Raw genomic sequence first — 108371 nt, forward strand, 5'->3', positions numbered from 1 at the left:
ACCGACGAGGTCCACAGGCTTGCCGGTGTGGAACGGTTCGACGACTGGCTCCAGAGGCTGGTTCCTAAATTCCTGCAAAGCTGCTCTTCCTCTCCGAATCCTCTCTTGCAAGATCTGGCCGTGTAGTATTGTGATATTAGTTTTAAGCTTTCTTCTCTGTCCCATTTTCGTATAAGTTATTTCGAAGGTTTTTTTGTATGTATTTTCCTTCCCTGTCGATTTCTGTAAAGTCTCTGATAAACATTAAATGTAGCTTTGTTTGATGTTATTGCTGTAAGGAATTCCGTGTCACAATGTAAGGTCTTTATAAGAACATGTTGTATTGGATTAGTTTACAAAATAAAATAAATAAATAAATAAATAAATAAATAGTGTTACATAAAAATAGAATGTAAATGTATAGTAGCTACAATGTGCGAAGCTTTTAGTGAACCATTTCATTACAATATACATTATTGTTGCTGGTACACTGTATGGTGCAGGAATGGTTTTCACCAAACACCCTATGGTTAGTTTTTATCCGGGTAGTGGGTCGGTCTCAGCGAGAATTGCTCATATTTGAGGTAGGGTAGGTATAGTACCGTAAAATGGGGTAACTATGAGAGTTTTTCAACGAATTTCTTAATTTTTTTTCATGTAACAGTATTTCCCCTTGTTTTATATTTTTAAAGCAAGTAAATACACTGAGAAAAAATCTATAGTGCAAATAACCATCAACACATGCTTGATTTTACCATGCCTGAAAATAGTTATGATGAATACGTTTTTAATTATGACTACCATGTTTCTCTTAAAATTACCATGCCTTGACAACCAAAGGAATAGTTATCAGTACCATAGAATATGGTTAGCTTCATTACACCATTCGTGGTACGCACTGCTAGTTTCATAGTTGTCCCTACTATGCTCATAGTCAAAACCCATAGTAAAACCCAGTTCCAAGCAGAATCGCAGAAGCCATCTTTTTTAATCTCAATTCTTATTTCTCGTTGTGTTTTATAACGTTCCAGCCGATAAGTATGAAACAAAATAATTTATTATTGATTAACAAATAATAGTTAATTTCAATTTATCAGGAACCCCAGCTCGGAATTACAATCCGGAAAATGAGAACTGCAGAAGCACCTATAGTGGAGTTTTGGATTGGCTATCACCAAATTTCAGCACAGCGAGCAATCATAGGAGTTACAGGATGTTTTGCCATCTTGTTCCAGCGCCAATCATATTCGCATGTACCACCTTGATATACGATCCAGGATGGCTTCTCCAGGGTTCTCCACCAGCAGATGGACGTCATCCGGTGTTGTTTTCCTGGTTCCATCTTCTTCAAATCCTTCGTCACTGGTCGATCAACTCACGCCACCCAATCCCAAAAACCGAACCGCACAAAGCGGACATAGCTTCCTCCACCATCGAAATCATCTAGCCGTGTTTCCGGACGACGTCGTTACATCACAGCTTGACATACCCCAGAAACTTCAACCAAACCATCAGTTCCGGAAAGATCTGCTTCACCGACCGGAAAAAAACCCAAGTACCTCCAGAAAAGAGACCAAAAAGGAAGTTTTCCTCAGCTTTCAACGCCCCCTGAGAACATGTATCCAATCAATTAATAATTATGAATATTTTTTTATAATTTATACCTCATGGATATCAATAAATGTAATAGAATTCATTGTTTTATTATTATTTTCTTCAATGTAAATAAGAAACACGGCACTACCATTGAACCAAATGCATAGTAACTGAAACCCTAATGCAATGGTTAAATGTACTATGCGTACTATCACGCATATAGTATAATGGACTATGAAGTGAGGTTCAAATCTAGGGGCAGGACAGATCAAACGAGAGCGAATCTGTGTTCGAGGTGTTGCTCAGAATTCCTCACAGTTCCTCAGAATTTCTCCCTTTTATGCCAAAGTGTGATCTGGCATCAATGTCAAACTGCAAAGTGTTGCATGTGCTGAATGAAAATTCCAGTTTTGGGGATGTCTTTCGACAAATTTCGTCGATCATTGCTAAAAAGAGTTACTCAGAAATTCTCAGAGTTGCTCTCGTTTGCACAGTGTCTTGCCCCTAGGTTCAAATTTACCATGGAATGTGAATAAAATGTAACATGGTAAATTGAACCCTACACATGGTAGTTTCAAAAATAAATTATGGTCTACCAAAATCAAGTGGTAAAAGTGTTTTAATTTCACCCTCGATTTGGTCAGCGTTACCATGCCAGTTTTTTCAGTGTACATACAGATTTTCATTTAGGGGAAACTTTGATAATGCTTTGAAAAACACATCAAATCTTCAAAAATAACCACAGATTGAAATCTTAGGAGCATGAACATGATGAGAGAAGCCTTGTGGAATATATCAAATAGAATTTTTATATCGAAACTTTAATTTTTGCTAAATTCTACATATAAAAATGTGGTTTTGGAGTACTGAGTGTAAAACACAATGAATTTAGCTATCAAAAATCATTATCTTTTTATAAAATAAAAATTTAATGGCACATCAACAAATGATTACATGTTATTCATGGAGAGTTCTTTTATGTTTTGGGTTGTATTTAATGTTTTATCGCAGACAGACGTTCTAGCTCGAACAAATTTATTCAAATTTTCTATGCAAATTTTCACTAGCGACACCTAGGCAACCGATTGCCACAGTGCAGTCGCGTGCAGTTGACAGTTTGAGAAACCACGTGCTTCCAGCCGCTTACTTATCACCTAGGGGCAAGACAGATCTAACGAGAGCAAATCTGTGCTCGAAATGTTGTTCGGAATTTTTCACAGTTCCTCAGATTTTCTCCCATTCATACCAAAGTGTGATCTGGCAGCAATGCCAAACAGCAATGTATTGCATGTGCTGAATGAAGATTGTAGTTTTGGGATGTCTTTCAACAAATTTCGTCGATCATTGATAAAAGAGTAACTCAGAATTTCTCAGAGTTGCTCTCGTTTGAACAGTGTCTTGCCCCTAGCTTATCACCTAGCAGCGGTGGTGACCACCGAAAAAAAAAAACAAAAAAAACACTGTCAAAATCATTCCTACATTTGCGTCACATTCACAAAGATTACCCAATGCGAGTGAAGTTCATCCAAATGCAGTTTTATTCAAGCAAATCTATGTAAAATAAAAGTAATAATGTGTAAAATATTTTACAAGAGTCCTGCGCTAATTTGTGCAAAAGATTTTAGACATTAAATAAAAGTCATTGGCTCTGCACAAATTATGTGGAAACATTATTAGCGTGCAACACGTGCGGTCTTTCCCGCCATCCGGCTGGAAGACGACCGTGGTGACAGTTGTTGGTCGCAACGCACGTGTGAGGCAGCGATTGAATATGAACGTCGCTAACGCCATCTGTTCGCTGATTGCCACTTGGCAATTTGTGGCGGCCATGTTTTTTACACACGCTGCTGAGTCAAACTTGAACGTCTGTCTGCGATGTAATCAAATGTTGATGCACCGTTAAGAGCATATTTTCAGATAAATATTGTTTTTATAGCCAAACTCATTGAGTTTTTCACCCAGTACTCCACGAACTTACTTTTATGTATAAAGTTGTGTTAAAATGCCATGTTTTAATAGAAAAATTCAAACTGATATATTCCACACGGCTTCTATCATCATGTTCAAACTCCTAAAATTTCAATCCATGATCTAGGGGCAAGACACTATGCAAACGAGAGCAACTCTGAGAAATTCTGAGTTACTCTTATTATCAATGATCGACAAAATTTGTTGAAAGACATCCCAAAACTACAATCTTCATTCAGCACATCCAATACATTGCTGTTTGGCATTGCTGCCAGATGACACTTTGGTATGAATGGGAGAAAATCTGAGGAACTGTGAGGAATTCCGAACAACATTTCGAGCACGGATTTGCTCTCGTTAGATCTGTCTTGCCCCTAGTCCATGATTAATTTTTGAGTTTTGATGTGTTTTCCAGGGCACTATAAAAGTTACCCCAAGATGAAAATGTGATTCCCAAAATATCTAGAAAAAGGTACAACATTTAAACTGAGTTTAAGGGACCGCTCAAAAATAACGGCCCATATTCTCAAAAATTGGGAAGATAGAACAATTGTTCACCAAGTTTTCCAATTATGACACTCCTTACAACTTTGCTGAAGACATAAACACGTTATCTACACTTATAAAAGAATTGAATTTCTCTCACACTTCTAGGAGAATTTCTATGAAACGAGGTAACCCTTGTTTCCAAACAATATTTTTCATGGAAATATAATTATTTTTCAGTTCTCTGTTGTCAAATAAAAATGTTCGACGCTTCAAGCGATTTTTGGGGGTGAAAATAAACGTTGTCCTTGGAGAGGTTATAAGAAATCATTTCTAGCCTTTAAGTGGATTAATATGGCTATTTATAATCCAAAATGCTTCCTCAATATCTAAATTCACAATTTTATCGCTAGTACCTAGGGGCAAGACAGATCTAACGAGAGCAAATCCGTGCTCGAAATGTTGTTCGGAATTCCTCACAGTTCCTCAGATTTTCTCCCATTCATACCAAAGTGTCATCTGGCAGCAATGCCAAACAGCAATGTATTGGATGTGCTGAATGAAGATTATAGTTTTGGGATGTCTTTCAACAAATTTTGTCGATCATTGATAATAAGAGTAACTCAGAATTGGGTTGTTTCTAGGGGCAAGACACTGTGCAAACGAGAGCAACTCTGAGAATTTCTGAGTAACTCTTTTTAGCAATGATCGACGAAATTTGTCGAAAGACATCCCCAAAACTGGAATTTTCATTCAGCACATGCAACACTTTGCAGTTTGACATTGATGCCAGATCACACTTTGGCATAAAAGGGAGAAATTCTGAGGAACTGTGAGGAATTCTGAGCAACACCTCGAACACAGATTCGCTCTCGTTTGATCTGTCCTGCCCCTAGGGTTGTTTAGTGAATAAAATATTGCTATTTTCTATAGCCTAATCGAGAGAGCTCATTTTTCTGAGTATAACGTGATTTTATTGGATTCCAACACCTTTGTTTTCATTGTTAAATCAACAAAACAGTTTTAATTTTCGTGGATAGAATGACAGTTCAATCGTTAAAGTGACAGTTCGACCCGAACAAAAAAATTTCCCCATACAAACTTTAAATGCATTTTAAAAATAGTTCCCGGACTCCAAAAATTATGAAATTTTGGATTTCGACTAATTTTTGGCCGGAGAATCCGATTATGAAATAATCCGGATACCCCTAAAGAACCCAATTTCTCAGAGTTGCTCTCGTTTGCATAGTGTCTTGCCCCTAGGCTAGTACATACATAATACACCATAAAAACGTGTTAAAACTTTTTGGCCATGAATTGGACCCTGTTACTCCAGTGTGCATCCGGCTGACAGTTCCGGCTGACAGACATCCGTGGTGACAGTTGTTGGTCGCAACGCACATGTGAGGTGTGAGGCAGCGATTGAATATGAACGTCGCTAACGCCATCTGTTCGCTGATTGCCACTTGGCAATTTGTGGCGGCCATGTTTTTTACACACGCTGCTGAGTCAAACTTGAACGTCTGTCTGCGGTTATACCCTAGGAAAAGTGAGGCAAAGTATTGATATTTCATTATTGATATTATTCCTTTACATGTTTTGGAAAAATAACAATAAAGTTTATCCTCACTTTTCCTAGGGTATAACTTTTTTCACAGATATATGATCAGCAGGGCGATGACACGCATCTTGTACCATCTACCCCACCAGCTTCAGCTTTTAGCTTTTAGGAATCCTCTCTCGCACACAAACAGTAAACGAAAGCTTTTTCTCCCCAGCAGCACAGTCTGAGCTTTCGAAGTGGTGTTCAATTTACAACATCTCGATTGTTTTACTCTTTTTATACTACGTTTCATACTATGTTTAACTGTTGTCGAGAATGTATTTAGAAAAACTCATTTTTTTAAACAGAGAATTATTCAGGAGAATATCATTACCTTTTAGTTCAATTTGAAGTTTTGTCATCGAAATTACTACTCGTGAATCAATCGATCAAAAATTTGAGCACCCCTTACAAAACCAAAACAACACGAACGCACACACTCAAACCGCAGTTTGACAGTTCTTTCTCGCGTCGTCGTCGTCGTCGTCGTCGCCAGCTGAAGGTCGCTTGGGTGTGTTTGTGCAAGGTTGGTGTGATGTGATGTGTGAGCTGGCGAAGCTGGCCGATTCAGTGTTGAACCGCGTCCGTCATGTAAATGCGAATTTTCCTCCGTCGGAGTAGCACACGTCGTCCGTCGTAGTCCGTAGTCCGTACATTGTACAGTGGAATTTCGCGTACCTTCAGGAATAGTGCGATTCGGGAGGAAAACTATTAACCTCCGCCCCTCTGCGTGGGTGCTTGCTTGGCAACCCGCTGCTCCCGGAGAAAATTGTTACCGTAGGAAGAAGGTCGGTCGGGACGGGAAGTGAAATTTTGCGTGATTTCATATTTCTTCTCTGATTGTCGTGGTGCTGTAGTGTGTGGGAAGAGGTGCTGTGAAAAATAAGTGGTGACAAAGCTGCTTTTGCCCCATCAGGAAGAGATTCCATATTGTGCGTGAAATTGGTCAGGTTCGTTCCGTCGGCGGAACGAAGCCCCTCTTGCTTCGGAGGATAATGGTGCATAAAAGTAGGAAATTATCCGCAGTGCTAGTGATTGCCGTCGTAAGTGGTTTCGTGTTAGTGGCTAATGGCTTTACGCTGAAGGAATCGTCCCCCGCTGCTCCGGGGGCCATTATCGAGGAGGATGAGAGCTTCCTGCAGAATCCTCGCTACGAGAGCAACGACGAGCTGCAGGATTTGCTGGCACGGCTCCAGAAGGACCACCCGACCTTGGTGAAGGTGCACAGCATTGGGTCGTCCCTGGAGAACCGCCCGCTGTTGGTCGTGGAAATCAGACCGAATATCGATCGACCGAGGCCGCTGCTGATGCCGATGTTCAAGTACGTGGCCAACATGCATGGGGACGAGACGGTCGGTCGCGAGCTGCTGATCTACCTGGCGCAGTATCTGGTCAACAACTACCGTCAGGATCCGGAGGTGGGAGCGCTGGTCAACAGCACGGCCATCTACCTGATGCCGTCGATGAATCCGGACGGGTTCCATCGGTCTAAGGTAAGGGTGGCGGCGACGATGGGGACAAAAGTGAATGTTACATTTTCCGGTTTTTTTCGATGGGGACTTCCATATTGAATGTTTTTCGACGTCAGCGTTGAAAGTTGTTTGTGATGGCGCTGGTTGATGGGATGAGGGCTGCCGGGGTTCACACGAATATGTGACGTCATACGTTGATTAACAGAGAGAAAGAGGATGAGATGCACGTAGGCTTATTGTACTGGGGGATGTGGGAATATTTGACCATTAAACAGATAACGCAAATAAGCTATGAAAATGTCCTTCATTCATTTTGTTATGCAGAATAAGGAATTAAATTTTATGCGATTTAAACTACTAGGAACTCTTGCTGTAATATCTTTAGGAATTCCTCCTGGAATTCATTCAAGAACTGCACCAGGAATAATTACTCCATGACTGTTTCGAGATTCCCTAAGGAATTCCTCCAGGGATTCCTTAAGGAACTGCTATAGGGATGCCTACAGGAGTTCCTTCGCAAACTCTTCGACGGATTCCATCAGGGTTTCTCCGAGAATTCCTTCTGTGATTTCTTCAGTTGCTCCTCCTGGGAATTCTTCGGAATCTTTTCTTGAAATTCCCTCATGAATTCTTCCTGGGATACCTCCAGAGATTTCTCTAGGGATTCCTCCAAGAATTATTCTTGGAAATCCTCCGCGAATTTAAGAATTCTCCCATGAACCCTTAAGGGAATTTTTGCAGGCATTCTTCTGAAAATTCCTTCAGAAGTTCCAATAGAGATTCCTCTAGAAGTTCTTCTAGAGATTCCTCCAGAAATTCCTACAGGCCTTACTCCAGAAATATCCTCAGGGGTTCCTCCAGGGATTCCTCTTTGAAATGTCAGTGAATCTTCAAGAAATTCCTCTAGAGATTTCTCTAGGGATTCCTCTTGGAATTTTTCAGGAACTCTTTAAGGAATTCCCCCAAGGATTTCTGCAAGAGTTACTCTGAGGATTCCTCTGAGACTTTATGCATGGGTTCTTCCAATAATTCCTCCAAGAATTTATGCTGGGATTCCTCCACGAATTCCTATAGAGTTTGCTCCAAGAATTTGCCAACAGATTCCTTCAGCAATTCCTACACTGCCGTGAATCGCATATCTGTCCCATTTGAATAGGAAATCCAGCAAAGATCGGACTGAGATGCGATTCACGGTAGTACAGGCATGTCTACAGTAATTCTTTCAGGAATCGCTCCAGGCATTCTTCTAGGAATTTCTTCATGAATTCCTTTAGGAAAACCATTAGGGATTGCGCTCTGGATTCTTCCAGGAATACCTCCAGGTATTCCTCCAGGGGTTCCTCCAAGAATTCCAGGGATTTCTATTGAGATTTATATATGGATTCCACCAAGAATTTCTCTAGGCTTACCTTAAAGCATTCCATCAGGAAATCCTCCAGGAATTTTCAGGAATTGACTCCCTTAAGAATTTCTCCAGGAATTTATCGAGGAATTCCTCCTGAGATACCTTCCGGAATCTCTCTAGGAATTGATTAAGGAATTCTTCCAAAAAATCCTCCAGAAATTTCTCCAGTAAATTCTCCAAGAAATTCCCCAGCGATTCCTTCAGAAATTCCCACAGGAATTCCTCCCGAAATTTATCCAGAAACCCTCCCAAGAATTCCTCTAGGGATCTGGATCTCCAAGATCTACTCTAGAGATTCCGTCAGGGATATCTTCAGGAATGTTTTAAGTAATTCTTCCAGGAATTACTCCAAGAATGCCCTTATGAATTCCTCCGGGAATTTATTCAGGAATTCCTCCAAGGGTTCTTCCAGAGACTTGTCCAAAAATTGCTTAAGGAATTTTTCTGGAATTCCCCAGAAAGTTCTCTAGCAATTCACCCAGGGATTGCTCCGAGAATTCCTCGAAGAATTCCTCTAGAGAATTCCTCCAGGCTTTCCTCTTCAAATTTCTCAAAGGATTCCGCCATGAATTTGTCCAAAAGTTCCTCCAAAATTTCCTCCAGAGATTCCTCCAGGAATTGCCTCAGGAACTCCTTCAGGGATCCCTCAGGTATCGCTCCAGAAATTTCTCTAGGAATTCTTCGAAAGATTTATTCAACAATTTCTTCAGAGAATCCTCCCGGAATGACTAGGGAATCTTCCAGAAATTTCTCCAGGAATTTATCCAGGAATGTCTTAAGGGATTTTCAAGAAATTATCCTTGTCTCAGGATTTTTTAAAGGAATTCCTTCAGAGATCCCTTTAAATATTCCTCCTAAAATTTCTCAAAGCATTCCTCCAGAAATCCCCCGGGAGTTCCTCCTGAGATTCCTTCAAGGATTCTCCAAGAGATTCCTCTAAGAATTGCTTCAAGAAATCATCCAGAAATTCAGACATTCCTGACATTCCTACATGTCTCCAAGGATTTCTCCTGGAATTCTTCAAGCTATTCTTCTAGGAATTGCTCCAGAAATTTCTTAAGGGATTCTTCCCAGATTTCCCCTAGAGATTACTCCAGGAATTCTTCCAGAGATTTCTCCAGGAATTCATCCATTATTTTCTCCAGGAAACTCTACAGTTAGTCTTTCAAAAATTCCTTCAGGGATTCCTCCAAGAATTCCTCTAGGGAGGAATTCCTCCAGGGATTCTTCCACGGTCTCGTTCTTAAATTCCTCCCTCAGGAATTCCTTCGGTGATTCTTTCAGAAGTTATCAGGATCTCTTTAAAAAATATTCAGAGGTTCCTTCAGAAATTTCAGATATCTTTCCATCATCTTTTTCAGAAATGCACCCAAGAATATCTCCAGGATTACCTGAAGATTTCGAGGAACTCTTCCTGCGATTGGTATTGGAAATCTTAAAGATAATCTTCTATATATAAAAATGCAGTGGCATACGTGGGACCGCACATAACTTGCGAACAGATGATCCGATTTTGGTCGTCTAAGTTTTGTTCTGTTAGTTTTCACCCAAGGGAGGTTTATGAGGCAAAAACACGGGAAAATTGAGAGTTTTTGAAAATCGGGTTTTCATACATTTTAAACGGGGACTTATGGGCTTGGCTAGAGACTTGAAACGTCAAAAAACGCAGTAGGCAAGACAAAGTTTAGTTTAGACAGCTAGTTTTAGATAAAAGCATACAGGAACCAGAAATTATCTCCAAAAAATCTGCTAGGAATTCATCCACGGATTTGTTCAGAAATCCATCCATGAATTTCTTCAATGCCCCGTGCTCCGGCAAAAAAAAAATCCTTCAGAAATTCGTCCCGCGATTCTTTCAGGAATATATTCTGATCTTCTTTTTTTACTCCAAGAAACCCTTCAAGAAGTTATCCATTGATTTTTTCAGGAACTCCTCTAGAGATTCCTCTAGGAGTTTTTCCAGGGATGTTTTGACGGTATTCCTTTAGAAATCCCTTCAGACATTCTTCCAAAAGTTTATCAAGTGACTTCTTCAAAAATTCCCTCGGGAGTGCCTCAAGGGTTTCCTTCATCGATTGTTTTAGGATTTCTTCAGGAATTTTCGAAAAAGCTTCTGAAAGAGATCACAAGGTACCGTCTACAAAAGTTCCCTAAGGGACTTCTAGAAGTACCCCTGCAGGCACGTCTGAAAGAGTTCCCGAAGAAAAGCCCGGTCTTGAACAATTTTCAGTGGAACTCCCACAAGAATTCCCGGAGGGACTTCAGGAAGCATTTCCGGAAGAACTCCCTTGACCATTTGAAACCGGAATATTTCCTAGCGTTATTATAGAGTTTTTTCTACGTATTTCTGTAGTTTTGGTGCTCAACGGCAATGAAAGGGTAGAATTTGGGAGAACTGTTCTTAAATTCAGATCCTGAAGTCTACGGGTGTGACGGTAACTTCTTTCATTATACAAGCCTACGATTTGTAATCTATCATCATGCTCTGTGAGTGAGCCTTCCGAAAGTTCAATAGACAGTATCAGATCAGCCAAGATATCCTAGGTCATCCAAACTGTTCTTGAGTTCAGATTCTGAAGTATATGGGTGTGACGGTGACTTCTTTTATTATACAAAGCTTCGATTTGTATTCTAGCATGTCCAGTAGGTCTTCTGAATGTTCAATAGACAATTTCAGATCAGTCGGGTTATCTTAGGTCATCCAAACTAATCTTGAGTTTATATCCTAAAGTCTACGGTAATTCCTTTCATCATACAAAGCAACGATATGTAATCTACTTTAGCTGGAAGTTCTTAGTAGTAGGGAAGTTGGTTATCCTGAAATATCTCAAAAATATTTGAGAATGGCTCTGAGTTTCACACAAGTTCACAGATCTGGGTGGGTTAGTCTACAGTGATAGACATTCGTTTAGCCGAGATCAAAAAAAGTGTCAGGAAACTCATACAAAAGATTTTATGATAAAACTTTTTTATCGTAGTGATAGTATATCTAGTACTGTTTTATAAAAATGTGATACATCACACTTACATATACACTGAAACAAAAACGAGGGTTCAAATGTCATTTTTTGCCTAGACATTCGTTTAGCCGAGGTAAATGAAAAATTGTTTTTCAATAGTTTTTTTTTGCAATTTCTTGAGTATATTTCGAGGATATACTCCAAGGCATTTAGTTTATGACGTGTTAGCAAGATAATTGACCTTAAAAGTTTATTTATTTGTGAAATTCAGAGAAATATTATAAAAAAATGTCCCGATAAGGAGAAGCGACGATAAACAAATTTATTTAAGAAAACTGATTTCTGTAAACACTCAAACGTAAGCTAGATTAGCAGTTTCGAAAATATGGCACAGAATTATTGTTAGAAATGTTCAAATTATTGCATAAAATAACATGAAAAAATAGAGCATATTGGTTTTTGGTTGGTTAAACTTTAAAATGGGATTGATAAAAGCTAAAATAAATAGATCTGCATTGAAAAAAAGACGTGCTCTAATGCCTGTGGAGTATACCTGTTTGATACTAGTATTACTAAATGAGTTAGAAGACTGCAAAGTGAAAGAACTGCAGGAAGTGTCAGATTTTTTGTACCCTGTTTATTCAAAAGCAGATGCTCATACAAAAATGCAAGATATGGTCAAACAAATGGCTTATTTCATTCAATGTGAAGAAATATATTATAAATGAGTCTTAGTTGTGAACCACATTCATTTTTAACATAATTTATTTGGAAAGAATGTCTAAATTATGAAACAAGTAGTTCATGCTAGAAATTTGAATACTTTCGGTGCCATTTCTCGAGATATGAGCCATCCAATATATGTTATTTCAACCAGAATACAGTCTATAAGATATTGGGAGCTATTAGAAGACGTAATAGTAGTAAACGCTGTGATTTATGCAAGTTAAACCATCATATTTCATCAAAACAATACTTAAATGCGTGATTTTTTGATGGTTTGCGTTATTTTTTTCTGTTAAAAACATTGTTTTTTCGTAAATTTTCAACCTGTTTTGGTCATGAAACTTTCATTAGATTCTTTTGAAACACTTCCGATAAAAATAACTACATCAAATCTGAATTTGGAACATTCACAATATTATGACATATTTATATGAGATGCATGCAAAATTAATATGGCAACATTTCCAAAAACGATCTAATTCATGATTTACAAGTCGATCTATAATGCAGATCACCATACAAAATGACTTTGTTGGATATTTTTCGAAATTTGATAGTTTTTATTATGGAATTCTAAAAATTGTACAATTCGGCTAAACGAATGTCTAGGCAAAAAATGACATTTGAAGGGGTTTTTACCCTCGTTTTTGTTTCAGTGTATATGTAAGTGTGATGTATCACATTTTTATAAAACAGTACTAGATATACTATCACTACGATAAAAAAGTTTTATCATAAAATCTTTTGTATGAGTTTCCTGACACTTTTTTGAAAAATTTTTAGCCTCGGCTAAACGAATGTCTATCACTGTAGGTAACGTATATTTATAGCATAAATAATGGCTACAATAAATGCAGATTACAAAAAAAAGTTTCATAACAGTTTGAACAACATTGAATGTTTCAAAGGTACAGAAAAATGCATACTAGTCTTTAAAGAATATGAGTAAATATGGTTCATTATGTATCATTATTTAGTGTAGCAGGCTAGCATTGTAAGTGCAGATATGAGGTTGTGCACTCCATGAAAGATTGGATGACCTAAATTGTCACAAATCTATCATGAAGTGACCCTTGAGAGTTGAGAGTTTCATGGATCCTGTTTGGTTGTGTAACGTTACTATCTAAAACGAAATGACCTCATGTTACAACAGTTGTTTTTATCAACTAAGCTCCATAACAGTAAGAATAGCCCATAATATCTCAAAAATATATAACAACGCTTATTATTCCTCGAACTACTTTGGTAAATACAGTGGATGTAAAACTATTTAACGTACTGGCAAAAGCTATCATCACAAGTGTAGATCTGAAGCTATGGTCTCCAAAGTAGTTTGGTTAATGTGGAATATTTCAAAACTGTCTTGGGATGTCTCATGAAATGCCAGGGGGATTGCAGATTACAGTTGGAAGTGTAATGTTACAGTTCATTGTGAAAATAACTACTGTTACTGTCAAGAGCTAAACTTCAGGACAGTTTGGGAGACCTTTAATGTACCAAAGGTTCATAATAATATTTAGTAGACTTCAGGTTGGTCCAGTAACCACGATTGACTATGCAACGTTACTCAGTATAGTAGATGTAGCTGCTGTTACGAGGTAGTTTGGCTGACCTGGAATATCCCTGTAGTGGCTTTAAATGACATTTGAGGTTTCAAAAGTTTCACGGATTCCAGAATAGTGTGCGGTAGTTCGGCAGCAGCAAAGTTTCGCGCGCTCGCTTTGCTAGATTTTTGCGATTTTTTTTCCTCTTCTCTCTGCGGGGCTCCGACGACGGGACGAGTGTGCGCGCGCCGTGGTTCGAGTCGGTTCCGAATTTTTCGCTTCCCTTCGGCGCTAGTTTCCAATACACTTTTAGTTGATAATAAATATTTTCTTTAATTTTTTGCATTTACACAAAAGAGTGAAAAATGTTACTTCGGGTTCGCCGGTCGAGAAAAAATCCGGGCGCCGACAAGTGAGTCGCGTTCAGTGTATTTCTGTGTGGAATAGACTAAAGGTTTCTGCTCACTAGTGGAGTGGAGACGCGCGATAGAATTTTCTTTTTGGCTAGTTCTTGCGTCGAAAAGTGGTCGGTTGTTAACGGCGGTTTGTGTATATTGATCCATTGTCAAATCATATCACCAACCATAGGTGACTCCCGGACTGACAATGTACCTTACCCTACTAACAAAAAATTCCTTCCTGAGACAAACGTGGAGATGCAGCGATTCGCGGTCTTTATAACAACGTTTGTCTTACTAACATTCCCTTCCATCCTCGATGACCGTAAGGACGAGGCCGGCGCCGTTATTGACCCTATTAAAGTTGAGAGCTCTCGACCTGTGTACATTGAGAATAGTAAGCTAGTCCCAAGCCCTATTCATTGGTTCCTTGTGCAATTTCGATTGCTCTGGTCAATCACGGAGTAGCAACTACGAATTGTGCGGTCATCTATGCTCATGCTCATGCTCATGCATTTGAGGTTTCAAAAGTTTCACGGATTCCAGTAGATTATGTAATGCTATAATTTATGGCGAAAACACATAAAATTATTCTTGTAGATTTGAAAGACTTTGCTGCAGGACAGTTTGGAACACCTACAACATCCCAGAATATAAAACACCTTTTGATATTCTTGAGGAAGGTTAAATGAATACATATTAACGTAAGCCATATCAAAATTCAGCTTTTAGAACAACTGGTATTGCAATTAGTTCGTTTCTCCAAACTTTATGGTTTTCAGCGTAATTCCCGAAATATCAACCGTTAACATTTTTTTATCTGTATTAACGAGATTTTTAGCTCTAGGCTAGTTCATCTCGGGACCCACGCTTTACTTCCCTTCCGAAGGAAGAACTCACATTTAGCGAGTTTGTCGGGAGTAGGATTCGATCCCAGGTCCTCGGCGTGATGGTCAAGTATTCTAACCATCACACCAGGTCCGCTCCACAATCGTTAACATTGTCACAGATAACAGATGTTTATGCTAGTACAAATTTTTCGCAGAATCCTGTGTAAATGTTCAAAACGATATACGTTGGCTCACTACCGCCATCTACTCAACTGATTGCGACATTACATCTAACTTGAATGCAAAAATAGTTCAAAATTCCACTTTCATTCAAGATCGAATACAATCTTGAATGTAAAATTGCGTAGTGCATGCAATCTTGAAAGCGATCACTGACTATCGATCACTGCGCCATCTCTAAATGATTGCCACATGAGTTTCAGCTGCTCATTATATACAAAATGGTTGTTGAGCATTTTTACACACATTGCCAATATAAGCATAAACGTCTGTTATCTGTGACATTGTTTTACAGAAAAAAAATCGGTAAAGCTTGCTACTTTTACCGAACTTCGTTAGAATTTGACAGATAAACGCTAAGATTTTACTGAAATTTGCTATTTTTACAGAAGCTGGTTTAAAAGCCGTTACCGAACGCTGTTGAGATTACCAAACGCGATTAGCTGTGTAGTATGGCTTCATCGAGAACCAACATAATGTTGCCATACCCGATTGTGGTCAACATCCATTAAATTATGTAAGCCCTGGGCTTGGCTTATATCTTCCAGAAAGCTTTGATTTTGGGCATGTGGCCGATATGCTTTCGCATTCGTACTGTAATCAGCCAATGTGATATTATCTCCTATGGTGTTGTAGTGCGAATGAATGATCTCATTCTATGGGAATTCGAACCTTGTAATGTATTGTTTATAAAATTCATTGATTGATTGATTTTCTTTAGAAGAAGTTTCCGTTTGTTATAATGGACAACATAAACGATCGGGCGCTTCTTCTTTCTATGACCTTTCTTGGCATATTGTGGATTATTGTTGTTTGGTTTTGGAAGGTATGCGATTCAGCCTGGAACATATTTTGCATCTGAATAGCATTGATATTGTAAAGTCTGTACCAACACCCTAACCCCACACCAAAATACCCTTTTCCTATCCCATGGCATTTGTGTGGTCAGCAAAGCCAAAGACTATTCAGCCATTACCCCTCCTTATCATCGGCTTTGGACTGACTTGCGCTCTCATTGCCCCACCAAATGCTGCGAAATGAAAATGATAATTAATGATTAAGATTTCCTTTTTCTCTATTTGCAACCGGTACGTAAGTAAATCTTCCCAATCGACCTTAATCGGCCGTTTTTCTTCGCAACACACTTGGGTATTTATATGAATCTCACGTTCTAATATTCCACCAGCCTTCAGAGGATGCTGATTGATTGTTGAGGGAAGGTTTTCGTAGTAATTTATTACAAGTATTATAATATGAAATACATAATCTAAACTTAAGGTGAAACATCAAGAAATCCCATTACAATTTTTCATACAAACTTTAGAGGCACAAATCTGACGGACGAGGCATCGAACCAAGCCGAATGAGTTTATCCGGGCTCTGCTCACTTGCAAAAAGAGGCAGCTTTTCCAAATCGAGAGCATTTGTTCACGGCTTTTTCAAATTGGTGCTCTTGAAATCGTGAGTAGGGGACCAAGTCGGCCATTTTGACAGCCATGTTTGTATTCTCTGATGTTTCTCCTTAAAATTGTATTGTTTTAGGAGTAATATATTCTGAAGCTTAATTGTGTCATAGTAGTATTTTTTCATTTCTCTAACCGGTTTTAATAATAAAAGTGTTCACTGTGATTACTTTTAAATACTAGCTCGTTTTATGGTTATCTATGCAGAGAATTATAACATGAACTTATCGTACGAATGTGAAATCGTAAATATGTCGAATTCAGAGTACAATCCAAACGGTGTTTGCTTGTTCACTTGCACGTAGGAATCTATTGAGTCACTGCCCGGGAGATGCTCGGTATCTGAATAATCACCATAAGATAAACGATCTGATACAACATTTAAATTCAAACCCATATCAATGACCAACCGGGGTAACAGTGTTGGCATTTTTAGAAGTTTGCTTTCCTTCTTCATTCGGCCAGCCAGCCGTAAAAAGTGCAATCATTTTGCGATAAAATAAATATCACGAGTCAGCAGCCGGAACGCTAATGAAGCACTTTTGATTTTGGTCGCATAGCGTGCTGTTGCTGTTGCTGTGTCTGCGTACCATTAATTCGTAACCAGTGATCTCAAACACACAATGCTTTCAAGATCACTACCACCATGTGGGCTCGGGCTGGGCTTAGTTTATGGCAGCCCTGCAGCAATAGACGTAAAAGTCGTGCTTTCAACCTCCGAATGGTGATGGTAGGGCGGTTCCTTTCACTTTCACGGAACGTTTGCAAAGCTCAGCACAACACATGGTGACACCAATCTCTCATTCATCAGTGCAGAGTGCGACGTCATAAACCGCTCCTAAATATTTTGACTGCCCGTTTATGAGTGTATCTGTGCTCCAGACTGACCGGATTACATGAAGCTTACATAATTTAATGGATGTTGACCACAATCGGGCTACATGGCAACTTCATGTTGGTTCTCGATGAAGTAGGGAGGCATATAGTAGAAGCGGTAAACGACTGAATATTCAGCAAGACCATGCTGAGGGTGACGGGTTCGATTCCCAGTCGGTCCAGGAACTTGTCGTAAGGGAAAATTCCTTAGCTTCTTTGGGAATAGAGTGTCTTCGTCTTGGCACACGATACACATGTAAAATGGTCATTGTCAGTGGCAGAGAAAACTCTCAGGTAATAACTCTGGAAGTGCGTATAGAACACTAATCTGAAAAGCAGGCATTCTGCAGGAACCACACAAATTCTCGAAATTGAATAAGTATAAAGGAAGAACTCACATTTGCGAGTTTGTCGGGAGTGGGATTCGATCCCAGGTCCTCGGCGTGATAGTCAAGTATTCTAACCATCACACCAGGTCCGCTCCTATGTCCTATACAGATCGTTTTCAGCGGTGATCCATTCTTTTAGTCCAAATATATAACAGTTCTAAAAATATAGAACGTCAAAAATAGTCCCCATTCCGCTCAGATCCACCGGTGTTTGTTCTGATTTTTATATTACGCATGTCTCTACAACTATTTTTTGAAAGTGGAAGAAGTTGTCCTCTGAAATAAATCGAATTCATGAAGATAGCTTTTGGTATCAGAAAGAATCGAGGGATTCCAATGAAAGAAAGGACGTTCGGGTGTATGATAGTGTTCTCAAGAGAAAATGCTAGTGATTGATTACAAAAATTAAAGTTTAGAAAACCTCCAGAAGAGAGGAAATTTCTCCAGCAGCTTCAGGGGGATTCTAGAGCAGTTTCGTCAGGAATTTCTGAAAGAGTATCTCCGACAATTCCTCTGGCTGTTCCTCGTCTGGCAAATTCCACTCTATGAGTTTCACTGGGAATCCCTTCATAGTTTCCACTGGGAAAGCTTCCAAAGTTCATCTGGAAATTTTCTTAATGCTCGGAAATTCCTCAAGGAAACCCACTTCCTCCTTAAATTTTCTCAAGAGTTTCACTAGAATTCCTTTAGAAATTCTTCCGGAAATACTTCTTGGAATTCATCCAGAAATTCCAGTAGAAGCTCCACTGCAAATTCTTCAGGATATGCCAGTGGAAATTCTGCCGGAATTTGTTTCGGGGACCCTTCCAGATGTTTGTGTGGTAGTTCTAGAAGTTGCTCTGAGAACTTTTGAACCAGTTACTTTGCAACCTCTTTCATGAGCTCATTTCGAAATTCTTACAGCAGAAGTTCTTTTAGAAATTTCTTTGAATTTTTTTTCCAAAAAATCGTTTAGAAATATATCCTGGAAGTCTGTTGAAAGTTACTCCAGAAATTCTGCCAAAAGTTCTGTGGTGAGTTTTTAATTTTTTTAAGTTTCCCAAAGAATTCTCCAGGAGTTTCCAAAAGTTCCTACGTGAGTCCTTCCAGAAATTCATCCGAAGATTATTCTTTGAATTCCTTTGGAGATTTTTGTAGAAGTTTTTCCGGGAAACATCCCCAAGATTTAATTGTAAACTCTCACGGAAGATTTTCTGAGAATTCTTACAGAAGTTTCTCCAGGAATTGTTTCGGAAGTTTTTTCAGAAATTCATTCAAAATATTCTGCCGGAATTTTTCCAACAGTTCCTCCAGAAAATCTTCAAAATACCCTTTAGAAATGTTTTCCAGGAATTCTTCCACAAATTCTTTCAGGAATTCTTCGGAAATTTTTCCAGGGAATTAACTTTCTCCGGCATTTTCTCCAAAAGTTGCGGGAATTTTTCCAGAAAACCCAAATATTCCCAACGGTTTTTCTGATAATAGCTTTAGGAATTCCTTCCAATAGCTCTAAATGTAACTTTAGACGAACGAATCTGAGGTTTTTCTAAGCAAACTTTTGAAGGAATTTGTGAACGAAATCTTAAAGAAATTCGTTAAGGAGCTTCCGAAGAAATCTTGAGTGGTACTCTTGAAAAAAAAAAGGAAAAAAAATGTAAGAATTTCCAGCGTAACTATTCAAAAAATACCCGGATAAACTTCATAAAGTATGTCTGGGAGGAAGTTTTTAAGTAATTTCAAGAAAAACTTCTCAAGCAATTCATGGCAAACCCTTGGAGGAGATCTCGGTGGAACTCCAGAATAAATTCTCGGAGGAAGTTCTAATGAAATTATTTGAATAATCCACTTTTCCAATAAAATCGCAAAATATATTCTCAAAGCTGTTTTGAAAGGATCAGGTGAGGAATTGCTGAATAAATTGCAGGAGTTCTATCCATAGAAAATAACAGAAGGATATTTAAAAGTAATTTCCTATGGAAATTTGTTGCCGAAGGAATAGTTGAAAACAGATGCCGAAGAAATTCCCAAAGAAATTGTAGAAATAATTGTCGACATTGACAAAATTGTTTTTAAAATAATTGCCGCAAAAAATTAAAACAATATCCAATAGAATTGCCGAAACATTTCTCCTAGAAATTACCGCAAATATTTGCAGAGGAATTTTGCCGATGGAATTACCAAAGCTATGACAGAAACAATCCCAAAAAATTAACCAGAGGAATTTTCAAGATAAATGCTGAAGGAATTACCGAAGGAAATTCCAAACGTACTCTTGGAAGAACTTTTAGTGCAACTTCTAGTCAAATTATCAGTATAGAATATCTGGAGTGATTTTTTAAAGTTATTCTTGGAGGAAATTCAATTACCTAAAGCTCATTTCAGAAGCTGAACTTGAAAATACGGTAGATATATGAAAAACTTGTGGGGTGAGATCACTTCTAGAAGAAAGTCAAGAAAAACCGCTCTTACTTTAATATTTAAGGTCAATGTCATCGACTATCTTCGAAAAATGCCAATAGATCGTCTTCTTCTTCTTGTTCTTCTTTATGGCTCTACGTCCGCACAGGGACTTGGCCTGTCTCGCTTTAACTTAGTGTTCGTTGGGCACTTCCACAGCTATTATTTGAAGGGCTTTCTTTGCCTACCATTGCATAAATTTGTATATTGTGAGACAATTACAATGATACACTATGCCCAGGGAGTCGAGAAAATTTTCCCGACCGGAATGGGAATCGAACCCGCCGTATCCGGATTGGCGATCCATAGCCTTAACCACTTGGCTAACTGGAGACCCCAAATGCCAATAGATATTCATGATGAACATCAATCAGAATTTTTCGAAGGTAGTCGATGACATTTACCTTAAATATTGGAGTTTAAGCAGGTATTCCGTGAGTTTCCGTGACCTGAAATAAGCTGTAGGTGGTTGAATCTAGATATGTGTATCGAAATTACATTTTTAGCACTGGTTCTCAAACGTCTTATCGATAGTCACATAGATTCGGTGAATTTGTCAATATTGCATTCAGTCGATAACATCTACAGTTATCGCCTACAAAACAAAGCTTTGGAACAGACTCTGGCTCATGTAATGTCAGGAAGAAACAGTTCCAGTGCCGAAATTTGGTGAGTGCTTTCCATTTTTCACGCCCCTGAATTTTTTCTTTGATAAGCTGTTCCTTCTTTCGACATTTTTCACAAGACAACGTTTACCTAAACGTTGACCTGCATTTTAAAAACTTCCGTACTTGTCCACTCAAAGGGAGCTACCGAATACAATACCATCCATTGAAACCTACGTTTGCGAACAGCTGTCGTTTGTTTTCATTTTGCAACACGAAAACTCCGTGTTCCCATTCATTTGTTCCGTTGACGTTGGAATTTCCCTTTCTCACTCTCCAGATGAATCATTCGCAGAATCACTACCAACGCCACCGTATAGATGTAATCTACTGCAAACAACTTTCACTGAATACCTCGGTGCCCTATGGATTGTTACTATACTGTGAGTTAGGCAATTTCCGTCGTTGGCATTGTTCTACCACAAAACACCGCTTAGTGTTGTAGGTAGTGGGCGGCAGCAGTCCACCTTCTCCACCCACTCTAACTGCACGTGGTGTTGTGTATGTGGGAAAAACTCACTGAAGCGCATCAGCAAAACAACAAAAAACGCCGGTCAACAAATCTGGATGTAGTGCACAGTGCACCGGTGGCAAATAGAGCAGCACTTTACCACAGCGTGTCGCGACGATTTTCACCTTAAAATGACAACTGCAAACAAACTGCGACTCCCAGCTCTGCTATAGAGCTTAATTTCCAATTTTCTTTTCTAGCTTTCGATCGCTAATTCGATTTGAGCGCGAGCTGTTTACCCAGAGCGTGACCTATAACTGCTTTCAACAAACGAAGAAACACTTGAGTGAAATATCTTCACCGGACTAAACGTTGTAGTCCGTCAGAGAGATGTGATATGTGAACTAAGCTAGGTTCTGAGATGGATGTGCTAATGAAAGCATGTGGTGGGTGATAATAAATTATGCAGTTGGTTAACGACTGTTATGCTGTGTAAATGTCCAGTATTATCTTCACAGAAGAAAGGGTAGCAAATGTGATATGATATCAATCTTGCTTTCGGAAGATCGCGTGCACGACATTTGAGACGGATGACTATTTATTGCTAGATAAATTATTAAGTGCAACTTTTTTGTTCCATTGGACCAAAACTTTCACTTTCGTTATATTTTCGGTAAGAACGAGATATTTTGTATTAGAAGATGTCAAGAGCATGGGGTTTCTAAAGGCAATTTATCTGATATGCGGAAGGAAATTGCAATTAGCCTTCCTCCTGCATTAAGAAAAAGTTATACGTTTGGCATTAAGGGGTCAAAATTGGCCAAAAACTTTGAAACGCTCCCAAAAATCCATTTTTTATCCATTTCTCTAAATGAAAGATATGAGTTCTAAGAATCAGACCGTGACTAATTCGTGGCCATTCCAAGACAAAGGCCCCTGTAACCGGTTCCGGAAGGTACCCACAGGGGACACATACAGATTTTAGTGTAAAGGTTCGTTTCGACGATTCAAATGCCGTGGTTTTTTCCATCTAGAGTTTGAAAAACAGCACGACAATTAACGGAGAAGCGCATATCCGGATATTCCGCAACAGGTTCCGATGAGACCCGGAGAAGCTGGAGAGGCTGTTTTGAGCTCACTTTTTTCGGCATCGAGGAAACTAGTCATGTGACAGCTCTATCTTTATGGTTTTTCATACAAATGACAATGTTAACCCGGAAAAGCATCATTGATAAAACTGGCCCAAACACGGCCACTGGAACGTGACATGAAGAAACATGTTTGGAGAATATGGAGAACTGAGCATGCCATTTCTTTAGGAATTCCTCCAGGGGCACGTCTAGAAGTTCCCCCAGAAAAATTCCTTCGGGATACCACCAGAAAATCCTCCAGAGATACATCCCGGAATTCCTCCGGAAATTCTTCTCGGAATTTCTCTAAGGATTCCTTCGTTAATTCTTCTAGGGATTCCTCCAGTAATTTTTCTAAAAATTTCCTCCAGATCTTCCTCAAGGAATTCCTCCAGAGATTCCTCCAAAGATTCCTCCAAGAATTTCTCTAGAAATTCTCCCAGGAATTCCACCACAGATTCTTTCAGTATTCCTGAAGGAATTCCTCCAGGGATTCCATCAGAATTCTTCCAGAAATTCCTTCCGAGATTGCTCCAGGAATTCCTCCAGGGATTATTTTAGGAATTTCTCGGGAGTTCCTCAAAAAATTTCTAAAGCGAGTCCTCCAGAAATTCCTACAGCAATCCCTCTCATTCCCCCAGAGATTCTTCCATGACTACCTTTAGGGATTCTTCCAGAAATCACTCTACAAATTCCTCCAAGGATTCCTCTAAGAGTTCCTTCAGGAATTCATCAAGGAATTTTCCCAGAGATTCCTTCAGAAACTCCTCCTAAGATTCCTACAGGAATTCCTCTAAAAATGCCCCAAAAAATTGATCCAAAACTTTTTACAGCGATTGCTCCAGGAATTTCTCCAGGAATACTTTCTAGAATTTCCGCAGGGATTCATCCTCGAATGCTTCTAAGGATTCTTCCAGGAACTCCTTCAGGAAATCACCCAGGAATTCTTCCAGAGATTCTTCCAGGAGTTCCTCCAGAAATTCTTCCAATAATTCCCTCAGAGATTCCTGCAGAAATTACTCCAAGAATTCCTCCAAAGATTCTATGAGGTATTCCTCTTAAAATTCCTCACAGAATTCCTCCAGAGATTTTTTTCAGAAGTGCCTCTAGGGATTCCTCCAGGTATTCGTTAAGTTGGAGTTCATTCAAAGATTCCTCCTGAGATATTACAGGAATTCCCCTAGAACTTCTCCAAAAACTTCTAAAGAGATTCCTCTAGGAATTCCTCTAAAAAAATCCTCAAGCAAAAAATCCTCTACGGAACGGATTCCGCCAGGGATTCTTGCAGAGATTCCTCCAAAAATTCAGCCATTCCTCCACGGATTCTTCCAGGAATCAGGGATTTCTCGTGGAATTCTTCCAGGAATTACTTCAGGGATTCTTTCAGAGATTTCTCTAGAATTTCGTCCAGGGATTACAGCTATTTCACCAGAAGTTCCTTCAAGGATTCCTCAAGGAACTTATTCAAGGATTCCGCCAGGGATTCCTTGTCGAATTCTTCCACGAATTCCTTCAGGGATTCTTTCTAAGATTCCTCCAAAAATTCGTCTATGGGTTTCTACAGCTCTGGATGATTATTTAGAGAAATTCTTGGAGAAATCCTTGGATGAATTCCTGAAGGAATTCCTGGGGGTATTTCTGGAGTTGTCTGTCGAGGGATTCCTGGAGAAAAATCTGAAGCAATTCTGAGAGGGATCTCTGATGGAATTTATAGGGGAATCCTTGAAGGAATCTCTGGAAGAATTCCTGGTGGAATTCTCGGAGTAATCCCTGTACTTGATAATAATCTTCCAGTACAATCAAAAATTGAAGGAATTCCATTGGGAATTTCTTAAAGCGATTGTGTAGGAATTATTCTAAAAAATTCACCTGCAGATCCTCTAGAAGTTTCTTAATAGATTTCCTAAGAAATTCCAGAGTTGTCTCTAAGAATTCCTCCATGTTATTATTCCATGAATTCCTTCGAAGATTCATCTAGACCTGCTCGCACAGATCACACCAAGAATTTCTGTAGTGATTCTTCTGCGAATTATTTTACAGATTCCCTAATGGATTGCATTAGAGATTCCAGGAATTCTGTTTTGCCAGGAATTGTTTCAAAAATTATCCGGCATTCCTTCAGATATCCTTTCAGAGGAAAACAATCACTTCATTAAAAAGTCGTTACATTTGTTATACTTTTTAAAGGACATTGAAAATGTACATGTTATGAAACGTTATAGCTTACTATGTTCCAAAGTTTATGTTGCATTACAAATAAAAATATCAACTACATCTTATAGAGCTATGCCCTGGCCAAGTTCGCAGGGGTTGACGGTATTAAAGTGAAGGAGTTTCATTTTGATTATTGTAATGTAGTGTTCTTTAGTGAAACATATCACCTTTTTAACACTTTAATGCGCCTCCAACGGTTCATCACGAACCGGCTGCTGCAGATGGAGTATGGCTGATCATATGCATCAGACATGCTCGATAAACACGGAGGAACCGCCAGGGCTCAGTAGAGTCTATTCCCAAGCAACAGTTCCAAGTCGGTTGGATTTGGGAAGGTTTTGATGATCGTTACAAATCCTAATAAAAGTATTATAGGATTTGTGACAGGTTTTGGAACCTTTAACAGCCAGCTGACTTTAAAATGTTGTTTGGGCTCTATTTCCCACGTTTCTCGGTTGATTTTGATTAGTAATTCATTAATGCCGTAGTCGCTTTTTCGATTTTTTACCATGTTAGTTGGTCATATTTTCTTTAAATAATGCAATTAAAATCAACCGACGAATTGATAGTGGGAAGGAGATTTGCAGCACTTAATTGTGCTGATAGATTCGAAGCTAACGTGCGAACATTTAAACGCATTGTTGACATCAATGCGTTCGACGTGACATTTTGGACAAAAGCTGAATGCTTTTTATTAACTGAACAACGTTACTTTTGTATGACTAGGTTGACATTTCTAGGCCACGCATGAGAAAATGACATGGTTTATCGAGGTAGGACCGATAGGATAGAACGAATTTGAATATTTTTCATAGTATTTGTAGGGGGATGAATACATAATAGTTGACAAGCAATTTTTGTTTTATTACAATCAACTGACCAACTTTGCGTATTTTTGTTCTTCTCTTAGATAGTGTTATGACACCAACAGAAAAATATCAGGAGTTCAGTTACATGTTTCTGTGGGTTTTTCACCGATGACAATTTAAGGACACAAGAGATGAACACAGAGAAGTAGAAATCAAGAAAACAATTTGACAAAGAATCGACTGTATTTTAACATACGGGTTCGACTGATTCGATGAATCTATCTAGAAGTATCTAGAAGACAATTGATGCTAAGATTGGAAAATAGCTTGCAGTTGGGACTAGACTAAAATAGTGGCCAATAGAAAACAATGCGCTAGACAGCATTATTATTCATTTTTTTAAATATTTACCCGTAGGCTTTTCGACGGTTGACAGTACGGTATTTAGCTGAGTACGAAGATACGGATTAGTTGGTGTACAGATGACAGGGTTCTCACGGGAAGTGCTTCAAGCGAGGCTTACATAACAACTGACAATAAAGAAACCTATTTTCCTTGACTTTCTACTGACCGAACACACGTGTTTTTGTTAATCTCCTAGGCATTATTAAGACATGACGTATATGCATGACGCAACAACTACCAGGACACAGTTCCATACGTCTCTTTTTAATAACGACATTCAGCATATTTCCAATAAAACTATACTTCAATAAAGCAATGACTAAAACTGGTATGATAGAACAGATCAGAATGACTTAATTGACTATTACCTTGGGAATCTACTTCGAATAACTGACAAATTGACAAGAACCTAACTAAATACATGGACCATACTACAAAAAACCAATTGACAAAAAGAAAAAAAAGGGAAACTTTTATTATAACTATTTTTGTTCAACGCAGGCCAAAACAGTGTCGACTTGGGCCACGATATGCCTACGTACTTCTGTGTGTTGAAACAAAAATAGAGGCTCATAGAAGCAAACGTAGGGAAAGGGTGCGGTGTTAGAACATAAGCACAGTGTGCTACCGCCGTAATCACTATGAAAAAAAAAAAAAAAAATATCCGGCATTCCTTCAGATATCCTTTCAGAAAGTCATCAGGTGAATCCTTCAGGAGTTCGTCCAGAGATGCTTTCAGGAGGTCCTTCAGAAATTCTTTGGGGAACTGATCCAGAGATTCTTCCAAGAATTTCACTACATTTCCTCTTCAGAGAATCATCTAAGGATTCGTCCAGAGATTCTCCCAGAAGTTCTCCCGAAGAAACCTTCAAGATTTATTTAAGAGATTCTTGCGTGGATTCGTCCAGAGTTTGCTCCAGTGATTTCCTTAAAAGTTTTATATCTCCAGAAGGTTTTCGATAGATTTCCTCAGAACTTTGAAAATTCCTGCCGGATTTCCTCCAGGTGTGCCTCCAGTTAATTGCTACGAAAATGTCTCTATGGTTTCATCCAGTAAACCTCCTGTATTTTTTTGGAGATTTTAGCAATAATTTTTCCAGCAATAAATTCCCCGTACATTTTCTTCCAAACGTTGCTCCGTAGTTTCCCTAATGAATTCATCCAGAATCTCCTGCAGATTTTTTCCACATATTCTTCCAGGAATTAATGTAGGATACCCACAAAGATTCCTCGAGGAATTCCTTCGGAGATTCCTCCTAAGATACCTTATAAACTACGTTCTGTGGTTTGTGCAGGAATTCATCCAGAGTTTTCTCCAGGAGACTTGAAATTCCTTCAAGAATTATTCCAGAGATTCCACTAGAGATTTTTTCGGGATCTTCATGGAAAATTTTCTGGAGATACTCCTGGTGGAATCTTAGAAGGAACTCCCAGAGTACCTAGTGGTGAAATCTCTAGTGGAATTCATGGAATCCTAGAAAATTTTCCTGGAGAAATCTCTGAAACGATTCCTGGTAAATCTTTGGAATCATTCATAACGGCAATCTCTGGAATATTTTCTAGAAAAAACGCTTCAATCGTAACTCGTAAACTCATATTCTCAATTCCCCACATTTGTATCCCTAGATATGCATAAAGTAAATCCCTGACAATTCTGAAAGAATTACAGAAGGCCCTGAAACAATTTGTGAAGACGCATTTGGTGGAATTCCTAGATCATTTTCCGTCGCAATCCTTCGAGCAGTACTTCTTGATTATTCCTAAAACAGTTAATACAGGATACCCTAGAAGAATTCCTGGAAGAATTCGTGGAGGTATTCCTTGAGCAACTCCCGAATCAATTGTTCCAAGAATACTTGGAGTGAATCACCAAGGAAGACCTGGAACGAATCACCGAGGAATACTTGAGACGAAAACCCTAAAACATTACATACCTTGAGCAATACAGAGTCCAAAAAGCTGATGGAAACTTTGATAAAAAAAAATCGAGCAATTCCGTAAGCAATCTTTGAAGCACTTATTGTACTGGATGAATCATTAGGGAATTTCTGATGCGAGCTATTTACTGTTTGAAGTAAGCACGACACTAAACAAGGGAGAATCGAACCTGCGCTCCCTAGCATGATGCGACTAAATGCTTGGTGACACTAGCCGCACGGCCATGAAGCCACACAACTTACTTCAAACGCACTGGATAAAATTCTGTGGCAACTTTTGCAGACATTTCTAGAACATTCCCTGGAGTAATTTCTCCAGGAAGTTTAGGAAGAATACCTAAACAGCAATGAATAGTTCAGGATCTGCTATATTTTGTAGATGAATCTCCTGAAAAATTTTAGAATTTTGGTAGAAATTGGGAAAGCTCTGGAATATTTTTTGAAAATATTTATTCAACAATTTTTGAAGGAATGTCTTGCGTTATTCTTGAAGGAATCTTTGAAGTAATTATGTGTGCTGTTGCTAGGAGAATCCATGACGCAATACGATAAGCTCCTGGAATCTTCGCAGACGTCTCTGTGAAACCCTTTGAAGGCTCCGGGAACTCCCATTAAGGCGAAACTGGAAGCATTTCCTCATTTTTTGGTTTATGATTTTTTTATTTAATAACAAAGCAGTATTTTCAAAATCGGTTTTCTTACACGAGTAGAGTATGGATCAAGATAACTTCTGATTTTTTTTCGTGGAGGAAAATGTTTTCCATTTTTTGTGAAATTTTGTTTAAAAATGGTTTCTGCATAAACTTAAAGGTCCCTGGTATACCCCGGAAACACTCGTTTTGCTATCACGCTTAAAACAATCACGGATTCCCTCAGGTAATTCCCGAAAGAAATCCTTTCATTTTCTCAAGTACTGCATATTCGCAAGACTGGCGCTTTAAACAAATTAAGCCACAGAACAAGTAACGATTCTGAGGAATAGAAAGCCAAACCGACTGCAGGTCCACATCAGGAACACTTCCTTTTTCACAAATCCAAAAATGTCTCCAAGCTCTCGACGCATACTTAATTAGACACCAGCAAACAAACTGATTGGTGGCTATGTATGCGGAGTGTGTTGTGGATTGGCATCAAACCGAAATATAAATCGGTTTGTGAAAAAGAGTTAGTTCATGGAGTGGACTTGGAGTCAGTTTGGCTTTCTTTACTATTTACTTGTTCTGTGGCTTAGCTGATTAAAGCGCCGGTCGAGCGAATATGGAGTTGTGGGTTCGAATCCCACCAGAACAAATTCATATCTCAATTTGTCAATAAGCAACATTCTGTGCCTTCTAACTAATTACAAGTTCTTCAAGTATGTTTTCAGATATACCAGCTAAGTCACGAAAGAAACTTCGGTAGTAATGCTGGGAGAAAATCTAGGAGAAATCAGAACAAAAAAAACTGAGAGCTATAGCAACAGGAACTTTGATCGTAATCCCACGAATAACTAAATAGAAAAAAAATAATCCCGGTAGAACTTATGGAAAAAAGGTAGATAAAAAATCCCTGGAGAATTTTAGGGTAAAATCCCGCGAAACTCACAGAAAATTAGAAATCTAGTGAGGAACTCCTGGGGCAACAAACTTTTAGAGAAATTCCGAGCGAAACCTCGAGAAATCTTGTAAACATTTCGAAAGGAATTCCAACAAAAATTTCACAAGAACCGCTGGGAATCGTCCCAGGAGAAAGTCTGGCTGAAATCTCGGGAGAAACCGGAAGAAGTCTTACGAAAATTCAGTAAAGTAGTCATAGGTGGAATTCCGGGAACAATACCGTGAAAACCTCTGAAAGAAATTCAGGGAGGTACTCTTGTACAAACCCCGTCAAAAAGTAGAGAAATCCTTGTAGCCATTCGGGAGAAATTCGAATTTTAAAAGAGAAATTCCAGGAAGAATTCCTGGAAAAAATCTTGAATGGTTCGCTGGAGGAACTATGAGAGCAATCTTGGGAAAAACTCCAGTAGGAATCTGGAAAATCTTCAGGGAGTAATTCAAGGAGGAATCCTAAGAGAAATTCCGGTTTAAAATACAGAAAGAATCATGTGAGGAAATCCTGAAAAAAAAATCCAACAGGAGTCTTTGGAGGGACTCTACAATGAATCCATAAGAAATTTCCTGAATAAACCCTTCTGGAGGAAATAATGGAAGAATTTTCAACTTCTAGATTGCCAATATTCTGGATCGCTGTTGTCATTCTAATATAGCTAGTGAGCTACTTCTGTAGGAAGACACCGATAACACTGAAGTGTGGGATAATGTGCGCTACCGTATCAAATGTCCAAACGGGTCAAGTGGCATCGAGTGTCGGGTCGGAGTCATACCGGTCAATCCAATTATACATTTTTTTTGCAAAAGAGTGCTGCATGCTACCGTAGAAATAAAGTACTGCATAAGCTCTATTTAGCGTTGCTGTCCAAATGGTTTTTTGTTAAACTAGAGAGAGAGAGATGGTGCAGGGATGTCCGGTTCGTCAAATCTAGCAACGTCCAAGTGACTATATGCAATTTGCCGATGGCCTCGAAGTGAAAATTGATAGAGTAATTACTGAACGTACTCGCCGCGCCGCCCCGCATAATAATCCATTAGTCTGTTCATCAAAGCGTAGCCACCGATAATAGGATTTGTTCGACGGGTTGTAACAATCTCTTGGTATACACAGTTTTTTTTTTCTATCTTCAATAGCACAACACGCATGTTATGTTGACGTCCAGAGACAGCGCAATGATGAAAGATAATTGATGATCAACATTATGCAGTAGTGGCTAACTATTGTGCAAATCATGTATTTGAGGTGTTTGAATAACTCGTCGTATTGAAATAGCAAACATACTAGAATCATTTTTACTGATAAACTACTAATGTTGAAACTCGGATTCTAAACTTCTTACTGCAGTTAACTTAGCAGTAGAACAATGGTTGTTGTTAATTGTTTAATGTTGTTTACTATCTATATGACATTAACATAGTCAAGAATGTATTTAAATCAAGAATTAGTAATTTGGTTTTAATCTGTGCGATATGCACTCCTGTTCAAAAATTTGGGGTCACCCCCTCAAAAATATGTAATTTTTAGGCCCATATTTCTGCCAATTTGCGTCCGATTTCAAAACCCTAGATCTCATTTAAAAGATAATAAGTCAAAGAAACTTTGAACGTGATTTAAATAAATAAAAAATGTATGTATGTAAACTTAAGCTAAAGTTGCTAAATTTTCATAAAAATGAATATAAACTTACAGCAGATTCATATCAATATAACAAGATTCTATCATAATGTGATGCAATTTTGTAACAATACTATCTGAATTCCGGAAAACCAAAACTAACCCATTAGTTTGGTAGAGGTTTTGAGAATCGTCTTATAATCAAATGCCTATAATTTTGTTTTTATGAAAGTTCTAAGAGCCTGTTCTAGACTCTTTGAATCGGGTTGCCAATTATCAGAGCTATTATTTGCCGATTTTTCGAGCCCGTATGAAATTGATCATCAATATTAACTTCTCTTCCCGATTAGCCTAGATATGTCTACATATATCTAATCTATAGCTGTGTAGTGTCGGTAGCGGTTGGGTTAGTTCGACTGGCTAAGAGTCTGCTAACCAGATGACCCCTAATTCATGGTGTTATGTGGTTTTATGCTTACTGTGCCTAGGAATGAACGGTTAGGGGGTCTAATAAAAACCTAATCGCTCACGGAGCCTGTGGATACCAGGACATCCTCCACATTATTTTTCCCTTACTGTGCTAACCGGAGCAATAACGCGGTGGACCTTGTTTTTCCCCGAGACAATCGGCTGACCTTCTTTAATCTCAAACTGGAGGCTGAATAAGGGAGGGATTATGAAGATGTTATTAATTAGTTTAAATTTTCACCTATATGGTTTCGCATTATGCGTTTTACACAATGTATTCTGTGCATCCTCGCCTTTGGCGCACTCAAATCGATACCGATCTGGCTTTATTGTTGCTGTTCTTTTTTTGTGCTGTGATTGTTAAGAGTTTAACCTTGCCTAGTTTGGGTAGTGGCTACGGTTAGGATAGCTCAGATCAATCTTCAGCACAAAAGAACAGCAACGATCAATCTTTGCAGACTTATGCAAAATGGTACAGCCCAAGTGGCGTTAGTCCAAGAACCTTACTTTCGTAAGGGGAATTTCTATCTAGGAAAACTTGGGAATCCGGTGTTTGCTGCTTTCAGTAAAAATGAAATGGCAAACTCACGTGCCATGCCTCGAGCATGTGTGCTTGTCAACAACGCAATCGTTGCTACACTCATCTCTGAACTAACTACTAGAGATGTATGTGCTATCACAATCGATGTAGGGTGGGGCGGGGCAAGATGGGTCGCATAAGGATGGATCACCATAACTTCGAAAATACAAATCGGATTGGTTTGCATTCGTCCGCTACTCTTTAATACACTAGTTAGCTATGCTAAAAGTCGATAAAAAGTTCATCAAATACAAAATATGATGTTAAACAAGCAGTTTCAAAAAGTGATCGATTTTGTGCCGTGAAAAAAGTGCGGGGCAAGATGGGTCACCTTTTAAGTAATTAACATTTTCTCAACGAAAAACGTCAAAATATAAGATCTGTTCCGCATTCAAATATGCTCCATATCCATACTGAGTAAACAAGAGCTACTAGCAAACATTTTATAAATTAATTTGGAATATAAAAAACTTTACGATTTGAGTGGTCCTGAGGCGACTTGAAAATCGATGTTTTTACTAAAAAATTATCATAATTTTATGTTATAATTTTGAGCGTTTATTCCGCTTGATTGAAGTCATTTATGAGATAGTCTTGTAATAAAAAATAAATAACTTTTGAATGCTCCAAAAATACGTTCAAAATTGAAGGTGACCCATCTTGCCCCGCGGCCTTATATATGGAGAATATATGGAATGTATCGCATGAGAAAAATGGCTAAAAACCATTTTATTTTTTATTTCCAATGAGAGTAATTTTTCAATCAATGCCCCAAACTTTTGTATATTCATGCTGGTCATCTAACAAAATTATTAACATAATCAAAACATGAGTAATGCGCCCGAAAATGGCACTGACCCATCTTGCCCCGCGACCCATCTTGCCCCGCCCCACCCTATCTGTGTGAAACCTCAACAGGAAATACGTTTATTGTTCGGTGTATTTACCCCATGATGAACCATCCCCTACGGATGCCTTCAAGCAAGTCATTGCATACTGCACATCAAAAGGCCTTCCGCTAATTGTTGGTAGTGATGCTAATGCTCACCATATAATCTGGGGCAGCTCAGACATCAATTTGAAAGGTTCCAGTTTGATGGAATACTTAAGTAGTACAGATCTTGGATTACTTAACATAGGCAACCGCTCAACCTTCATGGTATCTGCTAGAGAGGAAGTGATAGACATAACGCTTTGCTCTAGCAGAATTAGTCACGAGCTGACCAATTGGCATGTGTCAGATGAAGAATCTTTATCTGGCCATCGCTACATCTTTTGTGAACATGTGAATGTTACTTCGCAAACTTTGCGTCAACCAACTTGGATCTCTTTACTGATTTGGTTGCGGTCAAATTCCATAGATACTAACCATCTATTGACACTCCAAGTGAGTTGGATGATGATTCCGTTGATACTACAACGACTTTCTTCATGGATGCTTTTGATGAAGCTTGCCCTCTGCGGTCTGTGAAGACTACAAGAGGAGCCCCTTCGTGGAACTCTGATCTGGTGCAGTTCAGGAAACAATGTAGAAATTGTTGGAAAAGACGACGTTTGGCTGGATCGGAGGACGTCTCGCAAGGCCTACCAAAAAGCTCTTCGGTATGATGAGGGATCTGACTGGAAAAACGTTTGTACAAATGTTTCCAGTTTCAGTGAAGTCTGCGGGTGAGCAAAATCCTTGCAAAATCTAAGGATTTCCGAGTGAACGAACTCCGTTTGCCAAATGGCGACTTCATTTCCTGAGAAAGTTTTGGAATGAATATTCAGTACACACTTCCCCGGATGTGTGGATATTACATCTACAGGTTCATAACTGATGTCTTTTCTTGTAGTTATGATTATTTAGCTTCGGCTCGGAGTATCATAACTATATAATCGATTGAGTGGGCACCAAATAGCTTTGCTCCTTTCAAATCTCCTGGAGCAGATTGGATACATCCTATTTTGCTTCAGAAGGGATTTGATCATTTCAAACATGTTTTGAATCAACTACTTGTTTGCAGTTTTGGTACAGGGTATATTCCCAAATTCTGGCGGTATATTTCTGTAAACTTTATTCCAAAAGTGGGTCGTGCGTCGTATGAAGAAGCAAACAGCTTCGGATCTATCAATTTGACCTCTTTTCAACTGAAATGCGTCGAAAGCATTGTCGATCATTACATCCGTGATGTTCATCTGGCCAACGTGCCTCTTCATGTGAACGTTGGATGCCTACCAATCTAGTAAGTCCACTGTGACTCTTTCACACAAGGTTGTTTACGATATCGAGAAAGCATTCGCTCAAAAGCAATCTTGTGTGGGTGCTTTCTTAGATATCGAGGGTGCCTTTGACAACGTGTCTTTCGATGCCATATTGGAAGCCGCGAAATGCTCAAAAACCGACATATCTTCTCGACATTGCGTCTAGCAGGGATTAGGTAATTGAGTGTTTGTAAATGCTTCCAATGGGGAGTCTTGTCACTGCTTTTGTGGAATCTCATAGCAGATACGCTATTGAGGCAACTCAATAATAGCGGTTTTCCTACTTATGGTTTTGCCGACTACTACCTAACATTGTTAGTTGGTATGTGCATCAGCACCCTTTTCGACCTGATGCGAAGCGCCCTTCAAGTAGTTGAGAGGTGGTGACGCCAATACGGCCTTTCGGTAAATCCGAATAAAACATCTATTGTTCTTTTCACGGAATGGCGAAATCGTAATGACGTTCGACCTTTGCGTCTCTTTGATTCTGAAATCGATGTGACTGAATAGGTAAAGTACGTTGGAGTTATTGTTGATTCCACGTTTTCTTGGACATCCCATATTGAATTCAGAATCAAGAAAGCTTGTATGGCCTTCGAACAATGCCAGCAAAACTTTGGTACAACTTGGAGTCTAAAACCCAAGTATATCAAATGGATTTACAAAACTGTTGTTTGACCAATATTGGTTTATGGATGTCTTGTGTGATGGCAGAAGGGCAAAGTGAAAACGATTCAATCATAATTAGGCCATCTCCAAGTGATGTGCTTAATGGCGATGTCTGGAGGGCTCCACCCCAAAAGCCATTATCCCGAATAGGCCACTACCCCGAATGCCACTACCCCGAATGGGTCATTACCCCGAAAGCCATTACCCCGAATGCCATTACCCCGAAAGCCACTACCCCGAATGGGTCATTACCCCGAAAACCACAATCCCGAATGGGCCATTACCCCCAATCATCCAGGAGATCACCAAAAAAGTAATGGCCGATTAGAAGTTGATGGTTATAAGTTAGAAAACGGTAATCAGTAACTAGTGTATGAATACTCATCTCCACCCTTCCATATAGTGGTCAAACTGAACTTATTCAAATGTTTGCCTTCTTTTAAAAAATAGGCTGTTCTTTTGAGTTTGCAGTGTCCAACCGTGTACTGTTGCAGAGTTGTTTGGCAGCCTGTTAATTTATCTATAGACATTTTCCCTTCTTTTAATCAGAGTTCTTTCGATTTTGGGTGTTATATAGTTTATTTACAGACGAACTACTAACTCCATAGTGGATTTGTTCTTCTTTGAATAATAGGCGGTTCTTTCAAATTAAGTTTTTGAAAATTAACTGGCGGCCCAATTGGTCCGATATTTTGCTCTTCAGTCGATCTATAATTTATTCGGCGTCAATGTTCATGGCTATGCTGGAGTGTAGCGGTTCAGTTGGCATATAAACTCATTATCTTGATTGAGTCTACCAGTATGCATAGGCTGTGGCCCTACTATGATGAATTGGTTCTATACTATTTTCCAAAATGCCTCATTTTTTCGAAAAATTTATTTCAAAGAAATCCTGAGATCATTATATTAATTAATTTTAGTACATTTAAACATGATCTGATATTTTATTTCTTATTTTAATAAATTGTATCAGTTGATGATCAGTTTCCAGAACGTCAAGCCCTAAAATTGTTTTCAAATGTTTTCAAGATTTTAGTACTTGCAAAGCAAAGCCAGCATCGTTGGTCCAAATGGATTATTTTTGACTGGCGCGATTGAACTGTAACTTTTCTTTTCGTCAAAGGCTGTTTTTCAGTTTACTGGCAGTTGAACTGCTTACTGTATATGAGATTTGGCCTTCTTCAATTTATAGGTTGTTCTTTCTAGTTACATTATTACCGGGTTGATTGACGACTAATCCATCAATTCTAGCTGGTGTTTTTCCTTCTTTGAAAATTGGGTTTTTAAATTTTGTAAAATGTATTGATTTTTTATTATATACAAAAGAGCACCTTTTTCTGAGCCGCTAACATTTTTTTTCAGATTTTTAGAACTTTATTTTGGCACATAAAATCAATTTCAAACAGATTTTTTGAAATCACCTTTTGACAGCTGGGCCTAGTACAAAACGCGACAAGGGGTGATTCAACAAATCGCTCCCATACAAACTTCAAATCGATTTTTAAACTTTATGTGGCCGACAGGGTATCCGGGTACCCCGCGCCCATTTAAAAAGCACAGTGTAGAAAAAAACAAAAATTTTGTCGGACACATAACGGTTAAATAGGTTCCCGGGCACCGAAAATCATGAAAATTTGGATGTCGGCTCAGTTTGGAATGCAGATTCAGATTTTACAATTGGCTTCTTTAGCGATGTTGAGATAAACCCATATTCTGAATCTGCATGCCAAACTGAGCCGAAATCCAAATTTTCATGAATTTTGGTGATCGGGAACCTACTTCAAAATCAATTTGAAGTTTGTATGCGAGCGATTTGTCGAATCACCCCTCTTCGCATTTTGTATTGGGCGGAGCTGTCAAGCAGATGCTCAGCTGTCAAAAGGTGATTTAAAAAAATCTCTTCGAAATTGATTTTAGGTATCAAAATAAAGTTCTAAAAACCTGAAAAAATCATAGTGACTCAGAAAAAGGTGCTCTTTCGTATAAAAACGAAAAATTAAGACATTTTTCAAAATTAAAAAACCCAATTATCTCAACACCGTTTAAGAAGCCAATTGGACTATTCTTTCGACCTATATTGTTACAGAGTTGTTCGGTAGCCTGGTGGTTTATTGGTCCTTGCTGGTTTCTGTATAGAAGCCGTGCATAAACTAGGTAAAGTTTCAGAGGAAAGGGGTCTATCCATAGTCTACGCTTAATACAATTTTCCAAATTTTTGTATGGACAAAATTTTATGACGGGAAGGAGAAGAGGTCTGAGGTGACCGAAATTCGGTCTACGTGGTTTATGAGTGGTCCCATAGGAGATTTGCGCTTCTTTAATTTATAGACTGTTCTTTCAAGTCATAACTTTGCAGACCTTGTGGGCGACCAACCTATTAACCACATTTTTCCTCTTGTTAAGAATGTGTTGCTTTTTTTAAGTTATTTTGTTACAGAGTTTAATTATCAAACGGTCTATTCCTCCTTAAGAGATTTTTCCTTTTTCTAGGTATAGGCTGTTCTTTCGAAGCCAATTTTTCGATCGGTATTATTTTGATCTAGCCTTATGATCATTCGGCATAGTGATAGTTTGTCCAAATGTCTTTACGGCCTTATGAGCCAGTATTGACAACCAGTATTTAACGGACCTTTGCTGACAGTGATATCTCATGCAAGATCAGCTCTAACACGCATTCACTTGCGTGCGCAGCTTTTTCTTTTTTCTCGTTCATTCTCTTTGATATTGATATTATTCTCTTATCTTTATTATAGAGACTTTCAGCCCAAAGAAAAGTTGCGCACACTAGAGTACGCATAACTCCTTTATGTTGTTTAAAGGTTATTCTTTCAAACAGCATCTTCTGGTATTGAAGCTGTCAGTAATGTTATTGAATTATTTCTTTTTTCAACAATGGCTTCTCTTTCAATATCCTTTACGAAAAATATATATAAACCATCATCAGAACAACCCATTTAAAAATATACTTTCGGGGTAATGGCGTTCGGGGTAGTGGCCTATTCGGGGTAGTGGCATTCGGGGTAATGACCCATTCGGGGTAATGGCTTTCGGGGTAATGGCCTACTCGGGGTAATGGCTTTCGGGGTAATGGCGTTCGGGCTAATGGCGTTCGGGGTAGTGGCATTCGGGGTAATGGGGTAGAATCGTCTGGAGCGTTCTCTTCAACTCCCACGGCAGTACTCGAAGTTCTCTTTGGCGTTGTCTCATACACATCCATCTCAAACAAGAAGCACTTTCTTGGCACTTACCGTCTACGGGTGGAACCGCAGATCAACACATAGGGTAATTCGCCAATTGTTGAACGGTTAGTACTGGCATTTTGGTTTTCGTTTGTTTTTCCGTGCATAATTCCAATTTAGTTGAAAAATATCCAGTGAACGTCTAGATATACTTATCCCTTATACTGCCCATTGAATTTGTATTCCCTTAAATTCCATTTTCTAAGAGAAAATAGAACATTTGTATGGGAAGTCTGTAACCCAAATGTTGAACACTTCCTTAAGCTAGCTCATCCTAATGTTGGACGGTTCTCGCCAATTGTTGAACGGTTGAAGCTTTGTTCGTAATTGATGACGTATAACCCGACATCAACCTATCATTCACCTGTTTTTATTTTGGCCACCAAACTTAACATAGACCCAACAGTTATCCGATGTGAGTCCAACAGTGGGCCAACATTTGATAAAATTTGACCCGACTTTGACCCGACATCCGATATTTTTTCACTCTGGCGGATTTTTTTCCAGGTTTTTCGTGTTTTGTGCCCAGCTAGTCCGAGCTAGTGACAATTCATTTGAATGACAAGTAATCACACATTTGAAGAGAGCTCTAGTGGACTGAAACCATTTTAAACATGACTAGATGCAAAAATGGCAGAGAAGATTTGATTAGAAGCGAAAACGATAGAAGAAAAGTACGCCTTTAAAAGCCCCTGAAACTCTCCTAGAAACCCATGGAACCCACTCAACCCCCAAGAACACTCATGGGACGACCCTAAAATCCCTTGAAAACCCATGGGTTGCTCCTGAGCCTCCTGGAACGCCTTAACATACTCCTGGGAGCCCCTTAACACTCTGAATTCCTCTTCAACACCTCTGGAACGCCCTTGAAACCAATTGAAAACCACTGGAATCTTTCTGAAGCCCACTGGTACACCCCTAGAACATTCCTGGAACGCCCTTGAGACCCCATGAAATGCACGGTTAGGTAAAGTGGAAAAAAAATTCTAGCAGTCATGCTAACATCGAAGGTTATGCCAGTGTTCAACAATTGGATCATGGATGCATAATGATGGTGTGATAAGAAAAATATTTTTAACAAATGAAATTACAATGAAAATGTGATTTTAAACAATTTTAAACTGTTAAGGACATCCTTCCAGTTCTTGTAACTATGGTGTGACTTTGATATTTGTGGTCGATTTGCCAGCAAAGCTTATTTCGTAACAGCGATTTCTTAAAATTAATCTTAAGAATTTTGCAGTTTTCGTGTCATCAGCGGTACAAAATTTACAATCAATATTTTTGACCTAAAATATGTATAATTTTGTAACTTAATTGGATCAATATCGTAACACACATGTATACGCATCTACATCATACGTTTACGTTGAGCAAAAATTACTTAAGTAACATTTATAATCAAATTTTCAGAAACTGTTCAACATTTGGGTGGTGTTCAACAATTAGCGAATTACCCTACCTTGTTGACTCCACTTTTGGTGGATTGGGACAAAGTTGTCCTTGCTCCAAGTAATTTTACAATTTCTTGTAATTTTCTATATAGGACATTTTCCACATTTCCCTTCTCGGAAAGAAAGAACATCTGGTTATTTGGAGAGAATGTATTTCAGACGGCATCGTATGTTACATGGATGACTCCCTTCTCGAAGGTCGAGCACGTGCTGGTGTCTATTCTCGTGAACTAAAGCAACATCAAACTTACTCACTTGGTAGATACTGCACAAAGTCTTTGCTCTTATGTGCGGAGTGCAATCAGCACTTCAGCAGTTCGTAATGGGTCAAGTAATTATACTTCTGTTCAACTAGCTAAATTGCTATTAAAGCACTTGCTTCGGTCAACTCTAGGTCGAAGTTAGTTCTCGCTTGTCGAACTCAAATCGAGGAGCTGAATTCAGCAAACGCTGTTCACCTTATATGGATACCTGGCCATTCTTGCATCGCTGGAAATTAAATGGCTGATGAGTTAGCTCGCACTGGAGCATCACATGGCCTCATTGGCCCTGAGCCAGCTATTCCGACATCGAAGTATTGGGACTGCCACTCAGCACAAACAATATTGGAATAGTTTGGAGCCATGTCGTCAAACAAAATTGTATTGTACTGAGCCATCTCCAGAAGTGGCGAAGTATCTAACAAATTTGTCCAAGCAGAATTGCAGTACTCGGTAAACACTTATTAAATGAAACTGACGCCAGAAACCTGAATCTTCAGAACGTTCTGTTGTTCTTCACCAACTGTGGAAAACTGCTATAGGCTCTGTTTACGCTTTATGCGTTACCACACTGCCCTTTTCAGGACGCTGTTTGAACCCATTGTAGTATGCTTATGCGTTTATGACGATCCAATTTCCTTACATTCCTTTTCCCTATCCTATCCCTTCTTTTTCCCTTCCCTTTTCCTCGGATAAATGACGAATAGGCTCGTGTTCATGGCGATGGCACAAATTTCCCAAATGGAGGAGAACGTGTCTCTGGAGCCGACCTACTGATACCTAATGCCTCGGGCTCCACTATATAGTACATATAAGTTAAGAGTCCACTATACCCTATGGACCGCGTAGTCTTCGGCCAGAAAATGATTCTTACCTCAGTGTTATTTAATCTAACGCCAATTATTCGATGCCATTTGCCTTCCAACAAAGCATGAAAAAGAGACGCGTGCGATTCCCCATCAAAGCTAATAACAAATCAAAGTCGTGTCAAAACGTAATTACCATCTAGGTTTATTTCTTTGAAGCCTCCTTCCCACGCATCGCGAAACATCCTGCTCGGTGGTGCGGTGTCGTCTTTAGAATCGAAATTGCATTTTCGCACGTTCGCACCGAGTGATAAATCCTGATGACTATGGAAACTGAAGCCGCCCACCTGTTGCTGGCCCCCAGTAGTGGCAGTTATGTACGTACACCTCCTACGCACGACGATTTGGCCGTGTAACCTTTCCATTCAGCTCGTCGTTATCGTCACAGTTTGATATCGCCTGCTTTTCCTCCTACTTGCTTGTGTAGAGTAAAAGGGGGCAAAATTTAACTGAACTCGGATAAGATTTATTACATAAATAAAAAATCTATGACAAAGGTTTAAAAGACAGAAAATTTAAAAACAAACTGATTAAAATATAATAGGTAGGAAGGACAAAAGGTCAAAAATGAGAATAGAGATTTAAAATTAAACTAAAAAGTGTCTTTTTTTTTCATTTCACAGCCATCTCCCCTATACTAATCTTCCATTTCGCTCGTTTTCTTTTCTCCCCACCCCATTGCAGGAAGGAAGCTGTGAATCGCCACCCAACTACATGGGACGCTACAACGCGGCCGGTGTCGATTTGAATCGGGACTTCCCGGATCGGTTCGACAACGATCGGGTGCGGCATATACGTCGCAATCGGCAACAGCCGGAAACGGCAGCCGTCATGAACTGGATCCTGAGCAATCCGTTCGTGCTGTCGGCTAATCTGCATGGAGGAGCCGTGGTGGCCAGCTACCCGTACGATAACTCGATGTAAGTACCCTATAGGGTGGGAGGGATTGTTTGATGTTTATTGATGTAAAAAGTTTCGCAATGATTGAGTAATGGCTGGGAACGTAATGGAAACCTTGCAAATGCGGCGTGCTATTTATAGAAGCGAGATTTCTTTACCGTCTCGAATGCTCGTTAAAGAGGATGTCTTGTGCTGCCGAATTAGATGGTATTGAAGCCTTTTTTTGGATTGGGTGGTCTTACTCATTGAGAAGCCGTAGCTGGACGCGCTTCTATTTTACGTTGCTTTTTCACTCCGGTGGACGCGCAATTATGGGATGTTGCATTCAACATCCTTACAAATAGAAGACTGAATCAACAATTCTACGTCACACAAAAAAGGACGAAGCTGCTTCTCTCCAATCTCTGGACCATTTTACACTCTGCAGCTTCTTCTGGAACCCTTTAGTAGAATCCTTCCTCTGATGCTATCACGAGCACAGCGCAGCGGCTTTAGTGATAATCGTACTTCGGTTATTGTTAAGCCCGACTTGTCGCATTACACCTTCCACAGCGATGTTAAAAAGCAGGCATGAGAGTCCATCACCTTGTCGCAGTCCCCAGCGAGATTCGAATGAACTGGATAGCTCACCCGAAACCCTTACGCAGTTTTGCACACCGTCCATCGTTGCTTTAATCAGTCTAGTCAGCTTCCCAGGAAAGCCGTTGTCGTCCATGATTCTCCATAGCTCAGTGCGGGCGATACTGTCGTATGCCGCCAAATGGTCGCCTTTATTGTGAATTGGCAGATTACCCCTTCCTTCCACTCTTCCGGTAGCTGTTCGGTTTCCCAGATCCTGACTATCAGCTGAAGTAATTGAAACGCAACGAGCTTCTCCGAATAGGTACGTCTACTATATTTGGCGACTCGAGGTTGAATCATCTGACATTACATCGAATGACCCTATTCTACAAATCATAGCCTACTTCTATAATCTCCTACAGCTCGGCCATCCTGACATCCACATCGACCCGATGTGCATCCAATTCATTTCTAATATCCCATAACTTCATATTGACAGGATCAAACACTCCTGTAAAGGGCACACGAGTTAGCTGAATACCATCCACATCGCCTACAATGTAACGATTATTTGGAAGCGTTTTTTTTGACAATGTAAGGACCTTTGAACTGTGCTTGTAGCTTACACGAACTACCTGGAATTGCATGATGCGGTATATAAACCAAGTCACTTTCTTGATACTGTGTGCTCTTCTTACATTCAGAATCATATTTATTTTTATTGTATACTTGAATTGCCTTGTTAATAGCAATTGCTTTTTCTCGTATACTTATCAGATCTCTTTCATGAACTGTGTTTTCACTTATACTCTTTTCAATTATACTAACCGTCTTTTTCTTTTGATTAATGCCAAATAGTACTTGCGAAGGTGTGTTTCCTATTGAACAACAAAAAGTATTATTAATAAAATGCTCAGTGTCTGATAAAATTGGACCAAAACCTCTCGAAGGATTGCTTTCAACTAATTTTGCTATTACAGGAGTTAGCACTCTATTAAATCGTTCTACTTGACCATTTGCTCTTGGGCATCCTGTAGCTATTAAAATATGTTTTACTTCATTTTCGTTATTGAATTCTTTAAAGCTATTGGAAGTGAAACAACTTCCACGATCTGAAATAATTTGATCAGGAATTGAATATGCATTATAATAATGCTTCAGATGCTTGATAACCTCACTCGTATTCGTTGTTTTACAGGGATAAAGCTTCAAATATTTTGAAAAGGCATCTACTATAACAAATACATATTTATAATTGCAATTCCAAAGAGTTAATGGACCGTAATGATCGATGTGTATTGTATGAAATGGTGTATTTCCTTTATCTACTAAATTCAAGTAACCATCCTTTATAAAATTTTTCTTCGAGTATACGATACACTTCAAGCAATTATCAATGTACTTTTTGATATGCTCTTTTGTGTTTGGAAACCAGTAGGATCTAATAATCAGATCATAAACTTTTTCTACACCAAAATGTCCGAAATCATCATGATACATTTTTAAAGTTTGACCAATCATACTTTGAGGAACGTTAAACAGTAATTTATTGTTTTTGCATTTTTTGTATACTACTCCATCGCGTAGTTCAAAATTTTTGTCCTCTCTATTTTCTAACTGAACTCTAATTTCTTCAATTTTCGAATCCAACATTTGGCTAGCCAATAAAGCTCTTTCAAAACTATTATTTTCGTTTCCTAAAGCACAAATCATCGGCAAACGAGATAAAGCATCTACATGCCTCATATTGGAAGAGCTACGATGAATGATATCATAATCATACTCCGATAAGAAAATTTCCCATCGGGCAATTTTCGCATTAATATCCTTTTTATTTAGTGTTTCTTTCAGTGCAATACAATCTGTAACTATAGTGAACTTAATGCCTTGTAAGTAAAATGAAATCGAGTGTGCGGTAGTTCGGCAGCAGCAAAGTTTCGCGCGCTCGCTTTGCTAGATTTTTGCGATTTTTGCCTTTCTCGTACACCAAGGTGTACGGCTATATGTTCACTCCAAAAACGAAAATTTGATAGAGCCTCCGGAGAGGTCAAGTGTTATATACCAATCGACTCAGCTCGACGAGTTGAGATGATGTCTGTGTGTGTGTATGTGTGTGTGTGTGTATGTATGTGTGTGCGTATGTGTGTGTGTGTGTACAAAAAAGGTCACCTAACTTTTAGATAGTAAACATCAACCGATTTCAACGACCGACGGTTCATTCGACGCGGAATCTGGTCCCATTGTTTCCTATTGAAAATGGTTCGGATCGGCCAGCCGTTCCGGAGTTATGGCCATTTAGGTGTTCCGGATCTGTGCCCCAGGAAGGGGCTGGATATGAACATATAACAAACCCATGCATGCGACCCATCAAACCACGGCATTTTCGATTATCTAATGAACGGGAAGTAGGAAAATAGTCTCAGACTATGTCTGAACCGGTAGTGTTCCGGAACCGGTTCCGGGTGTCCTTCCGGAAGTGGCCATATATAAAAGTGAACATAACCCATGCATTTGACACATCAAAGAGCGGCTTTTTCGATAAACAGTTGAATGGTAAGCAGGAAAATAGTTTCAGACCATATTTGAACCGGTAGTGTTCCGGAACCGGTTCCGGGTGTCGTGCCGGAAGTGGCCAATTAAAAAATTGAACCAAACCCATGCATGCGACACATCAAAGAGCGGCTTTTTGGATAGCCAGATGAACGGTTAGCAGGAAAATAGTTTCATACCGTATTTGAACCGGTTGTGTTCCGGAACCGGTTCCAGGTGTCGTGCCGGTAGTGGCCAATTGGAAAAGTGAACCAAACCCATGCATGCGACGCATCAAAGAGCGGCATTTTCGATAACCAGATGAACGGTAAGCAGGAAAATACCTTATCTGAACCGGTTGTGTTCCGAAACCGGTTCCAGGTATCCCGTCGGAAGTGACCAATTAAAAAACTGAACCAAACTTATGCATGTGACACACCAAATAGCGGCTTTATCGATAACCAGATGAACGTAAGCAGGAAAATACCGGTTGTGTTCTGGAACCGGTTCCGGGTGTCCTGCTGGAAGTGGCCAAATATGAAACTGAACATAACCCATGCATGTGACACATCAAAGAGCGGATTTTTAGATAACCAGTTGAATGGTAAGCTGGAAAGTAGTTTCAGACCATATTTGAACCGGTAGTGTTCCGGAACCGGTTCCGGGTGTCCCGCCGGAAGTGGCCAATTAAAAAAGTGAACCAAATTCAGGCATTTTCGATATCCAGATGAACGGTAAGCAGAACCGGTTGTGTTCCGGAACCGGTTCCAGGTGTCCTGCCAGAAGTGGCCAAATATAAAAGTGAACATAACCTATGCATGTGACACACCAAATAGCGTCTTTATCGATAACCAGATGAACGGTAAGCAGGAAAATAGTTTCAGACCATATCTGAACCGCTTACATATTAAACTGACGAAGTTGTAGGGGTGAATCCAACTGAAAGCGTCTGACGATGACCGAAGAATAGCAGGTCGTAACGCGTAACGCTTAACAAGCTGTTTCCGATATTTGTCACCGATAATTACTTATCAATCTACAAATTACATACCTGAACCGGTTGTGTTCCGGAACCGGTTACAGGTGTCCCACCGGAAGTGGTTAGTAAAAAGAAGTGAACCAAACCCATGCATATGAAACATCAAATCATCAAAAATGTTGGATAACCAGATAAACTGGCAGCAAGAAAATAGTCTCTGACCACACCTAAGATTACCAGCAGTGTTGCAGAATCAGAATTAGATTCATCGCTGAAATTACGAAGATGAACAAAATCAATGCAAGCGATAAATATGCGTAAAAGAGCCAAATCTTGATAAAAATTAAATTGATCTTGTCAAATCACACCATTTTAGATTCCTGAGCCGTAATTATACAGCAGGATGAATCAACGTTGTATGGGGAAATTTTATTTTATTAAAGACACTACACCGTCTTCAGCCAGAGGCTGCACAGACTGAACATTACACTAACACGAGACAACGGACAATACACATAACACCCAGTGGCCCAATGGAGAATTTTCCGTTTGACGAAAAGTTTTCCCCGACTGGAGCGGGAATCGAACCCGCACTCCGAGGCTTACGAAACGCTTAGACGACTGGCGCCGCTAACCGCACGGCCACGAAGCCCACCAAGTATATTATATATAGTATAGTATAGTATAGTATATTCATAGTATCAATCCCCTTTTGCGGTTGAAATTACTACACACAATTTTGATGCAACTGGTTGAGCCCTCGCGCTCTGTACCATGGTTAAAATGTGAATGGGTTTTATTATGATAAATTTTACTAGCTAGCACTTTTCGTCAAATTTTACATAAATCTTTTAACCAACGATAATAAAAAAAAAGGCTAAAGCGTGCAGAAAAAAAATGCCGAAATATCTTAATAATGATCGGCATCCAGTATTTGTGAAAGTGGTCAAGCAGTCAACTGAGAGGTTTGATATTTTTCAGCTCTGCTTATACGTTTAACATAATACATTACTTCGGAATATGAGCCATCAATATGTTTCCAAATTCGATTATGGCTTTGATATAATTGTTGCTTTTCTGAATAAGCCTGACACAAATTTCGATTTTCTCTTAAGTCAAGAGGGGTCCCCCTTGGAAATTTTACTGGACATTCATCATTTTGAGGAAAGACACAAATAAATAGGGGAGTTCGGCGCATAATGCACACCCGGGGCGAAATAGACACCTCTATTTTTGCCGAAACCGTTGACTTTTATGCTAACCTATGCATAAGTGTAAAGGAACAAGTCAACGTTTTACTTTCCAAAAGTAACATTCATATGCCTCCAAAGTAACCTAAATGTCATTGAAATTGAAATATGTTTTTCATATGGTGAAATTCTTACAATTTCAACGAAGCAGCAAATAAGGTATTACGAGTGTTTGAGTGTGTCCATCATAAAAACCATTGAGTTGCTACCTTATCTGCATGTATACGTAGATTTAGCAATGTATAAAATATTTTATTTGTGATTAGAATTTACTCAAAATAGAAATTTCAATGTTGTAGTCGATTTGGGGCGAAAAGAACACTGGTAATTACGAATGGATGTACGCGCATTGCATACTCTTATGCGTTTAAGAGTGTTTGGAAAAAATCAATTGGATTATTTTAGCCTAAAGTTTATTAATTAACTTTGATGTTTTGTAAACTCGTCTAAGATGGAGTATTTTATCTGTGGTATCGATCTCCGTGGGCAAATTACTTAACAGATCGATGTTATCAAAGAATTAGCATAAAATATGCAGGGGTGTCCATTATGCCCCAATGGGTGTCCATTTCGCCCCGTACCTTCTCTTCCAGCCCTAAAAAAACACACGATTTACAATTCATTATTTCTTCACAATAAAGACATTCTACCTGCTGTAAATAAATGAAATACGTAGGAAACAAACTGAAGTTGTAAGCCAACTAATAATATGTTAATTTTTCTCTGTTATACAGGCCTAACGTACTCATTTTCTTAGGGTGTCCATTATGCCCCTAATCCCCCTTAACCAATACATTTTTGCCTTTCTCGTACACCAAGGTGTACCGAAAGGCTATATGTTCACTCCAAAAACGAAAATTTGATAGAGCCTCCGGAAGGGTCAAGTGTTATACACCAATCGACTCAGCTCGACGAGTTGAGATGATGTCTGTGTGTGTGTATGTGTGTGTGTGTATGTATGTGTGTGCGTATGTGTGTGTGTGTGTGTACAAAAAAGGTCACCTAACTTTTAGATAGTAAACATCAACCGATTTTAACGACTGACGGTTCATTCGACGCGGAATCTGGTCCCATTGTTTCCTATTGAAAATGGTTCGGATCGGTCCAGCCGTTCCGGAGTTATGGCCATTTAGGTGTTCCGGATCGGTACCCCAGGAAGGGGCCAGATATGAAATTGCAACAAACCCATGCATGCGACCCATCAAACCACGGCATTTTCGATTATCTGATGAACGGGAAGTGGGAAAATAGTCTCAGACCATATCTGAACCGGTAGTGTTCCGGAACCGGTTCCGGGTGTCCTGCCGGAAGTGGCCAAATATAAAAGTGAGCATAACCCATGCATGTGACACATCAAAGAGCGGCTTTTTCGATAACCAGTTGAATGGTAAGCAGGAAAACAGTTTCAGACCATTTTGTACCGGTAGTGTTCCGGAACCGGTTCCGGGTGTCCTGCCGGAAGTGACCAATTAAAAAATTAAACCAAACCCATGCATGCGACGCATCAAAGAGTGACTTTTTCGATAACCAGATGAACGGCAAGCAGGAAAATAGTTTCATACCGTATCTGAACCGGTAGTGTTCCGGAACCGGTTCCGGGTGTCCTGCCGGAAGTGGTCAAATATAAAAGTGAGCATAACCCATGCATGTGACACATCAAAGAGCGGCTTTTTCGATAACCAGTTGAATGATAAGCAGGAAAACAGTTTCAGACCATTTTGTACCGGTAGTGTTCCGGAACCGGTTCCGGGTGTCCTGCCGGAAGTGACCAATTAAAAAATTGAACCAAACCCATGCATGCGACGCATCAAAGAGTGACTTTTTCGATAACCAGATGATCGGCAAGCAGGAAAATAGTTTCATACCGTATCTGAACCGGTAGTGTTCCGGAACCGGTTCCGGGTATCCCGCCGGAAATGGCCAATTAAAAAAAGTGAACCAAACCCATGCATGCGACGCATCAAAGGGCGGCTTTTTCGATAACCAGATGAACGGTAAACAGGAAAATACCTTATCTGAACCAGTTGTGTTCCAAAACCGATCCCGGGTGTTCCGCCGGAAGTGGCCAATTAAAAAAGTGAACCGAACCCATGCATGCGATACATCAAAGAGCAGCTTTTTCGATAACCAGATGAATGGTTAGCAGGAAAAGTTTCATACCTTATTTGAACCGGTTGTGTTCCGGAACCGGTTACAGGTATCCCTTCGGAAGTGACCAATTAAAAAACTGAACCAAACCTATGCATGTGACCCACCACATAGCAGCTTTATCGATAACCAGATGAACGGTAAGCAGGAAAATAGTTTCAGACCATATCTGAACCGCTTATATATTAAACTGACGAAGTTGAAGGGGTGAATCCAACTGAATGCGTCTGACGATGACCGAAGAATAGTAAGTCGAAACGCGTAACGCTTAACATGCTGTTTCCGATATTTGTCACCGATAATTACCAATCAATCCACAAATAACATACCTGAACCGGTTGTGTTCCGGAACCGGTTCCAGGTGTTCCGCCGGAAGTGGCCAGTTAAAAAAGTGAACCAAACCCATGCATATGCAACATCAAATCATCAAATATGTTGGATTACCAGATAAACGGGCAGCAAGAAAATAGTCTCTGACCACACTAAAGATTTCCAGCAGTGTTGCAGAGTCAGAAATGGATGCATCGCTGAAATTACGAGGGTGAACAAAATCAATGCAAGCGATATATATGCGCAAAAGAACAAAATCTTAATAAAAATTAAAGCGATCTTGTCAAATGACACCATTTCATATTCCTGAGACGTAATTATACAGTAGGAAGAATCAACGTTGTATGGGGAAATTTTAATTTTATAGCATCAATCCTCTTTTGCGGTTGAAACTACTACACACAATTTTGATGCAACTGGTTGAGCCCTCGCGCTCTGTCACACGGTTGGAATTTGAATAGTTTTTTTTATGAGAAATTTTACTAGCTCGCTCTTTTTTGTCAAATTTTACATAAATCTCATAACCAATGATCATAAAATAAAGGGTAAAATGTGCAGAAATAAATTTGTCGAAATATCTTGATAATGATCGGCATCCAGTGCTAGTGAAGGTGGTCGTGGTCAAGCAGTCAACTGAGAGGTTTGATATTTTTCAGCTCTGCTTATACATTTAACATGATACATAACTTCGGAATATGAGCCATCAGTAAGTTTCCAAATTCGATTGAGGCTTTGATATAATTGTTGCTTTTCTGAATAAGGCTGACCTTGAGGCTGACACAAATTTCGATTTTCTCTTAAGTCAAGAGGGGTCCCTCTTGACTATTTTATTCGGAATTCATCATTTTGAGGAAAGGCACAAATAAATAGGGGAGATTGGGGTGTCGGGATTAGGGTGTCCATTATGCCCCAAATCCCCATTAACCAATAAAGTTTTAAATTTTAAAGTGAAATTAGAGTCCTTCAGAAATGTTCCTACCAAATCCGATGAGTTTAGCGGATTTGCTCAATTGTTCGGGTATTTTTTCATCAAATACATTAATTATTTATCAACTCTACTTCCCCATTGATAAGTCAACGAGCACTGTGACAAAATAAGAAAATTTGATCTGTTCCGTTCTAGAGTATTCTCAGAATTCAGGAACACTTCGGCTTATGGCTCTTGAGTACATATTCGACGAGAAAGGCACTATCACCACTAGGTGGATTAATCTGGGTTTTTAAATTTAAAGTGGAATTAGAGTCCTCCTGAAAATTTCTTACCAAATCCGCTAAGCTTAATTGCTTGGGTATTTTTTTCATCAAATACATTAATTATTTATCAACTCTACTCCCCCATTGATAACTCAACGAGCACTGTGACAAAAGAAGAAAATGAGATTTGTTCCATTTTAGAGTATTCTCAGAATTCAGGAACACTTCGGCTTATACCTCTTGAGTACATATTCGACGAGAAAGGCACTATCACCACTAGGTGGATTAATCTGGGTTTTTTCCTCTTCCCTCTGTGGGGCTCCGACGACGGGACGCCAAGCAGTCAGTAGTGTGCGGTAGTTCGGCAGCAGCAAAGTTTCGCGCGCTCGCTTTGCTAGATTTTTGCGATTTTTTTTTCCTCTTCTCTCTGCGGGGCTCCGACGACGGGACGAGTGCGCGCGCCGTGGTTCGAGTCGGTTCCGAATTTTTCGCTTCCCTTCGGCGCTAGTTTCCAATACACTTTTAGTTGATAATAAATAATTTCTTTCATTTTTTGCATTTACACAAAAGAGTGAAAAATGTTATTTCGGGTTCGCCGGTCGAGAAAAAATCCGGGCGCCGACAAATGAGTCGCGTTCAGTGTATTTCTGTGTGGAATAGACTAAAGGTTTCTGCTCCCTAGTGGAGTGGAGACGCGCGATAGAATTTTCTTTTCGGCTAGTTCGTGCGTCGAAAAGTGGTCGGTTGTTAACGGCGGTTTGAATATTGATCCATTGTCAAATCATATCACCAACCATAGGTGACTCCCGGACTGACAATGTACCTTACCCTACTAACAAAAAAATCCTTCCTGAGACAAACGTGGAGATGCAGCGATTCGCGGTCTTTATAACAACGTTTGTCTTACTAACATTCCCTTCCATCCTCGATGACCGTAAGGACGTGGCCGGCGCCGTTATTGACCTTATTAAAGTTGAGAGCTCTCGACCTGTGTACATTGAGAATAGTAAGCTAGTCCCAAGCCCTATTCATTGGTTCCTTGTGCAATTTCGATTGCTCTGGTCAATCACGGAGTAGCAACTACGAATTGTGCGGTCATCTATGCTCATGCTCATGCTCATGTAAGTAAATATGAAATCTTTTTATACTGTTTACTACTGCTAATGTTTCAAGTTCGAAAGAATGTAATTTTGATTCATGAACATCTGTCCTTTTACTATAATACATTACTGGATGTAGAGCTCCATCTGATTGTTCTTGCATCAAAACATCTCCGAATCCAAGAGCACTTGCGTCTGTGTGAAGCTCAGTTTTCAAAACTGGCTCTTCAACTAGTTTTTCACGAAGAATTTCAAAAGCATTCATTTCTTCTGTTCCAAATTTAAAATCTTTTTTATCTTTTTTAACCATATCATAAAGAGGTTTCGAAATGATTGAAAAATTTGGAATAAATTTTCCAAAATAGTTTGCTAATCCAACAAATTTGTGAACATCATGAATACTTTTAGGATATGGAAAATTTTTGATACATTCTATATGTTTCTCGCTAGGACTGATTCCTTCAGAATTAACGTTGTACCCAAGATATTTAACTCTAGATTTAAGAAACTTACATTTCGTCAATTGTAATTGTAAATGATTCTCAACTATAATTTCAAAAACTTATTTAAGTACTTCAAAATGTTCCTCAATTGTTTCAGTAGCTATAATAATGTCATCAATGTAAATTCTTAAAACGCCCTTTTTAATCAAATCTCTGAAAACAGTTTTTTGCAATTTCTCATCGTAATAGGCTGTTTTACCTCACGCAAATCTAACAGGAAAAGGCCTACTTTCCCACACCAAATTAACAGTGCTGTAATGGTTCATTACAGCACTGATTTGCGTTGCGTAATGAACCATTACAGCACTGTTTTCAGTTTTGATCAACTTCTTGATGGTTTCTGGACTCAGTTTTGAAAAATTGTGACAACTGCGCAGTATAACCTGTTATGATCAGATTTTCTTAAACATGGCTTTGAACATCAGTGTGCAGTTTGATGAAAAAGTTTTGTTTAAAACTATCCTCAAGAGTAATGAATGAAATTGCAAAAAACGTTGTACGCAACTCGGTGCAGAACTCGATTTTTCTGTAAAAATCGTCATTCTGCACCTTGTTGCGTAAACTACTATTAATAAATCGCATGAATGCTGAAGGAGCATTGCATAAACCGAAAGGTACCTTCTTATATTCGTATTGACCCAAATGGCACACAAACGCTGTATATTTTTGAGAATTTTCGTCAATCAAAAGATGATGATATCCGCTTTTGAGATCTAAAGTGCTGAAATATCTCTTATTCCTTAAACTGTCTAAATGGTCCTCAATATTTGGAATTGGATATCTATCTTTTACTGTAATTTTGTTCAATTCCCTATAATCTACACACATCCTCCATGAATTATCTTTCTTTTTAACTAAAACAATTCTACTAGCATTATATGAATTGCTCTCTTGAATAACACCTTCTTGCAAAAGCTTATTGATTTGTGTTTCTATTTCTAGCTTCTGGGCATTCGAAAAACGACGTGGGGGAAAATCAAATGTTTTGTTGTTTTGCAACTCTATTTTCATAGTATACAAATGTTTGGGTTTAACTGTTTGGATTCCATTTTCATACACATTGTTAAAAAGAGATCTGATTTTAGCAACATTTTCGAAAGGAATCGTAGAATCTCCAATATCTAGTTGATCTAGTCAAGAAAATTTCCGGGCTTACCTCCACATCATAAATATCAGAACAAATATTATCTTTTTCTGCAATCACATTCAAAAGTTCCTCATTTTTTTCATTATTTTTACCAAAAACTATCGCGTTACCGTCATATTCAGCCACCAAGTCATTCCCTTTTATGAAGTCCGCCCCCAAATGCACATCAGTTCCATGGTTGAAGCTTTTACAATTTTAAAATGCAATTTATAAATAAAATGGTTAATAACAATTTCTGTTTCCCTAAAACGTCGATTTTTGAATTATTGAGCCCTGAAAAATTGTGTTCTAAGTGTTTGGAAATTTGAATTGATTTTGGCACCACACTACTTCCACAGATAACAGACGTTTATGCTTATATTGGCAATGTGTGTAAAAATGCTCAACAGCCATTTCGTATGTAACGAGCAGCTGAAACTCAAGTGGCAATCATTTAGAGATGGCGCAGTGATCGATAGTCAGTGATCACTTTCAAGATTGCATGCACTACGCAATTTTACATTCAAGATTGTATTCGATCTTGAATGAAACTGGAACTTTGAACTATTCTTGCATTCAAGTTAGATGTAATGCCGCAATCAGTTGAGTAGATGGCGGTAGTGAGCCAACGTATATCGTTTTGAACATTTACACAGGATTCTGAGAAAAATTTGTACTAGCATAAACATCTGTTATCTGTGCTACTTCTAATCATGCAAACTGGACTACCTGTGTCGAAAAGTGTTATACATTCCCTATAAAAATGTGAAAATCTAACTAATATTTTGAAGTATGATTTTTCTAAAACAGTCCTACCTCTAAACTCAATACTACCTCTAGATCGCTTCGAATTATTTTCTTCAGTTCCTCTGTGGACTTGATCTGCTTCTACAACCGAGATAAGATTTGATCGCTTCTCCATGTAATGCCCGTCCGTTTTTCGATATTCTGTAACTTTTGCGTGATGTTGATCGCCAAACATTCCACCGTCATGACCGCCGTTGTCACCAGATCCGCCAAAACCTTTGCTGTGATGACTGATGCTTGAGTTGACTACCCTTGAATCTTCAACATTTGTTTGTCGATAATTACCACCACCTTCAAATTGTTGTCCACGTCTTCGGAAGCACATTCTTGCCAAGTGCCCACGTTCTCCACAATTTAAACATCTTTTTGGCCATAAACGATTCTTGAAAGTGTTTGAAAAATTTTTACGATTCTCTGTATGCATTCGGGTTTGATTTTCTTGTCGTAGAATAGCCTCCAACAGTGAATCCACAGATGAATGTCCAGAAGTGCTTAACGCCAGTCTTAAACGATAGTCCGGAATGCCATTGATAATGTATTTCATGATAACCGCATCGGAAAGATCCACCAATTTAGCTTTAGCCACGACTAGAACAAATTTTCGTAGGTTTCATTTGCTAGCTTCACTCGTTTCACTAAAGTGGCATGGATATCCACCTCATCGATTTTTGATGGAAATGCTCCCACTATTCTATTCTTGAACTCGTCCCAACCATTGATATTTTCTTCTACAGCTTCGAACCAAATTTTTGACACCGCTCCTAATCGCATAATCGCATAGTGAAGTACCGTCAAATGGGGTAACTTGCAACACTTTTCGACTTTGAAGCAATATCATTGAAAATCTAAGCATTTGAAACACACTGCGAAGCATCGTGTACACTAATTACCACGAGTAGAATACTATGCAGGACTTCATTTACTTAAAAACGTTGCCACCTAATCAGGAAGAGCGAAATACATGTTTGTTGCAAGTTATCCCATCTGTGGGGTAACTTGCAACACATGGCGTGAAGCTAAGTAAGCTACAAATAAACTGTATTAATATTCATATTCTTGGTCATATTATAAGTTTTTGATTGTAATGCATGAAAAATGCTTTGAAAAGATGTCACTAACCAACGGAAATACGATTTTTCGGTAAAGGGTAGGTACTTGGGTTGGTAGTTATTATAAGTGAGAGTATATCTTTTCACAGCAGGTCTTACGTCTGTCAACTATAAAATATATATGGATCGCATGACTCAGTACTACTAACAAAATGTCAACAATGCTTAATGTGATTTGTTAAAAAGGTAAAGTGAGTAATATTAAGGTAGTTTTTAGTTTGAAGTGGTGTTTGGCTACTACAGCTAAAATAATATGAATGGGTGTTTAAATTCAACTTTGTAAACATCAAATACGTCAATTTGGGCATTCTATTGAAATCATTTACTCTACTACAGTGGTGCTCATCCTGCGGCCCGCGGGCCGCATGCGGCCCTCCAAGCTTTAAGATGCGGCCCGCGGAGTACTTCAAGACAAACCAAAATTTTTGAACGATTATTTGAAATAACTCGTTAAATTTATTAAGAAATCAAAGAACAATCCGTTCTGGTAAGATTCGAAATCGCAATTCTGAAATATTTCGGCATTTCAGCTAAGTCACGAAGCCAGCTTATAATTATTTATAAGTGGTACGAACCAAATGAAAGTTTGTTAAAAATGCAATCTTGAATCATTTAAAAATTAGTTGCAGTTTTTAAGCGCAGTCAATGCAACGCTGGGCAAATATTTCACATTTCGCCTTCCCGAAGAACATAAAAACACAAAGCACGAAGTTTTTGACAAAATTCTCAACAAATCTCAACTTGGTTGCCAATAGGGGCTGTCCATAAACCACGTGGTCATGAGGGGGGGCGTGGTCATGAGGGGGAGGGGGGGGGTTCGGCCAATGACCATTTTGTATGGACAAATAAAAATTTTTGTATGGACTAATGACCACGCGGGGGGGGGGGTTGAAAAGTCCCAAAAAAATGACCACGTGGTTTATGGACAGCCCCATATTGTTGAATTTTCACTTTTTGGTTAAATTACTATTATAAGACTCACACATTTTTCGAAACAAAACTTACGAATTTGAATTGTCCAAGCGGAACTCCTGAACGAACTTAAAGAAAAAAATCTCATTCGAGATTCATAAAGCGTCTCCTGCGCCCTTTTGGAGAATCTTTTGTATACATTTTTGGAGAAACTCCAGGAAACATTATTGGAGAAAAATTTTAAGCAACTCTAAGCGAAATATATGGAGAAACTCAAATCATCCTGGAAAAAATAAATCTGAAGAAACTCAATGAGAAAGTTGTGGCGATACTGCATGGAAATTATAGGAGCATCTCCTAGAAAAATGTTCTGGTGCCACTCAAACAGAAATTTCTTAAACAACTACAAACAAGATTCCAGGACCAACTGCATCAAGACACAAAAGATGCCTAGAACGCCTGAGGAAAATTTAAACAATAAATGTGAAGCCACTTATGGAGCAACTTCAGAAGATAATGTTGAAGAAACTTCCGGGAACAATTGTTAAAAATCTAATTTTTGAAGAAATTTTATGATGAAGTATTTCATCAACTTTAGAAGAGACTTATGGAAAAAAAATACTAAAATCTTCAAGAAACTCCTGGAAAATTTTCGGAAAAATCCGGAAGCTATTCTAGGAGAAATTCTTGGAAACGATTAATAAGGAATTCCTGAAGTAACTTCAGGGCAGTTCCAAAGGCAAATCTAAGAGAAGTTCTTGGAGGTGTGCCAAGAGAATTCTAGAAAAACTAAAAGAAACTTCAAGAAATTTCTCGAAAACCTTCTGGAGCAACTCCACAAGAAATTTCAGGAGAAAATCCAGCAAACCTTTTTGGAGAGAATCAAAAGAAATTCTTGTAAAAGCTGCTTGACAAGTTCTTGAAGTGGCTTCAAGGCAATTCTAGGGGCAACTTCTAAATTGTTTGTTTGTTAAATTTGAAGCTCAAACGTTTTTCTCAACCAAACTTATGAATCTAAATTGAACTCCACGGAGGGCAATAGATGATAAAGTTTGACCCTTACACAAGTTCTGAACAGTTCAGATGTTTAAGCAATGTGCTTTAAAATTGTTTTTTGGTTGTTTTTGTGCATCAATGTTTTATGTGGCCCGCAGGTCGATCCCGAATTGCAAATTTGGCCCGCGGTATCCTCCAGCCTGAGCACCACTGCTCTACTAGGTTCAGAATAGATGTTGGTGGTTGTTTTAGAACGTTCATAAACTGAATTAAACTTTCATCAAGGTGAAACATGAATAAAATTTTAAAATGTGGAAGTCCTTAACAATGTTTGAAAGTCACGTGCGAAAAAATGATAAAACTGAGTCGACATTTGAAAATTAGCACGTTACGTAATTAATCAATGATCCATTTCGATTATTTCAGTCCGAAATATCGTGAAATGAAAGTAAATTATAGAAAGTTTTGTAAATTTCAACTGTTGCAAGTTACCCCATAGTGGTTGTCGAATATGATAATGATTTTTTACATTACTTAGACGATAAGTTTATCAAACTTTTATCGTTCAGTTGAGCTTGCTATTGGATACCCCAACTGCAAGGAAAGTCATCAGACTGATCGCACTTATCATAGGAGAGAGGTACAGCACGATTTTCATACTTGTTTTTATGGCATAAAATGAGCAAACTGTATTAACAGTGTAGCTAAACAATAAGCAAAGAAACAAAACTGATTTTTTCACTAAAACGATCTTTGGTACAAATAATATTGATAACCGAAATGGTGGAGCATACTAGCTTTCATTATAATGTGAAAAAAGTTCACAATTATTGTATGCCATCGTGTTGCAAGTTACACCGCTGTTGCAAGTAACCCCGTTTGACAGCACTGCCCGTTCTTCCCAGCCATGTACGGTCTTCAAAGCATCAATTTTCCGTAGCCATTTTTCTGCAGTGATCTTCTCCGGAACAAATTCTGGAATCAATCCACGGACGTACTCAGGATGCAATATCATCTCAACACCGGATTTGCTCTTCCTGTCGACCATTAATCTTGAATTACATTCAGCTCCACTCCTGTCCTCATCTCTGATTTCATCCGCAATAGCTCCACGTTCACCAACAACCATTGAATTAGTTTCGGTACGCGTTCTGTCTTCTTCTATACTTAAATCCTTCATTCGCTTTGTAATACTCATTTCATGTCCTTCCAATTCGCCTTCAACGTTAGAAAAAGTTTCAACTCCTCGCCTCGTGAAGTCACGCAAGTTCAGCATCCCACTTCTGAATTGAAGTAATTGAAACGCAACGAGCTTCTCCGAATAGGTACGTCTACTATATTTGGCGACTCGAGGTTGAATCATCTGACATTACATCGAATGACCCTATTCTACAAATCATAGCCTACTTCTATAATCTCCTACACAGCCGATGCAGACAGGTGGCCAACTTTTCTGGACCCATCTTGATGAGTTCAGCTGCGATACCATCCTTACCAGCTGCTTTGTTGGATTTGAGCTGGTGAATGGCATCCTTAACTTCCCTCAGCGTGGGAGTTGGTTCATTTCCGTCCTCCGCTGCACTGGCGTCGTCGTTTCCTCCGTTGCCGTGGGCTCCCGTGCCTACATTCTCCACGCCGTTCAGGTGCTGATCAAAGTGCTGCTTCCACCTTTCGATCACCTCACGTCCGTCCGTCAAGAGGCCTCCGTCTTTATCCCTGCATATTTCGGCTCGCGGCACGAAGCCATTGCGGGATGCGTTGAGTTTCTGATAGAACTACCGTGTTTCTTGGGAACGGCACAGCAGTTCCATTTCTTCACACTCCGCTTCTTCCAAGCGGCGCTTTTTCTCCCGAAAGAGGCGGGTCTGCTGTTTCCGCTGCAGCATTACCGCCCTCGCTGCATTATTCTCCTCCAAAACCGTTCTGCACTCTTCGTCGAACCATTCGTTCCGTCGATTCCGTTCCACGTACCCGATGGTGCTCTCGGCTGCGTCGTTGATGGCTGCTTTCACTGTACTCCAGCATTCCTCCAGAGGGGCCTAATCCAGCTCGCCCTCGTCTGGCAACGCGGCCTCGAGATTCTGCGCGTATGCTGAGGCGACATCCGGTTGTTTCAGTCGCTCTAGGTTGTACCGTAGCGGTACCGTACATTGTTGATGACGGAAAGTTTTGGGCGCAGTTTGACCATCACCAGGTAGTGGTCGGAGTCGATGTTGGCGCCACGATAGGTCCTGACGTCGATAATGTCGGAGAAGTGCCGTCCGTCAATCAGAACGTGGTCGATTTGGAATTCCGTCTGATGTGATGATCTCCAGGTGTAACGATCAGGGGTGTAAGGTCCTACCCTCTACGCCCACCCAAACATACCCACCTGCGCGCCATCTACTGTTGGTTCTAATTTGTAAACATCTTTTGTTTAATGGTTTTATAAACATCAACAGTACCACAAACATCAGTGTTTTTCTCTCGATTTAGATGCTTATGATCAGTGATTTCGGTAATTATCGAGTTGACTATTGAGTCATAGTGTTAAACTATCCTCTCATTTCAAAAAAATAATCGCCCAGGGAGTTTTCAATTTATAAGGCTATCTGACGTTTAATCACCTTTCTCTTTTTGGCTCCCGAGGAGGACAGGTTTGTTTTCATAGGGAAACGTTTCCCTATGAAAACATTAAAAACAAAATTGCTATCTTCTGCTGCTGCTTGAGAGAGAAGGGTGATTATATTCAGATTGCCTTATAGCCGATTTTCACACTTCAAACAAAGCAACAACAAAAACAAGCGAGAGTAGAGGCTAATATTTCATAATGGTGAAAACAGAACACTGATTTTTTTCGGAATGAAACTTTTCAATCTAATATGTTGAATATAACAATCTTTATGTTCGAATCACATACTGACTTGCTTTCAGCATGATAAAACGGTATTAAATTCAGTTTTGCAATCGAAAATTGAACTTTTCTTGTTTGGTAGTTACGTCTTTTTACTGGTTCTAAAACATGATAGAGGGTAGGCGAAATTTGTTCCCAGTTGACAGTCAGCTTACACCCCTGGTAACGATACGGGTGGCTGTGTTGGAAAAAGGTGCTACGTATTGCCATGTTTTTGGAGACGGCGAAATCAATGAGTCGTAGGCCGGTTGCGTTCGTTTGCTGGTGGGCGCTGAACTTTCCAATCGTCGGTCTGAATTCCTCCTCCTGGTCTACCTGAGCGTTTCCTATGATGATCTTGACGTTTTGGCTTTGACAGCGATCGTACTCGCGGTCGAACTGCGCGTAAAATGCGTCCTTGTCATCATAAGTTTTTCCAGAGTGTGGGCTGTGCATCTTCATTATCCTGAAGTTGAAGAATCGGCCCTCAATCCTCAACCTGCACATTATTTCATCGAAGGGGTCACCAACCGATCACGCGCCTCTGCGAACTCTCATGCAATCGGTGACAGAAGGCGGCATACAATTTGAGAGAGTATCTTGTAAGCAGCGCTCAGTAGTGTGATCGCGCGGTAGTTCCCGCAATCCAACTTGCCGCTCTTTTTGTACACCGTGTCCAATAAGTTCTCATACAAAATACAAATTTAGAGAATATAATTTTATTTCACATCTGTGTTTCATATTTTCAAAATGAATGCATGTATTGAAGGGCCACATAATACTGATTAAATGAAGCATACGGTTTAGAATAACATTATTTTCTCTCTGTTTTTATATGCCTAGCAGTACACTTCCGTTTTCTGAAATCCGTTTGTTCCGGCACGCAAGAAAAATGTCCAAAAAGTTGTCCATTCTACGGTAGCTCTATGAGTCCATAAGGTTAAAATTTGAGTTTATATCCCTAGTATTGTACAAAATGGATATACTAAAGCTGAAACAATACAGTTTTGGTGATGATATGGTGAGAAATTTGCTGGTAAGCTTCACTTGAGCTGATTTCCTTGAAAATGCTCGTTATATTTAAGATAAACATCATAAAACGTAAATTTAGGATAAAATTTACCACAATAGGGATACAAGTACGTTTTAGAAATGAGAATGTTGTGAATCAACAAGATATGATGCAGCCATGCTTCTTTAACACAACAAATCTCATTAAAACAGGTAAATGGACATTTTTGTTTGATTCACGTGTTATTTTGTACAAAATAAAATGGGTTCGTACTCCACCAATATAGAGTCTCATATTATTTCTCTTTTGGCCATAGTTACTACAAGCAATGGTGAGGACAGGAAACTAATTTGTTTCAACTTTAAACCATTACTTGTTAAAATGTGACGAAATTCCAAAGAAATGGCGTGCGTGCCAGCTGAAATGGACTTACGACACATAAGCGATTAGCAGATATGGTTAAAGGACAATTAATTCCAAAACATATGCTGCATTTGATCAGTGTTAGTTTTTCCTTTCAATAAATTTATTTACTTTGATAATCCTAATTACAGATTTGAAATGAATTCAATTTGATTTTGTATGAGAACTTATTGGACACGGTGTAGATGGGACACGCGATACCTTCCATCCATTCCTCCGGTAATACTTCCCAAATTCCTCCCAAATGTTGGTAATGACCCAGTGTAGTGCTCTCACCAGTGCTTCTCCACCGTGTTTTAGTAACTCGCTTGGTAGTTGATATGCTCCAGCGGCTTTGTTGTTTTTCAACCGGCCAACCTCCTCCTCAATCTCTTGGAGGTCAGAGGTCGGAAGTCTTTCGTCCTGTGCACATACTCTACTCCTACATCTGTTACCATGCCACCTTCGCTTCTCCAGTGCGTGCGGTTCCAGTGATTGTCTCGGAACATGTCGGCTTGTGGCACAAAGCCTCTGCGCGAGCGGTTCAGCTTCTCGTAGAACTTTCGTTTGTCCTTAGCGCGGTACAGCTCTTCCATTGCTTCGCGATCTCGTTCTTCCTGCTGGCGCTGTCTGTAACGTGGCTCATTCGCTCTCGTACGGTGTTGCTGCATTCTTCTCGTTTTTCAACTGTTCACATTCGCCGTCGTACCAGTCGTTGCTGTGATTCGGAGTCGCGAAGCCTAGTGCTACAGCCGAGGTACTACCTATGGCGGATCGAATGTCCCTCCAGCCATCTTCAGGTGTAGCTGCGCCAAGCTGCTCTTCCGTTGGTAGGGCCACTGCTAGCTGCTGCGCGTAGTCTTGGGTCACTTCTACGTTACGCAGCTGCACGATGTTGAGCCGCGGCGTTCGACTTCGACGCGTGGTGATAACTGTCGAAAGTTTTGAGCGCATGCATACAGCGACTAAGTAGTGATCCGAATCTATATTCGCACTGCGGTATGTGCGGACGTTGGTTATATCTGAGAAGAATTTACCGTCGATTAGAACGTGGCCGATTTGGTTTTCTGTTTGATGGTCGGGTGATCTCCAGGTGGCTTTGTGGATATCTTTGCGGGGGAAGAAAGTGCTTCGGACTACCATACCACGGGAGGCTGCAAAGTTAACGCATCGCTGGCCGTTATCATTCAATACGGCGTGCAGGCTGTTTCGCCCGATTACCGGTTCTGTAAATTACCTCCCTTGCTACCTGCGCGTTCATGTCACCGACAACGATTTCCACGTCACGCGGCAAGCAACCATCGTATGTTTGCTCTAACTGCGCGTAGAACGCTTCTTTCTCGTCATCAGGTCTCCCTTCGTGTGGGCAGTGGACGTTGATGATGCTTTAGTTGAAGAAACGGCCCTTAACTCTCAACATGCACATCCTTGCGTTTGTAGGCTGCCGCCCGATCACACGTTGTCGCATCTTGCCCAACACTATAAATCCTGTTCCCAGTTCATTGGTGGTGCCACAGCTTTGATAAAAGGTAGCCGCTCGATGTCCGCTTTACCACACTTTCTGTCCAGTCCAACAAAGTTCCTGCAACGCCACGATGTCGAAGTTGCGGGGATGTAATTCGTAGATTATCCTGTCACATCCTGCGACACCAAGTGACTTTCAATTCCATGTTCCAAGTTTCCAATTGTAGTCCTTATTTGTCGCGTGGGTCTGCCGATTGTATCGAGTCGTATTTTCTGCTATGTTATTCGCAATGGGGATTTTTACGGGTGGCGTATTGGGCCTACGCCAACACTCCTGTCTCGCCGGAAGGCCATCGTGCCAGTTCTGTTAACGGTTCCAACCAACACTGGGACGACCACGCTGATGGGGCTACCACCTTGGATCTAGCTGGATATGATGCAGCATTTCTTATTCTGCCGCTAGGTGCCAGAACAGACGCTGTTTGAGCCGCACCTCCTTGGTGAACAGACGCTCGGATCGTACCTCCTCAACCTAGCTGAAGTCAGAAGGACAACAGTGCCCAGGTTGCACTATCAGCTAAGCACACAACTCTTAGCTGGCGGTCTTTGTCATCGCTTGACCCGCGGAAGCATGAGGTAGGACCAGAGCTATGTTGGACGCACTCCTTATCGACTCACCGTTTTGCAGCCCACCACAAAACGCTCCGCCTGACCGGGCAGTACAAATGCGGATGATGGGTAGTCTCAAAATTTCTAGATATCACTGTTGCAAAATTGGTTGCCGTTGTTCGAAACTATAGTATCAGAAATCACAAATCTCGCAAAGCGTGATCGCTCGAGGGTTATGAAATTCAGCAGTTTCGTCGCCAATGGGATGGTAACTTTACCTATTTCAAACACGTCTGTCCGGCACGAAAGCTCGTAACGGAATGACTGGTATTTCTGCTAACGCTGTCATCATATTGGTTGCGCACCCAAATTATGGATTACTTATTGTTTGCAAAGGTGGTTGTGGAAGCATCAAGAATGATTCTCAGACGTTGCTTCCATTCCCGAATCTCATCTATCACGAATGTCCCTCCCTTCCACAGCTTCCACCACGAATGTTGCGAGGACAGCCCGACACCGGACAACCACTTCTTCAAGTACGCTTCGCTGATCTACGCCCAGAATCATCCGGTCATGAAGAACGGTCACGATTGCAACGAAACATTCCAGGACGGGATCACCAACGGGGCCTACTGGTACGAACTGAACGGTGGCATGCAGGACTTCAACTACGTGTTTAGCAACTGTTTCGAAATCACGCTGGAACTGAGCTGCTGCAAGTACCCGAAGGCAAGCGAACTGCCCAAGGAATGGCACAAGAACAAACGCTCGCTGATCGAGTACATGAAGCTGACGCATGTCGGAGTGAGGGTAAGGGGTCTATAACCTTTTGAGGTTTATGAGTACTAGAATGTGTGGATATTGAGTGGAATGTTCATTGCAGGGCCTTGTCACCGACAGCAACGGTTATCCAATCCAGGACGCCGATGTCATCGTAGATGGAATCAAGCAGAACATCCGTACCACCAAACGAGGAGAATACTGGCGTCTGCTTGTGCCAGGCAACTACAAATTACGCGTCGAAGCTGTTGGGTAATTCTCAGAATGCAAAATTCAAAATTTCACCACGATTCTTAATCCTTGCTTTTTCCAATCTCTAGATTTTACCCAAGCCAGGAGGTTCCCATTACGATCGCCGCCGAGCAGCCGCTGCGCGTCAACTTCAGTCTCAAATCGTACGACGCCGACGAGGGTGACGCCGCGGGTAAAGGTAAATAAGTCGGCATCCACACTACTACTAAGAGCCGCACCACCCCGGTCTAGTATAGTGTTTTTAGAGTGCCAGAGCCGCCTGCACCAGTATTTTTTTTGTCTGGGTTTAGGATAAGGGGTTTGTGGATTATGTATTGTACATGAGCTTGTTAACAACCCGTTGTCACCGGCCGAAGTCCAGCTGTTCGGTTCTCGGTCGTCGTCATTAAACATTTTCGTCCGATCTAAGTAGGCTTCTAACACAAGGATCACAGCAACAATAGCATTTTCATCGCATACTAGGATTATTTCAGCGTGACCGTTACTGACTTATGGGACGACGCCTTCTTTGATAGTTTTATGTTTGCTAGATTGGTTTTACGGACTCGACTCAGAATAAATATTTGGCTCTGATCTGGGCTGTTGAAAGTGGCATGAAGCCTACAGTATTACATGTGTGTACTTAATAAAAAGGTTGAAATTTTGGGCACAAAAAGGTATGGCTTGAATTCTGCACTGGTAGGATTTCATGATGCATTTTACTTGTATTGCTGTATAGTTTTTTTGCTTTGTTTCTACTCTTCGTCTATAATTTGATGTTCAGTTTTACAGTATATTATTGTCAATATTTCTTTCCCATATTTACGATCGTTTCCAAAGTAATCAAATTTGTTCACTAACCTTGTGTATAATATTTAATAGCATTTTATTTAGTGAATAGTGAGATGACGCCGTTAATGACCTTCATCATAAAAACTTTTGAAGAAGTTTGCCCTCTGCTTTCTGTGAACACCACAAGAGAAACGCCTTATTTGGCCAAGCATAAGGAAACAATGTAGAAGGAGTTGAATCAGACTTCGTTTGGTCCCCACGCTTCCTCCGGATGTGTGGACATTAAATCTTCGGATGAACCAGATGTCCATTCTTTTAGTTGTGGCTCTTTAGATGACTCCCAAGATTTCTTACAAGATTTCTTCCGTATTTTTCACGCCATTTTTGTGGTATTCCGTTTTGAATTCCTACCGTAGATTCCCTCGGATTCCTACATACGGAGTGTTCCATGGAGATCTTAAAGAATTTCTCCCTGAGTCCCTCGCGGGATTCCTCCACCGTTTTGCCCAAAGATATTTTCGTGGGACTTCTACCAGGATTAATGCCGAGATCTCCACAAGAGTTTCTCTAAGGTATATCGCAGATGTTGGTGCGGAGTTTCTTCAAGAGTTTCTTTCGGGATTCTTCTTGAAGATTTTAGGCGATTTTTTGCTGTGTTACTCTTGGGAGTTCTTACAGAGATGCCCCCAGAGTTGCTACAGGAGTTATTCCTGAGATTTCTCCTAGAGCTCCTAGGGGTTTCTTAGAGAATTTTTTTTTTCGAATTTTCTGCAAGAGTTTCTCCCAGGATTTCTTCAGAAGTTTGTCTTGTATTAATATCTTCAAGAAATTTCCGTGAGATTTTTTCTAGAGTTTCTCCCTGGATTTCTACAGGAGTTTTAGCTGAGGTTTTCCCCAAAGGTTCTTGTGAGATTTCATCTGAAATGTCAACAGAGATTTCTCTAGGAGTTTCTCCCAGGACTACTCTCAGAAAATTCCTTCCGCTGTTGGACCTAGGATATCTCTCAGAGTTTTTCTGAATTTTCCCCTGTACTTTCACCTAAAATTGTTTTCCTGAATGCCTTCTTGGGTTTCTGAAGGAGCTATTGCTTTTTCCAGGCTTTTCCTTGTAGTTGTATACCGAATTTCTTGCAGGTTTCATCCACCTGAGATTATGTATTTACAGATTTTCTCAGGATTATTTTCAGAGCTCTTCCCGGATTTGCTACCACATGCTCCATTTGGGATTTCCTTAATAGTTGCTCCCGAAGTTCTTGCAGGGGGTTTCCAGGAGTTTTTCTTTGAAATGGAGAAATCTGGCAAGACTGGGAGGAGCTCCTGGAGGAATTTCCATGGAACTCCTCGAGGGATTCACGAGAAACCCCTTAAGAAATTCCTGGGATCATTCCGGATAAATTCCTGGAGAAATTCGCCTGGAGGAATTCCCGAAAAACTTCTAAAAGAATTCTCGTGAAACTCCTGGAGGAATTTCCGAGAAAATCCTAGAAGAATTTCCGAGGAACTACAGGATGAATTCTTGGAAGAACTCCTTTAAGAGTTTAGTGAAACTCCTTGAGGAATTTTCGAGAAACCCCTGGTGGAATTCCCGAGGAACTTCTGTAAGGATTTCCGAGAAACTCCTTGAAGAATTTCCGAGGAACTGCTAGAGGAATTCTTGGAGGAATTTCTTAAGGAATTCTCATAAAACTCCTGGAGGAATTTCTGTGAAACTCTTGTGGGAATTTTCGTGGAGCACCTCGAGGAATTCCTGAAGAACTGTCGACGAATTCTTGGAGGAATTCTCGATAAACTCCTGGAAAAATTCGTGAACACGTCCTGGAGGAATTCCCGTGAAACTTATGTAGAAATTTCCAAGAATCTCCTGGAAGAATTCTCGAATAACTGCTGGAGGAAAATCCGTGAAACTACTAGAGGAATTACCGAGAAACTTCTGGCAGAATTTCCGTGGAACTCCCAGAGGAATTCTCGAAGAACTCCTGAAAAAATTCTCGTGAAGCTCCTGGAGGAATTCTTGATGAGCTCCTTAAGGAATTTTCGAGAAACTTCTTGTGGAATTCACGTGAAACTCCTAGAGAAATTCCTGATGAACTCTTGATGATATTTCCGTGGAACATCTCGAGGAACTCCTGAAAAATTGTTGAACAAATTCTTGGAGGAATGAACTCCTGGAGAAACTCGGGAACATCTCCTGGAGGAATTCCCGTGGGACTTCTGTAGAAATTTCCGAGAAACTCCTGGAAGAATTCTCGAGTAACTCCTGGAGGGATTCCCGTGGAACTCCTAGAGGAGTTCTCGTGTAACTCCTCGGAATTTCCGAGAAACTCCTAGAAGAATTTCCGAGGAACTACTAAAAGAATTCCTGAAGGAATTTCTTACGGAATTCTCATAAAACTCCTGGAGGAATTTTTGAGGAACACTTGGGAAATTTTCGTGGAGCACCTCGAGGAATTCCCGAGAAACTGTTGAAGGAATTCTTGGAGGATTTCTCGATGAACTCCTGGAAAAATTCGCGAACATCTCTTAAAGGAATTCCCGTGAAATTTCTACAGAAATTTCCGACAAACTCCTGGAAGAATTGAGCTTGAGCTTGAGCTTGAGCTTGATTGACCGCCCGCAGTTGCAACTCCAGTATCGCCAGATCAACTACACTCACACAAGGAACCAATGAGATAGCTGCTTGGGACTAACAGGCATCTTCAGTGTGTGAGCGTTGGTGGTCTTGTATTTATAGGCGACAATGGCGCCTGCTGCGCCAGGATGCAGGTCAATGGGGAAGGGGAGGGAAGTAATGATTGCAATCGCTTGCCCACATCAGGCCGTTGAATCCTCTGCGCCTGCACAAGGTCATGCGGATGTTGGTGTGTTGGTGGGAAATGTTTATTTTTGGCACATGGATCATGCATTGGTGCAAGGGTGCCAGGAGAGTAAAGCGTTAGATTGTGTGAAGATTACTGTGAAGCGGCACAGTCCGCTTGGTTGCATAACTTGCAGGCGTTATATGATAGATTGACACTGTGCTGTGATGAAAGTTGGAAGGAAGGGAAACGGCTTTTTTCAATCCGTTTCTGGTTCTAGCGATCGCTACGAACATACGAATATACATGAGATGTATATGTAGGAGAGAGAGAGTGAGAGAGAAAGTAGATAGAAAGATACAAAGTAGGAGGAAAGGGACGAGCCAGGGATTGAACCCAGGACCTTCTGCATATCAATCAGAAGCGGTAGCCACTAGACCACCAAGCTCGTCTCCGACAAACTCCTGGAAGAATTCTCGAATAACTCCTGGAGGAAAATCCATGATACTACTAGAGGAATCACCGTAGAACTCCTATAAAATTCTCATGAAGCTTCTGGAGAAATTCCCGAGGAACTCCGTGAGAAATTTTCGATAAACTTCTGGTGGAATTCTCGTGAAACTCCGGGAGGAATTCCTGATGAACTCTTGATGAAATTTCCGTAGAACACCTCGAGGAATTCCCGAGAAACTGTTGAAGAAATTCTTGGAGGAATTCTCGGTGAACTCCTGGAGCAATTCGTGAACATCTCTCGAAGGAATTTCCGTGGAACTTCTGTAGGAATTTCCGAGAAACTTCTGAAAGAATTCTCGAACAACTCCTGGAGGAAATTCCGTGGAACTACTAGAGGAATCACCGAGATACTTCTGACAGAATTTCCGTGGAACTCCTAGAGGAATTCTCGAAGAACTCCTGAAAAAATTCCCGTGAAGCTCCTGGAGGAATTCCTGATGAACTCTTGATGATATTTCCGTGGAACATCTCGAGGAATTCCTGAGAAATTGTTGAAGAAATTCTTGGAGGAATTCCCTATAAACTCCCGGAGAAACTCGGGAACATCTCCTGGAGGAATTCCCGTGGGACTTCTGTAGAAATTTCCGAGAAACTCCTGGAAAAATTCTCGAGTAACTCCTGGAGGGATTCCCGTGGAACTCCTAGAGGAATTCTCGTGGAACTCCTTGGAATTTCCGAGAAACCCGTAGAAGAATTTCCGAGGAACTTCTAAAAGAATTCCTGAAGGAATTTGATACGGAATTCTCATAAAACTCCTGGAGGATTTCTGAGGAACACTTGGGGGAATTTCCGTGGAGCACCTCGAGGAATTCCCGAGAATTCTCGAATAACTCCTGGAGGAAAATCCATGATACTACTAGAGGAATACCCGATGAACTCCTGGAGAAACTCGCAAACATCTCCTGGAGGAATTCCAGTGGAACTTCTGTAGAAATTTCCGAGAAACACCTGGAAGAATTCTCGAGTAACTCCTGGAGGAATTCCCGTGGAACCACTAGAGAAATTATTGAGAAACTCATGGCAGAATTTCCGTGGAACTCCTTGAGGAATTTCCGAGGAACTCATTGAGGAGTTCTCGTGAAAATCCTGGAAGAATTGCCGAGAAACTCCTGGCAGAATTTCCGTGGAACTCCTAGAGGAATTCTCGAGGAACTCCTGAATAAATTCTCGTGAAACTCCTGGAAGAAATCTCGAGAAACTCCAGGCAGAATTTCCGTGGAACTCCCAGGAATTCCCAAAGAACTCTTAAAGGAATTCTCGTGAAGCTCCTGGAGAAATTCCCGAGGAACTTCTGTGAGAATATTTGAGGAACTACTAGAGAAATTCCTGGAGAAACTTTTTAATGAATTCTCATGAAACTCCTGGAAGAATTGCCAAAGCACTCCGGTCAGAATTTCCGAGGATCTCTTGGAGGAATTCCCGTGGAACACCTCGAGAAAAAAAGAGTTCTCACGAAACTTCTGTAGAAATTTACGGGAAACTCTTGGAAGAATTCTCAAGTAACTCCTGGAGAAATTCCGTGGAACTCGTGGTAGAACTCCTAGAGAAATTCTGGAAGAACTCCGGAAGGAATTCTGGCGAAACTCCTGAAGAAATTCTCGCGAAACTCCTGAAGGAATTCCCGAGGAACTGTTGAAGAAATTCTTGGAGGAATTCCCGTGGAACTTCTGTAGAAATTTCCGAGAATCTTCTCAAAGAATTCTCAGGAGGAATTCCTATGAAACTACTGAAGGAATTACCGAGAAACTCCTGGCAGAATTTCCGTTGAACTCTTGGAGGAATTTCCGAGAAACTCTTAGAAGAATTTCCAAGGAACTACTAGAGCTATTCCTGGAGAAACTCCGTAAGGAATTCTCGTGAAACTCCTGAAGGAATTCCCGATAAACTCCCATTCCAGTGTTCCCGAATTTCGTGGGAGTTTTTGTGGAACTCGTGGAAACATACCCGAGGAACAACTTAAAGAATTTCATGGAAAACCCTAGAAAAAAATCATTAGGAAGTCTTGAAGAGAATCATGCAATTGCTGGAAGACATCTTGATGAGGGGTTTTTCAAATGATGTTTGTAATCGTTTACAGGGAAATCGTGGAGAAATTCTCAGGGAAATCCTGGATGGATCGTACCACAAATGCCGCATGAATTCTTGGGGAACTTCTAAAGAAATTCCTGTGGTATTCATGGGAAAGCCATCGAAGGATTCCCGGAGAAATTCTGGATGAATGCCTAAATAGCTCCTAAAATAATTCTCGGGGAAGTCCAGGAGGACTTCCCGATGAACTGAGGAAATTCTCCGGAACTTCTTGGAAGAAATTCTGGAGAAAATTCTCAGACAAATTCTAGAAGTATTCTTAAAGATCTCCTGGAGAAATTTTTCAGTTCAAATCAATTCCCATTTGAATTCCAAAAGGAATTCTCCTTGTTTTCAGTAGGGGTTTTCAGTAGAAGTTACACCCGGAATTGCTTCATGAGTTTCTGATGTAGTTGCTCCAGAAGTTCGTTCACGGGCTGCTTTGGGAGTTATTTCTGGAATACCTTCAGAAAATCTCATTAGATTTTTCTCTTTAGGATATCTCATGGAATTTAATAACTTGAAGTTTACCCAGAACTACTTTCAGGCGTTCCTTCTGAGATTGTTCTATAGGTAATCTTGTACGATGGCTATCTCTTGGAATTCAATGCGAAATTTGATTGTTGGATACCTTTAATAGTTGCCGGTCCTTGGGATTTCTCTAGGAGTTCCTTCTGGATTAAACCAGAGTTTAAAAATCTCATTAATTTTATTAAAACTTCACTGAATTGAAAGATCTTCGCAATCACTTTCACCTCCGCCGTGAGATTCTTGAAAATGAATGTAGAAATACTCAACCAAATGCATTGCATATAATCATCTTCAATGAGTGCTTCTCGCTGATGAGCGCAAATGCCAGAAAACATGTGATTGAACCTCGCCGTCAACCAGATGTGAGTGATGAGAGATTTTTTGTTCTCTTTTAACCTCGTTTCGTGCGGAAGAGACACTTCAACATCATAGTGGGGTGTAAAGACATAAGCTAAAAGGATTCCTTTAGGAGTGCCACCAGGGATCAGGAGTTTCTTTTGGGATTCCTCCAGGAGTTTCCCCAGAATGTTTTCCTGAGGTTCCTCCGAAAGTTCCTTCTGAGATCTTTAATGAGTTCTTTTCGGCATTCTCTCATAAAAACCTTTAAGGATTGAGAATCGATGCCTGTAAGACCGAAAACCCCCAAGTACATCTGTGATTCGTGCAGAAAAAATCGCAGGATTTTTGTTAGGATTCCTAACAAAAGTTTCTTCAGGGATTCTAGAAGGCATCCTTTTTGAAATTCCTGCAGGAATTCCTTTCGTAATTCATCCACACCCTAGCAGGAATGAATAACTGACACGTAACTGAAACCAGCATACCAAAGCCTGGTATCGTACCTGTTATTGGCATGATCGGTTTTCCTGGTATTAAAAATAACATATTTTGGTATTGTACAGGTATTGTCACACCTGAGCGATTCCAAGCAACAACATCAAAATTAAGGAAATTTTTTAATTCATGATTTTCTATTGAACTGAAACTTTGCACAGTTTTTCAGTTCCATCTAAATCGCCATTTTTCGATATCAAATTTTTATTTTGAATCACGACTAACTTTTCGAAAGGGTGTATGTGAAAATGGTTCAATAATATTCAAAAATCTGTACAGCCAAAATGGTTCGTTCGATTGCTATGAATTTTTCAGCAAAGTTAGATAACTAAATGGTGATTCCTATGAAAATATACACTGTGAAAAAAACATCTTTTTTAACATTAAAAATATCATTTTTGTCACAAAAACTCAAATATCTCAAAACCCTATCTTTTTACCAACGCAATTTTTTTAGGGAAGACGGTCCATTGTAATAGCAATCTACCATAAAAATTTGGTGATGGTAAACTAATAAACAAAAAAGTTATAACATTTCAAACATTTCACAATTTTCACATTTGGTAAATATTTTTTTCTGTGTAAATTATTTCGGTCAGAAATCGCAGTTTGATGCTGATTTTATTGTTCAGCAAAGTTAGATAACTAAATGGTGATTCCTAAGAAAATATACACTGTGAAAAAAAAATCTTTTTTAACATTAAAAAATATCATTTTTGTCACAAAAACTCAAATATTTCAAAACCCTATCTTTTTACCAACGCAATTTTTTTAGGGAAAACGGTCCATTGTATTAGCAATCTACCATAAAAATTTGGTGATGATAAACTAATAAACAAAAAAGTTATGACAATTCAAACATTCCACAATTTTCACATTTAGTTATAATTTTTTTTAGTGTAAATTAGGCTAATACAAATTTCGATTTTCTCTTATGTCACCGCCCCTTCGGAAAATTTTGGTCGGAATTCAACATTTTGAGGGGGGCACAAATAAAATGTTCAAGAAAATCAACAAATTTAAGGTGTAATTCGAGTTCCACAGAAACTTTCTTAATAAATCCGATGAGTTTATCTATGTTGCCTAATTGTTTGGATATTTTTCCATCGAATACATTTATTATTTATCATCCTCCCCCTTAACGAGTCAACGAGCGCTGTGACAAAAGAAGAAAATGAGATTTGTTCCTGCCTTTATTTCGGCCGGAAATCGCAGCTTGATGCTGATTTTTTTTATTGTTAATGGCCTTGCGTGAGTAAAACAAGCTGTTTTTATTATGTATTATGTATATTATATGTACAGTAATGTTCCGATTTTATCACGCCCTCCGCGCATTAGTCGTTTATTCATTATTTGCTGTTACATTTGAGGACAAGTGTTTTCCCTCTTCTTCAAAATGAATGTTGAAAGCGTGTTTTGCAACGTTAAAAATATTGAAATGGGTATAGATGTTGAAGTATATATCAAAGCATTTTTGAAAAGGGGCGTGATTAATTGTTTAAACTGATGTCGCTGATGGTACGGTGACATGACTCTCTGCACTTAGCACTTCTGGCAATTTCTCAGTTGTTGTCGTTTTCGAACTTCCTACGCCCTGCTTTACCGATGATATACAGATGGCTCGTTTGTCAAAGTCTAGACGGCAGGACGTGCAAATGCGTAAATTTGGATTCAATTTGGGCATAACCAGTCTCTTTCAGATTATCTATGGTGCTTTCGGTGAGATTTCGTAACTCCTTTGATCATTTTTTTTTCATCAAACGGTCTACAAGAGAGAGTTGAGTTGAAGACCTTTGAGAAAGCGACTGTTCATGTTGTTCGTTAGATTATAATAAACAAAATCACTTATTAGTTTTAACTGACTAGTTTGGTGTTGTTTGCTTGGCTGAAGAAAAAATTTACTATTTAATATCCATAGCGGTAGTATTCTTTTTTTTGCTTTTTCGTGAGCATTGTCATGGTATGTATACAGACAAACAAACGTAACACTGACGAAATTTTCATTGACCACGCCTTTAACGATCATTTTGAATCTTGGTTGTGGCTTTCATAACCAGAAGAGTGCCCATCATTTTTCTTTGCGTTTGACGTTTCACACTAGCGCCTTCTGATGACGATATTGCACATCGCAGTATTTCGTGAAACATTTCCACCAGGTGGGGGTAGTGTGAACTGGGCGATGGATTTTCACGTGGTAGGTAACTCTCATGCATTTGTTGTTGTTGAAGTTACTCGCATTCTTCCGATCATAAAGTCTGTTCTCTAAGAGGTATTTTTTTTGAAGATAAACTAGACGTATACGCGTATATAAAACTTTTATTATACAGATTTTGTCTTAAAAATAAGTTTAATTCCATTTTTCTTATAATCAACAGCTTTTCAACACTATCAAGGGATTTTTTCACCAGTCACGTACAATAAAAAGTATGACACTCTCAATATCAAGATCAAAACACTGGATCGCGTCTAAGTTTCCAATAGATACTGTAGAAATTATGAATAATCAAACAAAAGTATCATGAAAACAACTTGTTTAATTCAGGCGGTAGCCTTTACAATAAAATCAGCATCAAAAAATAATTCTCAAAATAATTTACACAGAAAAAAAATTTTTTTTGTTACTAAATGTAAAAATTGTGAAATATTTGAAATGTCATAACTTTTTTGTTTATCAGTTTACCATCACCAAAATTTTATGGTAGATAGCTGATATAAAGGGCCATTTCCCCTAAAAAATTAACGTTGGTAAAAAGATAGGGTTTTGAGATATTTGAGTTTTTGTGACAAAAATCATATTTTTTTTAAGTAAAAAAATAAATTTTTTACAGTGTATATTTTCTAAGGAATCATCATTTAGTTATCTAACTTTGCTGAAAAATTCATAACAATCGAAAAATCCGTTTTTGCTGTACAGCTTTTAGAATATTTTTGAGCTGTTTTAGCATACACCCTTCTGAAAAGTTAGTCGTGAGTGAATATGAAGGTTTGATATCGAAAAATGACGATTTAGATGAAATTGAAAAACTGTGCAAAGTTTCAGATATTTTTGAAATGGTCGCTCAGGATCGCCTGACATGACTCCGTGGAATTCCTCACCTACAGTACTGGTTTATTGAGAACTGTTGTAGTTGTGTGAAAGCGTAGGTTTATTAAGGCATGCTTTGAATACCTGGTGTTACTATTCACCCGCTATCCACTGAATATACTACACACGAAGATGTTGCATACCTGCGTTTGGTATTTTACAGCTATTATCTTCAACTCGACAAAAGCTTTTTGTAAATCCTGCAGGAGACACTCCTCTGAAAATCCTCCATGGTGGAAATCATCCCAAAGTTCTTTATGAAAATCCTCCAAAAATTAGCGGAAGGAATCTCTCAAAAGTTCTTTTTAGGTATCCTCTTTGAGTTTCCTGTTGTAATTCTTCAAAAGCGCTTTTTGGAATTCTTCCAAGAGTTTCTTCTGTAATCCTTTAGGAGGTCCTGGAGAAATCCTGAGGTCAAATTTCTCGATTGACGGGGAACCAAAACAAAACTTTTGTAGGAATCCCTACAGATACTTCAAAAGGAAAATTTGATGAAATTTCTGAAGGGATCCCCAGATAACATTCCTGGAGTAATCTCCAGATGGAACATTTGTGAAGCTGCTTCTGACACCAAATGTCGCAGATAATAGAGTCCGGCTTATGTAATAAAATCCCCTAAAGAAGTATCCTCTGATTACGAGAAAAAAAATAATCAAATCTGGGTAGAACTCTGATCGTGCTTGAAGTAAAGTTTTTTTCTTGAATTTCGAGATAAATTGCGCTTCATTCAGGTCATTCACAGTATAAACAGAGTTTACAGCTTGTGTTTCAAACTTCTTTAGATTGTGTTTTGCATTTGAAATTTAGTGAGTTCTTCTTAGTTTTATTCATTTATCATTCTGCTATTTGTCAATTTGTGTTTTATAACAAATCATGCATTTCTAAACTTCTGGTGATAACAAAGATCTCACTATTGCCATCATTCGGAATCATCCCAGTAGGTAAACCGCCCGTGTGGAATTCATTCAACCTCGTAAAACCAGAAACAATTATTAATCTTTCCTCTGAAAAAAACCATTCAACCGTGTTTCAGTGAGAACCCATAGGCCTACGCCCAGAAGACGTCCGCAGAATAAGCCGACAAAACCCACCATCGCAACAACAGTCAGACCACCTCAGACTACCTATGTCCGGGAATGGGCACCTCAATGGTACCAAACCGGCGGTGGTGGTGGTACCCGATCTGCCCTGCCTCAACAACCTTACTACTACCAGTACCATTACTACGACAGACCACACTTCTATCAACAGCCACAAGCTGAATCTCAACAACCCTTCTACAACTATCAACAATACTACAACAACTACTACCCTCAACAACGATTGTACAGGAGACTCGAGAACAACAGACGAACAAACTATTGATAGATGAAAGAAAAGAAGATTCTACAACCAATCAGAAGAGCATTTTAATTTATTTATTTATTTTTTGTAGTGCATGTGAAAATTAGTTTCTAGAGAGAATGATTAGGTTTATCTTTCCGACACACTCACACAAACTGACAAATTAGAACGACACGCAGCTTTCAAGCATGCTCTATCCACCCCTCCACATACCTATACATACACACATTTTATTGTAACGAAAGGAATACAAAAATCCGATAAAGAAGTCCTAAAAAATTATCGCCTCGATGTTATTGGGGAGGCCGTTTTCGAATGTCACACTACTTTTGTAATCGTTCAATGGACTACTTTCGTCAGATCTTATCGCCTTGTTAACTAAAACCGAAGACTACTTTATCAAGAAGACATGCAACTCTGTTATTTTACCAGACTAACGGCAAGCGTCACCGACGGCACCGCTGACTGGCGAGCTAAGTTGGTACCTTTGCGTAAAAGTGTAAGAGTGTATTGGTGCGAGTATGAAAATTTACACACACTATCATGAATAGTGCCACCTTCATCCGGGGTGGCGCTACTAGCAGTGACTCCCGATTTTCAGCAGTGCTGCAAGTCTTCTTGAGAATGTGGTCTTCGCTAAAACATAAATCACGAGACGCAAAAAAAGTAAGGAAAAAAAACAACGTCGTGATAAAATCTGACGACAATCGCCTGTTGTCCGAACAAAAACTAATCATAGGAAGATAATCAAAAAAAGAAGGCACAAACTTTCAAACACCCAAAAAACAAACTCAGGTCCCTCCTGTGTCCCCCTCGAACTGCTCTAATTTTGATCCTGGACCAACCACATTGGAAAGGAGAGAGGCACCCGGCCAATCTGTCGCAATTCTGCTTCTACTGTCCTCATCCAACCTACTTCTGTAATATATGAATGTTTAAAAAAACAAAACAACAAACCAATCGCGATAAGCGACGAACGGTGTTGGAAAAACAATGTAACAAACTTTGAACGTGAAAATGTAAATGCACATATTAGCCGTTATCCCGTATTTAGCGAAACAAAATAAACATTGGTAACTCTCATTAAACAAAGTGGAAAACAAGTGTTTTAAAGTTGTAAAATATGAACAAATATAAAGGTATGTCTATACACACATTGATGAATAAAGCAATTTTCACGAATTGATTCACCCAAAATTGGTCTTTTATTGGATTTTAAGTTTTTTATTAGTGTTATTATTTCTTTATCATGAAGATTTTCAGCCCCCGGCTGATTTATCTCTAGTTTTTGTTGGTCTTCTGTTTCCTCTTTATGTAAATTGTCAACTTTTTGGTCTCGGATTCTCGGAAATATCGAACTGTGACGGTGAGAGAAATGTGTATGTATATGGTGTAGTGCTTCAAATCGGAATTCGGTGCATTATATAGTTGGCTTGTACAGTTTTACATAGAAAAAAAATGCAAATCATACATAAAAAATAAGTGAATGCGCAACAATTATCATTTGTCCTAAGTAGTCAATAAGGTGGGTTACGGTACAACTAATGATGTGATAAGTTCTAAATGTTAAATTCTTACAAAAATTAGCGAATTAACGATCGTGACTAACACCTCTGACTGTTCACAACACACTTTCAGTTTCGTCGGCCATCGCTGTCGCAGATAAGACCAAACATCCACGAGTGGTGCGGCAACAGCCGGACGAGTACGGATTCCTGATGAAGCCCAAGTTTGAACATCACAACTTCACCGCTATGGAGTCGTAAGTTTTGTTTTATTTTTACATTCATACATACTTTACATACAGGTTTGGCCTACCCAGTCAACCAGTGATCGTATAAGATGTTGAATAAGCTCTTAAAGTGGAGGCGATATGCGTACATTTACATGCGCCTAAATGAAGGCATGCGCGCATATGGCCTCCACTTTATCATCTTATACGAGTACTGGTTGTCTGGGTATGGAATCATTCTTGTTTGCTTGCTTGTTTATATGCAAAATTCATTGGCCAATATAAGGACATAATCTGTGCAAATAGCATAAATAAGGACTGTTCATTAAAGAAAGTGGACACCTGTTTTTCAATAGAAAATATTTATTTTCGAACAAATTCATATGTTTATTTTTTATATAAGACAATCAACATACATGTGGCCGAATTCACGTGAGTTTGAACATTTACTTCGCATTTCTGGAGAACCCTCGGACTTTCCTCTTGATACCTCCCATTAGATTCTGCACAACTTTCTCCGTAACCTTTCGTTGTGCCGCAGACCAAATTTTCTTGAAACAATTATCAGATCTTGCTTCTCTTCCATCTTTTTTGAGATGCCGCTTAATTATGGTCCAGTATCTTTTCACAGGACGCAGTTCAGGGAAGTTCGGTGGATTTTGCCATTTTTCGACAAAATCGACTTTTTCCGTCTTGAACATCTCTAGTGTAGAAGAAACGTAATAAGCGGATGTTAGATCCGGCCATAACAATGGAGGATCCGTATGTTTTCGATAGCTGGGTAGAAGTCGTTTTTTGATGCATTCCTTTATGTAATTTTTACCGTTGATTGTTCCTGTTGTGAAATACGAAGAACTGTTTAAGCCGCATGAGCAATTGGCTTGCCACACCAAAAACTTTTTCCCTTTTTTTTTTTGGTTCTGATGTACCATACATCATCCAAGCACATCTGTCCCCTGCTCAGCGTTGAAAAATTGCGGTCCCGGAAGTGTACTAGTATGCCAATGCTCGAAACGACAACTTTTTGGAACACCATTTGTGCAGAATTTATATGCTAGTCGCTAAGCTAATCCAACCCATCGCTCAAAATTTCTAATTTTTTTTTCCGTTTTCTTTGAATGTGTTGCCGAAGTAAACAATGTTTTTACACACTGAGTAAAAATTCACAATTTTTTGTTTAGTTTTAACTCTAAACTATTGGTAAACAGATGTCCACTTTCTTTATTGAACAGTCCTTAAGAAGCATTTGAAATGCAGACAAGAATTTTGTCAGCATTTTCATACATGGAAATCTTTAAATGTATCTTGATTTTTTTTTTTTTTGAAAAAAATAAATGCTGATTTTACGCTTCTAAGCTATCATTTTGCTAAACCAACCTACGATGGTTCAAAAATGGTCACCGAAACGGGTGCTCACAGATGACATTTTGCAGTGAGGAGCTTGTATATAAAATAAAATTTTACAACAGCGCTTATATGGGTTCATCTCGACTGACCTCAAATCAAAGTAGGCTGTGTTTTCCTCGAATATTACAGATTTTTTTAACTTATTTCAAGAATTTCTCTGGAACTGTCTTACGGAAGTCCGGGCTCCCGAAAAACTAAAATTGAATGAAGAAGGAAGATGAAAGCAGGTTGATGCTTTCCAGGAACTGCCCGATGTTGATATCGCAGAGTTTTGTGAATATATCAGCTTCTGGAGCTGTAGTTCTAATAGGTTTGAATTTTACGGTTCCAGTCGCAACAAAATGATGTTTGGTATCAATTTGCTTGCTTCGTTTCGATTTCACGTTCTTTCCAAGAACGATACAGCTGCGATTCACCCGACATTACCATCGGGTACGTGGAAAGGAATCGACGAAAGAATGGTTCGACGAAGAGTGCACAGCGATTTAAGAGGAGAAGAACGCAGCGCAAGCGGCAATGAGCCCGGCAGAACGAGGAATGTTACAAAATGAAGCAGAAACCGCAGACCCGCCTCTTTCGGAAAATAAGGGCTGCCTGGAAGAAGCGAAGTGCGAATAAATGGAACTGCTATGACGTCCCCAAGAAATACGGAAGTTCTACCAGCAGCTCAATGCTTCCCGCAACGGCTTCGTGCCGTAAAATATGCAGGGATAAGGACGGGGGCCTCTTGAGAGATGGACGTGAGGTAATCGAAAGGTGGAAGCAGCACTTCGATGCGCACCTGAATGACGTGCAAAACGTAAGCACGGGAGGTCAGGGCAACGGAGGAAACAACTGCGCCAGTGCAGCTGCGAACGGAACTGATCCAACTCCCAACTGATAATGATACCACTCACCAGCTTCAACCCAACAAAGCAGCTGGAAAGGATGGTATCGCAGCTGAACTCATCAAGATGGGCCCAGAAAAGTTGGGCACCTGTCTGCACCGGTTGATAGTCAAGTTCTCGGAAACCGAGGAGTTGAAGGAAAGGGTAATCTCTCCGATTCACTGAAACTTCAGAACGATCACCATTTTGAATACCGCCTACAAAGTGTTTTCCCAGATCATTTTCAGTCGTCTTTCACCTAAAACAAATGAGTTCGTGGGAAGTTATCAAGCCAGCTTCGTCGACGGCCAGATCGACAACCGATCAGATCTTCATTGTACGGCAAATCCTTCAGAAATGCCGTGAACACCAGGTCTCAATTCATCACCTGTTCATCGGCTGCAAGGCGGTATACGACACTATCGGCTGCACAGAGCTATGGGAAGTCATGGACGAAAACTGATTTCCTGGAAAGCTGACCCAAAGCAACGATGGACTGCGTAAGGATTTAATGTGAGCTATCCAGATCATTCGAATCTTGCCGGAGGACTGCGACAAGGTGACGGAATCTCTTGCCTGCTCTTCAACATCTCTCTGGAAGGTTTAATACGACGAGCTAGACTCCGGTCAATTTGTATGTTTCGTGGACGACATGAACAATATTGCTAGAACATTTGGAATGGTGCGGGGGCAGAGCTGCAAAACGGTGAGTCGATAAGGAGAGCGTCCAATATAGCTCTGGTCCTCACAAGTTCCTACCTCATGCTTCCACGGGTCAAGCGATGACAAAGACCGCCAGCTAAGAGTTGTGTGCTTAGCTGGTAGTGCAGCCTGGGCACTGTTGTCCTTCTGACGTCAGCTAGATTGAGGAGGTACGATCCGAGCGTCTGTTCACCAAGGAGGTGCGGCTCAAACAGCGTCTGTTCTGGCATCCAGCGGCTGAGTAAGAAACGCTGCACCACGCCCAGCTAGATCCAAGGTGGTAGCCCCATCAGCGTGGCCGTCCCAGTGTTGGTTGGGACGTTAAACAGAACTGGCACGATGGCCCTCCGGCGAGACAGGAGTGTTGGCGTAGGCCCAATAAGCCACCCGTAAAAATCCCCATTGCGAATAACATAGGAGAAAATACGACTCGATACAATCGGCAAAGACCCACGCGACGAAATAAGGACTACGATTGGAAACTTGGAACATGGAATTGCAAGTCACTAGGTTTCGCAGGATGTGACAGGATAATCTACGACGAACTACATCCCCGCAACTTCGACATCGTGGCGTTGCAGGAACTTTGTTGGACTGGACAGAAAGTGTGGAAAAGCGGACATCGAGCGGCTACCTTCTACCAAAGCTGTGGCACCACCAATGAACTGGGAACAGGATTTATAGTGTTGGGCAAGATGCGACAACGTGTGATCGGGTGGCAGCCGATCAACGCAAGGATGTGCATGTTAAGAGTTAAAAGCCGTTTCTTCAACTACAGCATCATCAACATCCACTGCCCACTCGAAGGGAGACCCGATGACGAGAAAGAAGCGTTCTACGCGCAGTTAGAGCAAACATACGATGGTTGCTCGTCGTGTGACGTGAAAATCGTTGTCGGCGACATGAACGCGCGGGTAGGAAGGGAGGAAATGTACAGACCGGTAATCGGGCGAAACAGCCTGCACGCCGTATCGAATGATAACGGCCAGCGATGCGTAAACTTTGCAGCCTCCCGTGGTATGGTAGTCCGAAGCACCTTCTTCCCCCGCAAAGATATTCACAAAGCCACCTGGAGATCACCCGACCATCAAACAGAAAACCAAATCGACCACGTTCTAATCGACGGTAAATTCTTCTCGGATATAACCAACGTCCGCACATACCGCAGTGCGAATATAGATTCGGATCACTACTTAGTCGCTGTATGCATGCGCTCAAAACTTTCGACAGTTATCACCACGCGTCGAAGTCGAACGCCGCGGCTCAACATCGAGCAACTTCGTAACGTAGAAGTGGCTCAAGACTACGCGCAGCAGTTAGCAGTGGCCCTACCAACGGAAGAGCAGCTTGGCGCAGCTACACTTGAAGATGGCTGGAGGGACATCCGATCCGCCATAGGTAGTACCTCGGCTACAGCATTAGGCTTCGCGACTCAGAATCACAGAAACGACTGGTACGACGGCGAATGTGAACAGTTGAAAAACGAGAAGAATGCAGCATGGGCGAGAATGCTGCAACACCGTACGAGAGCGAATGAGGCACGCTACAAACAGGCGCGGAACAGGCAGAACTCAGTCTTCCGGATGAAAAAGCGCCAGCAGGAAGAACGAGATCGCGAAGCGATGGAAGAGCTGTACCGCGCTAAGGACACACGAAAGTTCTACGAGAAGCTGAACCGCTCGCGCAGAGGCTTTGTGCCACAAGCCGACATGTGCCGAGATAATCATGGGAATATTCTCACGAGCGAGCGTGAGGTGGTCGAGAGGTGGCGGCAGCATTACGATGAGCACCTCAATGGCGACGTTGCAAGTACCGATGGTGGCGTGGTAACAGATCTAGGAGTATGTGCACAGGACGAAAGACTTCCGGCCCCTGACCTTCAAGAGATTGAGGAAGAGGTTGGCCGCTTGAAAAACAACAAAGCCGCTGGAGCAGATCAACTACCAAGCGAGCTTCTAAAATACGGTGGAGAAGCACTGGTGAGAGCACTACACTGGATCATTACCAAGATTTGGGAGGAGGAAGTATTACCGGAGGAATGGATGGAAGGTATCGTGTGTCCCATCTACAAAAAGGGCGACAAGTTGGATTGCGGGAACTACCGCGCGATCACACTACTGAGCGCTGCCTACAAAATACTCTCTCAAATTTTATGCCGCCGTCTATCACCGATTGCAAGAGAGTTCGTGGGGCAATATCAGGCTGGATTAATGGGTGAACGCGCTACAACGGACCAGATGTTCGCCATCCGCCAGGTGTTGCAGAAATGCCGCGAATACAACGTGCCCACACATCACTTGTTCATCGATTTCAAATCGGCGTATGATACAATCGATCGAGAACAGCTATGGCAGATTATGCACGAATACGGATTCCCGGATAAACTGATACGGTTGATCAAGGCGACGATGGATCGAGTGATGTGCGTAGTTCGAGTATCAGGGACACTCTCGAGTCCCTTCGAATCTCGCAGAGGGTTACGGCAAGGTGATGGTCTTTCGTGCTTGCTGTTCAACATTGCTTTGGAGGGTGTAATAAGAAGAGCGGGGATAAACACGAGTGGGACGATTTTCACGAAGTCCGTTCAGCTGCTTGGTTTCGCCGATGATATTGATATTATTGCTCGTAAATTTGAGACGATGGCGGAAACGTACATCCGACTAAAGAGTGAAGCCAGGCGAATCGGATTAGTCATTAATGTGTCGAAGACAAAGTACATGATGGCAAAGGGCTCCAGGGAGGAATCACCGCGCCCGCCACCCCGAATTCATATCGACGGTGATGAAATCGAGGCGGTTGAAGAATTCGTGTACTTGGGCTCACTGGTGACCGACGACAACGACACCAGCAGAGAAATTCAGAGGCGCATTGTGGCAGGAAATCGTGCTTACTTTGGACTCCGCAGAACTCTACGATCGAATAAAGTTCGCCGTAACACGAAGTTAACCATCTACAAAACGTTGATTAGACCGGTCGTCCTCTATGGGCACGAAACATGGACCCTACGTGCAGAGGACCAACGCGCCCTTGGAGTTTTCGAACGGAAGGTGTTGCGTACCATCTACGGCGGAGTGCAGATGGAAGACGGGACTTGGAGAAGGCGAATGAACCACGAGCTGCATCAGCTGCTAAGAGAACCAACCATCGTCCATACCGCGAAAATCGGGAGGCTACGGTGGGCGGGTCACGTCATCAGGATGTCGGATAGCAACCCGACTAAAATGGTTCTCGAGAGTCATCCGACCGGTACAAGAAGACGTGGAGCGCAGCGAGTTAGGTGGGTCGACCAAGTGGAGGACGATCTGCGGACCCTACGCAGAGTGCGGAACTGGAGACAAACAGCCATGGACCGAGTGGAATGGAGGCGGCTACTATGTACAGCAGAGACCACCCCGGCCTTAGCCTGACCGGTAAGGTAAGTACGGAATCAACCTTTGCGTTGAAGTCGTCCATGAGGATCACCCATGAGGATATCACCTTTCGGAGTCTTGTCCACGACAGCATTCAGTTGACTGTAAAAGTTCTCTTTGTCTTGCAATTCGGCAGCATCGGTTGGCGCGTGACATCGGATCAAGGTAAGGTTTCGACCCGTGTTCTGAATCTGGCTACAAACTTCATGAGCGTAGCGTGGGCGTGAGCGCTGGGCAGAAACCAACTCCACGGTGGCGAGGAGCGTGTTCACCTCGTAGGCCAGAGTATAGCAGAATTTGACCCGATGCCAATCTGTGTTCTCCAAAGTTCGGCCAACGGACTTCGCTCAGTCCTAGGATCTCAAGCTTCATACGGCATGCCTCAATGGCTAGTTGTGCCAGTTTACCCTGCTAGGCTAGGGTTAATACCACGGGGGTGCTATGGTGATATGGTTTTGTTGCCGCTTACTATGCGCAACCAGAGATCACTAATACCAACGTTCACTCAATCCAGCAGCGGGAGAAAATTAGGAAAAACGCACTTTGGCGAACAATGTTTGCGAAACAACAAACACAACACCTTGTGTGTCTTTTCACAAACAATTGTTTATTGTTTATTGTTTATTGTTTATTCGTCAACAGGTGAAATCCCCACCCCAATGACAATGGTTTATCTTAAAACTAACATAAAACTCTTCTAAAATTAAGCTTATTAGTTTCACGGGACAAATTAAAATTAAATACACGATGACATTTGTTGAAAACACGGGACATACTGCGGATCGGTTCATGGAATCCATAATTAGTTCTGGTGCGGGGAATACGGATGAATGCATTTTGGCGAAGATTCCGGTAGTGTATGTTGATATCCAGCATGCTGAGGAGCAGCGGACAATCAATATTGCCTTGTAGGAGATCCCCTATAAAACACGCTTTTGCCACGTCGCGCCTCGGCTCGAGTAGCTCCAGGCATATCAGTTTGCAGCGGCTTTCGTAGCTTGGCAAGTTTAACGGGTGCCTCCAACTGAGGTGACGAAGGGCGAAACGAATAAATTTACGCTGGACGGCCTCAATCCGTTGAATTCCGTTCCTGTAGTACGGTGACCATACGACGGATGAGTATTCTAGTACTGGACGCACAATAGAACAATACAAAGCTTTCAGGCAGTATACGTCCGTGAACTTTTTGCAGAAGCGAAACAGAAATCCCAGCTGTGACGAGGCTTTTGAAACGATGTACGCCACATGGTCTTTGAAGGTCAGCTGAACATCCAAGAGAATACCCAAATCCTTCACTGTAGTTTCACGCTTTAATCGGGTTTCCGCCAGGGAATAATCAAAGTGTAATAGGGAGCGTTTACGGCCGAACGAAATTACCGAGCATTTTGACACATTTAGCGACATTCGGTTGACACGGCACCATCGAGCGAAAATTTCCAACTGTTGTTGCAGGAAAGACGCATCATGTGAGTTCCTCACTACGTAATACAGCTTCAAATTATCGGCATACGAGAGTTTCAGACAATCCAATACAAGATTGACATCGTTCATGTAGAGCAGGAACAAGAATGGACCGAGGTGGCTGCCTTGAGGAACGCCGGACCAAACCGAGAAAGGCATCGAAACATGGTCTCCAATTTTGACGGACATGCTTCGTCCGGTCAAATACGATCGAAGCCAGAGGAGCAAATTATCGTTCATCGCTAGTTTATCGAGTTTAGCAATCGCAATCTGATGATTCATTTTATCAAAAGCGGCAGACAGGTCGGTGTAAATAGCGTCAACTTGCTGACCGGCTTCAATTCGGCGAATCACAAACGAAGTAAAACATGCCAAATTAGTTGTCGTGGTGCGCTTAGGCATGAAACCGTGTTGATCCGGCGAGATGTAATGACTGTAGCTCTGAAATAGCTGTTGCAAAACTATCACCTCAAATAATTTAGAAATCGAACTCAGTGCAGCTATACCACGATAATTCGAAACATTCATTCTACTGCCCTTCTTGAACACAGGGAACACATATGATAGCTTCCAACATTCCGGGAACACCTTGGAGGTCAAAGACATGTTGAACACTGTTGCCAAAGGTGCTGCCAATGAATCCAAACAGCTTTTTAATACCAAAGAAGGAACTCCATCTGGGCCGCAACCCGTAGAAGATTTCAGCTGCTTTCCAGCTGCAATAATCATGTCGTCGGAAATTGAAAACTGTTGCAGCGATGCTGATATTCGAGGAACATTGGCGGTGGCGTCTGCTACGTCTTGAGGGCTCAAGTGTTCGTTGGTAAACACGTTGCTAAATTGAGTGCGGAAAAGGTTGGCTATATCCGTGGTAGAGTCTGCCATGATCGAGCCGTCGGTCATGGTAGAAGGCAATCCCGATTCTTTCCTTTGGTCATTGACATGACGCCAAAATCTTTTCGGTTTCGATTTCAGGCTGTTTTGTAGACGCTCTTGATAGGCATTGTAGAGACGATCGTTGAGTTTCTTGTATTCGGTGTTCACTTCCAAATATACTGCTCTAGTAGCGTCGGTCCGATGTTTGCTATGTCGCCGAAGGGCTGCCTTCTTCAACCTCTTGAGACATCTTAGATCGGCATTTGACCAAGCCGGCTTGGGCGCCGCACGTTCAGATTTCGTTGGAACATACTGGTCTATGGCATACCACAGAATTCCAGAAAGCGTTGACGCAGCGAGATTGGCATCCAAATCGCGAAAAACGTCGTCCCAATCGACATGTGCCAGAAAGTCGTTGATTTTATTGAAATCAGCCTTACTATAATCGTAGGATACATTTTCCACCGTATCGCAAAAGCGGATTTGAGGGGATATTTTCATTCTCGCTAGCACAGGGGGATGATGCCGACAGATTTTAACGAGTGGAGAGGGGGCTTGCATGGCTACGCCGTCCATGGATATTTCCTCGCTGAAAAAACACAGGTCGAGGATTCGATTGTTTTCATTTTCGACACCATTCAACTGCCTAAGTCTAGCGGTGGAGTACGCGTCGAGCAACTGTCGTGATGCTGCGCTAATAGAGGATCGAGAAGAAATCGGAAAGAGGTACCCACAGGAGGTGCGTTGCCAAGAAATTGCACTCAGATTGAAATCTCCGACGATGATAACGTTGTCTCTGGGCCCCAACTGAGCAACAACCCAATCGAGCGAGGTGAGGTGGTTCTCGATCATATCGCCATCGTTTACTCGATCAGGTGGTATATAAACCAAGCACAAATAAAGCGTTGCGTCAGCTGTTGTGATAGCGATCCATAGTTGCTCGACCATCGGACCGCCAGGGGGATTAAGCACACGCGATTTGAAGCACGATCGCACAGCCAGCAAAACGCCACCTCCGGAACTTTTGTTGCTGTTTGAAGGTGACCGGTCCTGCCTATAGACGGAATACGAGTCGTCGAACAGTTGACTCGTCGAGGTGTTTTCATTCAGCCAGGTTTCACAAAGAGCGTAGACATCGTAGCAGCCGTCACTGATTGCTGACTGGTACTCGGCGATAGAGCTGTTGATCCCACCAACATTTTGATAGTACATCAGGATACTTGCGGAGGCCGGTGAAACGTTTGTTCGTGTTGTTGCGGACGGTGCGAACGATGAGGACCTCGATGAAGTCGGAAGTGCCGGTAAGCAGGAATTCGGATCAGCGTCATGCGGCGATGATTCGGAATCATTGTAGCATGCCAGTTCCAAAGCCGGTGGCAAGGGTTCGATGCTAGGAACGGAGGACGAATCAGATCGCGAAGCAATGCTAATATTGGGGTACTTGCCTGGCGAGGCACGGTGGAAGCCCCGTTCCTCAGTCTCAACTACAGGACCAGGACGGCTGAGTTGACGCTGGCAGCAGGGATTGGATTGGATTGTTAAATGAATAAAATATTGCTATTTTTCTGAGTGTATCGTGATTTTATTTGATTCCAATACCATTATTTTGATGGTTAAATTAACAAAACAGTTTTCATTTTTATGGATAGAATGACAGTTCAATCGATAAAGTGACAGTTCGACCCGAACAAAAAAAATTCCCCATACAAACTTTAAATGCATTTTAAAAACAGTTCCCGAACTCCAAAAATTATGAAATTTTGGATTTCAACTAATTTTTGGGCGGAGAATCCGATTATAAAATAATCCGGATACCCCTAAAGAACCCAATTCCCACTCTCTGTAGCAACTTTACCTAAACATTGACACTCTCAAATTGAAAATTATCCATTAAGCCACTTTTTCATGACCGCCGCTTCTATGAGATCTAATGTGAGGCAAGCGTTTTGCACCAATATCCCTCGTAAAAAGGTAAACATTCAAATTTCACGACTGTGTTGGTGAATATTTTGGCTGGAGCATAAATTTATGCTCCACGTAAGGAGGCACAATCCACCCTGTCAAACTCCATACACTACAAAAAATCCAATGATTTTATTTATGTGTGAAAACACATATCTGATGGACAGAGTTCATTTCGATGTTTATAATCACCACACTTAAATTTTGTTGGTGGAACTGATTCAGTTTTATGTGTCATTCCTTATAGTAAAAATCCATAAAGTATGACACATAATTTCAAATAGTTGCTCATGAACCGACGCCTCCCGTGAACTTTGTTGTTTTTCTTCCTTTTTTCAAGATGGACGACGAGCTGAATAGCTGGAAATTGAGCGGGTAAATATGAAATAATTGATATTTTCCTGAATATTGTTATATTACAGTACATGCTTCTATTTCAGAGCGAGTGGAAGGATCGGACATTGAGCAGCGTACATCTCCAGTAAGAATTTTTAACGTGTTGTAAAGGAACGCCTCGAGGAGCACATACAGGAGGTACGGTGCAGTGTAGCCGGCGTGCGGCTTTGATGCAGGGATTTGCGGGAATAGTTGCAAGTAAGTTGCTGATAACTCATTAAAAATCACTCATCTAATCGTAATTACATTGCAGTTGATTGGACTAACCGGCAAATTTACGGCTGCGGAACCCCATACGACGGTACCACGATGCTACCAAAATTTCCATCACCACAAGCGGGACCCCAACACATTTGCTGATCTGCTGCCGGCCAAAAAATAACAGGTGCATTACAAACATGTAGGAATATGTAAATTGCACAGATAAATATATTGTATAAAGTGAATAAACAAGATGTTTTATTGATCTTCGTGTAAAAAAATAAAAACGGGTTGAAAGTACCTATGAAGAATGCAAAAACAGTATTAAATTTTCCAAATGAAATACATAAGTCATTAGTGATCAAATGTAAGTACTCGAGAATTCAATTTCATAAGAGCCACACATACGCCTAATAACTTGAGAGTTCATCCGAAAGTATGTGTACGGAACATTGTTACTATTTGTAAAATCTAATTGCAAAAATCTATAGTAGCTGACACATAACAGCAATATGGATATTTTTCTCAGTGTAGTGAAAAAATAGGTTGCCGTCCCCTTGGTTAATACATTCCAAGTTCCAATTTTTGTCCGTTGCTTCGCGCTAAAAGTCGTTGCCGTCGAATCAATTCGTAATCTTTCATTTTCGGTTTTGGTAACGTTTTTATGGGTTTCGGAGACAGCAGGTTGTTGGCCTGAAGTCCCCTATCCACCGTGGTGGGGCTGCCACCTTGGGTATAGCTTCCGGTGGAGGAGCATTTCATACTCAGCCGCTGGATGCCAGAACAGACGCTGTTTGAGCCGCACTCCCTTGGTAAACAGACGCTCGAGACGTACCTCCTCAATCTAGCTGACGTCAGAAGGACAACAGTGCCTAGGCTGCACTACCAGCTAAGCACACAACTCTTAGCTGGTGGTCTATGTCATCGCTTGACCCGTGGAAGCATGAGGCAGGAACTTGTGAGGACCAGAGCTATGTTGGACGCTCTCCTTTTCGACTTACCGTGAGCTTAGAAATAATCGACGATAGTACAGGTTACTAAGCTGAACTTGAAACACTGTGAGGCCACACATAATTTCCACGTCGAACGAGGGCTTCGCAATAGCGAAGACCAACTAACCAATAGTTCAGTTCTCGTCCATGCTAGATTCGCTATCAAGCGTACTAGTGGGATTGAATCCCGTAGTCATCGGTGCAGACTTTAACGCCTGGGTAGTCGAATCGACTAACGCGAGAAGCTGGACTTGACTCGACAGTCTACTGGCTAACGTGAATGTCGCGAACGTGGGCGGCAAAAATACCTACAGTAGGAATGGTGCAAAGTCCATCGTCGATGTGACCTTCTGGAGCCTGGGTCTGAACCCTAGCTCAGACGATGGGTACACGCACAGTGACCATCTGGGGTATCGATACAGGGTGGAATGTGTCAATATTAGGTAACTCACTGGTTCAATCCGTTCCCCGCCATTTTAGCAAATTACAGTAGAATCACTTGACATAATCCGGAACCACACGATGAAGGCGACGTGATCCGCCAAAGCTCCTCTCCTCAATGAGGCAGCTTCTTACAGGCGCCGTCGTCATGGTGCTTGCTGTCATTGATGCTTGCTATGGAATGGACACGCAAGGGGAATAACAGTAAACTATATTGACACCCCACAGAACGGAAGAAGCTGCAGCCGAGGGTCATTGACACAACTTTCGGGGATGGTACACCACTCGCTTTGATAAGCCTGCATTTGTGGAACAGTCGATTGCGGTTGGGTAACACGAACGGCCTGTTTAGCGACGATACAGTCGGAACCCTAAGCCGAGCATGTGACGCCGCAATGCCAAGGCGATCCCTACCCATAAATAGACGCAGATCGGTATCCTGGAGGTATCCAGAAATCGCAGAACTACGTGCATCCTGCCTAAGCGCTAGGATGAGAATGCGAAGAGCTCGCACAAATGAGGGTAGAATGAAGTGAAGTTAGGCCCACTGGATTGCCAAACTGGCTCTGAACAAAGAGATTAAGGCGCGTAAGCGGGCATGCTTCGACAATCCCTGGCAGGCAGCGAACACGACCCTCTATGGCCAAACCGATCAAAGCGGGGTTGCCCCGGTGACGAACGACGAGCTCATCACAATAGCGAAGTCGCTTTATTTGAACTAGGCTCCGGGTCGGGATGGTATTCTGACAGTAGCCATCGAGGCTAGTCCTAACATGTTCAGGAATGACTATGCAGATGTGCCTACAGTGCCACCTAATGACCCGTATCGGTATACAGACCTATCTGCGAAGCATTCTGTCGAGACTGTTGGTCTATACCGAGAAACCAGATGACTATGGACTCTCGAAGGTCTTTAGGTCTACAAGCGTAATCAATGAATTGTTGTTATATTACTGACACGGGGCAACATCACGCAGGTCCATGGAGTATTGTTCTGTAACGAAACAAATTCCTAAGATGTTCTAGGTCCTCCAAGAACTTTTGCGAGTGAAATTCTCAAGATCTACAAGGGCAATCGATGGATTGTTGATACATTCCTGATACGGTGCAACATCCATGGATTGATGTTCTGTAAAGAAATAGTTTCAGAAGATGTGCTAGGTCCTCCAAGAACTTCCGTGAGTAAAGGTCTTAAGATCTACAAGCATAATCAATAGGTTGTTGTTACATTACTGATACGATACAACATCTCACATGTCCATTAGAGTGGGTCAACGTTGTATGGAGAAACTTTAAATTTGATCGTATCAACCCGGAACAAAGCTTTTTCAATCTATATTAGCGTCCAAAACAACTGTGCAAAATTTGGGAGCGATTGGTTGCGTCCCCGTATTCCGCATTGCGATTGAAATTTGTATGGAAGTTAGTATGGGAAAACGTACTTTTTTGCATTCTACTCATTAGTTGAATTCTTTTGTCCAATACCATGTAACTAATGACGTTAAAGTATAGCCTAGGATATGCCGAAAAACTTTGCCGAAGACCGCAAAGTGATCCGACGCTTGTGAAAAAAGTTATTCGCCTGGTAACTTTGGCCAAAAATTGAGATTTTATTATTGATATTATTCCTTTACATGTTAAATGTTAAGCACCACCGGGCAATCTGTAGGTTATAACTTTTTTCACAAGTGTCGGATCACTATGAGGTCTTCGGCAAAGTTTTCCGGCATACTCTAGGCTATACTTTACCGTCATTGGTTAGATTGTTTTAAACGAAAAATTTCAATTTATGAGAAAAATGCAAAAAAGCACGTTTTCCCATACTAAATTCCATACAAATTTCAAACGCAATGCGGAATACGGGGAAGCAACCAATCGCTCCCAAATTTTGAACAGTTACTTTGGACGCTAAAATGAATCGAAAAAGCTTTGTTCCAAAAAATCGATTTTGTTGACCCAGTCTAAATTGTCCATACAGCATTTTCTGTAAAGAACTAGTTTCCAAAGATGTTCTGGGTCCCCCAAGAACTTCGGTGAATAAAGACCTTAAGATCTACAAGCGTATTCACTGGATTGTTGTAACATTACTTGTTCTGTAACGAACAAAGTTCCAAAGATATTCAAGACCCTCCATGGACTTCCGCGAGTAAGGTCTTAAGATCTATAAGCGTAATGAATGGATTGTTGTTACATCACTGACACGGTTCAACATCATACAGGTCCATGAAGCATTATTCTATAAAAAACTAATTCCCAAAGATGTTCTTAGTCCTTCATAAACTTACGTGAGTGAATACGTTAAGATCTGCAAGCCTAATCGATGGATTGTTGTTAGATTATTGATACGATGTAACATTCTACAGGTCCATGGAGTATTGTTTGGCAAAGAACTAATTTCCAAAGATGTTCTAGCTCCTCCAAAAACGTCCAAGAGTGAAGGCCTTAAGATCTACAATGGCAATCGATGGATTTTTGTTACATTACTGATGCGGTGCAACATCCTACAGGTCCATGAAGCATTATTATTTGAAAAAATAATTTCCAAAGATGTTCTAGGTCCTTCAAGAACTTCCGCGAGTGAATACCTTAAGATCTGCTAGCTTAATCGATGGATTGTTGTTACATTAACATCCTACAGGTCCATGAACTAATCCATTGTTGCAAAGAACCAATTTCCAAAGATGTTCTAGCTGCTCCAAGAACTCCCGCGACTGAAGGTGGTCTGACCTACAAGGGTAACCAATGGATTTTTTTTATTCCATTGATTCGGTGTACATACCTGAAAAGAATTATGTTTCAGAAATATTTCTTGTTAAAAAAAACGCTTGCAAAATATGCAAAATCATTAGATTTGTGTAGTTACTGAAATTTCCATTAATGTACCATGTTTAATCTCCTTAAAATTGTGATTTACAGAATGATCCACGATCTGGCTGGAAATTACCCATCCATAACCCGGCTGTACTCCATCGGCAAGAGCGTTCAACAGCGAGACCTATGGGTAATGGAAATCACCCGCAATCCAGGCAAACACATTCCCGGAAAGCCCGAAGTCAAATACATTGCCAACATGCACGGCAACGAAGTGGTTGGACGTGAAATGCTCCTGCTGTTGGCCAAATACCTGTGCGAGAACTACAATCGCACCGAACGGGTCACAAAGCTGGTCAACAACACCCGGCTACACATCTTGTTCAGCATGAACCCGGACGGGTACGAGATATCCGAAATGGAAGACAAGGACAACCTGAAGGGCCGGTCCAATGCCAACAACGTGGACCTGAACCGGAACTTTCCGGATCAGTTTGGGAGGAATAACTACAACATGAAACAGGAACCGGAGACGCATGCTGTCATGAACTGGTCGCTTTCGATTCCGTTCGTGCTGTCTGCCAATTTGCACGGTGGAGCTCTGGTGGCTAACTATCCGTTTGATGATTCGCCGAAGGATTTCGCTTATTCGAATGGGTATGGTGATCCGCGGACGGTCTACAATCCGACTGAGGAGGACGAGATGTTCAAGTATCTGGCGCATACGTATGCTAATGTAAGCTTTGTGTTTATTCTTTGTTTGAACTAGTTTTTGCTTCCTATTCGTATTACCCCGTATGAAGTTATGAAACTTTGATAAATCACTACATATTCCAGGCCCACACAACGATGCATCTGGGAAAACCATGCCCCACCTACATCAAGGAAAGCTTCAAAGACGGCATAACCAACGGCGCGGCATGGTACTCCGTCACGGGTGGTATGCAAGATTGGTCCTACATTGTTGGCGGAGCGTACGAACTCACACTGGAAGTTGGTTGCGATAAGTTCCCCAAGGCGGAAGAACTGCCCAGCTTCTGGCAGCAGAATCGGGAAGCTCTGTTGCGATACGTGGAACAGGCGCAGCACGGAATCTACGGTACGGTCAAGAGCACCATCGGACATCCCATTGGCCACGCAACGATCCAGGTGAACAACATCCAACACGTCACGTTCAGCACCGCGGAAGGCGATTTCTATCGGATCCTGCTGCCCGGTTTGTACAATGTTACGGCCGAAGCTGCCGGGTAAGATTAAGATGCTTCGAATTTTTAAACGAGTGATTTATTTTCTCCATGTTTCAGTTACGAACCACAAACCGTGCAGGTCCGTATTCCACCGGAAGCCACCTCAGCGGTTGTGGTGGATTTCCTACTGATGCGAGACGATCCCCAGCATTGGTCCTCGGCTTACGACTATCGTACACTGGAGAATGTGGTTCGAACGCGCTACCACAGCGATTCCGAACTGCGCGTGATTATGAGTGAATTTGAGAATAAGAACTACAAAACTGCTTCGCTGGAATTTGGTGACAACGAGGTGGCGATGGCGTTCCCCTCGGTGAAGATGACTGATAATGTGAGTTTAAAAAAAAATTTGCCCAAGTCTTAAATTCAACAATTCTACCAATTTTTCACAGATCGGCACACCGGAGGAAACCAAGCTGCACATTCTGGTTCTGTCCTCGCTGTTCCAAAGTACGGCCATCGGTCGCGAAATGGTCATCAATTTGGCTCGTCACGTGCTTGCGGGTTACCGCATTCCGGAACCATCGCTGCTAAAGCTGTTGAAAAACGTGGTACTGCACTTTGTGCCCATCAAAATGGATTCGGACGAGCTGTTGGAACAGTTCCGTGCCAATCGGAGCGTGTGCGATCCGGTCGTTAAGGAAGAGCTGGCCGACAAGTTGCTGAGTGCCGAAACGGACCACCAGAAGGATATGCTGCTGCGGATGCTGCAGGACGAGGAGTACGATTTGGCGCTGAACTTTGCCGCTGGTGGAAATGATGTATTGTAAGTACCGTTTTATCCTAGCCTTGCTTTAATAACGTTTGGGTTGATCAGTTGAACTTATACTGAGGTTTGATTTCGATCCGTCAAGCGTCGCACAAAACAGTCTGATCAGCTTCGCCGGAAAACCATGTTCGATCATTATCTGCGATAACTCGTTTCACTCCATTGAATCGTGCGCCGCCTTGAAATCAATAAACAGATGGTGGGCCTGCTAGTTGAACTCCCGAAATTTATCGAGAATCTGCCGCAGGGTGAACATACACCTGATATTCGCCTCAGTCGGCCTCAGCTTGTTAAGCAGAATTCCGGTCAAAATTTTGCACGCTGAATTGACAAGTGTTATTATTCCTCTGTAATTCATGCACTCCAGTCGATGCCCTTTCTTGTACAGAGAACAAATGAGACCATCCAACCAATTGGCAGGCAGTTCATTCTCTTACAGCTGCCCACTACCGTGCTTGAGAAGCCCGGTGAGGAGTATGTCCTTCCCAGCAGCTTTGTTGCTCTTCAGCCCTGTAATGGATGCCTTGACCTCGTCTAGCATTGGAGGTTCCACAGCCTGTCCGCCGTCGTCGATTTGAATTGTACTTGTCACTTTTCCCTTTCCACTGTTCAACAATTCAAAAGTGTTCTCTCCTCCTGGTAGCCACCATTGTTTCCTTCGCGGTCGATACACATGAGTTTTGTAGCATAAATTGCACATCTGATCGATACTACAATAAAAACCTGACTGAATTCATCCACCTAGTCCCGAGTCCACGAACCCCTGCGTACCATCTCGGCTCCGTCTCGAGATTTCCACCCTCTCTCACTCACCCCAATAAGGTTCTGCGCGAGCTACGGCGGCGGCGCCAAATCAGTGCACTCTTGGTTGCGCTTTATCGCTTTCAACCGAATTCAACTTTCGTTCAGTTCTCGTTCTTTTTCACCGTTTAGGAGTCGTCTCTAAATGACGTATCATTTTAGGAGGGGGGAGTCTCGGATTTTTTTTTTAAATTTTATTAAAGACCTTTTAACTTTAAAAAAGTCATTCAGGTCTATCAGATAAAACACTAACTAATAGTTAGTAACTATATTACATCCAACAACACTAACTATACTACATTACAATCCACTTTCCTAGAATGCTTGTTGAACCGTTCTTTCCGTTTATCAACGTCATCACGGGCTGGCTAGGGTTCTGAATCGGGAAGATTCAAACTACTGACCGAATCCATATCGCTGTCATTGTTATCACATTCCTCCTCTTTCGTTGTAGTTGATGCGGGTGCGGGTTTTCCATCCACTCTTTTGGGCGGTGGTGATATGCTCTCCGGTGTACTTAGCTTGCGAACATTTTTCTGCGGGCGCTATGGTTGTTGTTCTTTATCGGTGTTATTACCACGCTGCGTAATATCTTGTATGGCACAAATTTCCCAAATGGAGGAGAACGTGCCTCTGGAGCCGACCTTCTGATACCACGCTGCGTTTGATCGCCTGGGTTCTGCAACTGTGTTGAAGACGGCACCATTTCAGCCGTTTGCTTTACACTGCTTGTTTGTGTGTTCCTGTTGGCTTTCCTATTGTGCGTGCATGTTTTGCCAGGGGCACGGTAAAGGCTGGGTATGCTGCGCAATTCAGATCCCATTGTGATCCACTAGCCTCTGCCCAGCAACTCCTATCCCTACCTCCTCGTGGTACCGGCCAGAAACTATGAGCAACCTTAGGGAAGATCGGGTAACTAAGCCCGGTGGGAACTTTGATCGTAGGCTGACAGGGAAGGGAGGTTTGTTTCGGCAAACCTGAGCGTCTGTTCTCCAGGAAAAGCGGCTCACAACAGCGTCTGATCCCCATGTTAGGGACGGCTGATCTACGTCCGAGTGCCAGGAAAGGACTCTAAGCTTAACTGTGCACTATGGTCCTCCGGAAAATAGGGGGTTAGTGTCAGGCCCTACGAGCCAGCCGTAAAAAAACAAAGTAACGGAAAATCAGCAACAGAATAGTACAAACCGAGACCAACGGCAACAACCCCAGCGAACAAAAAGGACTTGCGATTGGAAACTCGGTACGTGGAACTGCCGATCTCTCAACTTCATTGGGAGCACCCGCATACTCGCCGATCCACTGAAGGACCGCGGGTTCGGCATCGTAGCGCTGCAGGAGGTGTGTTGGACAGGATCCATGGTGCGAACGTTTAGAGGTAATCAAATCATCTACCAGAGCTGCTGCAACACACGCGAGCTGGGAACAGCTTTCATCGTGATGGGTGATATGCAGAGGCGCGTGATCGGTTGGTGACCGATTGACGAAAGAATGTGCAGGTTGAGGATCAAGGGCCGATTCTTCAACTTCAGCATAATAAACGTGCACAGCCCACACTCCAGAATTACTGATGATGACAAGGACGCATTTTGCGCGCAGCTCGAACGCGAGTACGATCGCTGCCCAAGCCACGACGTCAAGATCATCATAGGAGATTTGAACGCTCAGGTAGGCCAGGAGGAGGAATTCAGACCGACGATTGGTAAGTTCAGCGCCCACCAGCAAACGAACGAAAATGGCCGAAGACTCATTGATTTCGCCGCCTCCAAAAATATGGCCATACGTAGCACCTTTTTGCAACACAGCCTCCCTTATCGTTACACCTGGAGATCACCACATCAGACAGAATCTCAAATCATCCATGTTCTGATTGACGGACGGCACTTCTCCCGACATTATCGACGTCAGAACCTATCGTGGTGCCAACATCGACTCTGATCACTACCTGGTGATGGTGAAACTGCGCCCAAAACTCTCCGTCATCAACAATGTACGGTACCGGCGACCGCTACGGTACAACCTAGAGCGACTGAAACAACCGGATGTCGCTTCAGCGAGCTCGATAAGGCCCCTCTAGAAGATTGCTGGAGTACAGTGATAGCAGCCATCAACGACGCAGCCGAAAGCACCATCGGATACGTGGAACGAAATCGACGATTCGACGAAGAGTGCAGAACGGTTTTGGAGAAGAAGAACGCAGTGAGGGCGGTAATGCTGCAGCAAGGGACTCGACAGAACGTAGAACGTTACAAACAGAAGCGGAAACAGCAGACCCGCCTCTTTCGGGAGAAAAAGCGCCGCCTGGAAGAAGCGGAGTGTGAAGAAATGGAACTGCTGTGCCGTTCCCAAGAAACGCGAAAGCTCTATCAGAAGCTCAACGCATCCCGCAACGGCTTCGTGCCGCGAGCCGAAATATGCAGGGATAAAGACGGAGGCCTCTTGACGGACGGACGTGAGGTGATCGAAAGGTGGAAGCAGCACTTCGATCAGCACCTGAACGGCGTGGAGAACATAGGCACGGGAGCCCACGGCAACGGAGGAAACGACGACGCCAGTGCAGCGGAGGACGGAAATGAATCAACTCCCACGCTGAGGGAAGTTAAGGATGCCATTCATCAGCTCAAAACCAACAAAGCAGCTGGTAAGGCTGGTATTGCAGCTGAACTCATCAAGATGGGCCCAAAAAAGTTGGCCACCTGTCTGCATCGGCTGATAGTCAGGATCTGGGAAACCGAACAGCTACCGGAGGAGTGGAAGGAAGGGGTAATCTGTCCCATTCACAAAAAAGGCGACCATTTGGAATGTGAGAACTTCAGGGCAATCACAATTTTGAATGGTGCCTACAAAGTGCTATCCCAGATCATCTTCCGTCGTCTGTCACCTAAAACGAATGAGTTCGTGGGAAGTTATCAAGCCGGCTTCATCGCCGGCCGGTCAACAACGGACCAGATATTTACCGTACGGCAAATCCTCCAGAAATGCCGTGAATACCAGGTCCCAACGCATCACCTGTTCATCGACTTCAAAGCGGCATACGACAGTATCGACCGCGCAGAGCTATGGAGAATCATGGAGAATCATTCCTGGGAAGCTGACTAGACTGATTAAAGCAACGACGGACGGTATGCAAAACTGCGTAAGCGTTCCGGCTGTACTATCCAGTTCATTAGAATCTAGACGGGGACTGCGACAAGGTGATGGACTCTCCTGCCTACTATTCAACATCGCCCTGGAAGGTGTGATGCGACGAGCCGGGGTACGATCTTCACGAAATCCGGCCAATTTGTCTGTTTTGCGGATGACATGGATATTATTGCTAGAACATTTGCAACGGTGGCAGAAATATACACCCGCCTGAAACGTGAAGCAGCAAAGGTCGGACTGGTGGTGAATGCGGCTAAGACAAAGTACATGCTGGTAGGTGGGACTGAGCGAAACAGGACAAGCCTTGGCAGCAATGCTACGATAGATGGGGATACTTTCGAGGTGGTAGAAGAATTCGTCTACCTCGGTTCCTTGCTAACGGCTGACAATAACGTGAGCCGTGAAATACGAAGGCGCATCATCAGTGGAAGTCGTGCCTACTATGGGCTCCAGAAGAAACTGTACCATGTACCATCTACAAGACGTTAATAAGACCGGTGGTTCTCTACGGACACGAGACATGGACGATGCTCGAGGAGGACCTGCAAGCACTCGGAGTTTTCGAGCGACGGGTGCTAAGGACGATCTTCGGCGGCGTGCAGGAGAACGGTGTGTGGAAGAGAAGAATGAACCACGAGCTCGCTGCACTTTACGGCGAACCCAGCATCTAGAAGCCGGAAAGATACGATGGGCAGGGCACGTTGCAAGAATGCCGGACAACAACCCTGCAAAGCTGGTGTTTGCTACTGATCTGGTTGGCACAAGAAGGCGTGGAGCGCAGAGAGCACGATGGGCGGACCAGGTGGAGCGTAACCTGGCGAGCATTGGGAGCAACCGAGGATGGAGAGCGGCAGCCACAAACCGAGTATTGTGGCGTACTATTGTTGATTATGTTTTGTCTTAAGCGTGATGTTGAACAAATAAATGTATGTATGTACCCTATATTCCTCTGGAATCATCAACTTAGGATATGCGCTACGGTAGAGAAAGTCGGGCCCTTGGAAGACCATGAAACCCCACCGGTTCGCGTTACTTGAAAGCTTCTTTCCCAACTTTAATGCTACATTCGCTTTTTGTTTCTAAATCCACGGTCATTCATCGCAAGTCGAACCCACAGGTATTTCGCGGACAGCTCGCGAAGTGGTGTGACTTTTGTATTTGTGTGTGTGTGTGTGTGTGTGTACAATCCATCTCCCACTGACCGGCAGTGCTTTTATGGAAGAAATTTGTTTACACATTTGTGTTTTTTTTTCATATTTTTTCTATCAAACATATGTAAACAACTTTAATCCGGGAGATGGAAGGTGATAGCTCTATTGCAAATCCAACAACCCATTTCGAGAATGCCTGTTCCTACACGTGCATTCTGAGGTCATTTTCATGCACAATAAGCCCCGCATGATATCATCCACATATCAAATGGATATCTGAGATGAGATCATACTTCCTGAATCAAAAAACCATTTCTGATTCTGGCGCGTATTTAGTTGGTTTTAAAGGCGGTGTATATGAAACGATCTTACCAGTTCTCATTGATTCTTCTTTGCCAGTTGGGTTGATTCATTACTTCTGTGGAGAGAAAGTATCATTTTTAAACATCTGTGGGGTATTTTAGTATAATTATACTCTTATTCTTATCTGCTTTTTTCTCAATTAGGTGAATTTGTGTAGATTATTGCACTCTAATTCCCCACACCATTATCTTCTCTCGTTCTCAATTCTTCACACCAATTCATATGTTTCTCCTCCCGATTTATATGAATTTATTTTTGTTTTTAATTATTTTTACATTCAATTCCAGATAATTCCAAGTTTATTCATTTACAAGTTCATTTACTTACATATTTACATTATTTATTTATTACTCTACCTCTGATTCGGATTCCTCCTCACTGCCCTCAATTCTATATATTTCTTCTGCCTTTCCTTTTAATTTTTCTTTATCCTTTGCTAATTCTATCCACTCTTCTTCTGATATTCCTTGAATCATTTGTTTATCCTCTATGACTGAATCGTTCCACGTTTTAGCTGGTCTTCCCCTTTTCTTTTTCTCGTATTTTATTTGTTGTGCAATTTTCAGTGGGTGACCAGGAGGTCTTCTTTGAATATGACCCCAGTAGTTAATTCTCATTACCCTAATCTTCTTTACCGCAGTCTTCCCCTCTAGCAATCTTGACAGTTTTACTCTCCCTCTTGGCCTATCTCTACAGTACCTGATCATTTCTTTTAAAATTTGCATTTCGTATTTACTAATCGACTTTCTGTTTCTTTTTACAAGAGCTGCCGCTTTCAAACCGTATGTTATGGCCTGAGATATTACCGTTTTATATATTAATCTCGCCAATTTCCAAGGCGGTTTGTATCGCCTTAAAAATTCAACAATAATTTTACTGCTCCCTACAGCTAACTTACATCGCTTTCTTGTCGTTTGTGGTCTGTCTAACGATTCTGTCAGAAAGGTCCCTAAGTACTTCATATTTTTCACAACTTTATACTCTTCTCCATCAATTTTGATTTTTTCAGGGATATTCCTATCACTTTGAGGTTCTCTGATTAGTATTTCACTTTTACTAGCATTAATTTCTAGACCTACTTTCTTTAACTCCATCTTTAGTGTCTTCATAATTATTTCAATCTCATTTGTTGTTCTGGCAATAATCAGCAAATCATCTGCAAAAGCTAGAATCACTGGCAGTTTTCCGTTATTAAGTTCCAATAGGTTAATATTAGGGTGTTTCTTCTTAACCTCATTCAAAACTTTCTGGATGATCAGCGTAAAAATGTAGGGTGATAATGGGCACCCCTGTTTAATTCCTTTGCCTTTGCTCCGTTCCTCCGTCCTGACTCCTTCCCACTGTATGCTCGTTCGCTCTGCTGTCAACGCTTGTAGTACTCTATTTGTTATATGTGAAGGGACGTTCAGTTCAGTCAGTATGTTTTCCACCTAAATGTGTTTTGAAATTGTATGCAATGTTAATTATCTACATTGTGTATATCTGTCCATTCTAGGGTCATTCAAAACTTCGTCTACTGATTAGAAGAGAAGCTAAATAGAAAATTGTTCTACTGTATATTCAACTCCTTCCTTCCCCGTTATCCATGACTACCAAACCAATTGTAGTCATGGATAACGGGGAAGTGACTTTTGTATTTGTGCCATAAATACCTTCGGACAGCTTAAGAGTTTTGAAGCTTTCTGGATCTTCCGCCTACATAAGTATTTTGTCGTGATTCAGTAACGACGACGTCAGTCCCAGGAGTTCGTAGATGCTCATAACTGTTTATAACAAGCCGAAGCTTTACCCTATTTTTGAGTAGTGGAATCTTCCTTGGCGAACTGTGAGTGAGCTGGGGAGCAAACATTTCCTTGTTGGCACTGCTACTTGGCGCTCCCGGTGCGGAAACATCACAGCCAAAAGTAAGCAGCATAGAGTTCAGCAATATGCTCTCAATTTTTGCTATACAACATCCCAGATGATGCGAACTTTTCTGGCCTTTTTTCTCATTAGCGACTCGAATCGGCAAGTACCACAACGGACGGGGTTCGAGGCTAATCGCTTCTCAAGGAATCGGATACGTCGTTCTGCCTTCGATAATCGTGCTTCCAAAGCATTCTCCATAGTCTGCTGTCTATGTACTGCGGTAAGCCGAGGTTCTTCACCGTGTACACTTGCGTTAGTTTGTGATTCCACCGGATTCGGATATCTACAGCGTGACTACTTCTGAGTCACTCAGCGATCGATTCGATACGTACCAATAGCTTGAGAACGCCGCTGAGGCAGCACACTTGGCAGGTTTGCCGTAGATTGTGCGGTAATGCAACAGCTGCTTGACCTCGAGAGTCGACAGGCGAAGGAGAAGAAACGGAGGTTTGACATTGCTGTGCTGCCCATGATCGCATATCAGTCCCATCTTTGCTGGGTTTCCTATTCATATGGGACAATTATGCGATCATGGGCAGTGTGCTTGACGCTTATAGTATGGGGCATGATCATAAGTTCAAACCACGAAGGTAACGGAGGGCAACAAGTACTGCCAAGACTGATCCTCGCTTCGATTGATGATCTCTTGAATCTCCTGATGCAGGTCCCTGCTTTTACGCTTTATTCCGTACACGAAGGGCTTTCTTTGCACACTGGCAACTCACTGTTGTTAGGGACTGTAACAGCTGCCCTATTCTACGAAGACACTGTAACTTACTCTCCATAGTTCTCTTGTTTGAAGGCGGAGTGTTTCGTATTCACATATCCGCTGCTCGTGTTGATTGCACAAAATTTAATTTACCTACTTCTGAAGAGCGCATTTGTTTCTTCTCCTTTGCCATTTTGTATTTCAATTCTACCACAAAATTCTACCCATTGACGATCCTGCTGCTTGAGTAAACTCGTTTTTGAGTCCATTCAAAAGATCAGATTTCCTCTTACCTGCGCCTAGTGTCGATATCCACACGATACCTAATCCAGCGCTCGTAGTGAGTATACTGAACTGCCAAACGTTTAATCTTCTGAATATCGCCAGTGGTGTGGTATATCATACGCCGTAATGCACTATTCTATGATTATAGTGCTCTCTGCGCTATGATGGTCTATCTACGTATGACACACTTTCATGGTATAAAGATTTTTACGAAAGAAGAATCTGGATTGAAGAAATGATCACACTCTTTTGTCTAATTCGTTGGAACTGTATCAAAATCGAAAACGACATTTGACTACCCAATACAAGCAGAACTCACCATTTTCAAACTTCTCCTATTGAAATAATCTTAAATGAATTCATTCTTACAGCTACCCCAACACAGACGACAAGGTGGCCATCTATCCGCGGTTTGCCGAGAAAATCAAAGGACACAAATACACCGTGGTAACGAACGAGCAGTGTCCGGAAACAACGTCCCGACTGTACCAAGCGGACGCCATCCAGCGCCTCACCAATCAGCTTCACAGTCTCTATAAGGTGCCCATGTTCACGCTGCAGCTGGGATGCTGCAAAATGCCACAGGAAACGGACATTGCCACCGTTTGGCGTCAACATCTCGAACGGATGACCAACTTCCTCCGGTTGATCGACACCGGAATCAAGGGATACGTCCGGGACCCGGCCGGTAATCCCCTGCGTAAAGCTATCCTTAAAGTGCGAGGGAACAATCTGATTTACAAGGTCACGCCCAATCTGGCGCATTTCCGGGTGGTCCTGCCCTCCGGATCGATGGAGATTGAGTTCAGTTGCGTCAATTACACCTCGATTATTAGGCCCATTCTGCTGAACCAGGATCAAATTCTGGACATGGGCGACATCATTATGCAACTCTCGGCAAGACCCATGGGCGAAGGTAGCGTAGAACCGTTGCACCCGCAGACGGTCGTGTCCACCAGCATGAAACCGATACGAAACGGCAGTTTCGCTGTTTTGGAACCACGCGAAAAGATGAGAATTTTCCCCACCGATGGCGGTTTAACGCAGGGTAGAATCACCGGTTTGGTTCTGGACGAGGGTAACCACCCGCTGGCGAACTCGAAGGTCTTCATCCGGAATCGTGTGACGAACGCGACGACCTACACCGACTACCTGGGTAAATTCCAGCTGGACGGAATCCAACAGACAGATTTCATGGTGCACGTGGAAGTCAGCGGATATACGACTGGTGATCGGTGAGATTTGCATATATTAATCAATTAGATCGATCTTTTAAACTTTTGCTTCTAATCTAGCTACATCCACATGGAGCAGGTAGCGGGTGGCGAACTGTCCGGCGTGATATTCCACCTGAAGCGGGACGAGCGGGTCATGGGTATCCCACGCTTACTGTTCGTCATTCTGGCCGGATGTGCCTCGGTTGCCATAATTGCCTGCGGCGTGATGGTCTTCATGTACATTCAGTCCCGCCGGCGAAACTCCCGCTACTACTACAACTTCTCGATGCTACCGCAGAAGGGCGGCGAGCAGACGAAGCGACTGTTCGACGACGATGAAGACGGTGAAACGGAACTTTTCCGAGCGCCCACCAAGAGTAAGTTGATAGAGGTGTTTCATATCATACCTATTTGCAATTGCCACAAGACCGGCACTCGCGCAGTCTTGTCATGCTCACCTTTGATAGTTGCATAAAAACTCCGCATATTGTTCCAATTCATGCTTTCTCTGTTGATGCTGTTGGCCGATCTTGCATTCGAATCGTTATACAATTATATATTACAAATATCTTTCACTCTCCAAACAGAGCTCCAACCTTACTACGATGACGAACGGGACCCGATTACCGACACCGAAGACGACAGCGAGGAGGAAATTGTGATGCTCAACTCATCATTCCGAAACAGTTAGACCTAGGTGTCTAATGTCTATGCATAATTGCATAGAGTTAGCGTTATTCTCGTAAAAGAAAACTGTGTTACATCCAAGCGCTGCCATCATCAGCCGAGTAACATTCGCCTCCGGGATAGATGTGTAAGTTATGTAAAAGCTAATCTCTACCTGCAAAGCTAAAACTGCTTTTCTAAAAACGAATAATTTCCTTGCGACTTAGAATCGAGAACTAAGCCTTACTTTTCCTATATTTTTTCGTTCCGAAATCGAATCATTCCAATCTCAAACGATGTCAATTATATCTTTTGCGCGGACAATTTTCTTTAAAAAAAAACTATCCAGCTTGTGCAATCAAGAGTAACTAAAATGCTTCCCCGTTAACGCGCAAGCACAATGAAATAAAACAAGAAAATGTGATAACTTATAGGTACTGATCAAGAATCGAATCATTGCACAAAGGCAATTGGAAAGCGCATGAAAAAAAGAGTTGTCTCCCATTATAGGTTGATTAGAAATATTGTTGTTCTACACGACGTGCTCTCCTATAACGGTTGTTAGAATGAGGTAGATATTATTTTGAAAAGCCGGAAACTGAAAACCAATCTCGAGAATGATGGTTCTGTATGAAACGCTCTCTGCGCGGAGCGTTGATGGTTAGTAACAACTTAACTACAAAGTACTTTTTGTAATAAATGTTAGTAACGACGTTATGTAATGTGCGAATTACACTTGTGTATGGAAATGAAAGAAAGCAATATGAGGTGTATTACAGGGTGTTTTTTTTTCTTGGTTTCTGTGATAGTTTATTTAACGTGCGGAATTTAACGAACACCTCTTCTCAGGATTCCTTCAGGAATTCCTACAACGATTCTTCCAGAAATTCTACCGGGGATTCATTCAGGAGTTGCTCCGGGAATCTGTCTAGGGATATCTACAAAAAAATGTCTTAGTATGCCTTCAGGATTTTTCCAAATAATTTATCTTGGAATTCCTTAGGGTTTATCCAGGATTCCTCGATAGATTCGCTGTCCTCTATAGATTTTCTAGGGTTTCTATTTGGGATTCAGAAATTTCTCACATGATTTCTTTCGAATTCCTGCATGATATTTCCTTCGAACTTTTTTAGAAATACCTCTTTGGATTTCTCCAGGAATCATCACCTGGAATTATTATTATTATTTATTTTATTAGAGAGGCTTTAAACATAACCGTTCATTCACCTCTATTTTTGAATCATATTACAATTTATGATACAGCTCTATGTTTCTTAAAAATGAAATTAACCTATTTTCTTCTCTTCTATTATTACTCATCGCTACAGTAAAATTTTGACTTAATTTGAACTTTTTTCTTGCATCTTGGAAATCTGGACAATCGATTACAATATGTGTTTAATATCTAGAACTGTTTTACAATGTTTACAATTTGTTACATTTTTCTCGCCCAAGAGACTTTGTTTTGTGAAACATGTGTGATTTAAACGACAACGAGATAGAATTCTTTGCTCTTCTCTTCTTGGACGGTCATTCCATTTATAAACTGTTGGTTTTATAATTCTCAGTAGATGATGCTTTTCAGAATCCCATTTCCGTTGGTGGCTTTTCCGAATTTGTTCACGTACTGTCCGAGTTGCATCCATAGCAGGAACCGTTGTAGTTAGAATTGTACCTGTTCTTCCCGAATTGGCGGCGCGATCAGCATCCTCGTTGCCAGATATTCCAACATGACTGGGGATCCAACAGAGAACAATTTGTTTATTAGACATTTTCTTTTCTATCAATTGCAAAAATGGATGTTTAATACATCCCTTTTCAATGGCAGCTAAGCAACTAGCTGAATCTGAAAATATTACCGTTGGCGAGAAATGAGCAAGATCTATGGCTTTCAATAGAGCCGCTGCTTCGGCAGAAAAAACACTGCATTCTTCCGGAAGTTGATGAGATACTACCATATCAGGACCTTTTACTCCGATTCCCACTAAGCCATCCGCTTTCGATCCGTCCGTGTATAATTTATGATAGCTATGATATTTTCCTTCGATGATGGATAGGGCTTTCAAGCGATTTGAAGCTGGTGTTTCGGACTTTTTAGTCATCTCTCGTACAGACCAGT

General features: G+C 41.1%; 1 protein-coding gene and 3 long non-coding RNA genes across 5 annotated transcripts; 2 read left to right on the top strand and 2 right to left on the bottom strand.

Moving 5' to 3' along the window:
• Positions 1 to 4269: 4269 nt before the first annotated feature.
• Positions 4270 to 5381, bottom strand: LOC134289446 (uncharacterized). Its single transcript, XR_009998525.1, has 2 exons — positions 5301 to 5381; positions 4270 to 4445 (listed from the first exon to the last, which is right to left on the bottom strand). It is a non-coding gene; the product is annotated as an uncharacterized LOC134289446 (long non-coding RNA).
• Positions 5382 to 6159: 778 nt separating this feature from the next.
• Positions 6160 to 106969, top strand: LOC109422660 (carboxypeptidase D). 2 transcript variants are annotated; one of them, XM_062859279.1, is made up of 13 exons: positions 6160 to 7125; positions 41651 to 41886; positions 64252 to 64579; positions 64653 to 64801; positions 64870 to 64979; positions 78377 to 78500; positions 94101 to 94731; positions 94833 to 95242; positions 95300 to 95573; positions 95635 to 96008; positions 104741 to 105604; positions 105665 to 105963; positions 106174 to 106969. In XM_062859279.1, exons 1-13 carry the CDS (start codon positions 6628 to 6630, stop codon positions 106275 to 106277), a joined length of 4401 nt encoding a protein of 1466 aa, XP_062715263.1. In that variant the 5' UTR covers positions 6160 to 6627; the 3' UTR covers positions 106278 to 106969. The 2 variants fall into 2 exon arrangements, with proteins under 2 accessions (XP_062715263.1, XP_062715264.1); XM_062859280.1 differs by lacking the exons at positions 78377 to 78500; positions 94101 to 94731; positions 94833 to 95242; ... (3 more) ...; positions 105665 to 105963; positions 106174 to 106969 and adding an exon at positions 76428 to 77935 and having other exon boundaries at positions 6161 to 7125.
• On the bottom strand, positions 65983 to 76444 carry LOC134291496 (uncharacterized). The gene is made up of 2 exons (XR_009999117.1): positions 75406 to 76444; positions 65983 to 72389 (listed from the first exon to the last, which is right to left on the bottom strand). It is a non-coding gene; the product is annotated as an uncharacterized LOC134291496 (long non-coding RNA).
• LOC109414718 (uncharacterized) lies at positions 88419 to 89916 on the top strand. The gene is made up of 2 exons (XR_003894654.2): positions 88419 to 89748; positions 89804 to 89916. It is a non-coding gene; the product is annotated as an uncharacterized LOC109414718 (long non-coding RNA).
• Positions 106970 to 108371: the final 1402 nt, after the last annotated feature.

The sequence above is a fragment of the Aedes albopictus genome, chromosome 3 (assembly GCF_035046485.1).
Source record: "Aedes albopictus strain Foshan chromosome 3, AalbF5, whole genome shotgun sequence".
NCBI lineage: Eukaryota > Metazoa > Arthropoda > Insecta > Diptera > Culicidae > Aedes > Aedes albopictus.

Excerpts from the sequence above, each read along its gene's own strand:
- LOC109422660 (XM_062859279.1), top strand. The coding sequence starts at position 6,628 with ATGGTGCATAAAAGTAGGAAATTATCCGCAGTGCTAGTGATTGCCGTC. Across the intron at positions 7,126-41,650 it reads ACGGGTTCCATCGGTCTAAG|GAAGGAAGCTGTGAATCGCC; the intron begins GTAAGGGTGGCG and ends ACCCCATTGCAG. Across the intron at positions 41,887-64,251 it reads TACCCGTACGATAACTCGAT|CTTCCACCACGAATGTTGCG; the intron begins GTAAGTACCCTA and ends TCCCTTCCACAG.